The 144,179-nt window shown below is 36.5% G+C and overlaps 7 protein-coding genes and 3 non-coding genes across 13 annotated transcripts in view; 8 read left to right on the top strand and 2 right to left on the bottom strand.

Annotated features, from left to right (window-relative positions):
* Window positions 1–6,365: 6,365 nt before the first annotated feature.
* LOC144440783 (syntaxin-6-like) lies at window positions 6,366–16,484 on the bottom strand. Its single transcript, XM_078130168.1, has 6 exons — window positions 16,297–16,484; window positions 11,933–12,102; window positions 10,058–10,215; window positions 9,092–9,309; window positions 7,580–7,674; window positions 6,366–6,841 (listed from the first exon to the last, which is right to left on the bottom strand). The coding sequence occupies exons 1-6, from the start codon at window positions 16,329–16,331 to the stop codon at window positions 6,765–6,767; spliced, it is 753 nt and encodes a 250-aa protein (XP_077986294.1). The 5' UTR covers window positions 16,332–16,484; the 3' UTR covers window positions 6,366–6,764.
* Window positions 16,485–19,053: 2,569 nt separating this feature from the next.
* LOC144441498 (uncharacterized) lies at window positions 19,054–54,460 on the top strand. Of its 4 annotated transcripts, none has more exons than XM_078131081.1 (21): window positions 19,054–19,188; window positions 25,671–25,845; window positions 26,194–26,377; window positions 26,905–27,173; window positions 27,493–27,633; window positions 27,898–28,243; window positions 28,723–28,974; window positions 29,600–29,702; window positions 30,447–30,560; window positions 30,906–31,031; window positions 32,122–32,458; window positions 33,017–33,132; window positions 33,462–33,741; window positions 34,235–36,586; window positions 39,019–39,248; window positions 39,730–39,862; window positions 41,007–41,179; window positions 41,967–42,192; window positions 42,728–43,287; window positions 43,745–44,881; window positions 51,657–54,460. In XM_078131081.1, exons 2-21 carry the CDS (start codon window positions 25,731–25,733, stop codon window positions 53,013–53,015), a joined length of 8,553 nt encoding a protein of 2,850 aa, XP_077987207.1. In that variant the 5' UTR covers window positions 19,054–19,188; window positions 25,671–25,730; the 3' UTR covers window positions 53,016–54,460. The 4 variants fall into 4 exon arrangements, with proteins under 4 accessions (XP_077987207.1, XP_077987209.1, XP_077987208.1 ...); XM_078131083.1 differs by having other exon boundaries at window positions 42,731–43,287; XM_078131082.1 differs by having other exon boundaries at window positions 33,465–33,741.
* LOC144441854 (small nucleolar RNA SNORD83) lies at window positions 29,443–29,514 on the top strand. Its single transcript, XR_013481561.1, has one exon. It is a non-coding gene; the product is annotated as a small nucleolar RNA SNORD83 (small nucleolar RNA).
* LOC144441855 (small nucleolar RNA SNORD83) lies at window positions 32,651–32,722 on the top strand. Its single transcript, XR_013481562.1, has one exon. It is a non-coding gene; the product is annotated as a small nucleolar RNA SNORD83 (small nucleolar RNA).
* Window positions 33,245–33,314, top strand: LOC144441853 (small nucleolar RNA SNORD83). Its single transcript, XR_013481560.1, has one exon. It is a non-coding gene; the product is annotated as a small nucleolar RNA SNORD83 (small nucleolar RNA).
* Window positions 54,461–58,618: 4,158 nt separating the features above from the next.
* On the top strand, window positions 58,619–67,379 carry LOC144441420 (kynurenine formamidase-like). Its single transcript, XM_078130990.1, has 11 exons — window positions 58,619–58,675; window positions 59,890–59,980; window positions 60,250–60,348; window positions 61,072–61,120; window positions 61,468–61,553; window positions 61,935–62,007; window positions 63,429–63,529; window positions 64,753–64,831; window positions 65,488–65,623; window positions 66,554–66,658; window positions 67,029–67,379. The coding sequence occupies exons 1-11, from the start codon at window positions 58,655–58,657 to the stop codon at window positions 67,062–67,064; spliced, it is 876 nt and encodes a 291-aa protein (XP_077987116.1). The 5' UTR covers window positions 58,619–58,654; the 3' UTR covers window positions 67,065–67,379.
* A 3,364-nt stretch (window positions 67,380–70,743) lies between these two features.
* On the top strand, window positions 70,744–85,451 carry LOC144440977 (protein-associating with the carboxyl-terminal domain of ezrin-like). The gene is made up of 11 exons (XM_078130472.1): window positions 70,744–71,041; window positions 72,129–72,314; window positions 73,609–73,722; window positions 74,292–74,454; window positions 74,892–74,997; window positions 76,170–76,387; window positions 77,096–77,298; window positions 78,625–78,765; window positions 81,412–81,664; window positions 81,993–82,801; window positions 83,265–85,451. Exons 1-11 carry the CDS (start codon window positions 70,865–70,867, stop codon window positions 83,334–83,336), a joined length of 2,442 nt encoding a protein of 813 aa, XP_077986598.1. The 5' UTR covers window positions 70,744–70,864; the 3' UTR covers window positions 83,337–85,451.
* Window positions 85,452–88,421: 2,970 nt separating this feature from the next.
* Window positions 88,422–93,937, bottom strand: LOC144440795 (large ribosomal subunit protein uL18-like). The gene is made up of 7 exons (XM_078130185.1): window positions 93,855–93,937; window positions 92,408–92,593; window positions 91,657–91,791; window positions 90,989–91,191; window positions 90,410–90,587; window positions 89,199–89,287; window positions 88,422–88,616 (listed from the first exon to the last, which is right to left on the bottom strand). Exons 1-7 carry the CDS (start codon window positions 93,855–93,857, stop codon window positions 88,526–88,528), a joined length of 885 nt encoding a protein of 294 aa, XP_077986311.1. The 5' UTR covers window positions 93,858–93,937; the 3' UTR covers window positions 88,422–88,525.
* A 2,984-nt stretch (window positions 93,938–96,921) lies between these two features.
* Window positions 96,922–125,755, top strand: LOC144440602 (uncharacterized). Its single transcript, XM_078129988.1, has 26 exons — window positions 96,922–97,025; window positions 103,157–103,349; window positions 103,912–104,088; window positions 106,770–106,879; window positions 107,341–107,469; window positions 108,295–108,391; window positions 108,897–109,018; window positions 109,437–109,764; window positions 110,586–110,791; window positions 111,289–111,422; window positions 112,326–112,546; window positions 113,224–113,475; window positions 114,226–114,360; window positions 115,103–115,297; window positions 115,673–115,840; window positions 116,512–116,654; window positions 117,358–117,521; window positions 118,169–118,382; window positions 118,860–119,076; window positions 119,644–119,787; window positions 120,667–120,819; window positions 121,736–121,924; window positions 122,608–122,820; window positions 123,363–124,113; window positions 124,801–124,942; window positions 125,635–125,755. Exons 1-26 carry the CDS (start codon window positions 96,922–96,924, stop codon window positions 125,753–125,755), a joined length of 5,022 nt encoding a protein of 1,673 aa, XP_077986114.1.
* A 5,973-nt stretch (window positions 125,756–131,728) lies between these two features.
* Window positions 131,729–144,179, top strand: part of LOC144440559 (xenotropic and polytropic retrovirus receptor 1 homolog) — a 27,050-nt gene continuing 14,599 nt past the window's right edge. The window contains exons 1-6 of the mRNA XM_078129945.1: window positions 131,729–131,872; window positions 132,031–132,082; window positions 133,292–133,393; window positions 136,064–136,314; window positions 137,094–137,243; window positions 143,009–143,089. Coding sequence (XP_077986071.1) covers window positions 131,804–131,872; window positions 132,031–132,082; window positions 133,292–133,393; window positions 136,064–136,314; window positions 137,094–137,243; window positions 143,009–143,089 — 705 coding nt within the window. The 5' untranslated portion in view covers window positions 131,729–131,803. The remainder of the gene's footprint in view (window positions 131,873–132,030; window positions 132,083–133,291; window positions 133,394–136,063; window positions 136,315–137,093; window positions 137,244–143,008; window positions 143,090–144,179) is intronic.

The following is a 144,179-nucleotide window of genomic DNA, read 5'->3' on the forward strand; positions in this document are numbered from 1 at the left end:
TGGTACTGGAGGACGCCATTTTTAAATGACTTATGCCGTGGTGCATTATGGGAACAATTGTGGGCAGACTCGGATTCCAATCCGTGAATCGTAGTCTAGTTCCTGACGACCATGTTCCGATTTTACACTACGTTATCTTCACACAGTACATTACGTGTGACGATAACGTAGCGTAATGTCGGAACACGGTCGTCAGGAACTAGACTACAGTCGTTGATATTTTCGAGTGGTGCATATCAACATAAAGTCAATGGGAATAATATGTAAGTGTGGGAAATTCTTCATGTAAAGTTGATCGGTTTTTTTCTATATTAAGCAAGTGTGGTTACTTGCATAGTATACCTACATACTGCTGTTTCGACCCCACGTTTTTTTCGTGATTTTTGAAAAGCATTATATATATATAGTATTTATTTACCCAAAAGCACAAATGAACATTACAGATACACATACAAAAATACTATTTCGTGGGTAAATAGGGAATCGGGATTTAGCTTACAGCTATTCAAGCCTGTCCCCTACCATAGTTATATACCATGTTTGACAGCAAAGTGATATAGCAAAAGGAAATACATAGTACCTCGGAGTTCATAGTACTTATGAAGAACATACGGTAACAATAAATTGTACAGTGGTTTAATTTACTCTTCTAGAAGAAATTGTTTATAAGATCGCTTAAATTCGTTTAGCGTATTGATACATCTTATGTTGACAGGGATGCTATTCCAGATTTTTGCCCCTGAGAAGGAGAAAGAAAACTGACCTGAGTTTGTTCTGGCATAATATGGATAAATATTTTGATATGAACAGAGTCTTGTATTGTAGTTATGGTGTGAAGGTTCAAAATAATCATACAAAGTGTGTGGTGATAGTTGATGGATCAAGCCATAAATAAAGGAACCTATCAAATATCTATGCAGTTTAAAAACATCTAGAATATTCAACTGAGCAAACAAAGGAGATGAGTGATCCGTTGGAGATTTAAACAAAACTGTTCGAACAATCATTTTCTGTGACATTAATATATTTAGATGTGATGAATAAGTGTTACCCCAAACCTCAAGGCCATAGTTGATATGGGGGAGTATGAATGTGTTGTAAAATATACAAGAGTAGTAAAATGTGTAATGGTAATATATGTCTAAGTCTATACAAAATCCCACACTTTATTCTGATTAGCTTGTTTACCTTTTCGATGTGGTCGGACCAAGAGAGATGTTTGTCTAAAGTAATTCCCACAAAGGTGACAACATCCTCCTCCTTGATGCTTTTGCCTTGTAATGTGATATCACCAATCAAATTTACTTTCTTTTTGCGCCCTCTAAATACGATAAAATTTGATTTTTCACTATTTATCGTCAATGTAGAGGTTTTCCTCTTTGAACGTATGTATGACCTTTGAACCATCCCACCCTAACTCCCCACGTTCTTTCCAAGTTGCCAATTTTCAAAATTTCCAAGGCATTTGTTGAATCATACTTTTCAGGCAGAAAGTACACATTTGACCCATAGTTTTTTTTTACAGCGTCTGTGCCGCTAATTTGAATCCTCTAGGGTACACCTGTACCCATGAACACCCCCCCCCCCCATGTGGCAAACAAACAAAAATAAAGTGTATACTAGTATATGGAAACATAGTAACACAGCACAGTTTAGTATACAGCCTATTTTACTGGAATCTAACTGTCCACTGTCCAATCTAGTGATCATACAATAGCTAGGGAAATCCAATTTTTCACAATGTAATATAGGAATCTACTGATCTAGCTAGACACCGTCTTGAGAAGGTAACAACACAACAGCCTATGTCAGTAGTAATCAATTAGACATTGAAGTGGCACAAGCTGAGTTTGTACACTTTTTTACGCAAGAAAATACTTTTAAAAACTTTGATTAAACTATTCTAGTATAATGTTAATGTCAATGAATATCTTCTATGATATTACAATTGTCTTTTGGCATTGTTAGCACAGTTTGTTGCATGGTAGAGATTTTCTCTACATTTTTTATACGTATAATCGGATTGTTTATAAGTTATATCTTAATACCAGGTTTGAGTTCAGTCAATTGCAAGTGATGGTTAAGTATGCTTCAGTAAGTAGAATACTGCACATAGTGTTAAACATGCAGCAAAGATTATGCCGAAAAATGTATAAACTCAGCTTGTGCCCCTTTAACAGATGCTTGTAATTGGCTTGTGTCTGTTTACGTACACATGAACATGTCGTCGTCGCGTCAGTGCACTAAGATTGTGCTGTTCAATTGTATAGCAGATACGACCTTACTGCACTGACGCGACGATGTGTGTGTACGATGTGTGTGTGTGTGTGTGTGTGTGTGTGTGTGTGTGTGCATTTGTATTCTTCTACATACAATATTTTTGAAGAGTCTAGCAGTCATCAAGACTACCTAGCATAGAACAGATTCATAATATGGCATGCATGTATCAAGGCTATAACAAATGCAAACTTTACAAACTTCAGTTATCATAGTACGACTTTTCATGGATATTTGTTTATTTGTAACTTGATTTTGATAACATCCCAACTGTTGTTGTCCTGTCTGTGTTGTACATTATCAATTATGACAACTACATCATTTATTTTATCACATCACACTATATACACCTAGGTATTTCCACATTCTAAAATCAACTACAAACTTCATAAAAAAATATGTCCCCCTTAACTTATTTTTTTTGTTCTAGTACAACGGATCATAATTGCTCACACTTGTAAAAATTAAAATGATAACATACATGTTTCATTTTATAATATTATAACAGGAAATAAATAATTTAACTACAATTTCTTTTCTTAAAATTGATCTCTTATTAATGTGCCTGTGAATAAGGATGAACTTTTGTAGATGGTGCGCCCTCATAGGCAAAAATCACAAATCTGTTTGTTTTTTCTTAACGTGAAGCGACAGTTGCTCTGCATATACATCTAACAGATTTGGAAACAACATAAACTCAGTACTGAAATAGAACATATAAATGATGAAAAGAACTAACTATTTATGATCTGTGTGTGATAAAACTACTAAAAACAACGTCAAAATATTCAGCCTCTGGTGTTTCCTTGCTGCCTACCAAAAGAGAATTTACATTCTAGTCATCAGAAAGATAAAAGAATGTAAACTTTGGTCACTTGGAGTGCTGTTCGCAGACAGCCTTTGCACCTTGCTGGTGCCCTCTCTAGGGACTTTTCAAAATAACTGCTAGGTGGATATTTGGAATATGGCATACTTTATGCAAAATGTCAAAATACAGTAATTGAAAGAAATAACAGGCTCCAATCATACATATGAATAGTACAGATAGAACACAAATGATGACCGAACATCAAATTCCTAAAACACAAAAACTTAAAATCTAATTTCCCAGTTACTTATGCTCATTTTGGTTTATGTTTGTAACTGCTGCTTGATATCTCAGAAAAGTAACAGTGGTTGGAAAAACATACATTTCAGTCTAAAAGGTGCTTTTAATAAAATCAAAATATCAGCAAGACTGTTTTCACACCTGTGCCTGCCCTCACAGGCATACAATTTACAAACTTTTGTTTACATTCTAGGCACCAACGCAATGTGGTGGAAGTCTTAGCATCCAATGTTGAGAGGATATTGTTACATTTTTTTTGTATGTTACGTTAATGGAAATGCTAGTATCTATAGCAAAGTGAAGAATAGTGAAATGTTATGAAATACATGTACTGGTACAGGTTTATACCTTTGACTTGTGCAATGTGTGTTATTTCTTTACTCAACATAATTGAATCAAACGTCATGGGTTTTCAGGCTAAAAGTCGTTTGCAATCCATAGCTAGACGGTCCATGGTGCTGGAGCTGTGACTGTCCTTGCTCTCATGTACTACAAGAACTAGCACAGTCACAGCTATAGCACCTTGAACAGAATACTAGTAGCTAACGGTTCACAAACTGTTTTTATCCTGAACTCACACCCCATGTATGTGACATATAACCCGTAACACTGGAGTACAGTGAGCCACACTCATTTGTAGTTGTTAAATATCAAGTGTAAAAGTATACTGCAGTGTTACAGGTTGTACTGGCAACTACTGATGACACAGTATACTTTCATTGGTAGAGTGATATGTATAGTTGATTACGTAAAACTTGGCAAAAAAAGTGACAACAGAGAGCCTATAAAATGTATAGACTCGGTCAAGTTCATAGTGCAAAGGCATATTTGCAGGACACATGTAGTTTCCATTGTAAGTTACATTTCTCTGGAGAGTTCAAATACATGGACAAGGTTATTAGCTTTGAGAGTGACAAATGGCAGTGAATGGATAAAAATATTTCTGCCAGTAATGACTTGGCAAACCCAGACACCTCCTCCCCCCCTGGCAAAACTGAGGTGTAAAAATGGTAAAGATGGAATTTCCCTCTCCTCTAGTAACACTGTAGGATGCACTAATTTACAGAATCAAAACTGAATTTCCCCCATTAAGGTATACACTGTACATGTACTATACACCAACATCTATTGAGTTCCCCCTCCCTTCCAGCCACACTGGGGTATACACAACACACACACAGAACTGCATTTCCCCATACGCCTAACTCAGTATACACTACATAAACAGAACAGGATTTCCCCCCTGCCCTAAGTCACATGAAGGTATACATTGCAATGACAAGCATTGAATCCCCTCCCCTCCAGCTAGAAAGAGGTACATATGTATATAATACCTAACTTCAGCTTTTCAGTTATTTGACTTCAACACTTGATAGAAAACGTAACATTTTTAATGAAAATCAAAAAGATGTTCTACATAGCAGGTCATCAAAGCTGCAAATAACTCTGAATCCCTCAATGCCTATTCATTATAATGTGCCATATCCCTGGTTACTAAAATCTGGCCATTTGCAGGTAAGCATTGCAAGAGGGCGCCCCCGATTTGGCAAAGTGAGGGCTAAAATAAAATGATCGTATGTCAATGTACAAAACCACGAATAAATCAAGACTATGTCACATCCAGGAGCATCAAAATAGCGGTTAGCCCAGGTGGTTAGGCACATTTTGATTATTGTAGTACTAAATCTGAGAGTTTATAAACTCTGAGTGTGTCATGACCGTTATTTTGCTTTCACCCATATTTAGTCTGGAAAGATCCTTACATTTTGTATTGTATCATTGATGTATACTCACATCCTAAGGTGCACAATGCTTAATAATATAATTCTGAGTAAAATAACAATCAGCAACCCAGAATTCGTAAAATAAATAGATCGAAATTTCAAGACCAGATCAATGAAGCTAAAACATTTATTGGTCTATAGCCAGACTAGCCTATACTTTGATGTTACTAGAATTGTTTCAGAATAGAATAATCCATGGACTTCAAAAAATTGAATCTTTTATCTCTTGAGTAGAACATTACAATAACTATTTCAAATGAATTCAAATGGTATCTATATATACGACAAAGTTTTTCAGTTTGACAATCATTTGAAGGGACTCGTAGCAGATAATTTACTTGTCAAAATTGACTTTACTGTCCCTGCAAAAAATGGCAGCAAATTTCTGTTTGTTTGTTTGTTTGTTTGTGTGATACAGAGTAGAACAGTATGTATACATTGTACTACTCTCAAGATGAGGAAAGCTGAATTGGTATAAATACTTTTCATCTTATATCCTCCTCATTTCAGCATAAGTTGTAACATTTTTGAAAATCAAACAGACTCGTACACTATTTCTACTTGTAGATGTAGTAATGAAGTAAATGAAAAGAAATTGAGGACCATATGTACTTCAGGAAATATAAATATCTGGATTTGACTTACATGGGATGGATGGATTACACCTATAAACTGTTGAAACTACACAATAAATGACAAATGGACATGGGATAATTTACCTGTGTATGCTGGCCAGATTTGTCATCAACTTTCTCGCACCAAGCCTGGTATCAATTGGTGTGTGTGATAATCCTTTGTATTCATTAAATATTCATAGAAAAATTCTACAAAGAAGCTGATTGGTCAAAACAGGCATGACATCATATTTTGCAAATGCAGATAATATGAGAACCAGCTACCATTGTTTACACTCAGTTGTATTGAAAGATGTGATCGTATAAGCTAAAAGTATGTTTGAAGGTATTGCCATGAATATAACGGATTATACTTTACTATTACAGGCATGGTGCTAAGAAGGTAAATTCTAAATCAACATCAACACTTGCACACAGGATTGGGATAGTTCAGCTAACCCATCAGATATGAAAGGCAAGGAAAGTCTGACTGCTGACTAATAAAAATACTAAAAATGTTAAACTTAAAACTGCACTAGCTGCGACTGGAACATTTTCTGAGACTGTTTTTGTTTGATATAGTGACTTACTCATCATATCATACAGTATTGAATCACCTGTGGGTAAACATATTTGTGCAGCTGTACACATAGTATGGTTATGATAAATCCAATCAAATTGATTTTTGAGTCGCACCCTAAAATCAGTGCCCCAACATGATCACGATTTCAACCTGTTACTGAATTACTACAGATAAAATAGATCTCTAATTAACATATACAATATCTAATTATTGGTATTTGAACAATTTTCAGTGAATATATTGTATTGTTGGTTGTGTTATCGAAAAAAAATACTCCAGTTACAGCTAGTTAGCTTTAAGGCATATTATCTTACTAAATTGTGTACAAGTACTACAAGTAAATATTATGTGTAATGTAAACAATAATTATGGAATAAATACAGTTTTCAGCTGCTGGTTTATAGTACAAAGAATAAAATAATGACAACAACCATGATAACTATGAGAACCAATATAGCCATCCACTGTCTTCTGTCTGTAGAACGAGAGAGAGAGAAAAAGACAATGCTTTGTCAGTGACTAACCCTTCAAATTCTACATCATTACTTTCTATTGGCACAACAGACTACAACATAAACCTTGAAATTTTCACTACAGACTTATTTTCGCTCACTTTGCAGGAAAACAAAATACACAAAAATAAGTGCTGAAAACTCTTTCTTGTATATGAATACAATACACCAGTCTGGTAATTAGTGAAAATTAGTCTTTGAGAACTACAGTAATTGAAGACTGAAAAATTGTAAAATTTTCTAGTGGCGAATATATCTAGGTTTACAGTAATGGTATCAACACTTTTCAAAGGCATTTATTGTCATATCCACATAAACAATTACTTTTGAAATGCAAATTGTGATTAAAGGCCAAGGTTTCAATCCCAGGTTCTTGGTGTTAAAAATCTGTTATTCTTATCAGTGGAGCCATAAGGATTACATACAAATTATTCATTTGTTCTGGGCCAACTGTTTCTATCTTTGTCAGACAACTGTTCTTCAAACCTAATGCTTTTTTCAAAGTGGGCCTTTAAGACACACCTACGTTTTAATACATGTTTCTCACTCAATCTAATCGACACTTTACAGCAGTTTCCAGATGAATCAATCAAATTTTTCCAGGACTTTCCCGGAACATCTAGGCATCCTTTGAAATTCCAGGAGTTTAAAGGAACATATGAAGTTTGTTAATATTTTGAGTATACTTTAACAGTTCTTACCGTTTGACATTCTTGTAACTTTAGCCATTTTTTTCATCACACTGTCTAATTTAGAGTCCGTCCTTTCCATCTCAGTGGCAAAATCATCCAACATCCTATGAAGAAGACAATAAAGTAAATGTGAAATATGTGCAAGACATAAAATAAACTGTTCAGTGACAGATGGCTACAACTAATGGTAGTGTGTCAGATACGACATTTATGCCATGGTGTCAGCTACCACTGTTGACTGCAGCATTGTTGTGAAGAGGTCAACTCAAAGTGGAAACAATGGAAACACTGTACAACGAGTAAAACTGAAGTAAAGCACTTTCTTTACGTGCTACACTCGTTTATAGCATTCATATCAAGTGTAAAAGCATACTGTCTCAATTGGTTTATTTACAACTTCGAGCCTATAGCATGTGGCCTTTCTAATGTGATCAATTAGCAAATGAAACAGTATGCTTTTACACTTGATATGGATGCTATAAACGATTGTGGTACATACAGAAAATGCTTTACTTTGGTGTCATGGGTTGTATTAGCAAATGAAACAGTATACTTTTACACTTGATATGGATGCTATAAACGATTGTGGTACGTACAGAAAATGCTTTACTTTGGTGTCATGGGTTGTATTAGCAAATGAAACAGTATTCTTTTACACTTGATATGGATGCTATGATGATTGTGGTACATACAGAAAATGCTTTACTTTGGTGTCATGGGTTGTATTAGCAAATGAAACAGTATACTTTTACACTTGATATGGATGCTATAATGATTGTGGTACATACAGAAAATGCTTTACTTTGGTGTTATGGGTTGTATTAGCAAATGAAACAGTATACTTTTACACTTGATATGGATGCTATGATGATTGTGGTACATACAGAAAATGCTTTACTTTGGTGTTATGGGTTGTATTAGCAAATGAAACAGTATACTTTTACACTTGATATGGATGCTATGATTATGACACATACAGAAAATGATTTACTTGTACAGGAGCTTGGCACAATTCAGTCACATATTGATTGAAATCAATGCATCCATAGCCAAGACCCATTTTATGACAACATAGAATCACAAACAATATAATCAACTTATGATCTGACCTCATATTTAAGTTTCTCACTCTTGAGATACAAGTTACATCCTAAGCTCCGGGCAAATAAGAAGCAAGAAATTTGTTCCTCGTTCTTCTGGAGTTGTTTGGGAGATTATCAAACATTTGTCACGTTTGTCTCACATTGGTCATTACCAGCACTTAGATATTAACCACAAGACTTCGCATCAGGTCATTCCACTTATGTTTATTATATCTTTGGTATAAATTTACAAGAATGTTTTTTGGATTTATAAAACGTTGACCAGCACTTACTTGGCCTGGGGAGAACCCTAACAATGTTATTTTTTAAAAATACACAGTTAGTGAACCATCATATATGATAAAGTTCAGTGTTCCAGTTCTACAACCTTACTCCTCAAAACCCACATTCAAAATCTGCACAGATAACTTCTACTTACACAGCTTGTTCATCAAGTTCATTTCCAATGGTCTGGCCCATATTTTTTAAAACTGAGACACTGTCTCCAACTTTTTCTAACTGGTCATCCTGGTGTTCCATCACCATCTGTTGTTGTTGTCTTGAGTCATCTAAAAATCTCTGGTTAGATTCCACTATTTCGTTATCTAGTCGTGTATATTTGTCCTGTGCTCTCTTTGGTCCATTTGACATCAATGTCTGTAGATAGTATCAGTACATAAGAGAGATGATGATAAGGTTAGCTTGAAGAAGAAACTCATAAATATATAAGTACTGAACAACAAAATTACCAACCGGAAACTTGGACAGGGAATTATTCAGAGTTGTGTGAAATACTCTTTGTTTGCTAAACGGCAGATGTCTTTAACTCCTAGCTTGTACCATAGACAGTAGACTGTCTATGCTTGTACTAGCTATTAGTCAGATCTGTATTATGCTAGAACTCAGATTCATGACACGCTATTTATCAGTTGGCTGTGGTCAGGCTGAAGAGTAGATGTCATTCACTCTTAGCTTGTACTAGCTAGTACTCAGATCCCTGACACACTATTTATCAGTTGGCTATGGGTGGGAAAGCTCAGTTATTTGCTGGACTTGCGACTACCACCAACATATCCGGTCATCGACCTGCAACATACATATAATACGATGATGATATTCCAGCATAATAATCAATTTTTTTGTCTCACAGCAGATCTCATGAGATCTCGCGTGAGCTACTGCATCCATAGCAACCACATGAGGGTGGTCAAACTGAAAGTGTCAAATGCTTAGCAACACTATTGTTCTCAACATCATTGCACATGGCCATGGCGAAAGCTTGACCGCAATCACTTGTTTGACAATTATTTTTGCTAGGCATATTTGCATATCTCCCGAGATTTGCAACGAGACGTAAAATCCCTTATTGGCTATTTACTAATTGCTTTACATACAAAACACTCACCTGTCTACTTTTCCTTTCCTCTCGTGTCTTTGTACTTGGACTTGCCATGTGATCTTTCATATCTTTCACAAGATCTTTGGTTTTTGACACAAAGTTTTTCCTCTCGTCCAACTCAGGTAATTCAATTTTAAACTTACGTGGGTTTGTTTCTACAATTCGTACAAATTGTTAAGGAAAACTGCTTTTAAACTTATTATTTTTAACTTAACTCAAAACTCTGTACAATTATTACCCCTGGCATGGATCTACAGTGGCACAATGGCCCTTTACTTCCTTAACTCCCTAGAAGCATACAATCCATTGCAGCTAATAAGCACATAGGAGTGAAGCATTCAGATTGCAACCTCTATCCTACAAGGTCCCCAATTATATAGCTGGGCTAACTGAGGCACAGTCGTGGTTCAAATCTTGCCCAAGGACTTTAGCCATTCAGAAACAAATGACAGCGATGGGGCTTGAACCTGCAGATTCCAAGTCACTCACTCTAACCATTCCACCATCATGACTCCACAACTAACCGACCAACCCATCATTTTTAAGGTGTTTTGATGAGAAACACAGAACTACATACAGGTGCCCTAATAATGGAGTCTACATGTTCTACGTTTCAGAAATAAACGGACGAAATAAGGCATGAATTTCCCCCTAATCTCTCATCACATCAGGCTTTTTCACTTAGATACAATGATGTGTACATGTATGACTGTAATAGTTACTGCTACACTAGCTGATAACGTTCAAACACCATGAATGTTTCTACCTTACAACATTTCTTGGAAAAACAATACACCTTTCATGCCAAACCTGCACATTTAAGCTGTGATATTGATTATCAACTGATACTACCCTAGTTTAGATATCACTTGATATTTGTTATACATTGAGCAAATACAACTAACAAATATGAAAATGTCTGATAGCTCATCCATTGCATTCATATTCCTCTACTGTTATCAGACATTTTGCTAACAGATGTTTGTGGTGCCTGTTTGAAGTGCCACCAATAACTGTATGCAATACTAATTCAATAACTAGTACTCAAGTTGTCTTCTTTATGTTTGTTGAATTGACTTTTTTGTTATTTTTCAATGATATTGACTAAAATGTACAAAACTAGCATTCCACCTGAAAATCGTGACAAATATGTTGAAATTAGATAACTTTCTATGTAGAAGTACATGTGTACTACATCATAAGTATGGTAACAGCTTGGAAAGTTAGTCAGACTCCATTTGTTGTGAAATGCTCCAAAAATATATGTATTTTACACAGCTCTATATCAGACAATAATAAAGGAACAACTGTTATTTGTGCAGTATTACAGCACTAAAAGGACAAAGTCAATTGTATATGGATTGTCAGGAGCTGAGTGCAAACTCCTATGCATCAATGCTGTCCATCACTGCTTTCAATGGCGGCCACTTTTGCCCTATCACCTACTTTATGTTACACATTCACTACTTTTTCTTAATGTATATTTGACGTAAACATTCATGGTGTAAATAATAATTAACTAATCAATAAGATACACTGTCGCAATTCTGAAATATATTCTCCATTTTAAAAGGGCAGATTTATTCATAATTAATACGAATATGAAGTACTATATCTGTTTGGTAAAATTTCTATATCAATAGAACAAATTCTTTGAAGATGAGTCTAGGAATGCTGGTCGCTGTTTGACACATTTAAAATATGATGTTTATCATTAGAATGATATTGTCTTCCAATATGGCACCTTCTGAATAAAGCATTGGTTTGGAAAGTTGGGCCAGAAGTAGTGGAGAGAAACTTAATTACAGCAATGCTGCGTAGGAGCTTGGGGCTGAGTGGTTAGCTCATTTGTTGGTTACCCACTCTAGTCTCAAAGGATATCAATGGTTTCTTCTAAATCTTCCAGATCCCATTCTATGCTACGTAAACTATTTCGAAGTTCATTCGTCGTCCAATCATACTCCTCTTTACTGACAGCGCTTGGGTCTTCCAACAATTCACACCATCGTTGGTATAAACTTCTGGCATTACCAACTGCCTTCTGTACTTCACTGAAATCAAACAAGAAGTAACAGTAATGCTAGTGATACAGCATGGTATAGGTTAGGTGTACATATAGGTATACTTCATTACAGTTCTCTTGTATGCTTATTCTCCATACATTGATAGGTTTCTACGAGAGTTCTTATGTATACTGAAATATTATTCCCCAAACTTTTTCTTCGTTCAGCTAAGGAAAATATGAGTGACCTGATGGGGCCTTGTCACTACAAGTTGCTAGACGAGTATTTTCTGGCTGAATGAAGTGAAATATTGGAGAATAATATAAATATGCCTCGATCCTCAAACATAATTTATGAAAAATTGGGAAAAATAGTGGCAATTTGGAACACTTGACTCATATTTTGAGGACCTCAAAACCAGTGATGTAGACACAGGTTGTCATGAAGTACAACAACCTGGGTATATAATCCATATTTTCTGTTCAAAGACAATATATTGGCTTGAGTATGGATAATAATAAAATTCTTTATTCGTCAATTTCTGTATTTGGAAAATAGCTCCTTGTAAACCAGCTTTGGTTGACAGGAATCAAAACAAACTTGAACCTGAACTATCTAATAGTGATAAAATTACCATATCTTGGTCAAGTACATATGGATATTGTCATGTCAGTGCAGTAAGGTTGTATCTGCCTATACAATTGCATAGCAGATATGATCTTACTGCACTGACGCAATGAATTATATCTCATGATTCTATTCAAAATACCATTCCATCCTCTTTTTAGTTGACCAAATAATTATATCCTTCTTCCAATAATATCTTGCTTGTTTTCGTTGTTATACATACATCCCAATATCTAAATTTTGTCTTTACATTAACCAAGCATAAAGCTATGTACTGACTTAAGTTAAATAAACATCTCTTTGTGTTTTCTGCATAAATTTGGTGCTTGAACTCTGATAATACGGATCCTTTGGTCCCAGCTCCAAAAAAATTCAGAAATTTGTTCAGTTGTCGCCACTGAGCATGCAGCATCCTAGTGCCCTAATGTTTACTATACCTATCTCAGAAGGTTATCAAACTTTATAACTGACTATGTCATATCTGAATTTATCTGATTGTCTAGCACTAGTCTTGACTAAATCTGTACTCATTTGACAAAAATCTAACTACACATTCTATTACACAAAGTAATCTTGATAGATAATCATTCATAATTTCTCTAAAAATTACATACATGTATGAATAAGTCTGTAAAAAAATTCCAAAAAGTTGAACTTTAGCTGAACGTTTGAATTCATCAGTAACCATAGCAACACCTATCATCAAGATATACTTGAGTGCTACTAAATTCTTTGATAATCTATTCTGATACCAATATAATTAGATAGCAGTGTAAACTATGGAGTGTAATGAACTATTCTGGTCCATACACCAAAAATACATTACAATGATATTATACAGACAACTACTGAATGTTTGACATTCTTGTCCTATGTGTACATGTTATTGTAAGATATGTAATCCCTCTGTATGCCACTTACTGGTAGTGGTAATGAGGACAGTGTTGGCCAAATTCTAGGTATGTTAATTAACAAGATTAGAAATTTTCAACACATTCATGCAATACAGTCACATGTCATGATGAGTGGGACAACAATGTCAATGACATCACTTTTTGGCCCACTGTGACAAGAGTCTCTCCTCCCCTACAGCCATCCCTCACTAGCCCAATCACACCCTCCCTCCCTTACTTAGTCCCTCGATCACTCAAATACATTCTCCACTCACATCCTCCCTCATTCAATCAATCAATCAATCAATCAATCAATCAATCAATCAATCAATCAATCAATCAATCAATCAATCAATCAATCAATCAATCAATCAATCAATCAATCAATCACACTCAATAATCAATTCTTTTCATCACACTAAGATTTAGCCCTGGCCACACTATCCACAAGGAAAAACCTTACAATTATGGTTCATACATTGTACATGTACACATTCAGAGCCAGAATTACTCTCATTTTTGGCACCAGACTTGCCCTTAAAGGCCAGGGTTTCAATCCCTGGTTGTGCATTAGTGTTATCTTATTAGCAGAGCCCTGAGGTTTAGATAGGAACATTCTATTTTTCTGGACCAACTTTTCCGATAGCACTGTCAGACAACTACATTTCACACATAAATTTTAATTCTAATTTTAACTGGAAATCCTCTCATGCCTCCAGTTCAATAATATCACACTTTTTACAACTACAAAACAAAATACCACTTTCCAAAATTGCTACGCCTGCACTATCAGCACAGAGAAAACGTAACTTCTGCTAACATTTGTCTATCAACAATAACATACCAGCAGCAAATTCAAATAGTCATCGTTATGCTCTAAACTTAGATTATATGGAGGCTGTAAACAAATGTTATGAAAATATCATGTTGCTTGAGTTGGAATGTTTGCAAAGACTTGGGTTATTTCACAGTGAATCACTACAAAGCTTTTCAGTTCTATTTTCTCAAACGTATTACCACATCTGATATTGATTTCAACTTTTATAATATATTTACAACATTTTCATATATTTGCTGGTAGAAACTGGTACGTAATGTATATGTATATTCATCAACTAATCACTGAATCGAGTATCAGCAAATTTCACATTTGAAATGAATCTGCATTGTTTGTATACTGCTGAGTCAGAAGAATGAGAGGGAGTACTATACTCGGGACTAACAACAATTTAGCAACACCAGTGAGGACTGTTAGAGTCTATTTTGTAACTTATTCCATCCATTTATGTTTGTATTTCCTGTATACTGTAAACTATAGCCATGGATGATGCTCTGATAGTTTCTGGTACATGTAGGGTGACACTATTTTTGTTTTGTTTCTCATTATCCGACCAACCCAAATTTTCAGATCTGACATCAAAATTAAAAAAAAAATGTTCGCCCGCCCTTAATATTTTGCAGAACAGTGCCCTCTCTGGCAAGAATAAGCAAGTGCTTGGACTGATGATGTCATCTACAGTCATGGTGGCGATGACAACACTTGTTCATAAACAGTGCATTTCATTCATAACGGAAGTTATTCAAGTAGGGGGGAGGGGGGTTGAGATTATGCCAATTAATTAGAGAAGCTGGGCAAGGATTGTTACCAGGAATCCAATAAAAAGAAGATAAAGAAGAGGAAAAGGAGAGGCAGAGAAACATTTTTTATTTTTAAACCGACCGACCGACCGACCGACCCACAGTTGCCATGAAAAAGTAACGAGAAACATTTTCAAAAATAGGGTTACCTTTGCAAGGAATGTCAGAAACTTATAATTGTATTTTTACATTTCTTGAAACAACTTATATATTTATTACCCTAATGACAACCACTAACACACCCAAATAAAAGTAAGAATTTTTATATTTGTATATAAAATTTTGATAAATACAATAAAGTTTACTGCCAGAAGCACTTGCGTAAGAACTCATGATGAAAAAAATGAGAAAAACTATACTATGTGATATTAAGGGTGTATGTAATATCATTTCTCAGTGAAATCAACAGTCTGTACTTATACCCAGTGGCTACAAAAGGACGGTTTCCTTACTCTTACCAAATTGTGGAATTTTGGGGCATATCTTGGCAAAATGTGGTTTCTGGACTCATCTATGTTGTATAGTGTACAAACTGTTATTTTTTTCACGATTGGTGATAACATCAAAATTGGCACCATAATCCATGACTTAAGACATTGCTATCATTACGGTCACGGATGCTTGCGGATTCATCTTTTATCTAGCTAGTTCCGGTGTCTGGGTCATTGTGTCGAAGCATGGACATACCAGACACAGTAACACATAAACTGACATACCGCTATTATCAGACTCATTACTGGCGTGACCACCATACGTTTTATCATGAAAGTATTGGTCTATTAACAACTATTCCGCGATTTCAACAATACATGTTATCAATCAATCAATCAATCGTTATGAACTAACGTGTTCGGACTATCCCAAATAAAAACAAAAATATATAATTCGGTGTATTCTACTGGGTTTATGAAGATTGGTATACCCATTTGATAGTAATTCGAGGGTTCGGTGCTTGTTATTTATCGGCAATGGATAGGTTTACCTTTGTATACACTAAAAAAAATCGCTAATCAATATCAACAACATGCAACAGCATCGAATGCCTATCGAAACACTGACAATGTTGACAAAGCGAACTACTCACTCTTTCACGACGAAAAATGGATCTTCAAGAGACATTACGACTCTGTTGTTAGTTTCTTCTAATCTTCTACTATCCAGGAGCGTTTCTCTTCTTAAATTCTAATAATCAGACTATGTACAGCGGCTGTTCAATCAAAATAAAAAAAACTCACTGGGCTCAGACACCAATCTTCGTGGCGAATATGGCCGTTCACATGTGTCATGTGATCTGTGACCTGTGACGTCAGAGGAAATACAGTAACCCGTGTTGGGATTCCCCATGTTCCCCGTGTATCGACAGAATTTTAATCTCATTAGACTTTAGCGATCTCACTGATGGCAATACTCAAAATCTATTTCTCTTTGGCTTGTTTTGCAAACTTGCATCCAAAACGATCGAAGACACGGAATCGAATACAGACAGGTAATCTTACTTTGTCTGTGAATCGAATCATAATCAAGGGGTCTTCGAGCAAAATAAGCATTCCGCATTCGAGATGATTTGATCATGGAGTGGACGTGGGTTTGCTTTATTATCAGAATAGGGTGTTTCCGTACATTCGCCACTGAACTGTGATTATACCCGGGGGTTTCCCCATTGATATGTTTAAGTACACGTGCCTCCCAAATGGGTCACTTTTCGCACAAAAATCACAAAACATGGGTCATCTGAAAATTCCCTAATGCATCGAGTGGAATAGCTGCAATAATTGTAGCGTTAGTTTTAAATTTGAGTTGTATTGTTTTGTTTTGTTGTTTAGCTTTTTTCGTTCCGGGGTTTTGAGTTTAAACCCCGGAACGAACAAGTTTAAAACAAACAAGCAAACAAACAAACAAACAAACAACTCAAATTCAAAACTAACTAACTCTACAATTATTGCAGCTGGGGTCGATAACATGAAAACGTCATCATGCTAAGAATAGCTGCAATAATTGAAAACGCTACAGTTGTAATATAATAATATAGTTTGGATTGTGAGTTGTTGTTTTCTTTCTGTTTTTGATGAGCTTTTTTCGTTCCGTCGTTTTATCCATAATGTCTCTACATATATTACTGTTACAAGTAAACATTTGTAAGACTTCCAACAATAAGTAAAACAAAACAAATCCAATCGTATAAATGTTGCACTGCCAGTGTCGTAGGAGACGGCCTGGACTAGCTTTGCTACCCCCCCCCCCCTCTTACCCTTTTACCTAAGATTCGTAAAATATTTCTTCTTTCCAATGCTATAGCAAATGGATAATAAACAATAATAACAACAACCTTGTTCACTTCTTTTCCTAAAATCAAATCCGAGTTCTAATTAGGTGAAAATTGGCGTGACTAGACTGTAAGAATAGGCAGAGTTTTCCTTCCATTGTCAAGCATGCGGCAAGTAAAGACTAGTGTGATACAGGTCCAGACATACATAGTAATAATAATTATAACAATTTCATTTAATTTCTTGAGTACACTACACTGCGTCTCAGTGCTCTTTAAAATACTCAGAAGGGAAGAAAAATGGATAAAATTATAATAGATAACAATTTACGTGGTTAAAAATGAAAAATAAAACAATGCAAAGCAAACAAGGCTAAAATAACAACAGAAACGTAACATTACGTGAATAGTTTTCGCTGCACGAAAATCACTCCCGGTAATTATAACATTGCTTAAAAAGGTGAGTTTTAAGATTACGTTTACAAGATTCAACTGTAGAATCCAAGCGAATGTTAAAGGAAGCCGATTCCACAGAATTGGAGCTGTAAAAATGCACGGAAACCATATACGTTTTTTGTTGTAGTACTAGTTGTATCAATTATATTATAATCAGTTTTAGTTTCTTATGCATATTATATCATTTGCTTAGGACAAATATATATGAGATATATAATATATTCAGATAGCTTGTTTTGACTTGTCAACAAGTGCAAACTATATGTATTCCCAGAGAGCGCATGTACCTAAAATAAATATGGGGCCATAGGTTTCGCACTGAAATACATGTACAATGTACATATAAAAACACAAGTAGTCGTATAAAGCGCGTGTTCATTTGTGATATGTAAGACAGATAATGTCGAAGCCTCGGGCTGATGATAATAACTTATATACTACTAGTATGTAAGTCTATGGTCAAAAGCACGTGACAGTATGTTTAATTCAGCTATACTTAAGTTCGGCACCCCCCTCTGAGTTCCCCCATCATGTGTCTACCTGTTTGGTCACATTCCAACTTTTTATTAAATCTACTGGTATTATTGAAAGAACTGATATTTTATGTGCCTGTGTACATTTTCTCTTTCTTGTATTATATCTATCTTTTCTCGATATTTTTAAATTCACTATTTGGCATTGGGCCTATTACCTTATAAGCTTATGCATGCCAGGTATCATCGTGATAAAATTAGCATGGCTTATTTCTTTGTGGTTTTCTGAATTAGTTTGTATATCAGATTGGATGATAATCATCCGTTTCCACTGTTTTCTTTCTTTTCCCGTTTTTTTTAACCTAGCTCACTTTCGGTGCTGCCGTCGGATTACAAAGTTTGACGTTGACATTATTTTGTATGTTGAAAAATAATGACATATCCACATGGCAAAAAAGTCAGGAGTTCATTTTCTTATGACAATTGTACAACCCGAGGGTTTCAATACTTTGTAACTTTGAAATTTGTTGTTTCCTTGTCTGGGGTCAAGAGAACTTTGTACACATCACGAGCTGGGCCTGCCGGCTGCATCCTGGGACGGAAAGCTTGATGACTAATGATTTGCATAATTTATGCAGCTTCTCCGAGCTGTCGTTGTACGCCATCTTTATTTGAAACGATCACCTTGTAGAAATATCGGACAAATCTGTCGCCATCCTGTAGAATTTTCCATCAAAGGAGATTCTAGTTGTTCTTTGGAAATCACCCATAAGAACGGGCAAGGGTAAGTCCAATTTTGAATGAAAATATGTTGGTATTTTGCGAAAAATAGACCCTTATGCAGTGACCTGTGTTCTTTGTTCGCCACTGGATAAAGTCATATTTTTGCATATTTTGTAGCCAGTTGAACATTTTAATTGCAAGGTAATCATACTGTTTTGATCGGTACAGCTTTCATTTATATTTTACAGCCAATAACATTCCATAATTATATTTAGTTTGAAAGAAATTTTACTGTTGAATACAATTGAATTTATGAAAAACGACATTACGACACAGTTGATCGTATCCAAGCGCAATCGTCCATGTCAGCCGACAGTCGTTATCGTGCAATATAGTAGGTCACATACTATATTTGTTTACATCGAAATTTTTAAGATTAACACCATTTATTTTCAAAAATATATATCCTGTATAGAGCAGATTTTCAGTGTCATGGTCCAAGGTGAGATAAGGGTGTTTCATAGCTGTCATAGATCATAACGCCGGTTTATGTCCTTCGTCGTTCAGGAGATTTAATTCAAAATGGCGACGATTTTTCGCTTCGTTTTCAGTCAGAGTTCTCAAGTTTTCCTTTATGTGAAAAAGAAATCGTCACTTCATTTTGAAAGTTGAGTGATGTTGTTATTTTGTTCCATGTATATTCAACATATCATTTATCATACATGTGAATGAACATATATAGATCAATCTTTCTAGTGTAGTGAAACTGGAGGAAACGACACTTTTGAAAGGTGAATACCACTGCACTGAAATAACAAACTGGATCGTGGCACAACTGTCTTCAATCGTTTGAATGATCCGACATTCTTTAGATACTGTCATGCTCTATCCAAAGACATTTTTGCTTTGTTTGAAAGATGAACACAAAGAAATGCAGTATAGCTTTTCCATGACCCATGGAAAGCAAAATGTATTCATTCACATAAACAAGTTCAGAGTTTACATAAGGGTTGGAGGAATATGGGACAGACTGTTGTATACACAATGTAGTATATTTATTCCAAAATGGCTTGGTGTGTAACATAATGAAAAGTAGAACTATAGATAGTATATCCATATGATATCAACAAATGATGGAAAATATTAAGGGATTGAAGGGAAGTGATTGCTCTACCAGGAAGTGACTGTATTGTACATTCCAAGATCATTACAGTCAACCGATAATTGTACATGAAGAACTTGATGTTCGTTATGTGTGATTGTATTTTTTATAGTTTTTGAAAATGTCAGAAAGTGGTATTCATTTGAGTCAAAATTTCTTTGGTAATATTTCCAAATTGTGGCATACACGTGCATGTACACAACACCTGGTGTTAGAGTACCAACAGAGACTACATTGTACATGTATATGCCATGTAGATTTAGCAACAATAAAACAGGACACAGTTGTATGTGGGAATGTGAAACTTGTTCAGGTGAGTTAGTACTCCTAGATTTACAATATGTGCTGCATATGTACTTCAGGCTCTGGAGCTTATTTTCTCTGATGTAATGCATTACCAGTGTAGATTTAAATGAATTGAAGCCTAGGTGTATTAGTAACATATGTATATACACCTGTGTATAATCATAGAACTGGCATGGGGTGTGTCCATATTTATTTATATGATTCATGTGAATTTTATGAAATAACACTATTTTAAACTTTTAGTACAGTAATTATCATTCTTGTGAAAACTACACTTGTTCAGTGTTTGACCTCAGCTTTGTTTGTATATTGGATGTGTTGACCTTGAGAAGACCTTCAAGCACAGTCTCTGATCAGAGGTTGTTTAGATATATTATTCATAGAGGTCTTTCAACCTTCAACATTGTATTTTATACTGTTGTAGGCAGGGTTTGAAGGAAAAAGTTTTAATTGATGTCTTCATAGTCTACTCCCAAATTTACCCAATACCTGAAGAGTCAGTCAATCAAAATTTATATATTGCTGATCTCCAGAGCATGCTACTGTTCAGTAGCACTGAATGGCTAAATATACTACCATCATCTGTCTAAGACATTGTACTGAACATTTTTCATGGGCAGGCTCAGAGAAGGGATTTCTTCCAAAACTAAATGTGGGTGGTGCTAAATGTTGGTGCTATAAGCTTCAGCCTACTTCCATGCATGTACTCTTTCAATATTTTAGCATCACACTATGATGTGTCTAATCCCATGAAAGCTGCTAGCACATGATGTGGTAGCCCTACTTGTATGGCTGTTGTGTGTGTTGATCTCCACATAGTCAGAATCAAGTCATGGACTGGCCACACACCATGCAAGCAGGGCTAATGATTTTGGAGATATCCCACACAAGTGATGAAAAACATGAAATGGTAGTTTCTAAACAGCCCTAATCACGTTATGTGAATGAATCTGCAAGGAATTCAAGGCTATACCATGATAATTTTTATAAAAACTAACTGTGTATATGACACATTTCATTGGGCACGAAATACATGCTATGTTAGCGGACTCCAATTAACCCCCAAATATCAGTTGTTGTCATTCCCTTTGCTCCATCTGCTTTTTACACATTCAAGTGAAGATAAGCAAAATGTCATATGAGAAATTGGGTTTGTGCAGCATGTATTGAGTGTCCATGACTGTTCAGTCTGGTCATAATGTTCTTTGATCCAACTTTGTCACAAATTCTCCATCCCAATATAAGCAGTCACAATCCTTGGATTGTTCTTGTGACAACATGCATACCATGCCAGGTCACTTATGAGAAAGAAAAGCAGCCTTTAAACTGAAAATAAAAAACAAAGGAATGGGTTTCTTTCCTTCCATGTACATGTACATGTAGAGAAAAAGAAAGGATGCCTGTCCATTTCTTTACAACTGAGGATGCAGTCATGTCATTGTCTGTGAAGAAGCCATACAACCCCTATCAACAAGTACATAGTACCAGAAAGTACACGAAAGTCTTGCATGCCTTTTGAATCTGACAGACTTTTGAAAGGTGGGCATTTGCTGTCTCAGGTTTGCACTGTCAGTTCAATTCAGGAAAGTGTCAATGAGCTTTAGATGAATGCTAGTCGGTGACACAAGTCCCTCTTCAGAATGACGTTGCAAATTACAGCCAGCCACTAGATAAGAGAAATGACTGAAAGAAGGTCCATTCTACAATACAAAGTGGAACCGACTATGTTACAAATTGGAGATCCTGTATTTACCAAGCTGATGAATATTAATAATGACCACAATGTATGCAATATAGTACATAATTAGTGTACCCTATAAGCCAATTTGACAAGCCACTGAGCGATTTGTGACCCATCCAAAATTTTGTGTTCCCTATCTCTTACTGTGTGGTGACTTGCAAGAAAACCTAGGTCATTATTTTGACTCACCAAAAATGACTTATGTATTTCATTAGAGGACTTGCTGTCTTTAATATACATAAGACTACATGTAGCATGAAAGTCAATAACATGTTTACATACATTAGATATTGTGGTGATAATGTTGCTTGTGATGGTCACTGCTTTCAGCTATATATGTATTTCATCATTGTAATTTATACAAGCCTGCTTCTGCATAGATTGTAAATGTTCCTACCATGCCATTAGGCACTATACATCAAACATAGATTTGTATTACTTCAACAGGGGTAAATTACATTAAAAATAGGTTTATGTTGAATTTTCCTCGTAATGTTTTTTCTTGTGAGGACGCTGGATTATATTCTCACTATAAAAGCACTACTGTGTCCTTCAACCTATATACAACGTCACAAGGTCACTCAAGGACATGCTAACAATGTGTCATCTGGAATAGTTGAACTAGAGTCAGTGTTCACTTCTGGTGCTCTCACAGTACATTTGTAAATGGGAGGTTAGGAAACTGGCTAGCTATTGATAGTGGTCTGATACTTAGTGACATGTTTTTATGATTTTCAAGCATGTCATGTTGTGTTCTTTTGTATCAAGTTAGAGCATATACTGATATACATGAGCTTGATTGTAATTATCACTTTAGTCTTTATGTGAACAATACATGTAACTTACAATACAAGTTTCTTTAGAATGACAAATACATGTGACAGCATGTACTCAATGTCACAATAGGTACGAAAAGAAGAGAAGGGGGATATACCAATGAATTGTTAGTCTTACCAACATGTACATGTAACTGAACATACAGGCTCTTGATAAAACTGGCTTGAAATATTATTTCATTTTTTTAAGTTTTTTTTTTTTTGCATTGGAATTGTTCACTTTCATCAAATTCTTTCAATTTGGTAGATCTGGAGGAATGGTGAATATATGTTTTGTACAGTACTGATTGATGTCAAAGATTTGTCTGGCAGATTTGGTAGCATGTTGTCGATGAGTGTAATATCGTTGTATAGCACAGTTGAATTATATGAACATTTGTGTTGATTTAGGACAAGCTTGAAATGACATAATTCATGTACTATTTGTATACAGAAGTGAGGTCTTTGAAAACGATACAGTCGTAAAAGTACAACACATTTGATAAAAAGGAAGACATACATGTACAATGTAGGGTACAGTTAGGTAAATAAAAATCAGCATTCTTCATTTATGGCTGTTATATTGGAAACCTTCCTCATGATTGTGAAATAAAATAACTGTTTATCGTGTGGTTAGGATTGATAATGATTTACGTACATGTATGTTCAGGAAATGGAAAATACAATACATCAAGAAACTTTGTACAAAGGCATGAATAGAGTATTATCTATGATATTTAATTTTCATAATGCTATTATTTTGTTATCAAGAGATTTAGCAATAATAAACTATATGTGTGACATGAGAATAATGAGTGATTAATGTACATGTAGCTAAATTATTACTTTTGTGGAAGGGGTGTATACTTGTTTGTTGGTACAGAGTGACGGTGTATTTATTTTGTATGAGTAAGTGTTATTATATCTATAATGAGAGTTATTGGGAACAGAAGAAGAAAACTGAAAAAAAGACATATTTTGAAGCTTTCAAAATCACCCACAGAAATTACCCACAGAGCAAACTGATAACAGAACATAAATTAAAAAGTAAAAGGCTGATTGCATCTTCACACTACTGGTAAGTTATAGATGTGTTTCACTATAGCCATTGTAAGTAATGAGTATGAAAGTATTATTTAATTAAGAAACTCTCCACCTGTCTATTTAGTGTACTCCCAGTGGTGAAAAGAGCAATCACCTCATCAGAGGTCGCTAGAAAGTTTAGAGCAGTGAATGGGAAATGGAAGGTAGAGCCTTGACATTTAGAATCTAAAGTGATTATCCTTTTGAGTTTTGTGACATTTCTGTCTGGCATTTTCACACTTTGCAGTGTCGTAAGAATTTTATTGTCTCAAGTATTTTATTGTCACTGTGCATTGAAGGGATTTATGTGAAGCAAGGAAATATATTTTAAAATATTAATCTAAATCATATGAAAGTAATTGTACATAAATCCATCTTATGTTATGGTTACACTACTTTGCAAGTATATTTTGTATAGCATATGATTAATAAGTAATGGCCTTTGGCGCTTATTACCCTTTGTGGAATAAACTATTTGTGGAGATGGGGGTGATAGCTTCTACTTGGTGTTAGCTGATGTTTTGATAAGCTGTGAGAGTTTTCAGGTGTTTCTCCATGTTTTTATTAAAATAGGGTACACTTATCTCTTGATATCAAATTTCAGAGCATATCATTGATTTTATGTGAAGAGGGGGTAATCTTAAGATCATTCCAATTGCCCTTTACGGTGATTCATGTTAACAATTTTCAGGTGATCTGAGAAAGCATGTCAACCAGACATTGTGATCGATTTTAGTCAATACAACTACATGTAGTATTACATTGCTGTTAGAATAACAAAGTATCTTGTCTGTCTACATACATACATACATAACAAATGTATTACAATGATGTACATGTGTATGTAAAGTGACAAATTCTAATTGTTATGCTATATTGTACTTCTGAAGGAAACGTTTTGAAATTGGAGTGAAAGATCACACATGTAGTTGTAACTGTGGCCATTTCAACAGCAATGTCTTAACCATGTAACCATAGTGTTGGACTGAAATGGATACAACTAGGATTACATTTGTAGTTCATGAAGTGAGCATGCAAAAAGCAGGAAAATCCATAGCAACAGCAACTACAAACTGAGTTAAATAACAGGCTTCATTGATAACAGTAACATGAATGTGATTAATCTCAATACAATCAGTTGTATTCTTACACAACATTTGCACTATGTTTCATCATCTTTGTGGATTTGTCAACTCATTTGCTGAAATAGTACAGTTTAAGTGTGATGAAATACAGCAATGTACGTGTATAGACAAAGCAATGTTTGGTATAATTTAACACATTATAGCCAAACATCAATTCAGTTAAAAGTGTCGTATCACTTCTTGACTACATATAAATGGTGTGTCTGTTTATAACTGTGATTTACCAGCGTGATAAACACATTTAATTTAATGATAGAGGGTGTAACATTTCATAAATTTTATATTTTTCAGAAATCTCTTGCACGTTCCTGGGGTAATTACAAGAAATAACTCAATGACCCGGTTGGCAGAATGTCCGAGCGTTCGGGGCTAGCCAGTAAGGGGAAGGATGGCAAGACTAAATATGCTTCGCTTAATTTGTATAATACGTATAAAGGGAAGAGTGTAGAAACACAGAAAACTTCAGGTAATATGAGAGATGGTCATTTGAATTTGTAAACTATGCAAATAATTCCTATCAGAAGTAAATTATAAATTTTGTACCAGAATGTAGAATTTACCAGATAAATACGTGTGTGGCTTTGTGGCAAACCTCTTCCGTAAATGAGAAATACAATGGAAAGACGCAAGTGTCTTGAAATGGATTATTGTCCCAGACTAACACATGTCAATTTCAGCAAAGTTTCTTAAATTTTGTTTCTATTTACCGGTTAATTTCAGACAGTGCAAAAAACCCAAAAAAACTAGTTGTTCAGATATAATGTATATCTAGAACTGTACTTACTCCTTGTAAATGCATCATGTATTTCCACAGTTACTCGAGGACATGGCTTACAAAGTCTTGGAAAAGTTAGCAGCACTCGGCGTATGCCGCCACCAGCCCATCTACCTAGTTTAAAGAGTGAACACAGCGGTAACGATCCTAACGTAAATTTGGTACCTTCTGGAGGATCAGGATGGGGTACGGGAAACAAGGAGAAAGAGAAACAAGAGAACAAGTAAGGGGTCAAACTTACTTTTCAATCAATAACATTTATTGGCGAGTGATTGATCTTTTAGGAAAAGGTATAACTGCAGACATGCAAACAGTGGTCTGTGGTCTCTTGGGAGTGCAGTACATGTTTTTAACAGTTTGGTATAATAACTAGATGTTATTCCCCAATATTTTTCTTTGTTTAGCCAAGGAAAACACAAGTGACCTTCATAAGGGCGCTTTGTAACTACAAATCACTAGACGAGTAGTGAGAACCCATTGGTCACAAGTATTTTCCAGCTGAATGAAAAAAAATATTGGAGAATAACATAATTATACCAGTGCCATCAATATCAAACAAAATTCGAGGAAAGTAATGGCCATTTTGAATGTTTTGACACATTTTGAACACGGCAGAAACAGTGACGTAGACATGCATTGTCGTGATGTAGAACGACCAGAATATATATCCCATATTTTTTGTTGAACCTGGATCGCGCGTGGTATAATGCATGTGGTCTGATCTCACTATTCTGTGCAATGTTTTGACAGTTCTGGAAGTCAACCACCAGAAACAACACAGCCAACTACATCACAGGGGCATGTAAATGCAACACAGAAGACTTCACAACAACAACAACAACCACCACCACCACCACAGCAGCAGCAACAACAACAGCCACCACCACCACAGCAGCAACAACAACAACAACAACCACAACCACAACCACAGCAGCAGCAGCAACAACAACAACAAGATTCATCATCCAACAAATCTTCATGGGGCTCAGTCGCAGGGGCCCAGGGAGATATTCAGGAACGTAAGTTTGGATCATCTTACTATTGTCAAAGTTTTCAGGCAGAAAGGAAGAGGCAGACAAATGTACATGCGAAGTACACACTTCAAATCATTCAAATCTTTCACCATATTTTAGCATAGGTCACCCTTCAACATTTTTCTGAAAACAATTTGAACTGTATTGTATACATCAACAAAATGTATTATGTATCAGGCTACCAGGCAATGAATAGTTACTGAAATGTGTGATACGTCAAACATGTTAGAAAGTTTACTGGTAAACCAACAAACCTTGTGGTGACAGTTGCAGTAAAGTTTGTGATTTTGTTTGGTTCTTGTAGCAGTACGAGGCAAGGGCAAGAACTTGTATTTCAATCAAGAGTTCCCAACACTAGGCAGCGGAGATGTACCTGCAGATTCAGATCAAAAGCAGACAAACAAGGAGGCTCAGTATGGCCCAGGGCCAAGCTTAAGACCACAGAGTAAGTGACCATTGTTTTGAAGATGCAACTAGAAAGACATGCCTTAGTCTCAGCTACCATATTTCTGGTAACTTAGTTATACATGGAGAAAACATTTGGTTAGTCTTTGACTGGCTTCTAGTGGAGAGTGGCAGTCGTTTCAAGATTTATCTTTCATTGGGAGAGAAGGGGAAATGAGAGGGAAGGAAAATTTGCATTACTTTGCCATAATATCTGTAGTCAATAAGAGCATAAACTAAACTTTGTTTCAATATCTAATTTCAGATGTAGGAAATTGGAAGGAGGGAGGAGGGACAATGAACAAAGGCAATGCAAATGTGGACACTGGAGGAGACCAAGGCAAAGATAGAGACAAAGAAGGTGAACGAGAAGCTGTGAAACCCAGTGGTAATATTCCACCACGTATAGGCATGAATGGTGCTCAAGGCGGTCCTATGCCGGGACCACCACAACAGTACAGGGGCATGATGCCTCCATATATGTATGGTCGAGGTTTTCAGGGTGGTCCAATGCCACATGGAGGCTTTCCTCCTAATATGCCTGGAATGCAAGGACCACCAAGACATCCCTATCCACATCCTGGACACCCTCATTCTCATCCTGACCCAAGGTAGGTATTGTTTGGTTTACTGATGTCAGTTTTGAACTAATTAAGAACAACCAGCAAGCTTATTCTCTGTCAAAACAATAAAAAAATAATTGGGTTCTTGAGACTCAGATAAGTAAGAGATATGTAAACACAACATATTGGTTGGTTGTAACAACTTCTGTGCATCAGTGGCATGTCAAATTGGCAAACAGAACACACTGTGTTAAAGACAGTTAAAGCTGTTCGTAAAGTTAGGATTCTTTTGGCAAACACACTGCAAATTACCACTTTCGGGGAAATTTGCTGATGTGAAAAGAAATTAGTAACTTAAATTTGTCTTTTGTATAGTGCCATCTTCCAGAAGAGGTATTGTGTGTAAACTAGAAACAAAACAAATTGAAATGAAACTGACAACAATATTAATGTGAAGGATTTTAGGTAGATGAAGAAAATCATTCAAATATTATTCAAGTTTCATGACGTAAAATCTATTATTTCAGATACCAGCAGTCAGGACCTGGTAGGGGGCCACCACCCCAATCCCAACGCCCAGTAGACATTGGTGAAGAGTATGCTAGGCCTGCAATAATTAGTGCTGCCAATCTCAAGGAATTTGACCAATTAGAGAGTGAGGCAGATGATGGTGGATGGGCAGGAGCACATGGAGAAATTGATTACTCTGAAAAATTAGTTTTTAGTGATGATGAAGAGTCACAGCCTCCAACACCAAGAAAAAATGATAAAGATTCAGGGTGAGTTATTTAGTTTTGATAACATGCACCAGTCATAAAACCATTTTTGTTGTCGTCATTTACTGTTTAGATGAAATTTTCACCTGCAAAATAAGTCAAAAAAAGGGTGAAAATTATATTATTTGAGAAGAGAAATGAACACTATTACGCAAAATAACCATAGTTTCGTTATTTATAAATGATGCCAAATAAGTACCATGTGAGCTTTCGGAGAAATGTAGCCTTCATCTTGAGATGTCAGTGAATAAAGTCTTCACCCACAGATATGTGAAGAAGGAGGCTACATACATGCCTTCGAAAGCTCCTGCAATTATCAATTCAGTTTATCTCAGGAATGCTACCAGAATAACTTTAACTAGTACACATTGATTAACACAGCTACTCTTTATACTAATTAATCAATAGAGGGATCAGCTTGTTTTACTTGAAACAAGTGAGAACTTAATCACTTGAATTATTGGATATGATGCCAAATGATGCTTCTTTGACCTTAGTCATGGCAATGAAGACATTTATCTATCACCCATATAACTGATGGCTTCACTGTTTTAAAAGAACGTTACCAAATCAAAAAAAGCTAAATCATGGGGATAATAGTAGATGATTATGATATTGAATTTTGTAGGCGAGAAAATTTGGAAGGCAAAGATGAGTCGTATGGTAAACAGAGTAGAGAAAATGAGAAGAGTAAGCACACTGATGAAAGACAGAGAACTGCAGGTTCTTGGGTAAGTGCTAGAATGACTTTTATTTATATTCCAGGATAGTTGCTAATTGTGAGAAAGATATGGCCAATGATAATCATCAAAATTTTCCTGGAACAATGTATATACGGGTGTCAAACCCTTCACTTGTTACATCTAATCACTTTGGTCATAAAGCAAAACTTTTGTTCCAAACCGTTTCAAAATAATAGAATTAATAACATGACTGTAAGATGTGACATTCATGCCATGCTATCAGTCGGCACTTACATGATTTAGAAACCTGATTGGGCTGAACAACACAGCGTACCTTACAATCTAACTTGACTGTAGAGGTAAACAAAACAATGTATGGGCATAGGATTTGAAAAATTTACTTGAACCAAATAAATACAAGCTTTGGACATGTATTAGGAACAGTCAAAAATATATTTAAACATGGTAAATACATAGCATCTTGTTTTTATAATCTATAGTGGTTTCTGAAGCTATTTACCTCAGTATTGTAACTGATTGGATAATATAGATGCTGTTACGCAAATAAGATTAAATTCTTTTCATTCATACAATTATTGTATAGTGGCTGCACCGTACTGAAATGGTACTCGGCAGAACTCTGCATTCTGATATGTTTTAGTCAGAAAGATTTATATTTGAATAATCAGTGCCTATTAGAAATGATGAAGATGTGAATTGTTGTGTTAATAAAGTGTTTTTGCACAAAGGATTAGTGATATACCAGCAATCAATGTCTGTATACATAAACAGGACCAAGATGCACCAAGACCTGGACCCCCAAGGGAGGCATGGAACCAAGCTCAAGGACCGCATGCAAACAGAGGACCACATGAAAGACCACCTGGACCTGGATATGATGCACAGGTACTCCACGTTATGGCTGGTGTTGAACTAGTGTGTCAGTCAGTCAGGAGAATGCATGTTTGGATGTTACAAATGCAAATGTATGTGTGTGTGTGTGTGTGTGTGTGTATGTGTGGGTGCGTTTGTATGGGTGTATGCTACTGGCGTTAAAACCAAGCTTATTAATTAATCAAGGGGACTGCTGCAGTTTTAAAAACAATCTAAACCCAAAACCTCTACACCTCAAAACATCCCTCCATTGTGGTCTTACTGTACCCATCATTCCCGTCTTTTACTTTGTCCTTGTTTTACGTGTTCCTCCAAGTTCTGTTTGACAAAGTATCCCTGTTGATTGCATTTGAACAGAGGTGGAATAGAATGCAGCAGCCACCCTTTGATCAGAGAGGTCCTCCACCACCTCCAGGTCATTATCAACATCCATCACAACCACCACCACCATCACTTCCACAGTATCATAGGCCTCCTCAACAGGTAGGTTTTACTAACCAAACTCATGTCCGATCTCTCAGCCTAATACTTACAAAAACTGCAGTGCAATGCATGTGGCGTTCACGTCTGTCAGTGTTCCCTTTGTCGCTCAGTGTTTTATCGGCCAACTGTGTGATTTTGGAGTTCTTGTGGGAACAAGAAGAATCATTGGGTAATGAAAATGAGCCTATCACAGGGAACACTGAAAGTATTGCTTCATTGCGCATGAGCTTATGTATGTACGTGTGTAGTCTTTGTGTTGTAGTATATATGTTCAGTTCGATGTTAGTGTGCATTTGGTGTCTAGTGTAGTGTAGTGTAGTGTAGTGTGGTGTCGTCTTAGTTGACACTTGTTCATTCCATATTAGGCAACAGCTGCTGTGTTGGTGCCCTAAAGACTAGTGCATCTGTTTGGATCATGTAAATTATGTTGCATGACGTGGCCTTGTTATCATGCATCTCATATCACCTTTGCTTTACAGTATCCCTGCATATACATGTAGCGTCCATTATGTATAATCGTACAGAGCAGACTCAATCATCTGAACTTCTCTGAAACCTGCTGTTTCTCATATTGCAAACCAGTGTTCTCCTTCATGTAACAGTTAGCTATTATTGCTGTGTTCTAAGTGATTTTGCTATAATGTGGACTCCCATTTTTTTGGGAGGGAGGGGGGGCATGTTTGAAGTGTGATAAATTACAGTATACATAAATTTCCATACCTTTTAACCATGATTTGGGTTGAGCACCCTGGTAAAACATCTTGGCAGCTCAGGAAGTTTTTATGCCCTTAAAATCACTTGCTGTATAGCAAAACATTTGAGTTGTCCTACAATGGATATAGGAAAAAACTAAGAGATCAACAAATTTCACACTAGCATGACATTTTGGCAGAGAGTTCAGTATGACACGTTACTAAAAAATTGAAGAGATGAAAATCTTACCAAATTTGTTGAAAATTACTTGACAAAAAGGCCAGCCTAGTTCAGTTACTCTGTCCTGGGATAATTGTGTGTCTTCTGTATTTCAAAATTTCATGTTTGATCTTTCATATGACCGATTGTAATTTGTTTTCGTTTCATGCGTTTACAGGCCCCATATCCTTCAAGGCTTCCCCAGACTCCTGAGGTTGATGAAGATGAATCGTGGAGACAAAAAAGGCAAAAGCAGCATGATGAGATGTCGTCAGCCATTGAAAGGGCAAGACAGAGGAGGTTAGATGAAGAAAAGAGGATGGAAGAGGAAAGAAAATCAGCTGCTTTAGAAAAACTTCGACTACTAGAAGAAAGATTAGGTGAAAAGGGGAAAGATGCATCAGATGAGTGTGAAGAAACAAGTGAACACTCTGAAATGCCAAGGGAGCAACCTAAACGACAGAGGACAGAGAGTGGAAGTAGTGATGGTTCCAGAAGAGAAGGCAGAGAAAAAGGTAATGGAAAAAGTATAATGTATTCTGTATATGTGTTTGAGTATACGACACAAATCTTATCTTTGTTTTCAATTTTCGGGCAAGTAACATGGGGTACAAGTGCTATGTGACACAATCATGTCAAGTTAGTTGTTGATGTTGATGCATATTTGAAGTCAGGCTGGCAAAAATCACTTTCTTATCTGCATTATAGCCAAATGATGCCACTGTATTCGTAGTCATGGCAATGATGACTTCTATCTATCACCCATATTACTGATGGCTATATTGTACACTGACATTCCCTGTGGATAAAGTTTAAAATGAAAAAGTTTCATGCGTTACTGCTGACTGCCAAATTAGAACTACATAACATGTACATGTATCTTGTCTGGTAGTAATGTATCACTGTGACAGTCTCCCCTTGTCTTCCACATATTGTATAATTCCTTGAAATCTTAGTATAGCATTTCTGAAGTTCTTCAAAAACTGAAGAGACATACATGCAGACATTGGATTGACGTCTTTGGTAAAAATCCTGATGAGAAGACATATTTCATAAGTATTTTTCTCTCACAGGGTCTCATGACGGCTATCAGCAACGTGGACAACAGGGTTTTCAAAGACCCATACCAAAGAATTTACCCCCAAGATTCCAGAAACAGCAAGAACAACTGAGGCAACAACAGATGCAGGTATGTTGAGCAACTATTCCCCATTTGTCAGTATTGTTTGAAATGAGTTCCGAGTTTGAGTCATACTGAGGAAGGGTTGGGGGGGGGGGGGGCTTTATTTTTGCACACTGTAGCCAGATGATGCCACAATGTTCTTAGTCATGGCAGTGACGACTTCTATCTATCACCCATAACTGATGGCTATAGGACACTTCAAAATAAATTAATACACGAGATCTTATTCCTTTCGAAGGATTTAATATATTCTTACAATATCTACAAAATATTTTACTAGGATTCTTTTCTTCTTTGAACATATTATCTCAAACATTGTCATTCCCTTTGTACAGCAGCAGCAGCAACAACAACCACAGCAACTGCAGCAACAACCTCAACAACAACAGCAGCAGCAGCAGCAACCACAACCACAGCAACAGCAACAGCAACAACATCCACCACAGCAACACCCACAAAGACAATCAGCTCAGCAACAGCATCCACACCCTCCACCAGTTGGAATGGGGTTTGATCCAAGAGACCCGAGAGCACAGGCTTGGGCTAGTATGCATGGTATGCACCCACAGTTCATGCAGGATCCCAGAGCCATGGCAATGCCTCCTACATCACAAGGTAAAGGACATATACTCAATATTAGATTTGACACTCCTTATGCTCACTTGCCTTTATCTAAGCCCTGTCTGCCCCCCCCCCCCCCAATAAAAAAAGAAAGAAAGAAAAAGAAAACTGTAATTGCTAATCATGCATATCAGTGATAACCTTGTGCTATTTGCAAATTTATAAATTTATAGTAGTAGTGAATTAGAAGTATGTCAGATTGTATCAAGGTCATTGGTCCAAATATGGAAAGTTCCCCTTGTAGGAAACAGTGTATCTGCTTTGCTGTGGGTGACAAAGTTTCATATAAAATATTTTAATATTCAATGGTGTAACACAAATTCACATAGCGTAACACCTGGATATTTCACTATTAGGAATATATAATGTGTTTCAGCAAGCTTCCTATGACCATATGCAGTGTTTTAAGTTCAGTTATTTATGGCCCACACATGTGTATGTCATCGCTGTTGTTTGTTAAAACTTGGTTACTTGCTTTGACCCACAGGAATGCCAATACCTCCAGACAAGAGAATGATGCAGCGTGTGCGAGCTGACAGTACTGGTTCTGGTTCAGACCATGAAGGTGGTGGTCGCCATACTCCAGACTCCCATGAAAAAAGGTGGGGTACACCTCCCTATGGGCCAGTTCCACCCCAAATGATACCATTTGATGCTGACATGAGGCGATATCCACCACCTTATGGAAGACCATTTGATCCCAGACAAGAGTATGAGGCCAGGCAGCATAGGGAAGACAAGCATCAAGATGATGATAGAATAGATGAAGAGGTTGCAAATGAAAGAGAAAATGATAAAGCAGCTGACAAAGAGAGTAAACAAAGGGATGTAGATAGAGATCATCCTCAGAGAGATCATGAACAATATCAAAAACCGCCACCAAGAGTGCAGAGAGACCCATTTGATGATAGCCATGAACAACAAAGACCTCCGCCATTTACAAGGGGACCAGAATGGCCAGGTCACCCGCCCCCACATCCATTTCCACCACATCATGGTTTCTATAGACCTCCATTCCCTCATCCACAAGATCCTTACTTTTGGCAACATGCACACCCACCCCCTCCAGGAGCAATGCAGCCACCTAAGGGTAGAGGTGTAGAACCAGGGCATCCTGTAGCTGGGCCAACAAATGTAAGTGAAGAGAGAGGAAAGGCTGAGGTCCAAGAGCACAAAAAACATGATGAGCATGAGGTTGAGGAAACTGAGCTGCCTTTAGCAAAAGAGAAATCTGGACATGATGACAGTGTAAAAGAGACAAAGAAAGAAGCAAGCATCCCGAAAGATAAAAAGAGGGACCCCCTGAAAGAAGACACAGAAATCGTTAAGAAGGAAGATCCAGTTAAACCTGATAGTGAATCTGAAAGGGTAGATTCGAAGGCAAAGGAGATTAAAAATGATACCAAAGAGAGACGCAAGGATGAAGTGAGATCAGAGAGCAAGGATCGCCGGAAAGAAGAAGTGAAGCCAGATAATAAAGACAGGAGGAAGGAAGAAATGAGACCAGAAAGGAAATCTTCTAGAGAATCTGACAGAAGAGATAGCAAAGAAAGGGATCAAAGATACACAAACAAGAGAGATAACAGAGAAAGCAGAGACATCAGAGAGAACAGAGATAGAGACAGAGATAGAGACAGAGACCGAGACCGAGAAAGACCTTCACATCGACGAGACCAAAGAAGAGAGGTCATGAGACCAGATAATAGATTTAGAGATAACAATGTACGGGGAGGGGGAGGTAGAGGGCGTTCTAGGGGACGAGTAGAATATGGTTACAGAGGACGTGGTGGAAGAGGATTTGTTAGCAGAGGAGGGAGGGGCAGAGGCGACTTTAGAAGAGGCAGTGGTAGAGATATTAGGAATACAAGGGGAGAATCAAGAGACCACCATTTCAAAGACAGAGAGGATGATGTAGATGAACAAGGGTCAGACTTTGAAGATGCACCGCCAAGGAGGAGACAGCAAGATGAAGAAGAAAGTGAATCATTTGATGACAATGTTAGCCAGACAGCGAGCGAGTCATCACACGAAAAGCCTGATGATAAGTCAAAAGAGAAGAAAGAAAAGGCTGCTGAGTCGGTTGAGGATAAAGTTAAGGAGAAGAGGCCCGATAGAGATGTTAGAAATGACAAAAAATATGAGCCTAGAAATAGAGAACATGATCGTAGATCTCACGATAGAGGAGACAGGGGAGGCTTTCATCCAAGGGGTGAACCATCACGAAGGGGAAGAGGAGGCGGTTCCTCTCGAGGTCGGGGTGGTGTTACTACTGGTAGAGGAGGCTCAAGAGGTGGCAGACCAGGTCGGGGTGATGATAATGACAGACCAAGGTATAATGATAGAGACATTAGTAGGAGGCATGATTCTGACAGAAGGGATGATGACAGGCAACAAATGAGACAAAGTAAAGACAAAAGACCAGACAGGCGACGCACAGAACCTCCAAGGTTTCTCAGAAATGAACGGCCACCAAGATTTCAAAGAAAGCAAGAAAGCAAAACTCCAAGAGGAGGTTGGGCAGGGCGTATTGAATCCAGTCGAGGTAGAGGGAGAGGCAACAGTGCACCAGCAGTGGTAAACTTACCTAAGAGCAATAAAACAACAGGTCTTACAAGCCAAAATTCATCAGACCAAGCAAATGAGGAATGGGAGACTGCATCAGAAAGCAGTGACTTCAGTGATCGAAGGGAGAGAAAGAAAGACCAGTCATTAAACCAAGAATGTCAAGAGAAAGCAGAAGACAGTGGACCTCCCAAGAGAGAGTCACAGCCAGCTAGAAGGAGCTTCTCGGGTCAAAGACCACAAGACAGATCTGTGAAGAGAAACATGGGTTCATCAGGTATAGTAAACATGTTTTTATGTTCTTCATATTTGGCACTCATCAGCCTAGTGAAAGGTCATTTACCCTGTATTTGTTCTTTCTTTTGCTGTTTGCAAATCGCAGATTATTATGACATTCTCAAACATTTCCCATTTCAATGTTGATATATACACAGCCATATATCATATGTGTGTATGTGAACACATGGCATAAGGTTCATACAAGAAAATAGATTGAGTCATACCAGAATTTTCAACATTCCAACTTGTACATTCATCAATCCACTTCAAGATACAACTTGAGTTTAGTTACTAACTTCACGTCAAACAAACAAATTCATCTGAAATATACTGAAGTCGGATGTACTATATTGATATTCTCCGCATAGTCATGAGATAAGGTACAGCTTGTGGTAAAACAGATAAGGCTCACTTGATTGCACATACCTCAGGTAAATAGCTTAAATCACTCACATCTCACCCCTTGATACCATCCCATCCTGCAGAAGTGTGCCCTCTAATGATAGCCAGATTTTGTTGTGAGTCAAAATGATAAAAACTGGGATTTTTGTGAGTCACCACATATGTAGGGATAGGAGAACACCAAATTTTGGTATGTCACTAGAAATAGTGTCAAATTGGCTTAACCCTTTCACCACCAATTCCCGCTATTGCGGGAACGCTCTAGGGCGCCCACCAATTCCCGCTATTGCGGGAACGCCAAAGTTCATTCACCTACCTCGCCGTTATGCCGTTTAACGGCAGCTATTGCTGCAAAAATTGCTGCCATAACTAGTTCCACACATGCGTATTAGCCTTGTTTATCTACACAGCCATTTTGAAAGCATGACAGTGAACGGTATCTCGAGTACGATCCAAATGACGAGCGATCGTAATTTTTTGTGCGTTTTTCGCTCACGAAATCGAATTTCAACATGGCGGAAGTAATTAACGGCTCTCATAACATGGCCTACGATATAAATTATGTCACTATCTTTGGATATTTCGACAGAATTTGACTTGAAATACATCGGTGAATACAAGTGTTTAGCTATGGGAACACATTGTACTTGTATGTAAGCATCAAATTCCCGCTAAGCCCGTGTGAGCTGCCGACGGCAGTTTACGGTTGAATTTTTGAATGTCGTTCAAATTTACGCAATCTTGTGACCGTGCCGACGCCCATGCTAACGTTCTGGGGGTAATTTTGGGCTATATAGTGGATTATTTTATGACTTGTATTTGTATTAGCTTAGTGTGTAGAGGTCAGTGGAGGGAAACTTACTCGTGATATGGGCGATTTTCCGATCGGATTTTTTACGCGAGTTTTTCAATGTAAAATTCAAATTTCAACATCGCTGAGGCAAAATCTGTCTCCCCTAACATCGTTTGCAATGTAAATAAAGGTGCTGTTCGTAGAAATTTCCACTCAATTTTGACTATGAATACGATGTTTTATACAAGGAGATGGCTGCGTGAACTCGATGCAGTATATGGAAGGATCAGATTATCGCAACGTAACTTCAAAGTCCCGACTGTAGATTTGCTTTTGTGGGTAAACATGTCGGCGAAAAGCGTCACGTTGGCGTCCTGATTCGGACTCGTAAACTACCAACTTGGGGGCATTTTTTACTGATTTTGAGGATAAATTTGGTGATAATTTTTTGTTGTTCTGTCAAATAATGATATATAATTACACAAACTGATTTTTCAGAAGGTATTGGGGCGACGACTTCAGATATTTTTGTCCCTTTGATTGCCGGTGTGGGGCTGACTATTGCGTCGTAATCGGATTAGTGAGCCGTTAATTATTTTCGTTCAAATTTATTACGACTAAAAATAACATTTTCTGACAAATTTTCGCCGATTTTGACCATTTAACCAGTATACAGAAGTTTTGTAGGAACATAAATGTTGGTAATTTGAATTTTGTTTGTAATATAAATATTTTGTTTATTTGTGATATGTCAATAAATAAACAACCTATGCTTGTTTTATTAATATTTTATTACATTAATCCATATTTCGGTTATGTGTGTGATATTTGAATTTATGTATTTGCTACTATGATGTAGAAAATTTATTTTCCATTCAAATGATACCTTATTTTAAAAAAATAAGCAACTCTAAGTATTTTTATATCAGTTTGATTACACCACACTCACTCTCACATTATGTTAGTGAGGGGGCTGGTGGACAACACACAATCCCATGAGGCCATTGGTGGTGAAAGGGTTAAAGGGAACACTGCCCTGTATTATGTACCCTAGGCATAAAACCCAAGTCAGCAAAACTAATACTCGACCCATTTCTTTAGCATCTATAGTTTATGTATACAACTTACACTATTGAATGAATATAATATCAGATATCTGTATATAAGTTGATATCATTTTGTGTTCTTATTATAATAACCTTGTTATATTGTCTCTTGTATATATTCACCTGTAGATCGAAAATGGGATGGTGGGAGAAATTCAATGCCAAGAGATAAAATGAGCAATAAGAATAAACCTTCAGACAACAAGAGAGTGTCTTCAGGTCCACAAGGGTCTTCTAGGAAACCACCAGTGAGATCACACAACAATGAGAACAGTGGAGATAGTCGTGCAGATTCCTATGGTGTTCAGAGTGCATACAGAGTGGATGAAATTATTCCAACGGATCCTCTTGCCATACAAGTAAGTGCATTGAGTTTCTCTCTGGAAATGCACAGTTTGAATTCCTGGTACCTGAAATAGCATTTTTATATCATGCTAGATGGTTAAAATAGAACAAGAACATAGAGTTTAATATGATAATGTATTTGTAGCATGTGAAGCAGACGTCATGGTGGTGACCGAGAAATTGAACGCTTGTTACTTTCGTGATATGCCTAGGTGGTAAATTTCAATTACAAGTACCCAGAAGTGTGGCACAGACATGTTCTTTGATCCACCTTAATATGTATAGCTTCCCTTTTTACAGCTGAAGTTCACTTAATGAAATTGCAAACTTGTGTCGATTGATATATTGAAAGTATGAGGTTGACGTGAGCTTTCACTACAAACTGGATGTGGGAAGGGGAAATCTGAATGGAGAAATTCAGGGTGGGGAGAAGAGACTTGGGTAAATTTACAGGTTGTAATCAAGTCTCTGATCTTGTATCTTGCTTCAATCTAGGATGCACTATCGGACTTGTCGAACAGAACGAAAGGAAAGAAGAAGTCTGAACCAGAGACGAACACTGCCAAAACCACTAAGAAGGTGGAGAAGCCTAACAAACTGGCACACATTGACTTGAATAACTATGCAGGTAAGACATACAAACATCAAGTCCTCATCAGACATGGTTATCAATTTGTGTATTTCTCATCAAACTTAGTTCCAATTTAAGTTAACCTTCAAAAAGGAGCTCCTCATAACTTTCATTTAGATGAGGATTGGGTATTTATTTTGGATTTTTATAAAAACAATTTTATTGTGGCTTCCTATTGAAAAAACAATGGGGAAACAACATATACCAAGTTTGTGTTTGTAACTCAATACATTGCAAAAAGTTTGTTATTGTACTACAATAACAAACATACATATCTTTTGCAATTTACTGAGTTCCAATTTATTGTTCCAAAGTAACTATATTGTACAGTCCTATTGATTCTAAAGCATGAACAAATATATTCTCCATTGTTTTTTTGTCTTAGAAGTTGATCACACAAGCGTTGATAGGTAGTTGAATTATGTGCTAAAATTGAAATATTGGAAACAAATGATTCCAACAGCATATTTCTCACTGAATATTCTGATACCTGGAAGAATGGTAATCAGAAGTAAATTTCTCAGTAAGGATATTTTAGTAGAGAATGGATATTAAACAGGCCATAAATAATTCCCAGGGGAATACAAACCAATTTGCTGTTCCTAAGGGATGTGTTTATCTGAGAGACTTGTCCACCAGCAGTTTTATGTGTCTAATAGGGAACTTGCAATTCAGACTGAGCATGCTCAGACGCAAAGGACTATGGGATTATCTTTGGTTATTGTAATACCTAATCTGGAGCTACCGATAAAATAACCCTCCCGCAATGGTCAAGGTGACTAAGAATTGATCATTTGTGGTTACAAACAATGTAACATTATTGTTTACAATGCTAATTTGTAAGTGTTTAATATCACATTTCCCATGATGCAACATTCAAAATGGCGGGTTTGCAAGTTCCCTAATGGGGAGGCATGATGTTCAAATGGTTAGATGACTTTTGGAATTGGCACATTGCCAGTTAAAACTTCCCTCCAGCCATTTTGATTTTCTGGCATCCCTAAACAAGATTTGAACCCCAGTCAACCCAGTTGTACCATGACTGTGCTGTGCCAGGGTAATATTTCTCGAGCTTCTTGATAAAAACAAATACCTACTAGGTTTATCAATTTGAAATAACAATTGTTGTTTGTTTTATTAGGTGTTGTAATTGCTGATGATATGCCTGAAGTAACTCTTGAAGACCCTATACAGATCATGACCCCAGATGAAGGCTTTCAGGAAGTGGTTTCTAAGAAAACTCAGAAAGAAAGGCTAAAACAGCAACAGGAGGAAGAATTTAGGAAAGCTAATGAGAGAAAGAAGAGAGAAGAGGTAAGATGAGAATGCTGTCATCGAACGGAAACTTCAAATTGTCGTACTCTTTCTGTATTATACATATTAAGACATGATTTCACAAAGTTGTGTGGAGCAGAACAAAAGAAATTTCTAAAGTGAAATTAACAGCAAGCAATGACACCAAGTGCAAATAAAAAACTTTTAAAGGGGAATGCTAGTTCTGGAAATGAAGTCATTTTCATAAACTATGGCTTCTGGAGAGTTATTTCATGATTTCTTACATCACCTACAATTCCTTGTGATTTCAGAAAAACATCCAAGTTGATTTTGTACCTTTATTGGAGATCTTTGCAATGGGCTATTGCATTATGGGAGTCAGCAGAAATAATGTGTTCAAGTTACACACTGAATATTCATGACAGCTGTTTTATACTGACAGCAAAGATACCCTCTAAAGGCACAATAGCAACTTGATGCTTCTCTGAAATCGCAAGTAATTGTAGGTGATGTAACATCATGAAATGACCCTCCAGAACCCATAGTTTATGAAAATGTCTGTGTTTTCTGGAGTGGCATTCCCCTTCAATCCTTAAAATGATATCAATACTTTGTATTGTTCACTAGAGACTAGTGACAGTGTGGGTATATTTAACACTTGCAAACCCAGAGACTTACCTTTCTGGCTTGACAATGCTGTTTGGTCTGAATATTTTAGGCCAAACAACATTGTCAAGCCCAATTGTCAAATAAATGTCTTGGCTAACACTTACCCAAATCTGTCAAAATACCTTGTAACATTTTGGCTGCTTTGTATGACTTACAGGCAATGAAACAGAATGCACGGCATATGATGAACAATAATCATGAGAAGTCCAGGAATCAAAAGTTACCTCCAAGATTCAATAAACAAAGTGTTAGCAAACCTTCAGCAAATACTCAGTCAGCTGCTAGCAGTATGACCATTGGAGTATGGGATGCCAGTGCCATAACAGTGGAGCCTGTCAAAACAGCTGTAGAACCTCCAAAACCACAACCTGAAGAGAAAAAAGGTATGTCTAGTGATTGGAATAATTAGGGTGCAAGTTAATCATTGATATGCTAAAGAATGACTCTTGTTTTAGTGCTAGTGTAAAGTCTATATTTTTCATCTCAAGAATAAGTTTTGAATTTTTCATTGAAAGTCAGTCATTCAGTGTAAAAGTCAATAAAAGAAACTTCAGTGCTAACTGTATACCTAACTGTTACTTTGTGATATCAATGATCATTGCACAGTTTATTTTGGTTTTGCGCTGCTTTGGAATACTGGTTTAAAAAAGGGGGAAGTTTGGTAATGCTATCATAGTCTCCAATTCATTGTGGGATAGTCTTGTTTGGAAACCTCGGTGGAATGACTTGAGAACACTGGTGAATTTTACCTTCTTTATGGGCCTCAGCCAGCACAATGTTGCATAAAAGTATGTAGGTTCTAAAAGACGTGTTGCCACAAAATATTCCGAAACATTATTTTAGCAAAAGTTATTTATGTTTTTGAAAATTTACTGTAAGCAAATGTGAAACTTATATTCCTGACATTTTTTCTTGCAGCAGTGACACACATATCACTACCTCCACCACCTTCAGTGAATGCTTGGGACAAACCCCTTCAAAGCCAAGGTAATGTGCCGACAATGGTGAACACTTCGATTGTGAACACACCAATACCAGCCAGTACAACTCTGAACACGACAACTACAGAAGCAGCTACCAGCAAGGCTGCTAAGCCAAAGCCAGATTCAGACAAACCTGACTTTGACCAGCATGACAGTGGCATTGATCTCAGCAGTGACCATCATGGCTCTAATCCGTCCTCTCAGAGAAGTTCTCCTAGTACTGAGATCAAAACAGAAGCCAAGGTTGACAACGACTTAGTGGATAAGTTGAATGAGAAAATACGAGAACAGAAGTCGCAGCAGAGAAGTAAACCTGTCCAACTCAATGATAGTAAGAGTAAAATAGTTGGTGGACAGTTGAAGACCCAGAAAGTCATGGTTTCACCTGTGGATGTTGTGAAAAGTGATACAGAAGTAGTGAGTGTTGCCGATACAAGCAGTGACAGCGGTACTGCACCCAGCTCAAAGCTTCAAGCTCAGTCATTAGTGGCAGCGGTAAGTGTTTACTTAGCCATATGGAAATAACAGTAAAATATGACCAACAAGTGTGGGATTCACACAAGCAAATTTCACACAGTTAATTTGCATTGAGCTCAGAAGTGATTGACTCATTAGTGACATTGGTATAAACCAGATGAACAAAGACAATTGAATTGAGCATAACAAATTTAGCTAACCTTTGCTGTATGTTGTGGTTCTCAATGTTGTTAGACTGTTTGCCTTGAGTAAAACTAGAATGCTCTATGTGAACTGTCGGCCATTTTTATCACAAAATATGTATGATATTTGTATTGCAATCAAAAGTAGATGATTTCCATTTACACATTTTCAGGGATATTTTTCAAGTTTGAATAGTTGTACAAATGATAGTTTTATGATGTCATGAAGTCTTGCTTTGAAAAGTTTCAAATAATAATCATCACCTATTTTGATCTGTTTGTTCTCCTCACAGGGTCTTGGTGAAATTGTGACCCCTGCATCAAGCAGTCAGCCTGCACCATCATTGGATAGCAATATCACTGGTGAACTAGACATATCACAACCCTTGGCAGGCCTAGAAGATACCAAAAATGTAGTCTCACCATCTGCTGACTTGACGCTGAAGATAGCATCAGCAAAAAGTGTATGGGAGTCACCACTACAGACAGTAATTGAGACAGGTACGCCAACCAGTGTGCCAGACCAGCCCGAGGCATCAGTTGTGTCTTCAGCAAGCTCTTACGGAAATTTTGCAGGTGTCAGTTCAATGGAGGCAAGCGTTGCATCAGTGTCTGCTAGCGTGCCAACAGATACTTTTGTAGATTTTCTACCTGGAAGCAGTGAATCTCCTCCTGTGCCCATTCAAATTAACCCCAGCTCTTTCAGAACCTTTGCTAACAACATGCCTTCAGCTGCAGTCACATCAAGTGCGATGGATAACATGGCTGGGTTGTCACAGTCAGGTGGTTTTAACTCTGCCTCTATTGTTGGACCGTACTCTGGTGGACTAGCATTTGCATCGATACCAGTGAGACCAGCTTCGACAGACCAAGTCAGACCCATGGAAATGGCATACTCCATTCAACCACCCAGTGGTGGGATGACCACAGATCTCACTGGCTCTGCTACTCAAACACTTTTTGCCAATAGTACTGGGCAACAGTATTTATTCCAAGCAGAGAGTCCACAGAGAACAGTTTCATCCATTGGTATGGTTCAGCAAGCAGCACCCGGCTACACTGGCAACTACCAATTTGGGCTGTCACAGCAACCACCACAGCAGCATCCACTGTATGGTCAGATAGGTACACACCAACAACTGCAGACTGCAACCACTCAAGCTCCTGGTAGCAACAATCTTGGCACCATGCTATCAACATCACTAGCTCAACAGCCACAACAAGTGGTACAGTGTCAACCTTACCAAGCCTACACTTTCTCACCAGTGTACACACAGGCACCGATTCTGTCAACCAGTGTGACAATGTCTGTCAAACCACCAGGGCCGCAGAGCACATATTCCCTTCCTGCTGTTACAAAACCTGTAACCAATGCTACATATGGCAATGTCAGTTCAGCAGCTGTTCAACAGTCTCAAGTGTTGGCTCAGGTAGGTTATTTTCTTTCTTTAGTTTATCCCAAAAGACCATTTCTATACCTATGTAAATGCATTATCAGGGTTCATGGAACCTCTCAGAATTCCGAAGGACTGGAAATTCATTAAAATGTGATCAGCTCTTAGAAACTTGTGGAAAATTATTAACATAACTCTCATAAAGTGTCAGTAAGATTAGGTGGGAAATATATAATAAAATTAGGTGTATGGAAAAATTTAATGTATTTCACTGGTTAACACTCCTGGAAAAGGGCCAAAATTGATCTGATGAAAAAATCCAGGAATTTTATTTGACTTTATGTACCCTGAAATATACTGAGAACTAGAACTTTGATAGTTCTTGCAATGGAGATGTTTCGATGTAAACTTGGTTTTCATCATGTTTATTGACACTGGGTATTTATTTAAACTTGGATTTCACATGATTATTGACAATAAGTATATATAGTCTAGAGGCTATCTGTGCCATCAAATCTCTTCTCACTCCACATCTAGCTTACTGAGGTCCAGAGATGAAATTTCAAATTCAAATGAAGCCACCCACACTGTTATTAAGACCATATCATTGTTAAATAATCACAGAATTCTGCCCAAATATAAGTTAAGTGTTTATTGGGGCAATTGCATAATGTCTAAATATGGTATATTTGTCAGACCAGGACATTACTAGTACATTGTTTCCATCAATTTAACTGCTGTGGGGTACTCATTTGCGTGAACAATGTTTGGTTCATGATTTTTCGTTGAGCCAGACAAGGTAAAGTAAGACCGTAGCTTAGTGGGTATATCACATCATGAATCATGAGGTTTCTTTTTCCTTTGAAATACCTTTCACATAGTTGATGATGCTGGTTTCATTTCATGTATGTAGCACATCCATCTTCACATGTACATCAGTTTATAGCTAAAATGATGTAGGCTTGGTGTTTCACTCATGGGACACTATATTTTTGACGCAAATATACACATATTTCAACTCTAGTCTAACAATACAACCGTTAACGGGGAAGTAAAGCTTTTCAGCTACTTGTCCCGTTCAATTAAACGTTCATATCAGGTGTAAAATAATAGTGTTTGATTATCAACCCAGTACGCAGTCTCAATTTGTAAACAATGTCGCCAGCACCGGAAACCCGTCTGTGTCACAATTAGACTGGAGTCAAATATTATTGATACTTCATTGACAGTTAGTGATCAGCCTAGGTCTACCCTTCCCGCTCTTTTACCCGTCAAAAATCAAATCAACATAAACTAAACCAAACCAATGAAGTGCCACTACCATGACCATAAATAAAGTGGACTAAAAACAGGAGCTCATATTCACACTCTCACTTCTACGTCCATCGTAATACATTTAGCATGATGGAAGGACATAAACTAACAAGTGTGACTTCACTCGGGAGGCAATACCGTCGAGGAAAAACAGTTTCAGAAGAACTCGGTCAGCTCCTCGTAAGCGATATCCTACGAAATGGCGGAAACAAACTCACTGGTGATATTCCTCGTGGAGTACTTACATTAGTGGCAAAGAAGTACAAGTTTTCGAGATATGGGGTGCACAATATATGGAAACGATATGTCAAGAATAATGCCTGCGCAGTTGTGGCTAAAGAAACAACATATGCGGGTAAACTGTCCCAGAATGACATTGCATACCTCGAATCATTGAAGACAGATGAACCATCAATATCATACAAGGAAATGAAACAGCAACTGACACAGTTTTCAGCGACGAACGTATCTTTAATGACGATATGTCGGGCCGTGAAGCATAAGTTCAGCCATGGGCCGTGGACATTCAAACGAGTAACAAGAGTCGCGGAACAAAGATTTACTTTAGAAAATCTACAATATACTCAGGCATATTTAGACAGTTTGCATGATATCGATCCTTGGAGACTTAAGTTCATGGACGAAAGTGGTTTTAGAGTGACAACTGTAGCAAATCCGAACTACGGTCATGCCTTTTTAGGTCAACGTGCAGTACAAGTAAGACGATACGACCCTACTCCAAATATGACTTTGAACTTACTCGCTGGTTTACAAGGAGTCGCACACGTTCAAACTCTTGATGGTGCATCCAACTCTATGCATTTCGCTGATTTTATTAGGCAGTGTGTTGAGACAGTTGATGAGTACGGCGTCAGAGCACTGCAGCCTGGAGATTTTCTAGTTGTCGATAACGCACCTATACATCATAGTGACATAGCGCGGGAACTGAATTTGTGGCTGAACATGCAAGGTATCGAGGTTATTTTTACTCCCAAATATTCGCCGGAGTTCAATCCAGTTGAGTTCTGCTTCAATAAAATCAAAAGGACTCTAGAACGACCTCCACTATCAGAGCTTGCCTATCGTAATTTGAGTGTAGCAATTTACTCAGCTGTTGAAGAAGTTTCCCCTGCGGATGTTCATGGATTCTTTTCAGCAACAGGCTATCTGTTTGTTTAGAACTTTAATTTGTTTTGATGATTTTACATGTGTAAATCGTTTCCACAATTGCTAACATGATTTTTAATCGTCAAACATTGTGATTCATTAGCGGGAACATTGTGTATTCCACCAGTATAAATACACGTTGTAAATGTATTTTAGTAACAGTTTTGGTTCTCGGATGCCATGGCTTGGGCTTAACTTGACATGTTGACATGTTACTAGTATATGTATTGTTATGTAAAACCATATAGAGAGTGAATCAAGGCTGTCTATGTAAACCTAGCCAGTTATTTTTATCCACATATCATTTCTTGTAATGAACGTAACAACATTCCTGTTACGTTGAAAAAATTACGCCAATTGAAAGTTTTATTGATGTAACACAACTTTATTCATGTGACACAACTTCAACTATGATAATAAATTCTACATGTAATCCATCAAATGAACCAATAAAGGAAAATAAATGAAATTTTGAGTTTTGTGATATTTTACTTTATCATACATGTTATAGGCATTGCTCTCCAACGTCTATGACTTGTTTATACTAGAAGTCGGAGAACAAGTTATCAAATCTAACACACTATTTTTAGTAACTACAGTATAAAGCTTATCGGTTATGCTGAATAGAAACTACACGTTGAACACGAAACTACACTGAATATAAAACTCTGAAAAGAACAACTTAAATTTTCGAAATAAACATAATTAAAGACACCTGTCTGTACACGTAATGTCCAACCACATGACAACATTTGCATGATTTGTATAAAGTAAAACATACTCGTGACTTACTTTCAGTCAGACCATTTTAGTTCTCATTTTATGGCTGTGGTGGGGAAGGGAGTGGTGGAAGTGGTGGTGGAGCTGTTGTTGCTGGTTGTTGTTGTGGTGGTGGTGGTGGTGGTGGTGGTGGTGGTGGTGGTGTAGACTGAGAAAATGGTTGACCTGATCCAGTAATTTGCGAAAATTCGTCGACTGTGTGAGCTAGCGGATTTGTATGATAGAATGATTGCGTGTATGGCGTTGGTTGAAAAGTATACGGGGCCATTGAACTATAGAAGTGAGAATCGAACCCGGTTGTTTGCGGCTGTGAGAACAGACTGAAATGGGGATAATGATACCCTGGATACAGACTACTCTGTGGACTAGAATATGCATCATTGTAAAGTGATCGAGCGGCAGACGGCGTGTGTGTATCACGATCCAAACTCGTCGACGACTGCACTGTGCTAAGTTGAATTGCATGTTGAATTTGCTGTTCTTCTTCGCCCATGTTTCTTGGGTATAAAGGAGAAGGTACCTCACTTGGCAAATCGCGCTCTTTTTCACTCGCTGAACTGGATCTTACTTTATCTTCAACCGGAGTTTTTTCTGGAAACTTCACCTTGTATATTGGGTTGTTTTCCAATAGTTCACGAACCCTGTCCTTTGGTTTCACTGGTCTACCCTTGGTCAGATGATCACGTTCATAGTTAGCAATAATTTCAGGAAAACGGCGATACGCTACCTCAATATTTCGTGGCAGTTTACCATGGTAATGCTCATTTAAAATGCGGGAATGTTTATTTACCAACCACTGCTTAGGTGTGTCACCGGTTACAGTAGATACCAAATACTTCGACGGATCACTATTTATCAACCAACTTTCGATTTTCCGCTCAAACGTAGACATTACTTTATCTTTAGTTTCTATTTTCTGTTTCAACTCAAGGTCCCTCTTCTTAATATCCTTCTGTAGTTCATCGCGATGTTTGCCGAGACCCGCTAGTACACTCTTCTCATTAGCGTGATCTGGATGAGATATATCACCACAGATCTCTGCAGAAGAGCACGCCTGGTAGGGACAATTTCGCCGAGTATGAGAATCACGGAGGTGACACTTTCCACAACGCTTGTATAGGGAATCGCCAGGTTCAGACCGGGAATACTTTGTATTTTCTTCTGCGATCTGGGCCGCTACTGTCCCGAGTTCTACTTTCAGGTCATTTAGTTCAGTTTCTTTCACCTTTATGGCTAATTCGAGTGGCGATGTGTATACAAACTGATCGGTACATGCATTTTCGCTGGCCGTACTAGTAGTAGTACATGACAGTGTACTCCCTCGAACTTCAGACGTAATTGACCCACTATCGTTGTCTACACTGGCGTCGGTGAATCTTAGTCGCTTCGGTCGGCTTCCATGTCCTTTGTCATTGTTCCTCAAACTGGCTGGTACAGGAGAACAACCATCAACGATAGATACCTTTATCCGCTTGTAGTCAGCCCGTTCCACTGGTTTAGCACAGCGAAACATGTCAGTCATGTCAAGTTCATGGTTAGACAGAGTGATAGACGTCCCATTATCATCTTGATATTGGACCTGGAAATCCATACATTCTAACGATGGTACTTGCTGTTTTATTGTAGATATGAAATGTTCATAATTCAATGTCTCATCGATGTAGAGATGTCGAGTTTTGTTCCAATAGCTGAGCTGAAATTGATACGCCATCGTGACGGTGACAACCAGAGTGACTGACAGCCAAATTTTGTTTACAATCTTATATGTTTATTCAACTTCATCTCAGTGAAGGCGATTTTATATACACAGTCGTAAAAGGTGGGGGAAAGTCAAAACTGTCGTGCCTATATTTAACCGTTCCTCTAAACATGATATTCCACGTATTGTCAACTTGTTTGACTTACACGAAAAGAAGTCGTCGGGATTTACTCCAGAATTTCATTTATTCATACGAATAGTATGCCATATTTAGGTTAACGTTACTCCCCCATTAAAAATGACACTGTCCAGAGAATATTTGATCTCATTTTATACAGAAGTCCATGTACTTGTTTCCTGATGAGTAAACATCCGTTTACAGATAGATTACATTTAGAGCGACCACGTACTGGGTTGATAATCAAACACTATTATTTTACACCTGATATGAACGTTTTAATTGAACGGGACAAGTAGCTGAAACGCTTTACTTCCCCGTTAACGGTTGTAACAGAGACACAATAAACACAACAGGATCCTCTGCCCAGTCACATTGAACACTGATAAGCATTCTTTCACAATGCAGTAGAAACAGGCTTCTAATGAAAACATGGACTTGATGATTTTAATGGCTGCAATTGCTTATTTTCTATCTGATAATCAACATTTCAACTTGATTACTTCTACATCCCCACTGTGCACAGCACCTAGTATGTAATTGTTTCTTTTGCATTAGAAGTTGTCTGAGGGCGTGTATCAAATGTCATGTCACATGAGTGAAACAACAAACCTACATCATTTTAGCTGTATTTTGAGAAGTCATAGCTTTGTATGCACAGTAGATACACAGGCATTTGTTTCCCGGGTTATGGCTCAGAATATTTCTATCAGAATACAATAAAATGACGATAATATCGTTAATATTGACGTATTAGACCAACACTATATGAAAGGGGTAAAATTACACATGTTTCTGTGATCGCGCAGGGGAATTGGAGCAGATTAATTTTTTCTAACTACCTATTTTGCATATTGCCCTAGCCCTTTATGTAACAGCAGCACATGTTACGGCCGATAACAGCTCTCCATTTAACATGTAAACATTGATATCCAATCACGTTCTCGGAAGGTAGTTAGAAAAAATTTATCTGCTCCAATTCCCCTACATGGCATTAGAAATCCGTTGATATCTTTGGTAAGCGTGGTCCGATTGTAACAACGACACGATTTATCGGAAGATTATTAAATTTAGGAACCAGGAAGTGACGGAAGGTAAAATCATCGAAATGTTTGCCCAGTACAACGGCCGGTTGAACGTTCATGTTTACGTACGGTAATGGCGGCTGCCTTTCATACCTTGTGTCTTCCTTCGCATTTAGTGAAACTGCGTGATCACAGAAACATGTGTAATTTTACCCCTTTCATATAGTGTTGGTCTAATACGTCAATATTAACGATATTATCGTCATTTTATTGTATTCTGATAGAAATATTCTGAGCCATAACCCGGGAAACAAATGCCTGTGAGTAGATACAAGAAATAACTCTAGGTAATATGTTGCCAGTATTGCAACAAATCAGATTAGAATCAGAATCCCGACATTTCACTGAGAGAAATACGCAAAACAGATTACAAAAATAAAACTGCATAGAACATTTTGTCAATTGTTTTGTCAATTACATCAAACAGATACTAAGCTTGAAAGCATATTGTAGCAAATCTCAAAATCACACTAACATGGATGAAAAGTGAAAATGTATTGATTGCGATGTAAAATGGTTTTATTGATAAGATATATTTTTGCAGTTTCTATGTTTTCACCACAAACATGTACAACTTGTGTATTTCAGGCACCATCAGTTCTAGGAGGACAACAAATGGTCGTTGCATCACCTATGTTAGCATTGCAGGCTGGTCTTCAGCAGCCACAACCTCAACATCAGCCACAGCATCAACATCAACATCAGCATCAACATCAACATCAACATCAACATCAGCCGCAACCTCAGCCTCAGCCAAGACCACCTCAGCAAGCCAGCTCAATGTATACACCACCTCCTCAGCATGGGTCAACTCAGTTCTTCAACAGCGCACAGTCAACATCAGGTCCAATGCAGGCCAGTGGCTTACAGCTATCTCAGGCAGGGTCACCAGTACAATACTCAGCCCAGAATTTTGGCAGTGCACAACCACAAGGTCCCCCTATGAATCTACCAGTGTCAATAGCTGGACAACCCACTATTGGACCCAAACCATTCGGTATGCCTCCCATGGTGAATGTGGGAATGCCCTCTGCCAAGATGGTTGGTAAGATGTCACCTCGTGCTTCAGATATGAATCAACATGTGGATGCCAAACCTTTCAGTCCTGGAAGAAGTGCTACACCACCAGCACCTACATCGAAGCCAAATACACCTTCTCACAGCCCAACAGCCAAACCTCAGAGTCCTGCAATTGGTCAGCCTCCAAAACCAAATATGGAACAGTCAATGTCCAATTCTAATGCAGGTGGATATCCAGCTCAAATGTTGACGTACACGCAAGCACCAAGTATCAATCAACAGAAGTTTGGAAGTACATATGTCAGTGCCAATATGCATCGTGGTATGCGACCTCAAATGACAGTCTCCAGACATCCATCACCCATGATGCGACCCCAGACGACTGTGATTCCTCATCCGCTTGGTGGTGTCATACAAACAGGAATGCCTTCTGCACCAGGTACTGCAGCTGTGAGATATCCAGCACCAATCCAGAGACCCAATGTGCAGCCCTACCAGCAAGTTGTGGCACCAGGACCCCGTCAAAACCAGCCACAGCAGCAGCAGCAACAACAACAACAACAACAACAACAGCAGCAGCAGCAGCAACAACAACAAGCACAGGCAAGGCATCAAATCCTTCAAGCCAACCAACAGTTATCAGCTGCTCAACAAAAGGGTAAAAATATTGGCACAAGGCCCAGTCCTCAGCATCAGCCATCAACCTACCAGGCAGCGCAACTAGCAAAAGAAAAGCAGAATATATTGGCATCTACAAAGGCTTTCTTCACTAAGCAATTAGGACAAACGTCCAGTAAAACAAGTGAAAAGAAAGAAGAAAGTAAAGAGTCGAGCAGCGACAATCCCAAGAGGGATGACAAGAAAGATGAAATTGTTTCAAGTGAAACAGAGCAGAAGAAAGAGAATGAACAGGCACCCAAATCGTAAAATAAATAAACTCTGATACTAACGTTCTTGGACATTTGATGAATGACAGGACTTATCAGATAGGGTGTCTCCATAATACAAAGAGAAAGAGACGTAGATTAAAAATTTAGTCTAGGATATCGATAGTGGTGTGTTATTTTTTATTTGTTGAGGTTTCCATTCATGTCTGTTCTCAAATGAAGAACATAATGATAGACTCATGATATTCTAAAAAGAAATGAAAAACGAGATTTGAAGATCAGGCAATTTAACAATGTTTACTATATGCATTGTCGGCATTCAGAGAAAGAGAGAGAGAAAGAGAAAGGCTTACTTTGCAATGATTGGTGCTACATTGCCCCGATAGCCCCAACTTGGTCATCTTACCATTGAAGCTGACATCAGCTTTGATGTGAAGTGGTTAAGATGATGATGATGATGATGAAAAAATATTGCTAGCTGTCGAGTGATAAACTCTTTGCGGTGTGACAGATACCTGCGACAATAATCTGTCACACTGTACTCGTACACTGGTTTACTCAAAAAAACCAGAATTTTTTGAAATCTTCTGTGGTTCAGATAGGATTGCAATCACACTTCATAAGTGTGCAGATATTTTCCAAAGTTTCTAGAGCTGTGGCATGTGTTGTTCTAAGAGTAAAAATAAAAAAAACTAAAATCCATGTGTTACAATCGCATGGGTTTTTGTACGGTTATCTGGTTTAGTTGCTAATAAACCACCATTTACCCCATGTGGTTAGGAATATGAAATGATTACAGATGGTACTCACACTTTTACTTAAAAAATACTGGTATTAGAATTGAATAATAAAATTTACTTTGATGTGGCTACTTCTGTGATTATTATTATTATTATTATTATTATTACTATTTTTTTTTTTCCGTATTACAAGGTTCCATTGTAGATGAGAAGGGAGGGTGTTTGAGACTTTCCCCCTAGTACTCATATTGTCTGTGCTGGGATCAATTGTACATTTCAGTGCATACAAGAATAGTTTGAGGAAATATATGTTGAAATGAGTAATAAGCAGTCACTCATTCACTCACTCACTTACAACGTGATGCATTTGCCCAAAATAAAACTAAAAGTGTGTGATACGAATTACATACATGGGCTAATGATGAAGAATCTTAAAAAAAAAAAACTTATAAAAAGCAATGTCTTTTTCTTTTGTAAAATAAATTTGCCTTTTGCAAAGTGACATGCTGTAAGGTTTGAAATATGAAATAGAACTTGTAATCATTTTGAATCACTCAAAACTTCCCTCTCAAGGCTCTCTGTTTTTGTTTGTTTTTCCGTTTTCTCCACATTTGCTAATGTAAATGTTTGCTGCCACTTCAATAGCTGTGTTTATTCCAATTCACCCAATGTAGTGTTACTCCTAGCTCTGCTGTTTTGAGCAGACTCTATTTCCAGGTTGTCAATATTACAATAAAGACTGCTTACAAGAATAACTGTAAATTTTCAGTTGTCAGGATCTGCATTCATATTCATTTTTACTTTCCAGGCACTATGTAGCATTTTGCCATGGTCTTACAATCCATGTGTAATAATAACCATAGACCCTGGGTGGAGGGGTCTATGTAATAACAGCGTATGGACACTGGTAAGACAAAATGTGTACGGTAATTTGGAGGTATGAGAAAATGGAATTCTGTATCAACCTACCAAGTTTGCCTAGTAGCAGTACTAGTAGTAGTAAAATTTATTCAAAAACAGGGTAGCTTGCCAGGAAACAACAAAAGCTGATTTCCACCTGGGCCCTGTTATAAACACTCATAAAAACTTGCATACCCATCAGAGAAATGAAAATGCAAACTGCTTGTCTTAAGCTGTTCTGTAACTACCTGCGGAGGTTCGCTACTGATCATAGTGTAATATTCACTCCCTAGTGTTTACATTGTAATTGTAAACCGATTGTTGATAAGGCCAAGGCTGGTTAGTCTACTACGTGTATTACACCACATATGCATGCACACACACACACACACACACACGTGCGTGCATGCATGCAGTAAGTGAACAACTTCACCTAAAACTGTGAACTTGTGCATGTTCTATGTTGTGTAATAGGCCTTGTCTGAGTGTAGTGACATCGACATTTATATATAATATACAGTGTTTTTATAGTAATTAGTTATGACCAACATTTAAATGGAGGAACTCCTCACAAGTAGGTAGGTGAAGCTCAGCTTGTAACGGGCAAATTTGGTAGCTTGTCAAAATTCAGTCGTAGTACAGTGGAATTTTATACATAGCCTACCTGTAGTCTTGAAGGACCAACACTGCTACACTATTTCAGCCATCCTAATATCCATTTTGACTTTGAATTTTCGTTTTTTCCTACAGTCTACACACTCTTTAGATCTGCTAGTCTAGAATGGCATCCCTACACACAACCTGATTGGTCAAACACTACTTAGATATTTAAATTGATCAGGGCACATGGGGAATCCATAATTAGTTGTCATCATGGAAGGTGTCATGAGAAAAGATTCTGTTCTGATTTATGTTACGTTTTTGGACATATTACTATTGTGAGTTTGGCTTTAATACTACCATGTCTAAAGAGTGTAAACTTAGACAAGCGAAAATAGGTTGGCTGAAATTGTGTGGTAGCACTAGTCTTTACGACTACATAGGCTAGTTTGTACATACAATAGACACATTTGTAATTCAGCTGGGAAGTTGGGGTCATGTTAAAGATGGGAATATGGTCAGACCCTGTATATAGGTAATACGCATCATCCCCTAAAAAATGGCCACTGTTCTACACTTCTACATCCCAAAAGTGATTGTTTAACTCAAAAATCTTATTACATGCTGTGTTTTTATGTCGTGTGGACGGTAATATTTGTGATCGCTTACAGTTGCACTAGACGCTACAATTATTGCAGCTATGGATAACTTGTACTCTAATTATTACATGTAGTATTTTGACAACTTTCAGTAATAGATCGTGGTTGGGTGATAAAAAATATGATATTACAATGTCTTTTTATAAGTAGCTGATCATCTTTGGTTTAAAAAAATGTCCCAGTTGCAGATAGTGCAGATCCCTGTTGTATTATATATATATATATAGCTAATTAGTGAAGCATAGCTATAAATCAGCAATTATGTGAGGTAAAACTAACAGTCGACTCACGTAGATGGAAAAACGTTTAGTTTTGAATAAATAGATAAAAGAAAACGTTTAGACCTCCCTCAAGTGGGATTGATGTAGTGGATGCCATCGTTAAATACAATATATTTTACCATATACTTGTATCGTTAATATTTGTACCGCTGTATTTAGAGAAACGGGTAAACCACGAGTAAATCAACATTTCAATCCCATTTACTAGTATGAAAACACGCCACCAACGACAGATGATAGAAATGGAAAGGGCAATAAGCAGGTACGTGGGTTCGTCTTGTTCATTGTAGTCTCCCGTTGAATTTGTGCATTTTCTTGTCATTTGAAATAATGAAAGCAAGATAGGAAGACTTGTCGAATGTCTAGTAACCCAAATGAGTGCATTATGCACATTTAAACGCGTTACGTCTAATCATAGACACTGTCTATGGTCTAATCTATGAAGTGTTCCAGCTAATTTTAATGTACACAAAGTCCGCCCACCGACTCTGAGCAAAACATGTAGTGTGCAACAATACATGGATATCGTGGATGACAGCCCCCGGTGACCAGACCGTAATTATAACGGCATACTCACTCACTCCTGGTTGAACACCAGAGACCATAAACAGTATACATACTCGAGTCACTTCTGGGTCGAAACTGGAGTCCATGACGGCATTTAATATGACACACTGGATTCATGCACTCCACGGTACTGCTCCCTCCAGGGTATAAGTTACTTTTAGACTAGCTTAATGTGCAGTACTATTTAATACATCTTATATACTTCCGACCATCTGTATACTGTGTGTGTGTGTGTGTGTGTGTGTGTGTGTGTGTGTGTGTGTGTGTGTGTGTGTGTGTGTGTGTGTGTGTGTGTGTGTGTGTGAGCCAGTCACGAGTGTCCTAATGATCAGTTGTGTACTATGACTCTCAGATGTAAAATGTTATCAAAGACTAATGGCTCTGTAGTATGAATTACTGAAATTTTTGTGAGAGGTATGCTGTATGATGTTATTTTTTTACACAAAAATCCACTATTGACACAAAATTTTAGTTCTACATGTAATAAAAACCAACCATTTCAGCCTTTATTGACCACATTTGGTTTGTAGTGTAATTCATACTACAGAACTATTATCATCCAGCTCACATATATTGTGACTGTGTGTACAGCAAACTGAATGAGATTTCTAAATGACACTTTTGAGTTTGTCATATTTGAAAACCTAAATACAATTTACAATTTATTGTAACTGAAGGTGTAAAGAAACATAATTTACGTTATTCAGTTTACTGCAGTAGATTAGTACAGACTCTTCAGTCTGCACTAACTGTAACTGAATACCAGTATTATTTTTTCAACTAGACATGCAACCAACAATTATATTTACCGAAAATTCATTGAATACCACAAGACATGATTGTACATGTCAATTTGGACATAGACTATCTATGGTGGCTTGAACATTGCTGTTCGGAAATCATAATCTAATTTTACGTTTGAATAAACGACTAGTACAGTAAATGCTAGTCGTGATGGGAGAGGATAGTCAAAATCCCCTCATGACTAGATCCTAGGTTATAAGTACTGTATACCTGGAAATTTTCGCTAAAGACTTCTTTCTGCTTAATATTTCACTGGAGAGCACAAAAAAAGTACAAAAATAAGTAGTGACTAAAATGCCTTCTTGTGCATGAACACAATGTACCAGTCTGGTAATTAGTAAAAAAAAATGGAATTGTGAACTAGTTGAAAACTGTAAAATTGCCAAATTTTCAAGTGAAAATATAATATACAGTGTTTTTATAGTAATTTACAGTGAATGACAGCTGCAAGTCTCTGTAATGTATCAGTATGATCAGATGATACAACCCATAACACCAAAGTACAGCGTTTTCTGTATGTACCACAATTGTTTATAGCATCCATATCAAGTACAACCCATAACATCAAAGTAAAGCAGTTTTCTGTATGTAACACAATCGTGTATAGCATCAATTGTAAAAGTATACTCTTTCATTTGCTAATTGACCACATTAGAAAGGCCACATGCTAGGCTTGTAAATAAACCAATTGAAACATTGTACTTTTACACTTGATATGAATGCTATAAACGAGTGTAGCACATAGAGAAAGTGCTTTACTTCAGTATTACTGGTTGTACATGTAATATGAATGCGAAAAGTGAGTGTAGCACATAGAGAAAGTGCTTTACTTCAGTGTTACTTGTTGTAAAAGTTATTCACATTATTTATTCAAAAGAAAAGGAGAATTATACAAATAAATTGTGGTCCAATATTATTGATTTGTGACAGTCTTATACTGGAAATTTATTTTCTCTCTGAATTTATAGATAGTTTTTGATCAATCCAGGTGACTTTTCTTGAAGCATTCCTCACTGTAGTTATGATCATTTCACACTAAGACTCACAAGGTGCGTCTATATTTAATCAGAATTTGCATATTTTTTTAGGTAAAAGTTGTACAGAGTGAAGAATTACCAAAGAGCCAAAATGGAAGGTATGTCTCATGAGGTAAGGAAGAAGACATACAGATATTTGAGATATGCATTGGTTTCATTCATTTTTACTCAGCTATCGACTGAAAGGCAGGAGTAACATATAGGTCTTGCTGTGCAACTTGTGGTAAACATGTTGTTGACTGCTTTTATTGTTATTGTAGTTGTAAAACAATATAAACATTTGACAATATGGGAGTTTCCAAGCAAGACCTCCATGTCCCTTTTGTGTATGTTCAGATCAGTGCCAACTCCGTCCTGATATGTGAAGGTGAATGAAACCAACACATTTTTAGCTTCCAAAGAGGGAACTTGAGAGATACCAGGCATCTGTCTGTCTGTCTGTCTGTCTGTCTGTCTGTCTGTCTGTCTGTCTGTCTGTCTGTCTGTCTGTCTGTCTGTCTGTCTGTCTGTCTGTGTCACTGTTTGTCTGTGTCTCTGTCCATCCATCTGTCCCTCTGTCCATCTGTGTCTGTCTGTCTGTCTGCCTGCCTGTCTGTCTGTCTATCTGTCTCTGTGTGTGTGTGTGTCTGTCTGTGTGTCTGTCTGTCTGTCTGTCTGTCTGTCTGTCTGTCTGTCTGTCTGTCTGTCTGTGTCATCAACATCTCAAGAATCCCTTGCTAGTTTGAATTGAAATTTGATACAGAGATTCTATGAGAACATTTGGAGAACTGGTTTGTTTTGGTAAACATCCTGTGAATATTAATGACTAATTTGCATAAATAATGATTTTTGGTAGTTAGGCAATATCTTCAGAATGTAACCATGAAATTTGATATAATTTGGTGTTTACCTTGATGATAACAAAATGCACGTGTCCTAGAAAGCTTATTTATGGAGATTTTAACTTTTAATGAATAATTTGCATGATTAATTATTTTCGGTGACAATCAATATCGAGAGAAAGCAAGTTTCAGATGTGGAACATATATTGATAATAACAAAGTGCTCCTGTCCTGCAATGCTTGTTTGTATAGTTTTTAACTTTATGAATCATTTGCATAATTAATTATTGTTTGGTAATTAGGCAATATCCTAACAATTGAAACTTCAAATCTCATATAATGACACATTTTCAGTCCATAATTCTGTTAGGTTTCAATTCAGCCTAATGTTGAGAAACTATTATACCCAAAGGGAGCACTTTCAGTTTTCAGCAGGTATCTATGCTTAATATCCAAGTTTTCATTAAACGTAGTGAATTCACAATGTATATTTTCCCTTTAAAAGGAACTAGACTTACAGTTTTCATCCAGCAAGTGGTCAACACGCATGTCAGCTGATGTTATTATTGATGATCATTTGCAGAAAGCCCGTGAAGGTAATGACCACGTACATATTCAATAAAAATCGACCTACCTGCTACATCTAATTGCTGCAGTTGTTATTTTATCATATAGTTAAGGCTCAGTAAACTGCACTGTACAGTTTGTTTGTCATTGTCATAAAAAGCTCTGCTTAATCTCTCAAATGGCTTTGAGGGTAACTCTTTCCATTGATATTAATATTTTCACACCCAGATGTTAAGCATGATCTGGCACTTGTCTTAAATTCTATCGTTGATTCTGTGCTTGTATCTTTCTATTGAAGTGTCTAAAAAGGCAAGATTGGTGTATGACAATGAAGCCAATGTGCCATATATTGATGATGTTTTTCTAGATATTTTTAAACCTGAAGATGTCACACCAGGTATGTTACATATACACCATGTACAGATAATTAATCTCTCTTGGAATAATGACCATGTTTAATTTATATTCATAGAGGGTTTGTTTGATTGAATTAGCATTGACCAGTATGCAAATGAAAATCAGTCATTACTGTTCAGACTGCATATTATGATTATATTGATCTTGAAGTATTTTTGATAGGATGACAAAGTTGTTGTGTTTGTGTATTCTGTGTGTGTGTGTGTGTGTGTGTGTGTGTGCGTGTGTTTGCGTATGTGTTTGTGTATTGTGTGTGTGTGTGTGTGCGTGCGTGCGTGCGTGCGTGCATGCGTGTGTGTGTTTGTGTATGTGTTTGTGTATGCATGTGACGTACTGTCAATGCTATGTGTGTAACTTTGTATGCCTGTTTGCAGTGTGGGGTAGAATGGTTTAAATTGGCTTGGGTAAGGTATGTTGACATTGTACATATGTCAGTGAGTGCATATGTGTGTTTACATTCAAGTAGCTATGTGAGTGCTTGCACACACGTGTTATTATGTATGTGTGTATTTTTTTGTGTCTGTTGTCACAGGATATTACTAATACTAGTAAAAAAATGTACATGCAGTTGAGTAGTACCATATATTGTATTTTGTAACATACATCAAGGTCTGGACAATCTATTCCATGATAAAAAGGGAGACAGACACTTTTACGAGATGACCCTCAAGAATGAGCACAAGTTATTTGTATTTTCTTTTAGATGCACCAGTATTCATTTTCATCCACGGCGGATTCTGGCAACTTGAAATGTAAGCAATATTACGATGTTAATATTTCACAATGTCATATTAATTTGAACATTTGGAAGCTGTTTGACAAGGATTTTGGTACTGTATAGGCCTGAGACTTGGCCAAATGGTTTGGTGATGTCATTCACCAGAACAGAACTGTCAAGTCATATGTTGAGTCATCGTCGCAAACCATGACCTGTTTTACAGCACTGTTCTTAGTGAGCCGTTCCACTGGGACGAAGTGTAGCAGAAGTCTTTGGGCTTGGTACTGTACCACTGTGCTTGATACTGGAAAAGGACATATGATTATGATTTTATCAGTTCAGCTTCAGTGACTCCGGCCAAAATGTTTTTTCTATCTGTAGTAAAGATGATGGTGGATATTGTGCTATGCCATTGGTTAAAAATGGAATAATTACTGTAAGTGCTGGATATACAATAGCACCAAAAGGTGAGTATGTTACACTTGAAGATGCAACCACTCTCTGTCAATTTCCTACTTTCTTAGGCTTCACCAGTGCAGTTGTTTAGGTTGTAAGTACATGTGGGTAAGAACTACCAGAATTGACATTTGACAAGGTTTCATGACCAAAAGTTGTTATCTCTCCCCCCCCCTCCCCCCCCCCTCTCTCTCTCTCTCTCTCTCTCTCTCTCTCTCTCTCTCTCTCTCTCTCTCTCTCTCTCTCTCTCTCTCTCTCTCTCTCTCTCTCTCTCTCTCTCTCTCTCTCTCTCTCTCTCTCTCTCTCTCTCTCTCTCTCTCTCATGTAATTTATATTTTTTTAAAGTAATCTATGGTAAAGTGCTGGTGAATGACTTGTATGTCTATTTCTAGGCACTTTAAACCAGATGGTAGAAGAGATCAAACAAGCTGTGGTTTTCATTGCAAACAAGTATCCACAATCAAGGTATTATTCAGTAATTACCTGTACATTTGTTCCTGCAATGATTCTTAGAGTGAACTTTTTATCTTTCATCTGCACACCTAACAAATTTATTTGGTCTGTGCCAGGGGTAATAAATGTGTGCTTTGAGCATGATGTGGTATTCTGCTATGTAAGAATGCATTATTATCAAATTTGTTTTAGAAGTAATGTTCGCAATGTATTCATTGTTGTGTTGTGTTCTAGGGGTATATTCCTTGTTGTTGTGTTCTTGGGGTATATTCCTTGTTGTTGTGTTGTGTTCTTGGGGTATATTCATTGTTGTGTTGTGTTCTAGGGGTATATTCATTATTGTGTTGCATTCTAGGGGCATATTCATTATTGTGTTGTGTTCTTGGGGTATATTCATTGTTGTGTTGTGTTCTAGGGGTATATTCATTATTGTGTTGTGTTCTAGGGGCATATTCATTATTGTGTTGTGTTCTAGGGGTATATTCATTATTGTGTTGTGTTCTAGGGGTATATTCATTATTGTGTTGTGTTCTTGGGGTATATTCATTATTGTGTTGTGTTCTAGGGGTATATTCATTATTGTGTTGTGTTCTAGGGGTATATTCATTATTGTGTTGTGTTCTTGGGGTATATTCATTGTTGTGTTGTGTTCTAGGGGTATATTCCTTGTTGTTGTGTTCTAGGGGTATATTCATTGTTGTGTTGTGCTCTAGGGGCATATTCATTATTGTGTTGTGTTCTAGGGGCATATTCATTATTGTGTTGTGTTCTAGGGGTATATTCATTATTGTGTTGTGTTCTAGGGGTATATTCATTATTGTGTTGTGTTCTTGGGGTATATTCATTGTTGTGTTGTGTTCTAGGGGTATATTCATTATTGTGTTGTGTTCTAGGGGCATATTCATTATTGTGTTGTGTTCTAGGGGTATATTCATTATTGTGTTGTGTTCTAGGGGCATATTCATTATTGTGTTGTGTTCTAGGGGTATATTCATTATTGTGTTGTGTTCTAGGGGCATATTCATTATTGTGTTGTGTTCTAGGGGCATATTCATTATTGTGTTGTGTTCTAGGGGTATATTCATTGTTGTGCTGTGTTCTAGGGGTATATTCATTATTGTGCTGTGTTCTAGGGGTATATTCATTATTGTGTTGCATTCTAGGGGTATATTCATTATTGTGTTGTGTTCTAGGGGTATATTCATTATTTAGTTGTCTTCTAGGGTTATATTCATTATTGTATTGTGTTCTAGGGGTATATTCATTATTGTGTTGTGTCCTCGGGGTATATTCATTTTTGTGTTGTCTTCTAGGGTTATATTCATTATTGTGTTGTCTTCTAGGGGTGTATTCATTATTGTGTTGTCTTCTAGGGGTATATTCATTATTGTTTTGTGTTGTAGGGGTATATTCATTATTGTGTTGCATTCTAGGGGTATATTCATTGGTGGCCATTCAGCAGGTGCTCATCTATCTGCCATGATGATGTCAGTTGATTGGACAACTCACAATTTACCAAAAGATATTTTGAAAGGTAGGTATACAATACTAAATACATAGATGAAAGTTTTCAAGAAAATAAACTACTTTGTGCTGCTGTAACAATGTTAGAAGAATTTTCCCCATAATCAACCCAGTTGGGACCTGATAGGATTGGGGTTGGCTTGTGAAGGAGTTAATCCCATGCACTGACGGAGGCTGCAATGGATTGCATACTCCCAAGGGCGTTGCGGAAGTGTAAAGTGTTGTGCCACTATAATGCTGTGCCAGGGGCAGTGTGCCATCTAATGATTTTGTTGATGTGAGTCGCAATGATAAACACTGACATTTTTTTGTGAGTCACCATATAGGAAGAGATAGGGAAACACCAAAATTTGGTACGTCACTAAAATTTGGTTTGTGTCAGTGGCATGTCAGATTGGCTTAGAGAGGGCACACTGGCTAGGAGTGATGATTGTAAAAGGCTTTGAGCACAGTGTGGGAAAGTATACAGTATAAAAATTAACATTACAATTGATAAAATTTACATACTACTATTCATTGATGGACACTGGCTTGATTGTCCTTGTGTAAACAGGCTTGAAAAAGTAGAGATATATCTATTTTGTGAATTTAAAATTTGTGACAATTTTCACCAGGTGCAGGGTTCGTAAACGTCTGTGAATGTCGTAGGATGGTAACTTGATACACAAATTAGTTGAAAATCAATCTGTTTGTTTCATAGAATAAAAAAAAACTTTCAAAATGAGACAAATTCCCTTGCAAACAGCTGTTTAGATTGTGTCTCACTCAGGATTATTCAAATATGCGGCATTTGCATGTGAACAACCCAGATAAGGAATGTTTATATTTTGGTGATTACTTGCTAGTGAGTCATCACAAGTTCTCCACCTCCAATCATACAGTCAGTCATATGCAAAATAGGGTCCCGGGCACAGGCAGTTGTGCCTTTAAAGTGTGTGAACCTTGTGTCTATTGTATTATACTAGTAACTCAAAACATTTGTCGTATAGCAGGTATCAAGCTTACACTAGACTGTAAGATACGTCGTGACGTTTCGCCCTCACCGGCCTCCTCTCACCCTAGGGGTTGGCCGATGGTTGAGGGGCCCTGTCACGGCGTACCTTACAGACTAGCTTAACACCTGACACCTGTCGTAAGTACATGTGTCATGTAGTTCACAGTAAATCATGTTCTAGAGGATGTAGGTCACCTTCATGTAATCAAATATTGATATTATATTATCTTTTGTCACAGGTGTGGTGTTACTCAGTGGAGTCTTTGATATCTGCCCTATTGTCCATACATATGTAAATGACCCATTGAAACTAACTGAGTAAGTAGTTCACACACACACACACACACACACACACACACACACACACAAATGTTTAGCATAATCCTTTTAAGTGAAAACAAATCTCACATTTTACAAAAGCAAAACAAAAACAAAAAATAAACAAAAACAGCTCACATTGTCACTTAAATTTGTATAGCTAAGTTGTGTGTATGTATGCATAATGTATGTAACTGTATGTATGTATGTATGTATGTATGTATGTATGTATGTATGTATGTATGTATGTATGTATGTATGTATGTATGTATGTGTGTATAATGTATGTATGTATGTGTGTATGTGTGCATAATGTATGTGTCTGTCTGACTCACTTTTTCACTGTTTGTCTCTGTTTTTATGTGTGTATCTCTTTATATGTGATTTCATGTGCATGCATGTATATCTAATAACGTAAATATAATCTAAGTTTGTGTAAGTCTGTGTCTCTGTGTCCGTCTGTCTGTCTCTATTTACATGTCTTCAAGTACATGTCAGTATTTATAAAGTAAGTATCCACATCTAAAGTATACACCTGAGTGGTTCATATTCATGTATTCATGTATATGTGTGGTATGGTATGGTGGATATGTGGTTAGTTATTAGCCAATGAAAGATGATAATGCAAAATTGATGTAATTATTGTTTTTATGAAGAGATGAAGCTAAGAGACTCAGTCCTACTACATACATCCAAGAAACCTGTCAACTTTCAAAACATTGTAAAGTTTTAGTGGTGTTTGCTGATGAAGATACGCCAGCTTTTAGGAAACAGTCTAAGGAGTATGGCCAGGTAGGATGATATAATGGACATGTTGTTGAGCATGTCCATTACGACCTTTTTGGTCTATTTCGACCCTCTAGCATGAGGTAAAATGCTATTGCAGGTACTGAGAATGAGTCAACCTTCTTGTTCTATTTTGACCCTCTAGCATGAGGTAAAATATGGTATTGCAGGTACTGAGAATGAGTCAACCTTCTTGTTCTATTTTGACCCTCTAGCGTGAGGTAAAATATGGTATTGCAGCTACCAGGTACTGAGAATAAGTCAACCTTCTTGTTCTATTTTGACCCCCTAGCATTAGGTGAAGTGCTATTGCAGGTACTGAGAATAAGTCAACCTTCTTGTTCTATTTTGACCCTCTAGCGTGAGGTAAAATATGGTATTGCAGCTACTGAGAATAAGTCAACCTTCTTGTTCTATTTTGACACATTAGCGTGAGGTAAAATGTTATGACTGAGAAATGGCTACTTCATTCACGATTGCAGGTTAAAAAATGGTTGACCTTTCTAAGAACACACTGCTCATATGTAAATTGTGCTTATGTCCTAACTCCACCATCCTGTCCAGATGTAATTTATGGATATATACACAATAACATCATCGGTTTAGATAAACACTCTGGTTGGATTTAACAATAATAGCTCTTGGTGGTAATCTCAAATTCAGCCAAATTTCCAATTTGTACACACAATGGTAATTTCCAAATAAAATGTAAAACTTTTGTATTCAAATTTTTCATTACTTTCAAATTTGATTTTTGGTCCACCAAACATTACAGTGATAGTTGTCTTTAAGTTCTGTTTGTCATTTAAATTCTAGTATTTTGAATCGTTTGTTTCATAATTGATATTAAATACTAAAAAAAGGTAAAATTTCTGGCAGTCATTTCAAAGTTTTTGATTTCTGATTTGATTCATACATTTTATTTGTCGTCCATAGCAACTGAGAGATGGTGGTTTGTCAGTGAAGGAACTTGATGTCAAAGGTCATGATCATTTTGATCTGCTTCATGACTTTCAAAACGATGACTATATTGCAACACAGGTGATTATATTTGAATTTTTTACCCAGATTTCAAGTAAGCCATCTACATGTGTTGATCTATATAACTATAAGCTATTTTCACAGTGGAAGTAATTACCAAAATTTATGATAACCACACAGTTATTGTGATAATTTCTTTTTCAAATTTTTGGACTGCATGTCATTCATGTCAAATTCATCTGTTCGCATACACAGAGTTCTTTCCTAGACTTGGACATAGTACGGTATTCAACCTATGATTTCTTGAAACTAGATTGTTACTGTATTTTGTTGGATATCTCACAGATGTGAAAATGAGATTCTACATTACCATATCTGTTTATACATATAGTTGATTTATCCTTGTTTTTTGGTTTTGTTTTTTTTGCAGGAACTCTTAAAGCTGCTTAAAGGTGGTGATCAGTGATAGAGGATTTAGTTTGTAAACCTGAAGAGGTCCACGCAAGACTGCATGATTACTTGCCAATTCTATTTCCTTTTTGTATGCTTAGTTACTTTCTCTAAAGCTTCCAAAACTTTATTGGAAGATTCTCCTTTGAAATGTCTAGCTGTTTAGTATAATTATAGTGCAAGAGATACAGAAAGTAGTCTTAAAACATGCAAACACCGTAATATGTATTTGACCTTTAACCTAACCAGAACCAGACGTATGACCTTAACCCTTTAGTCTCTGTGTTGTGCACTGTCAATACTGTCAAATTTAACAAATATGACGACTGCATTTTTACAGGTTTTTAAGTATTTCAGATAACTTTTTTATCAAATCTTTTGATACTGCCCAATAGAAAACAATCATTACTTTTATTCTTGCCAAAAATAAGGTTGAAAGGTGCCAAAAAGTGCAGATAAACATGAATTTTTGTTCAACTCATTTTAGCGGGAAGTAAGTTGGATACTGAAAAGATGTGCAATTAAAATTCCATGACAAATGATAGTATCACCTGACTGTGTAAGAATTGAAAGGTTTAGAGGATTTCTTTGAATTTTTATCAATGAAATACTGGTATGATTTGTTTATACTCCTGGGCGTTCCTTTCAAGGTTTTCCTGAGATTGCACAGATTTCGAAAGTTGAAGTGGTCTGACAGCTAATTGTTCACAAGGTCACTGTACTTCTGGAAAATGGGAGGTTCAGTTACCTTTAAGAAGTAATTTTCCAAACTGTTAGTGTTAGATACTTTAGCTGTGGAAAGGAGATACTGGTATAGCAGAGTTTGGAATCAATTATTCAAGTGTTATGGTAATTTATCAAACTGGTATACACTTACTGTGATACTGTAAACCTAGATATTTTCACTACTAGAACATTTTGCGATTTTACAGTCTTCATCTTGTTCTCAACGACTTATTTATACTAATTACCTGACTGGTACATTGTGTCCATGTATAACTTCGAAGGTATTTTAGTCAGTACTTATTTTGCGTTTTCGTTTACCAATGAAATAAGCGAAAATAAGTCTTTAGTGAAGTTTCCAGGTTTACAGTAATTTTCAAAAAATAGACAATTTGATCATGAGAGTAGACAATTATAGTAGTATTGCGCCGGATAGGAGCGCAGCAACGACTTAAGTTTAGATAAAACGTAGGGAAAAAAGGCACAAGCGACTGTCGGCAGTCTAACAATGTGACTGCACATGGATAGAGGAATCACTGATATTATTGTATGACATCGTACAGGAACCCGTCATACATAGCAATTATGAAGATGAGCAGAGTTTAACTGCAACTGAAGAAACTCTTTGAAAGTCCCTGAAATTAAAACAACTTCTGAAAAAAAAAAAATTGTTTCAGACTCTTAAAAAGTGACATAAATATATGAAAATATCGTGGCATAAAAATGTTGGTGAGTCATATTGGCATGACAAATGAACTTTCCATCAAATAAATTAAATACATTACATGTAATATAGGTGTTGATGAAATATATGCCATGAGAATGATCTGAAAAATCTCTGAAATTTTAAGTTACTAGAATTGAAGATAATATGAGGCTGTTGAATCGTTTATTGCCGCCTTTGCTCGATTCTCGCAACCATGAGCAATATATTTTTGCATAGTTTATTGACATAGTATTAAAAGTATATATACTGGAATTTGTATTTTGATGAAGAAGGATAGTTACATGATGCACCACATATCTACATATTATGACTGCCATACATAGTGGGTAGGGTGGGGTGGGGTGGGGGGTGTTGGACAGAATTAAAAAATGACAATGGCATATCAGCTAATGAGAAGTTAGCACAAACAAACTTTACTGTTATGACATATTGCTTTCAAAGGATGTTACTGTATTACACGTGTAGTACAGTAGCATGGCATATCTGATAGCATATGTTTTTCTCATGGTACGAAGCACATTCAAGCTCATTCAGTGTTTACACTATCTTGATTTCAGGGTGATTATATTCTTATATTAAACCAAGGCACTGCTATTAACCACTTGTAATCTGCCACATGCAACAACAATAGTTTTAGTTTACTGTGTCTCTCTTTGTCGATAGCAACATTTTCTGCAGTAATAATTAAGTGCAATATGACGAAAGTCAAACTAATTTTGGTGTCTGTGTTATCAATTTTTATGTGAAAATATGAAATAAAAAAACACTTCCAAAGTAAACCAATTTGTAGCAGTTTGGTATGCATTATTTGGAGTTTATATGACTTACTGAATGGTTCATGGGAATGGATCAGTATGCGTTGTCGATGGCTGAGCAGTTAGCTTGTACGCGCCTCTTATCTCTGCAGTCTGGGTTCGAACCCACCCAGTGCCGATTGGGTTTGATTAAAATTTAACCAGGTCTGTATGTAAGATAGAAGGGTGATACTTCGAGTTTGAACCTGCTGAACAACACAGTTTTCTCTTTGGATACTCCTATTCTCTCCTACTTTTCAACACTAAAGCACTGAGGGCGCTGTTCAATGGGGGACCAATCAACAAATTTTCGAATTTACTAAGTATTTGTACAAATAAAGATAATTATTAAATTATTAAGCATAGAAATCTTTTCTGGGGAGAACTTTGGATACTCCGGTTTTCTCCAGCTTTTCAACACTAGGTACTCTAGTTCCAAACAGGACAGTGTATTATGTATTAAAAACTTCATTACACTTTTCCAGTCTAGTCAAGGTCCCCAACAATTGCACATAATTCTGTGCTCCTCCCACAGAGTTCATATAAACATGATGATGTCGTTGTCCCACATGATCTTAGTTGGAGGAGGAGTTGGACATTTGCATATCATTATTACATGCTAAATTCCTGCGATAGTCAAAACATGGTCAGAACAGTTGTATCAAATGTATTAATGAGCGATGACGACATCCTGTCAATTTGTGATGGATTACTTACTGACATGCTCCATTCGTTCTTCGTTCACTATGACATTCAAACACACTTGACACCTTTCGTTGGGACCTTGACTAGACTGGAAAAGTGTAATGAAGTTTTTAATATGTAATACACTGTCCTGTTTGGAACAAGACTAAACACTAGGGCACTTGGGCACTGTTCAGTGGCGACCATCCAACAAATATTCGAATTTATTTATACGAATAAGGATTATTATTATTATTAAGCATACATGTAGAATTCTTTTCTGGGGAGAACTGAGACATATTTAGAAACTGCATGTTGTTAAAGTGACCCTATGGATGAGAAATATTGCTATTTATTTTAACCACTATAAATAACTTAAAAAGAAACTGAAGTTCAACATAGTGAAAATAAGTGACCACAGGGGACTGACTGACTGGCTGGGTATTTTCGAATTCCAATTCCCATAATCAAAATTAACTGCTTGGTATATTGTAAAATTTCAATATCAAACTTATTTTCATTTATTTTCGTTATTTGTGCATCTGTAACTTTTGCAGTCTGATATCATGAGAACACTACCATGGGTTTGATTAAAATAGATCAAAAAAGAGTATATGAACGAGAGAAAATTCCTAAAAACTGCAAAGATCTTGAGCCAACCGCGCTGGGAATCGTGTATGAATCATGACAGTGTGCGCCCTCATAGTAAATGCAGTGGCTACTCTCTCAATACGCGAGATCGCTGAACGAGATTTGATATCCAATATGGTGGACTGTGTATTACAAATCATCGTACGATTTGCCAATATGTAAGGGTATATTTTTATAAACTTTCCCCAAGGTCCATCAAGTGAAGTCGAAGATTAATCGTCACTACACCAGAATAACATGGGAGCAGAGACTAGTATTCTACAAGGTTGTGATCTCGAAGAACCGTTTCAAACATCCGCACAACAGGAATGGAAAATCCACCCAGCCAAGAGGAACGACGGGTCGAGGGTGTCAGTTTTCATTCATAAAAATACTGAACAGAAAGCCGACAAGCGACTTGAAAATGCCGCGAAAGTAAGTCACTGTTAGTTGATCAAAATCTTCTAATTCAGCTGTGTTGACGATAAGAACGGGTAAAACGTGGTTTACCGGAAGTGAACTTGGCAATCAGTAACACTGGCGGTGTAACTTGAATGACAAGACAAGTGTGTAACCGTTGTCGTTCGTCGAGAGTGAGAGTGACTGTAACCCCGGTACACGTGTAAACACTCGTGTGACAACGTGTAACACTAACAGTAGTTATGTACTTGGTAACAATGATGGTGATGTGAGATTAAAAAAAAAACACCTCATTGTTGTTAGAAAGATATTTTGGCATTATTACTATAATATTAGTAATAGTATGATTGAAATATTTTTATTATTATTTATTTATTTATTTATTTTTTTTTTTGGGGGGGGGGTCAAACAAATGTAACATTGATAACGTGTTGTGACTATAGTTTTAATTAATTCTGCATTTTTTAAAATAGAAAGTAAGTTACAGGATTACACACAACCAACATCTTGGCTGTACATTGTAAGTAATTGAGAGGTAGGAATGGGGTTATGTCGATCAGTATGGCAGTAGTGAAATATTTTACTGAGCAGTTCACAATTTCGCACATGTCCCAGAATTGAAGCGTCACATGTTCTATTCCCTGAACACAGACATTGCTTCTTTAGGTCACCATATATATACTAAGTTATATTGTGTGTCATTGAGCTGTGTGCACCATAATGTGTTAAAGGGGCTCAATAGAGTAACTTACTATATATAACAGTTACATATTGTATTCTACTTACTGAAGCACACTCATTCGTTACTTGATACTGGTATAACTCAATTCTGGTATTTAGATATAATGTATGAAAGATTTGATGACATAATTGTTGGTACATATCAACAAATCTTAGGAAATCCCTGTCATTACATGAACAACAAAGGAGTTGGTTGGTTGGTAAAAAGTGACACGTCACGGCTACATGAATCGTTGTAAACACTATACTTGATTAGTTTTACGTAAAATATTTTGTATTACTAACAAAGTAAAAACCGTCTAAACTCAGCCTGTGCCCCTTTAATGTTTACATAATATTATATACATTTTCTTTTCCACAGCAACTCAAGATCCTAAGACATCCAACTATTTTGAAATTCTTTGATTCCTGCAACAATGTTGAAGGAACTTACCTTATAACAGAGTTGGTTAAACCATTGGAATTAGTCTTGGAGACTTTGACATCGGAAGAAATATGTGCCGGCATGTACAATATAGTAGAGGCTTTAAGTTTTCTACATCAGAGGGTAAGATTTATTATTCAAAGGATTATCTTAAAAAGGTTAAAAGGGACACAGTTTGAAATATTGTAGTTTACTTTTGTTTTATATCAAAATATACTATATTATTTTAGTATAGATGCTATCCATTGTTTTGAATCTGAAGATCTCACCATTCACATCTAGTCAAATGGTGTCTATACAGTATAAAACAACATTCCAGGTTCACTTTTGTTTTAAATTACCACAGTAGCTGTATTTACTCCAAGTGCCTGTGAAATATGTGATGGATTTCGACTGACGTGCACTGTTCACACTCTTGTCAGCATGTTAGTGGTCAAGATAGATTTTCATTTGATCCATGGGACAAGTCATGAGTGGCAAGATCTTCAGGTTCAAAACAAACGGATAGACCTAGACATTCTTCCAATTCACCCCATAAATATGTGAAATCATGTTGAGCAACTGACAGGGTACACACCAAGAAGCCAGTCATAACATAGAAAAACTCCTATCCAGTGTGAGGTGTTTTGCAGTTTTGCATACGATAAGCCACTTATGTCAGCTTATATCAGTGTATTGAGGGTGTCCTCTTTGTTGATTTTTCCTGGACAATTGTCTGTTATAGTGTTCTAATGTTGTGACTGAACACATGAAATACTAGTACTGGGGGTACATGAATTCACAAGCACAAAAGCAGATATCTGTACTGTAATGCAGATAGCAAAGCTTTTTGAAATAGAATGAATTATCTGAAATACTGTGCAATATTTATTTTCAAAAAAAATGTAAAAAAAAAATGATGTTTGGGTTTTATTTGAGCTACTCTCTTATATGTGGTGGGCATCAGGATGTTTTGGTTGTCTGTTATGTTCAATAAATTTGCCTCCTGAATCCTCTTTGAAGCCTTCTGTGATACAACTTACAAGTCACCGTTAGTGGATGGGACGGGTGGTGGTGGTAGGGGGGGGGGGGGGGGAGGGCACCTCTAGCCCCTGAAGTTGGTTGCCTGCATGTAAACAGAACTGATGCTTGTAGGACCACAATGGAAATAAGTTTTTAATTGCTTTCTTGTGTGATCCTCAACATTACTTTTAAAATGTATGTATTTGTACAACGTGTTATTTCAAAATGAATGAAAGTAAGTCTAAAAATAGCTTGCGATACATTGGTCAAACAGTCACCATGTTGTGTGGTGTGTGACAGCTGGTTCCTCCATTAGTCAATCCACTTCTGTCTGTGCATGTCACTGTGAAAGTATGATGCCATATACTGTACATACAAGTCATCAATCTCTGACTCCTCTTTGTTTACATTGTAGGGAGGTGTGTCTCACAACAATGTCTGTATGTCTTCCATTTATGTGAGTCAAGATGGAGGCTGGAGGCTTGGCGGTATGGAGCACCTGTGTAAGTTCAATGAAGCTACTGTACAGGTGAGTGAAATTAGTCCGACATCACGACTTTTATTTGAGCACTTGAAACAGTAACTATCAAAATATTTATATATTATTTATTATTCCGTAATCTTTTTTTTCATTCAAAGAGGAGCAGTGACAGTGCTTGTAAGTTTGGAGTATTTTCTGAATGAGTGAAGTAAAAATATGGAGAAATTATAGGATTGTGTAAGCTTAATATATGAAAAATTGAAGAAACTAGTGGCGGTTTTGAATGTGTTTATAACATATCAAACCTTGTAGAACAATGGCTTAGTGCTGAACACACATTGTGACTTTAAAACAGAAAATAAATCCTGTATTTTCTGTTCAGATGTGTGTTTTCAACATGGCTGGTGCATGTATTGTAAAAGTCATGGTCCAAGTTTGAACTCCTTTTTGTCATTTCAATTTGCCAAGTAAATTATAAACAGTTATAATTATTAACTTTCAGATAAAGTCATGACTTTGAAGTCAAAGATATCATATATTCAGTGACAGTTCCCTTTGTTCACTTTGAGTGACAATCACTGTTTGCCAACACCTTTTTATGTCATTTCAATTCACAGTTTTTGGAACAGATGAGTCCACTGAGAGATCCCAAGATTATACCACCTGAAGAGAAGGATGAGAAAAGTAAAAGTACAATATCGCCAGATTTTGGACACGCAAGGGATGCATATGCATTTGGTGTACTAGCACAGGAATTGCTTGAATATCTGACAGAATTAGGTGAGAAAGGAAGTAAAAGTTTAGATTTGAATGATGTGATGCTAGTAAGGGCGACCCTTTTTATTTTTCTGTTTCTCATCTCCCGACCGACCCTAATTTGCAGCTCCGACATTAGAAGAAAAAAAAACTTTTTTTATTTCCGACCGACCCCAGAGTTCAACACAGCAAGATTGTAAGGATCGAACGAACATCAAACGTTCCTTGTGGGTTCTGGCTGTGATAGGCATGGTATGCTGTGTCATATCTTACAGTGTGGGTGCTGGCTGTGATAGACATGGTATGACATGTCACAGCTTACAGACATATGTCTGGACAGTGCACTGTCTTCACCAGAAATGAACTTTTGAGTCAGTTTCTGATATCTTCCTACCACTGATTCACATACATGAATTCAAGTGCCAGAGAATGTTAATTTCCTCTATGTGTTTCATTTGTAGGTGATATGACATCAGACTTTGCCAATGTTATAGAATATGACTTCTTGAATCCTGACCCACAACTCAGACCCAAGTTGAAAACTTTACTCTCTGATAAACTCTTCAAGTAAGTATCCAGTCCCCTGTGCAGTGTTGGTATTTCAAATTTCATGTGCAAACTCAATAGTGCTTTTGCGAAGAGCGGTACCGGTAAGTAGGTAAAATCTACCGGGGTTGCCCAGTAATTGTTGAGCTCCCAAACAAAATTATGCTGGATTCCATGGGAAACTATGCTACTTTTATCAACTTTCGACCTTTTTGTTACTGAGGTTCCCCAACCTTAGGGAAAACACTGCGTCAATCAAATAAAGATGTTGAATTGTTCGTTGTCAATGGATACTACAGTTAAAGAGGAACGCTACTGCAGAAAATTAGCATTTCATAAACATTGGGTTCTGGAATAATTTCATATTTGACATCACACACAGTATGGATGGTTGCCGAGAAATGTATTTGAAACTTGTTCCTCATTCATATGCATGTCTCCTGACTCCCATGAGACAATGTGTATCCATGGTAAGGACCTACACTGAACAATGAATGCGGACAAGTGTCAACTCATATCTCATAATTTATGTGATGTAAACGCATCTCTGTAAAGTAGATTGAGTGATGGGATGGAGTGTGACAGAGGTAGGACTAGTAGATCCCATAACTTTATGAAATGACTCACCAGAACCCAAAGTTTACAAAAATGCCTTTTTTTTCCTGCAGTGGTGTTCCCCTTTAACATTAAGATGCCATAGACTTTTCTTGCAAGACTCCCTAGGCGATGGATTTTTCATGCAAAAGACTCCCTAGGCGATGGACTTTTCATGCCAAAGACTCCCTAGGCCATAGACTTTTCATGCAAAAGACTCCCTAGGCGATGGACTTTTCATGCCAAAGACTCACTAGGCCATAGACTTTTCATGCAAAAGACTCCCTAGGTGATGAACTTTTTTCCACTACAAAGGAGCATCTTACCTACTCTACAATTATCAACTTGCACTTGAAAGGAATAATAAAACATACAACCTATATCATTTTTTCCTTATCCACCCATTACATATATATCCTCAAATGAATATTAATTTACCAAGATATGAGGCGAAGAAGTGAAAATTGGGCTCTATATGCAAATGAGTAAACTTGTCTGCATATATGCAGACATGGCATTGTAAGGGTTAAAAATGGTTCACTGGGAACCCATAAATGTTTGGATTTATTCCAATATTTCATTCTATACTTTTCTTGCAGAAACGCTTTTCTAGAAATAGTTAATTTTCTGAACAACATTACCATTAAGAATGAAATAGAGAAGACAACTTTCTTCAAAACTTTAGTCCCAAAGCTACTGACTTTACCCACGGATCTAATAGCCAATAGGCTGGTGCCAAAGCTACTGACACGGTTTGTCATGGCTGAGTCCAGTGCAGTGGAATATGTGTATCCGCATTTACTAACACCAAATATGGGTAAGTGCTGTGTATCTGTATTTACCATCACCAAATAAGGGTATGTGCTGTGTATCTGCACTTAATAATACCAAATATGGGTATGTTGTGTATCTGTATTTACTAATACCAAATATGGCCAAATGCTGTATATCTGCATTTACTAATACCAAATATGGTATGCGCTGTGTATCTACATTTACTAATACCAAATATGGTATGTGCTGTGTAGCTGCATTTACTAATACCAAATATAGATATGTGCTGTGTATCTGCATTTACTACATGTAATACCAAATATGTGTATGTGCTGTGTGTGTGTGTGTGTGTTACTTTCACCAAATATGGGCATGTGCTTTGTATCTGCATTTACCAATGCCAAATATGGGTATGTGCTACATCAACATGTACTGTCACCATATATGGGTATGTGCTGTGTATCTGTGTTGCTCTCACCAAATATGGGTATGTGCTTTGTGTCTGAATTTACTAATGCCAAATATGGGCATGTGCTATAGCAACTTTTAATGTCACCATATATGGGTATGTGCTATGTGTCTGTGTTACTATCACCAAATATAGCTATGTATTGTGGAATATTTAACTCACGTTATGAAGTGTTCCCAGATTTTTTTGAGGTATATCCTAATTTCTTACTTCGCTGTAAATCTTGTACACTACATGAGTAAGAAGATAACTGACGTCATTAATATTATCTTACTATTTCAGAACCAAATGAAGAAGTAAACTTTCAAGAAAACCAAATTCATCCAGTTCTTCCAATTAAAGAATATAAAGAACAAATCATTCCAATTTTACAAAAGATCTTCCTTGTGAGAGAAACACACGTAAGACTAACTCTGCTGAAATATTTCACTCTTTATGTGGATTTACTGGATGTAAACATGTTACGGAAAACCATTATGCCACAGGTAAGAGGTAGCATGTTGATGTGACTGTCAGTGAGTGTCTGTCAAACTAACAACTGTTACAATAGATAGAAACAGTATTCTCCCTATAGGCCAATTTGATATCCCACTGACGCACACAATTTCTAGTGACACACCAAAATTTGGTGTTCCCCAATCTCTTACTATGTGGTGACTCACAAGAAATGCCAGTTTTTATCATTTTGACTCACAACAAAATTTGGCTATCATTAGAGGGCACATTGCTCACTAGGATAAATGACAAGGATGGCAGTTAATTTGCATACTAATTTACATAATCAGCCTATAATATGCGTGCCTTCAACATTGAAATGTACTCTGACATGTATAAATCTATCACATTTGCATGGACATTGTGATTGGCCATTTCTCTTCAGATGAAAGTATTATTATAATAATGTCATTCAAAAGATTACTAAAGCTCATGGATGGCAGAACACTTTTGAAGCATGGCAGAAATCTGTCAAGCATGACAGCCTAGGTGGCAAGGATGGTGTTAGCACTGTGCTTTCTACTATAGTGGGGAGAACACTGAGATACATGTAGAGTAGGTGTCCAATAAGTTTGCTGAAGGTCACACAGATCATGCTAAAGGTGGGAGTGTTTCTCCCAGTAAACAATCAAGCCATTGCTGGGAATTGAGTGCTACATGTACAGTATTTGATGAACAGTCATTACTATCAGTGTAATACTAACCATTGACGTGTATGACAGTGTGGTGTACTAGAATGTTTGCATGAGTGCTTATGTTGTCTGCAGCCATACTTTCATAGTAAATAGAGTGAGTAAAAATGCACAAGTGTGAGCATATGTTTATCTGAAACGCCCCCCTTTTGCAAAAATATACATTCTCACCTGTTGCAGCTACGTTGAAGCAATGCTATGTACATTGAGCAATTGTGCATTCATTTGTATATATGTATGCAGTATTGTACTGCAGTGTAAATACCAGTACATGTACATGAACACATGTAGTATGCATGCCTGCCAATGTAAGTACACACCTGTGTACACGTACATATGTATGTACGTGTGTACGTACGTACGTATGTGCGTACATACGTATGTATGTATGTATGTATGTATGTACATGTATGTACGTTCGTACGTACGTACGTACGTACGTACGTACGTACGTATGTACGTACATATGTACGTGTGTGGGGGTAGGTATGTAATACTATGTATGTATGTATGTATGTATGTATGTATGTATGTATGTGTGTACATATTTGTGTGTGTGTGTTGTGTACAAACTCATAGTTCAAAAAATTTCTAATAATTCACAATTTTGTTTTGTTTGATCAGTTGTTGCTAGGGTTACGTGACACCAACAATGATCTAGTGAGTGCAAGTCTGCATGCATTAGGAGATCTAGTCCCTGTACTTGGTGGTAGAGTGGTGGTTGGTGGTACCAGACATAAATACTTCCTGGATGGTAGACCTAAGGTAAGAATCTATACTTATATATCATAAATATGTATGATTTGTTACTTCTAAATACCAGTATTTGCTATGGATACAGTTTTGTGGAAGAAGTCATCTAGTAATTAAGAAAAAAATTAAGAAGAATCCCCCAAAAAACTTGGCATGATTATAGTAATACAAATATTTTTGATGGTTGAGATATTTTTAAAGGTTATGGTGGATTTTACTAGGAGAGTGCACTACTAATATCTGTTCATTAGGAAATAGAGATTATCATCAGTTGTGCTACAGTGTCAATGGCACCACTTTATTACAAATCACTGGTACACATTATTACAGCATACATAAATTTTATGTTTTTCCACGCCATGAGCTCGTGAAAAACTATCTGATGGAGACCTGATTAACATCAGCTGTTAGTACCAGCTGTGCACAGCAGTCTCAACAAGATTGAAATCAGGATATTTTGTCAACGATTAAATAATGGTGAAAATTGTTGCCATGGAAACAAACTGTGCCATGTGTCCCAGATACCAGTACTTGCTGGCACCAAAGTGATGTACATTAATATATTTGTGTATATATACATATCATACAAATGAAAAGACAACAAAATGAGAAATTTACCAATTGTATTGACAATGGACACCCCCCCCCCCCCCCCACCTCACTATTATTTTTATTACAATATTGTATCCATTCATGATTGGTTATGTGTATTTAATATAAACACTGAACAAATTGAGTTTTGGGAAAATATGGATTTTTTTTTTAAATATGGCAAAAATACGTTCAGTTGTATGATGTAATACGAAGAAAAAGGACAAAAACAAATATTTGTATTTCATGAGTAAACCATTCACCAGTTGCAATAATGTTGTGTAGCATTATTAATAAAGATATCACCTAGAATGATTGATCATTTATTTGTATTATTATAAAAATGAAGAATTTATGAAAATGAAAATAACTTAATATCCAAATTGTTGATTTTGATTTCATTTTGATCACAAATCTGTTAAAATTGTACATCCGAGAAGCATAAATTTGTTAGGTTCATGTATATACCCACTAGAAATGTATGTGCTTGGAATGACCTTGGAGGCCTATCACCCCCATAGGGTGAATGGTGCAGCCTAAAGGTCATGCAGGGGTTAATCTCTTACAATCTGTGTTGTTGAAAACTAAGCATCAAACCAGTTGGTCTCGCATTAACATATATACGGTCTATCCATATGCCACGTCGACTCCAACGACATCTATTGAATTATTATGGTGGTTGTCTGATTCATTCAACTCACGCTTGCAGGTATTGATAAATTGCTTGTTTTAATTGATTTATTAATTAATTATGGTAATTAAGATGTTTTAATTAATTTCGAAAAAATGATATACTTTTTATACAGTTTTCATCATTGCAATACATATTTATGTGAGGGGTATTTGCATTCTCTCATTTATTGCTGTGTGCAGGCTTTAGAACATTTTTTTTCTGCAAATTTTATATTCTGTACGGGTGAAAGTTTTTTAAGTTAACAAGTGTGTTGTGAATTCAAACCTTATTTTTAGAGGGGAATCCTCGTAACGGTAAGTGATTCACACACCCAGGTGATTTTTAGTTATCAATTTTGCAAAATACAGTGTCAGATGTTGGTATGAAGTGTTTATTTGTATGCAAAATGATTGGAATGTTGTATGATTACTAGCTATACCATATGTTTTAGTTGTACACCGGTGGAATTTAGAAAGTCAACACAGTTTGACCTTCTCATTTTGTTTGTGGATCTTTGATAATATATTGCGAAATCAACGTTGATATATTTTTGTTTTGGTGGGGTGGGGGTGGGGGTTCTACCATCAAAAATGTTAATTTCCTATCAAAAGCGTATTTATTTTGTAGAAAAGTATACTTAATCTGCTTTTGACATAATTATTTGGGTTCTAAAACATATTTAAAAAAGTATAATATAGAATTATTCTTAGACCATATAAAATGAAATGAACAAACACTGAAATAGATTCAAGTCAGACTATTACACCACGATTTCTTATTTCTGTATATGGAATATTTTGCACACCCATTATGATAAACGATAATTTTAAAAAGTGATGTAAGTATTCAATGTTCATAGTAAACACATCTATTCAGCGAAAAAGAGATGGAGAAAACACAAAATTAAAAAACTGTGGTGTAATTAGATGTTATTTTCCCAATATTTTTCTTCGTTCAGCCAAAGAAAATACGAGTGACCTAAGGGGTCTTTACGAGAGACCTACAAGGTTTTTGTCACTAGATTGATATACAAGTAGTGACAACCCTTAGGTCACAAGTATTTTCCGGCTCAATGAAGAAAAATATTGGAGAATACATAATTATATCAGCGCCAGTAATATCAAAGAAAAATCCAGGAAAGTAATGGTAATTTTGAACGTTTTTAACTAATATTTCAAGACACTGCAAAACCAGTGACGTAGATGCGTGTTGTCGTGACATAGAACAACCTAAAGTATATATTTCATAATTTTTGTTCTAAATGGTTGTGCATGTTATAATAGTTGACTTGGAATCTATTTTAAAAATGTTCCAGTTGTAGCTAGTGCAGATTTAAGGGGTGATTCTTTTCGGTATATACATGATGACTTTCATGATTATCTCCATTGATTTAGTTTCAGCAACAAGAAAGTCCATTCAAGGCAGGACCTCATACGTTTAATTTAACAGCTGTTAGTGGTGTCATCAATCTTCCAAAAATTACCAGACCTGCCCGTAGTCATGCCAACAAAGACATCAGTAGTGGTAAGAAAGATTTAGGCATTTCATCTCAGGAAGAAAGAGAGAGGAGACGACTTGAAACCAAGAAGAGAAACGAAGAAAGGAAACTTGAGCGAGAGAAGCGGAAACAAGAGCAGCAGAAAAAGGGTGAGTAAGTTAGAAGTATCCATTCACACATCCGTCTGTCAATCCATCCACCCATTTCCTGTCATCTTATCTTTGAAGACTAATGGTAAGACAGTCACCGCATTGCAAGTATTTGTTTGAAAGGGGTGGGGATTACAGTATAGGTTTATCACATTATCCTGTCACTTGTACAATTCTAAAATATAAAGCTCCCTTCGACTCTTAATTTAAAATCATGATACCCCTATTAAGGTACATGTGCCACTTCTGAGGGGAAACCTCAAGATGTTTGGTTATTCATATCTTCTCCAATACTGCAAATGCTGAGTAACGTTTGATTCTTTTTCAGTGACTCTAGCAACTGAAGTTATTCATGATGTCAGCCTTGTAGATCGTTTGAAAGATTTAGAACAATCTCACTCCGAGGACGACACTGGAATCCACGCTATCAAGGAAGATCTGACCTCTGACCTTACTCAGAATATTGACTCTGACACTCGTGACATCGCCATGGATTCTAAATTTCAAGAAGAAGAAAGTTGGTCAGACTGGGGAGATATGGAACAACCGGAGACTGTTGCCGTGGAAATGACCTCGGATGAACCAACGGAGAAAGGAAAAGAGGACAATTGGTCGAGTTGGGATGACACAAAAACAGAAAACGTTACAGAAACTAAAGTTCCCGCAAAAGGCAAGAGTGGGGCATTGAAATTAAAAATTGGGACAAAGGGTTCAAAAGACTCGAATACAACTCCAAAATCGCCGACAACACCCACTGGACAAAGTAAAAGTCCAAGGTCACCAAAATCTCCATCGGTGAAAGAAGCAACATCTCCTGGTGGTAGAAATGTAACCCCAAAAGACCTCGGTGAGGGATACTCTATTCCGGAAATCAAAGCCAAAATGCCAGATTCAGAACCCGATTTCTTTGCAGACATGGAGCCCACAGTTAAGTCAAATATTGTTAGCCTGGAGGAATTAAGCTCTCGTTCCTCAAAAACGAAACCCAAGCCAGCCCCTAAAAGTCAAGATAACACAGTGATGTCAAGTCATAAAGAAGATTCAAGTCAACTATCTAGCACAGAAAGAGCAGAAATAGAAGCTGAAATTGAAGCGGAATTGTCTGCATCATTTGCTGCCGTGGAAACCAATGATGAGGTGAGTGGATATATGAAGATTTCTACTCTTTTGACCCAAAGTTCTTGTAATTTTCTTGTGATGGAATTGTCATGGTTTACAATTATGTAACAATATCTAGACTATGTCTTCATGGTAACCATGGATGCGTTTGTACCAGTGTGTACCTAAGGTATTTGCATGAGTGCTTGCTGTGTTCTCTGTGGCCATACATTCATGAACAATGCAAGTAAAAGTGTGGCAGAAAACAGTGCAAATGATACAGTGAAAATACGTTGAATATCAACAATGGTACTAACTCGCCAGTATGCTATCATTACATATATTTATCCAAAAGAGATTATTTCAGAAGAATATAACTGCGTTCATGCGATTTTGTGTAAATTGAATGATTACCCCCACTTCCTTGTGTGTAAATATGCAGTGATGTTTTTAGTACTACACTTAACAGAATTGTTGGTTTCCTGTTTTCTATCTCTAGGAGGAGGAAGGAGGGTGGGGTGATGATGATCTTAACCTTGAACTTGAAGATGAAGACCAGTCTGTTAGTCAGTGAAATATAGATCAAAGACACAATAGAAGTAGTTATTTATATCGTTGGAGACGAGACAACCCACAGATCATCCATGACTTTACAGAAGATTTCTATATGTCCATGTACAGTACAACTCAATGGTAGCATTTTTGTTGTCATGCCAACTACAACTCAGTAGCAGTGATTTGTTGCCATGACAACTACAACTCAGCAGTAGTGGGTCAGCCGTAGTCATACACACGGTTGTAAGAAGCATCGGCATCATAATCATGTATCTGATAACTGCACTGTGATGCTAGTGAAAGTAATACAAAAATTTGCATAGAAATCTAGAATCATAAGAGGCAGTGGTTTATGACAATGAGATTCCCGCTAACAGACCACGTCAAAAAAAAATTGATGGCTGTGGAAATAGATTTGTCTGGCTAGTTATGGGGAAAGAGAAACCGAATTACAAATGTACAGGAAAGTAGTAGCTAGGGGAATAGGTTTTAATTTTGACCCCTCATGACCCGATAATAGTAAAGGTTATGACTACAAGTAAACATAGAGAGCAGCCTATTGGGGTTTTTGTTTTGAAAGTACAATCTCTTTCCACGACAGCACTTTCATTCAGTTTTATTTCTTGTTTGCTACTTAAAATGGAGCAATTTAAAAGGGCGGGTTGTAATGTTAGGGATGTTGTCATACTTGCGAATACAATGCAAAGGAAGCTCGACGTTGTTTTCACGAGCAACGAAACTTTGCATCTTTTGATTTATAAATATTCGAGGATGGAAACCAACACCTGTTTACAGATCTGGATAATGCCCTAAGAAGGAATCGTATTACCACACTTCTGGTGGATGTTATGTCTGGGCATCAAGTATGTGTAAGATTCGCAATAGTTGTGTATTTTTACTTTCATTTGAATATGATGCATGTACTTGTGGTATCAGTACTGTCCACAGAAACTGTAGCTAGCATTATATCCGGTCATGTCCCTCCGTAAAGTGGTATAGTCCATGATGCCATGTACTAGTGTCAGTACTTTCCACAGAAACTAGCTAGCTTTGTATCATGTCATGTCCTTCCTTAAAGTGGTATAGTCCATGATGCCATGTACTAGCGCCAGTACTTTCCACAGAAACTGTAGCTAGCTTTGTATCCTGTCATGTCCCTCCTTAAAGTGGTATAGTCCATGTCAGCAAACTATTGAACCCTTCAAATAATTGATATTACCATGTACCCTCCAGCAGCAGGCCCTCAAAGCCAATTTGACGCACCACTGACATACACAATTTCTAGTGGGATACCAAAATTTAGTGTTCCCCAATCTCACAAGAAATGCCAGTTTTTCTGATTTTGACTCGCAACAACAAAGTTTGGCTATCATTAGAGGGCACACTGCCCACTAGCCATAGTGGTGCAAGATGTTATGTGATAACTTAGATAATCATCAGTTTAACAAATGGGGTGTCAAGGGGATAGCGCCCTCACAGACCAGTCTTTGTAGTCATAGAGGTTGTGAAATGGCTGTGGTCTGTATTTCAGGGGCCTACAATAATGTTTACTAGATACAATGCCAAACTTTATATATATATAAATAACATATTTATTATGTAGAATGTAGCCAGGTACTGCACTAGCTGCAAGTGGAACATTTAAAAAAAATATGTTTTGTTTAAAAATAGGTACAATAATATTGAATACTGTGAATTGTATCACATCACCCGTGGATAAATGTATTTTGTAGCTGGAGACACATTAAATCAAATGAAAATGATTATTGGGTCCACACCTATAAATCAGCACCCTCAACGGCGATCACAATTTCAAGCTGTTTCTGTACCACTGGTTAACATGTACAATGTCTAATTATTGGTATTTTAACAATTTTCAGTGAATACATTGTTGGTTTGTCTGGTCAAAAAATGATACTTACGTTACACCAGTAGTTTTACCAGGGTGACAGATTCAAAACCGAGCTTTTGCTCAAGATATAAACTTGGTCGCTACACTACCTACAGATAATACTGACCACTAATTAACAGATACAATATCTTTTTATTAGTAATTGGTCAATCTTTAGTCAATATACCTCTGGTTATTTGATGAAAACAAAATATCCCAGTTGCAGCTAGTGCAGTTAAGAACACCGGGTCCAATATATATATATATATATATATATATATATATATATATATTGTTTACAATCAAAGAAACGAAGAATACCATGATACAAGGATGGAGAGATTAAAAGTGGCCATATATGGATGAGGATTGTGAATTTATCTTTGATTTTTAATTTATAAAACAATTTTATCATGGCTTCCTATTTGAAGAATTGATGTTAAACAACATTGATAAAGTCAGTATTTGTAACTCAATACATTGCAAAACACTAAAAAAAACTGTGTTAAAGTTTGTTATTGCACGTAATATAACAAACATTTTGCACATTTATTAATCTTTAGCTTTTGCCATTTATTAAGTTACAAACACAGACTTGGTCACTGTAGTTTCACGTTGATTTTTCATATAGGAAGTCAAGATAAAATAGTTTTATAAATCCCCAATCCTCATCTATATGACCACTTTAAAGTGTTTGTACTAGACTTAGCCGGTGCAAAATTGTTTGTGCCTAGAAGGGGGTGATCCCGGTCTCTTTCAGATGTGCTACCCTAATAGTGTATTTCAGACTGTTTAGTGTATAATTTTTGTAAATAGTTCTACTGAAATGAAACTTAAAAGATTGCGCCAAGGTGCTGTAAATTTGTGCACAGCAATATATTTATATGCTTTGCTCAGAACAATGACAATGTATTAAAAGTGTAATCATTGCAAATCAGGTCAAAGGTTAATATATTCATTGTCATAGTTACAAATCAGGTCAAAGTATTCATTGTCATAGTTGCAAATCAGGTGAAAAGTTAATGTATTCATTGTCATAGTTACAAATTAGGTCAAAGGTCATTATTTTGTTGTTGAAATTTTAAAATGTACATACTGGGATTAACCATATAAACTATTTGTCTGGATGGATTATAAAATTTGCAATAAATATGCGTTTTTTGATTTGGGAATCCTGTACCTTATCCATTGTGGATGTCAAAAGGAAGGGTATTTTTTTTTAAAAATTGATGGTTATCAATTTTATGTACAGAGTATTTCTGGAGAACTCCTTTTATGTTAATTTTTTGGTTTGTATTTGTACATGTTACAATTGTCATGCAAATGTGTCGTGTTCATACATGTATTTGTCAAAGTTCAGTATGGTTTTGAAAATGTGAAGTAAATTTATTTAGGGAAAACTGAAAAACTGACTGGGGTAAATTTTCAATGTCTGTTATAGGAAGGGAATAATATTCTCAGTTGGCAAAACTAGTTTGCCACTCGCAGGTACAGACTCGGTATTGTTGACACTGAACCAAAGTGAGTGAATGAACGTATCTGGGCACTGTCGTCAGATTTGTGCAACATCTTCAAACTGATCTGTTGGTCATTGTTTTCAAATGAAGAAATCCTCCCAAGCAAGTTTACTGATGTACTGATATACAAATAGTCGTATTGAAATAATGCCACTGAAGTTGATGTGTTCAACAAGCATGTTTTGTTTTTTTTCTTTGTATGGTGGAACAAAAACGTGGGTTGGGTGGTAGGGACACACACAAAAATAAATCATTATTACAGTCAACTGAAATACCATTTGTGGAATGTCCCAGTGTGACCATGAGGAGCAGTTTTCAAGTGTGCTCAATATATTTATATGTATACATGCATGTTGCATATGAAGCAATAGTCCAGTATACTGTACAACCATGCAAGAAGTTTGCCCCTTTTCCAATAGCGCCCTCTAGTGTTTCTGTCTGTGCAATGAAATACTGTAATTGAGGAGTCCTATGCACAGGCATGATACTGGTAGTTGTTGCAGTGATGTGTAACCTTTGTGCAAAAAATGTTATTCACTGTAATAATGTAAAAATACTGCACTGCATCACCACCAGAGGTCGCTATTTGAAAATGGTTATTCTATGGACAGATTCTGTGAAGTGTCTTCTCTCCCACCTCTAAATATTGGTATCACTTTTAAAACTGTCCATGAACTCACCTGACCTCCCATCTCTTGACTGTAAATGTCACATAAAAATTGGTTGGTTATGTCATGACGTATGTAAATTTTCAGCATTGAAAAATACATAGACCCTGTGTAGGGTCTGATAAATACGACTTGAATATGGTGCAATAACATTTTGTGTAGCATCAAACCATTTGTGTGGTTGTTGCTTTGAATCATAATAAAAAGTGATTGGGATACTAAACGTTGTCTTGTATGTTGATTACATTCTGTACAACTCCACTAATCTCAAAACATGTTTATTGTCTTGTCAGTATAATAAACACATCTGGATATTTTGAGAATGAGAATACCTTGCAGAGTTATGCTTGCTTTGTAAAAAGTTGCTGCTGCAACCATGCAGAGAACTTACAAGATACAAAAATGTTCTTACAGTCCTATCCCACTGCATAAAGTTAAGGTTCTAAATTTAATTGTCAATCTCTATGCCAGTATTGTCCTCCTGGGAAGCAACCTTGAGTTGAAAATCAAAACAATTCCCTAGCACCGAAATACAACTTTATTGCCAGATATCCCTGATTGCACTGAAGGATATAGTAAACTTCCTAAGTAGTCTGATTAACTTGGTACTACCAGACTAAGTTTATGTACCAGAAGTACTTCAGGTTGAAACTGACTTCTCAGATGCCAACGTGGAATCATTGTTATCATACGGTAATTCCAGCTAGTTGATTTGGTATCATCATTGATGTCAAGTTTGTATTCAGTTTCTATTTGGGCCGTCTACTTTGGGGTAAACCCTGGCCCAGAGACGTTGCCATCTGACCCCACACATACTGGCTCACCAGTGTCCTAGTGAACAATATTGTCAAGTCAGATGTCAAAATATCTTGGCAAGCCCAGTTTTTCCAGCAACATTTTTGAGGTCTGGACCCCCCCCCCCCCCCCCCCCCAATTTTCAGAGCTGGTTCTGCCAACAGGAGCAAATGATACCAGAGAGAACATAACCTCAGATTAAAGTAAAATCAAAAGACTGATAACATATACTGTACATTGCCAAAGGTTGTTTTATTTTTCAATTTTGACAACATAATATTAATGATTCTCTCTTTCTTGTACCATTCAAATACAGTGTCTTTACATATTGATATTTCTATTCCGCCTCTTGGGCTCTTAGGAAGGACGCCTTTTTCTGCTTAACACGGTCTTTACGTTGTGCCAATGACAGCTTCTTGCGATTCCACCTGTTGGAGTGTAAAAATTAATGGTCATACAAAATTTTTCATTTACGGAAAACACCTAAGGTATGTGTCATTCAAACTCAGGTTTTGAATTTTAGTATTTCTTCTCACAGTTGCAAAGACTACACCACCATGTGTCCAAGGAAACCATAATTTACATGGTCATTGTAATTACAACGTACAAGATTATTTCAGATTTCAGTACTTCATGTTTTCGAGACACAAGATATCATGGTTATATGAATATGAATATCCATGGGGGTATTTTGTTCAGAGCTGTGAAACAAACTGACTTCTCAGATGCCAACGTGGAATCATTTTGTTATCATACGGTAATTCCAGCTAGTTGATTTGGTATCATCATTGATGCATTTGTCAGTCATCAAAATTCAATTCAATTCAAAAGGGAAAGACATCAGAATTATCTAATTTTCAACATGGTAAAAATATTTTGTGAACAAATTACGGTTTGAGCATGTGTGTGCGTGTGTGTGTGTGTGTGTATGGATGTATGTATTTATGTATTCATGCAAGTACATATGTACATAGAGAAATACAAATACATAAATCATAGAAACGCCATACCTCTTGGTTTTAACTTCCTTCTTTTCTTTTGGTTGATGGGTGGGATCTTCCCTAATAGCAGCATGTGCTTTTTTGTACATTTCTTCCACCTAGTAAAAGATTGGTAGATAAGAGAATCATATTAGGAGACTAGCCAACCATGTCAACCATACACAGCGTTTCAGTGTATCACACCAATGAAGGGTTTTCATTCTATCAATTTATTCTTCCTGGTGTTGATATCAATACTTGGGAGTCAGTAATTCTCAGTACTTGAAATAGAATTTTATCACTTCGGTGTGTTGTAAAAATAATGAATATTGAACTTCTTCATCAACATACTGACTTCCACCCCATGCATGTGTGCGACTTCTTCAATTTTGACCCTCTAGCATGAGGTAAAATGCTATTGAGGGTATAACATTTTGGGCACGATATCAACTGTGGGGGTAAGCACTACATAATTAGTATCTATCATCAATAGACAGCTTGGATGATTCATTTTTTCACAGCACTATTAATGATGATATTTCAGTCATTACACGAACTCTGGCTTTTGGTTGAGTAGTTTTGCACCGAGAGATATTGAAAAACTTGACTGAGAAATGCAACCTAGTGGGATCTGAGCAGTATAATGATTGAGGCAGAACTTAAGTGGATCATGAACAAACTTAATATGTAGAACTCTACAATAAAACTGACTTCTCAGATGCCAACGTGGAATCATTGTTATCATACGGTAATTCCAGCTAGTTGATTAGGTATCATCATTGATGTGTCAGTTAGCTGATGATAAATTTTGATAATCTACTTTCACACTCCATGACAAAAATACACACACTGCCACTCCAGAAGTGCAATACACAAAGAAATTCAAATCCACTTGTTCTTCTTGCTATCAGATATTATCACAAAACCAGAAAGACCATAGAGTTTCAATTCGGCAGACATCTCACACAACAAAATTGTTACGATTCACACAAACAAAATACAGGCATTCTCACGACCAGTGCCAGTCTTACGGAACACAGTGTATCGCTTGAAATCCACTCTTGACCAACTGTCGATAAATTCAAGGACACCAAGACGCAATGTTTATAAGAGCTTTCTAACATTTTTACAATGATCTACTATTTGTTCCTGTTTAGCACCACAGAACATTATCTCATATTGGATTTTGGCGCCATACAAATTTTTTTGATTGATTGATTGATTCTAAATTTCCAACTTACATCATCTGGATTAATTCCTAGTTTGATGTACTGTGAAAACTGTTTTTTGTATGCATCTTCATCTTCCTCCTGCAGTTCTTTCATGTAGTCACTGACATGACCACCAAAGATGTGTTTACGATGGATTTCTGCGTCGAGTTCGCCTGAATCTTGGTTATAGCCAGGGAAACGCTTTGAACTACAGAGTTAAGGAAAACATCAGTCAGTTGGAAACACTTATTTGATAGAGGTTAAAATTGTGGAAACTCGCAAGTGAAATGATTTCTCAGATGCCAACGTGGAATCATTATTATCATACGGTAATTCCAGCTAGTTGATTATGTATCATCACTGATATCGTGTCACTACTATAGTAACCTTAACTTTGTAGCATTCTACAAAATAAAGTTAAAAAAAAAATTATTTCTGACATTTTCATATGATATATCGCAAACCCCTACCCCACCTACCCTATATAAATGCTTTGGTTTACAATAATGTGAATCGTGTATTCTGAATGTTAAATCTGTCTTCAGTACAAGCTTCTTTATGTGAAAAGTGAAACCCTTACATCACTGTACAAATTGCAAGCAACTCTACCTGTGAGGCATATCTAATCCACCATCAACAGCACCTTTGAGAACTCCAAAGATCTTGGCACCAGTTGTTGTACGTGCTAATCCAACATCCAGAAAACAACGGAAAGATCCCGGTTTGCCATCTTCATTCTCAACATAGTATTCCTCACCGGTGACTTCTTCCACACCTTGGTAGATCTCAGCAAGATTGTATTTAGTCAGAAGCTGGGCAATACAAAACATAAAATATGTATTAATTTTTGAGACACTTGATACAAAACAATTTCAAGTTTTAAGACTCTTTTTCGGAGACAAAAGTTATGACAGTAAAAATCTTCAGTGTCTATTGAGAAATTGCTTGGAAATGTAAAACTAGAGGATGTAAAACTGACTTCTCAGATGCCAACGTGGAATCATTTTGTTATCATACGGTAATTCCAGCTAGTTGATTTGGTATCATCATTGATGCATTTGTCAGTAGTCACAGTGTGGGACTGTACATGCTTCATACAATTGGGGGAAAAATAACAATTACCAGATTTCTGGCCTAGACTTATCTCTGTGCATACAGTTGTTGTCATACTGCACAGCTATGTGAAGTTGTATGCTTGGTAACACAATGGTGTTTTACAGAACCATTTGCAAGTTTTTTGTGTTTAAAAAAACAAAACAATTTGCTAGTTTACTTACACGGCGAGCCATCAACAAACCAGTACAGTAGGCAGCAGCGTAGTTTGTCAACCCGACCTTCACACCATAGCGAGGGAGTTCATGTGCATATGCGGCACAAATGATGATGTCTCCCTCAATTCTGGCGTATGCTACCTGAAATCAACATCACAAAGCAAACGTGAAATACAATAATTGTGGCTAGACGTGTACACTTGTATACGACATTAGACAACATTTCTTTTTGTGGGTCAAAATGATGAAACCTGGGTTTTTCTTGCAGGTCTTCACAGAGTAAGGGATACGGGAACACACAATTGCATCAAATTGGCTAACAGACACTTGTGGGTAGTACCAGCCAGTCAGAAGCATGCAAGTACAAATCTATCAGTCTTACAGTCCTCCATCCCTACCTTATTAGCACCATCTTACTATGCTACATGCCTCATCTTTATAACATGTCTTCAAATAATACTTTCTGATTCGTTGGTTTATATATGGCTATATCTGTTGTCAAAACTAACACTGTTAAAACCAACGACTCAATATTTGAAGCCGATAGTAGAAGCAGACTTCTCAGATGCCAACGTGGAATCATTGTTATCATACGGTAATTCCAGCTAGTTGATTTGGTATCATCATTGATGCATTTCTACATACAAATGTACTCTACAAATACGTCTCTTAGACTAGTCGCTTGGAGGACTTGATGCTTTACCAAAACTATTTTATGAAACAACATAGTGAAGTATCGTAAGGTCATGTAACTTACCTGGCATATGATGTCCTTATTAGTAAACCTAACAATTAATCTGTACTTGGGGGTGTTGTACTTGTTCTTCTCCTGGAAAATTAGGCGTTTACGAGCAAAGAAATCGGTTTTTCCTTCCCTCCTACGGCGGAATTTCACTTGGTATCTTTTAAAGTAAGCCTTGTTCTTGACCACTTTCACAAACCCCTACAGGGAGAAATGAAGTGTAGACACTCAGGTTTGGGGTAAGTTTTCATTGCAATAGTTGTTACCATGTTAAACCATAGGCGTTAAAAAATGCGAAATGCAAAATGCTGTGATGCATTGCTACAAGTACTGTTGTCGATTTTGACTGGATCTGGGTACTTTTGAAGAACATTTCCTGGGTCTTGAAGGGCCCCGTTATTGATGTTGGCGTGAGGAGACATCAATTTTTGGGGGCAGGTATTTTAAATGTGTAATTCAGCAGAAAATTCACCCGACTTTACAAGGCAGATCTGCCTTGCGGCCATCTTTTTGTGATAGTCTACACCCCCCCCCCCCCCCAAAAAAAAAAAAAAAAAAACTTTATTAAAACACCTCAAAATCATAATGAAATGACACAAATATTTGAGCTAAGGCACTGTAGCATCTCAGTACATAGTCTGGATGCCAACAACATTTGGAGGTAAATCGTGTCAATACCATAGGAATGAGACTACTCAGCACCATATTACACATTACATTCAAGTTTATGCTAACCCAATAAAGAACTCATATTATGATCACCTTTCTAAATGATCTTAAATGATCGACCAAAAACAATAATACGTGTACTTAAATTTTAACAAATACATGTAGTTCTTGAACTTATGGCACCTTCACCATGCCCTCTCGTTTGGCGTTCTAACTTCTAGATCAGCTTATTTACTAGCAAGGAGGTACCAGTTTGTCTGTGTTTTGTTGGCACAGGAGAACTGGAGTGCGTTTACCACGGGGGAAAAACTTATAGTGCATGTCCAGTATTGCATTCTTATAACATTAAAAATTACCATGGCCATGACTGTGAAATCATCTGCTACACGTAAAAACGACCACGTGGAACTTGTATCACTGGAAGTTTGCCGTCTATCAAATCAGTCGTAATTGACAGGATGTTTGGGCAAGGCTAGGGCAATTTTGACGTGACGGACGGTTGTAAATGGGTTGTCACTGTTTAAGTCATTTTCCTCAGAGAAAATGACATTTATTATGTAAATGGCCATCGTACATGGGTGCCTTCCTATATAAACTTGTGACCAACACACTTGCATATGTCCTACGATCATGCCTTATGTCCGCCATTTTGGATTACAGTCAGCAAAAATGTACTTTTTAAATCGCATCCATCTGCAAGAAATATTACGGAATGTATCGAAAAGATCAAGGTAAACTAAGAAATGATATATATATTTTCTATCCTCTATGTTATTTTTTTTCTTCGCCTTACCATGGTGACTTGTTTCAGTCCCCGAAAGTTGAGGACCTCACGGGTAGCTTCGGCTAGAGGCTGATAGCTGCGAAAAAGAACTATTGCTATCTGCGCATGCCCAGCTATGCCTCGTTCTCGAGTTCTGGGAGTTCAGGGTCTGAGATGTACTGTACTAAGTAATAGTCACAGGCATTTGTTTCCCGAGTTATGTCTCAGAATATTTCTATCAGATTACAATATAATGTCGATAATATCGTTAATATTGACGGTAAAATTACACTTGTTTCTGTGATCGCGCAGGTTCACTCAATGTGTATGTGAGTGAACCTGCGCGATCACAGAAACAAGTGTAATTTTACCCCTTTCGTATATAGTTGCTGACTACGTCAATATTAACGATATTATCGACATTATATTGTAATCTGATAGAAATATTCTGAGACATAACTCGGGAAACAAATGCCTGTGGTAATAGTACATTGCGTTATATACTTGATTGACGCAAACGTGGGTGTGTAGACCAACAACTCCAGTTGTCTGAGTTGGAGTGTTTGTTTATTATTATTAAAGCAACGGATTTTACGAAAAAATCGAAATAAGTAGTTTACACGGTAAACATAGGAATGATTTTGGTAACACCGACCCCACATTTCAGAATATCAAGTATCATGATGACCAGTAAACTTCAAGTTGAGACAAACTAAAATTCATGTTGGAAAAAATAAGAACTTTGTACACGATTGAAGAATAAAAAGGTACAAACGTATACAGTTGTACAGAAGACAGATTTTCAGAATGAATGGATGATTGTCTCTAAAATTGAAAGTACTGGTAGTTGACTTGTTCATCCTGATATCCTCTCTCTAAATTAATTTTGTGTTCTCCAACTTTTTCGTGATCAAACTTTGTGACCAAACCCAGCTAGTGATCCAAACCTGCCAAAATCCCAAAATATTGCAATATGTTGACAAACGAGCTGGTAAATGGTTCAGTACCTCTTTCAAGACTGTTTACATATGGACATCAAGACATACGGCATGCACGATTTGTAGAACGGTCAAGGATTATTCAGCTAATCAGATTAAGTGCAAGTTTCATGAGGAACACGGTATTATAAACCATGTTCGATATGTACAGCCTGCTTCAGCGTTCTGCTGTTTCTTGTTTTTTCGGTAAAACGTTGATTTTGATTTTTAAAAATCAATCATGGCGTATTTATATTTCCATTGTGGATCCAATATCAATTTGAGGTAATGAAAATTATACTTATACACTGAAGAATGCAGGAAAACTTGCTTGCAAGCCAAAAAACAAAACAAAACAAAACTAGCTCTAATCACTGATTGCAACATGAAAGCTTGTCTTTGTCTTGCCACTCTTTGTACTTTGTGAGACAAAAAGATTCTGGTAAACGTTATGTCATCACCAGAATTGTTCCCATTAACCCTTGGAGGAATTTTTTTTAAATGGCTGAACACATGTCAAGTACAGTAGAGCTTCTTTACAAGATTTCAATTTAGTAATGTTATTTTATCACCAGAATTGTTCCCATAAACCCTTCGAGGAATTTTTAAAAAGATGGCTGAACACATGTCAGGTGCAGTAGAGCTTCTTTACAAGATTTCATTTTAGTTACCAAGTTACCAATCAAGGAGCTATCTTATCACCCAAAACATTTGTAAATCATTGATGACAGTAATTACTATAATCAATATCAGTGCTGAAGGCAGAAATAAGTCTGACTAGACTTTTCCTAGACTGTAAGATATATACGTCGTGACTTTTCGCCCTCACCGGCCTCCTCTCAGGGGTTGGCCGATGTGTGAGGGCGCTCCGTCACGGCGTACTTTACAGACAAGACTCTTCCTAATTAAAGCAATTTATTTACACACCATCATATTCTCAAGAAAATATTATTATTTCCACATTGCAATGGCGGCCAATTTGATGAATACTACGTAAAACTCGTTAGAACACGTTGGTCCTATTCATTTTATTTTTCTTCTTGATTATCTTAGACTGGATTGGAGTTTTCTTGAACACGATAATGATAAACGTTGAAAAATGGCATTGCCTGGCCGACGTTCTATTTAAAAAGATCCTCCACCAGGACTGTTTATTCTATCGAATACCATGCTATTTTTTCTTGATGAGTGTTTTTTTTTTTTTTTTTAAATGACTCAAAAAACCACAAATTAATTTGATACGAGTATAGTATAGTTATTTATGCAAACAGCAAGCATCCTATTGTACAGAAGGTCAGTTATATAAACCATTCTTTAATTTCGATGAATACGTCATCATCTGCAAAACGGGTAAGTTTTAGTAAATTTATATTTCACTTGCGAGTGGCAGAAAAATGATGCTTTTTTAGAAATTATAATTAAAATAGTATGTAATGTAGATATATTACTAAAAAGGAGATTATTTCTTAATTGTAAATACAATTGTACTTTATTTTGTTTTGTTGTGATATAAAACTGTTATTAATCCCAGCCTAAAAAAAATCATTTCATTCCATCTATATTTACCAGTACTATTGAATCTTCGAATGTGCGACTCGGAGTACTTCTTGAACTCTTGACCCAATTCGAACTTTTTTGACCTTTGACTTTAAATCATGTGACTACAATGTCCAATCAAGACAGGCGGCGGTTTCAAAATAAAGTTACGAAAATCAAAATGGCGACAATAACACACTTGAATTGAAAACCATTCATTCATTCATTGTAACTTCTACATCACACCTAGCGACAACTTTTCCCGCGAATACATTTTCTTGATCCGGAAAGAGTTTACGAATTCCGTTTACCAGATGTCCATGTAGTAACATTAGCGACGCTCAGTTTCATTAGTAAATCACTAGACACTACATGTATTTCATCTTCTAGATATTATTGAAAGGAAGTCCATCTTCCCATCGCCAGCGCAACGGGGCCACACCACCGGTCGGCTTATTACAGGGCATTTGATTAATTTCTAGTGTGTTGTCTTGAAATACGTGAGCCGTGGACAATTTGATATCAAAGGAGGTCCAAACGACTGTGTACGGACTTGTCCGTAGGAGAATAACACACGTTTCAACATGTCAGACGAAGATGCCTTGATGCGAAACGTGAGTGATTTGCGAAGACGACTGCAATATACGGAGAGAAGTTTGCACAATCTATCAAATCCGGATATTACAAGGTAATGTGTGTTTAGAATAATTCACCGACCTTCAAGTGACATTAACCAAATTGCACTGTGTGAATGTAGTCCAACCAAACCCACAATTTTGTGGTGGATTTGCCAGTCGGAAATACTACATCGTACATGTACATGTACCGTTGTACCGTTACACACTATCACACACCACAAGATCTTGAGAATCAGTGTCATAAAAATCAGTGAGATTTTATATGTAATGTGTCATTGGTTTATTATGTTTGAAAATTGTATAAAATGATATTTCGCAATCAGAATCAGCAATATCATTAAATATTTCGAATAATTTTTGCATGTACAGGGTAAATTGAAATTGAATTTGAAGGACTGACTCGCTGTCAGAACTTGCTTGTGGTCCCCTGGGCCCCTTGTTGGACAATGAATGCATAGAGCCAGCGAGCTACGTTATTTATGGAATTGCCCATTTTGCAATGATGTTTGGGAAACTGTTGGCACAGTTATCAGATTGTGTGTGTCTCTAGTGTTTCAATTCATAATCCAACACATCCGGGCTTTGTAATTTGCCATTGATGTAGTTATGACCTCTCAACACAATGAAGCCAGAAAATATTGAATTATATATTCATTGATTTCATTCAATTTAGAGTGCAAGGTTTTAGATATGGATGAATGCCTAGTCCTAAATGTGTAGCGAATCTATCTATGTAACGCTTGTTTGATTTTTAATTTTGCGTTGATATTTTGATATAAATTAAATATAAAATATTGACAATATATATTACTGTTATTCATCTTGACACATGTAATTAGCAATAGCAGTTAATCAATTATAACTATTATTAGCAATTACCCTAATTAATTAATTAATTATTCATGCTAATATTATAATGACAAGAGTCCCTTCATCAGAGGTGTCTAAATGTATCATCCATTGGATTTGTGAGTGTGCATCGGCAGAGTCCTGTCTAAGTCACCAACCAATCGCATTCAATCATAGACAAGGAATAGAATTGCTTTCTCAGTGATTCAAGGTATAATGGTCAGAAAGACTAATTCCTTTGAGGGATCCCTCTCCTGGAAAATCCTTGAACAAATATTGAGTTACTGAGAAAATGGAAGAAACAAAGAAAAACACAAATGTTGTTAAAATTAGGTTTAGATAGATTATATGATCTGGTTTATAATGATGTAGTGGCAAATTATAACAAGGAGCATGCCATGGAGGGTGGGGTGGGGGGTGTCAAAGGAAGTATTTCCCAATAGCCTATTGTGCAATAATTTTTATTGTACCCCCACCCCTACACACACAGTCATGCATATTCTGACAGACAGGAAAGTAAATTGGAGTATACATAATTAATTTGTGAAAATTGTGATGGGTATTATCATCCCATGGAATAATTTCCAGGGTTTACAATGATGTTTTCAGACAGGTTGATGTAGAGGTGAATGTACCTGACTTGATTAAGCCAATGAGATTCTTACATGTCATATCTGACATAAACTTACACATATTTAACACCCTACTCAAGATCATCAACTGTTAGTTTGGTCAGCACTTAGCAGTCAAATCATCAATACTGATGATATTGAGTTGGTTGGGTGTATGTATAGAGTTTGGCGCCCCCTAGTGGTCAGGATAAGTTAGGTAAGATTTTATACAGACTGTACGTCTCAGATGTGACTTGTTTAGACTGTACAGTAACACAGGATGTGAAGGATTCCTAACACTGACAGTGGATTATGTATAATTTGTCACCTGGATGATAAAGGTACGGTAAAATAATTGATACATGATTATTCTAATTTTTTACAAATGAGGTATATACTGTACTTGTATATTGTATTGATCAGGGGTACCAATGACAGCTCTGCTGAGAAAGTGATAAGGGCATGTGCGTGTAGAATGTTTTTTGCTTCGCAAAGACAGAAAAACGTCAGTTAGAAATTTATATGAAATAGTTTTAGACGTAAATTTAATTTATCACAGTCTCAGTGAAGACCTCGTATGTAGTCTGTGAGACATATCATGTTGTGTCACATACCCTATCAGCTAGCACTCTACTAGAGAAAGAGCTGAATGACATGACACACCATACAGTTTACTGTTATGTGTTACCTTGATATTTATTGTAAAGTAATAATTTCATATTATACTGTAACCCCTCTTTTAGTGATTATGCTGTTACAACAAACAATTCTTATATGTGGTATTCCTCCTGCCAAACATCATAGCATTACAGCTATAGTTTCTACAGAAAAAACATGTAAATAGAGATATTGAACTACTTATAGTGAAGTGTGCTTTTACTACGAAGATATATTTATTAAATCACAAAGGCTTTTTGTGGCCACATGCTCACACTACCCTTAGGCTAAATATTAATGGAAACAGTGAAATTACCAGTTACAATGCACATGACTAGTATGTTTATGTAATATGTTTGTGTATATCTTAAAATACAGGGTATAGTAAATGGTATTATTACATTATGTACCAGAGATTACTTACACCGGTGCATGCACATTATAACTAGTGATATTTGCATGGCAGTGTAATACCGAAAATATTATTGCATACCTGCATGCAAATGATATGCAAATGAAGACATGATTGTCCGTTCTACCAAGAGCTTGTGATCGAATAGTGTTATTTTTTATGGAAATTTGTTGTTTCGGATAAACATCTGTAAAATAACAGAATCCTATGATGTTTGAGTGTCAGTGTAGGAGTGTACTCGAGGTTAATTGCAGTGTTTTCTGCTTCACTTCCAGTCACTACAGTACTTCCGCAGAAAACACTGCAAGCTCTTGTGCAAATACTCTGAGTATGCCACACTGACTTACTAGTCTTGTTTAAGCAGTACTTTCTTCAGGGAAATCAAATTAATAAGTTTTCAATTTTTTTAATGGACCTTTTTTTTTACATTTTTGTAATTTCTGATGGAATGTAAATTTTACATGGTTTCTCTAGTACTTCAATTTTTTTTTTTTTTTTAAACTTCGGGCAAAAATATGAAAAAACCAGTATTGAAACTAACATGTACATGTCAGTTCCTTTCATGTACATTACAGACACACTATTGTTGCTTATTGTACTTGTTGATGTTCTATCATAAAAAGATTTGTTCGAAAATATTAATTTTCAGTAAAATTTTAGATTTACGCATTTTCTGAAGTGTAAATACATTTCAATGTGACAGCTTTTTTCAGCGAAAATTAAACCAGTTAAAATTAGAATATTTAACACTAGTAATAACGATAAAAATGTGTCAACATTAGGAGGAATTCTTTGAAGGTGTTGACCCATCTTAAAGAGGTCATGAAACGCTAAGTCATCTTCAAACACACAGTACATGTTCAACTGGTTTCCTAAGCACATGTTCCACAGGTGGTGTATTCAGTGATAGAGGAATGACAACATGTCGGAACAAGTTTGTTGCTGTGATACAGTGTGTCGAAAAAAATGGTCAGATTTCACAATATTTTATCAGTATGGCAGCAAAAGTTTTATACATCTTTTGTGGATTGAAGATAAAATCTGACTTTCTCTTTCACTTCTGAAATATTTCATAATTGATATATGGGGTGGGGGAGTAATTTTGTTTATTGATTTTGTTTATGTGTGAATTGTTTCAATATTTGGCGATATCAGTAATGAGTTTGATAAACTTAAATATCAATGTAGAATTACATAGTCTCACTTCATTGATAACTATTCATAGTTTGATTCATGATTTTGAGGAGAGAACTGTTTATCAATTGAAGCTGTCACTTAGACATAGCCCCTCCCTTGACAAGTTACCATGCAACAATAGCTGAGTGAAGTATGCCAGTCTTAGCTGTAGAGCTACTAGCTATTGAGTTGTAGACGAATTGATACTTTGAAATAAGATACTATTTACTGCAATGTATCAATGTCCCGTACACTATCCCGGCCAACCCACGGGCCAGTTCAGGTAGGCAAGTTTTTATCATTTCCAATAGCAACGGATTCCTGTAGGGCTTAAGATATTTCCAGCACCTAGAGATATGTGATACTTGTAAGTTGTATGTGAGTTCTCAGTAGAGTTGTTAAACCGTTGCTGGTAAGTTTGTCGTTCATCTGTCTTCGTCCAAATTTTGACATGACCTCGAGGACTACGAGGAAGACATGAACTTGACTGTGTAAAAATCACAATTTGTTGAAGTCGTTGCAGGTAGATATGTTGAATTATGTAGCTGTATGTAGAATGTAGCAAGACTAGTATTGTAGTTATTTCATCTGGCATCTTGCCAAGCTTGGGTAGCCACTTGTTGAATTCTTATTCAGTTAGATAAGGTATTTGTATGTACATGTCTATCCACAACACATTCTCTATACTAGCACACTTTTTGTTCAACATTTTTTTCCAAATTTTTCTACAACTCAAAAATCCTGACTGTCAAGATGATAATGTTTTGTATTTTTTCACTTAGATGAGTTCTGACATGTTGTCCCGACATGAATTTTAATACAACCTTGATAACGCTACTACCCCTTTGCATGTTGTTATACATTCTATTGTAAGGTTGGGAAGCGTGTGTTTTAATTAAAAGAGGCTGTTTTTGCCCAAGGATTTTAATTTTCAAATTATTTCACAAAACTAAATGAAGTAACTGACAGTAGAGCAGTGAGTGGTATATATCTTTTGCTTTTGATTTAAATGACAATACTCATTGTTGCCAAGCTTTGGAGTCACCTAGTCAATTGTCTGACGTGACCTTTGTCTAGAAGTGCTTGACCAATACATTGATTATTATGTTCTATTTTCACTATTGTTGTTTTGGCATGTCAAGATGGAAAATACCAGTTGTTTGTTTGTTGGTTCAAAACAGATTTACTCTTAGCACTTCAGTATTTATGTTAAGCTGTTAAAATCTACCTGAGTTCCCCTGTGTGTCTTATTAGAGTTCCTCAGCAAAGTTTGCTACATTGTCTGTACAAGTTATGAGAATGTACACAAATTTTGCGAATTTGCCCTCATTGTTACCAGTGTTCCAAAACCTTACCAAAAATATGAGGATGATGCAAATGAACTGTGATAGTGTACCCCCTCCCCCTGTGTGCCCCCTCCCCCTGCCCTCATTTTAGAATAACGTCCCTTTAGTTGTAACTTTATCATATTTAGTATTGCTGTCTTGTAAAATTACTTTAATAGCTGTGTTTGTTGTATGTGTTGTCACTCAATGGTTGAGGTCTGTGTACAGCCTGCAAGTTTACTACAGATATTATATACATCAGTGTGCCCTCTGAGCCAATTTGACACACCACTGATTCGCACAATTTCTAATGACATATACCAAAATTTGGTGTTCCCCTATCTCTTAATTACTTATGTGGTGACTCTCAAGAAATTCCAGTTTTTTTCATTTTGACTCAAAACAACAAAATTTGGCTATCTTTAGAGGGCACACTGTTGGTATACATGTACGTGGATCTTATTGAGAAAAAAGTTACCCTTTGTTGATGAATTCATGGAAACCCATTCTAGCAAACCAGACCTTATTTTTAACCTTAGTCGTTGCTGTAAAAGCGACTGTAGTTTACTACGGCGCTGAGGAAACCTTATCGAAGAGATTCCTGATATGATGACGCCGATTAAAGTCTAGAGTATTGACTCAGTAAAAGAGAAAAACAGCCTAGAGACAGACATAAACAAACAAAATGGGTGTCAACTTTGTATTAAACATTAAACATTTGTATTGGTTCCAGGGGATACTATTTGAAAACATCCATTTCCTCGTTTCTGCACTCCTTTTTTACAATTCATAACATTCCAGTCATCAGAAAAAATATGGATAGTTTAGCCATGGAAGTACTACCCATAAGTTTAGCCATTAGGAGCACTGTTCAGAAGTTCAAGTTCATATGTAAATAAGGACCAGTAAAGAGACTGTATAATTAATCTAATGTCCATTCAGTAGCTTCTCACTGTTGTATCAACTTGTTGCAACAATAGTTTTAGTTTGTGTGTATTAGGAAAAACTGAAGCCTCGGTTTCCAGAGTTATAATTGAGGGCAGTAGCACACTTTGAATGAAGAACTAGGTGACCTAATGATACAGCAGATTTTAGTCAAATTGTACCACATGTACTTTTGCCAGCTATTCATTATTTGTGCTCATTTTCAGTTCTCGAAGACTTTACAGACAACCTGACGAGGAGTCCTCCAATTCCGAACAATATGCTACAGGTATATCTATGGACGATTTAATGTCAGACACTGCCAGTGAGGGCGCTATTGGAAAAATGAACGGCCACGGTAGACACGGAAGTATGATGAATGCATCATCCTATGGCAATATAAGACAAGGATTCTCATTGGTAAGAAGCTATGATGGACATCTGCAATAATTAATTCTCTAGTGGGAAAATTCATTATACCCACCCCCACCCCATCCTCTATGCCCCGCCCAATAATAAATGACGATAAATAAGAATGAATACCTTTCTGAAAAGGAAAGTTTATGAAATAATCAGTTATAGATATTAAAAACTCCCACAATCTGACAAATAACATTCCATCATGAGAAGTCAAATGGTCACTTCTTGTTACAGTAGTGAAACATACTCCCAGGAAATGATATGATGAATTTTCCAAAAACAAATTTTTCCAAAATTTCATTTTGAACACTTGAATTTATGCAACTTTTGATCTCTGAATAATGGAACTTCAAAATAAAGAGAGATCTTTGTATAATAATCCTCACACAAAGGTTTGGTAGTTGTGTGACAGTCCTAAACAAAATAATGATCCCATTTTAACAATTCCCATCACTCCACTGATAAGATAGTAGTAATTCAAGACATTGGATTCAAATATTCAGTTTCAGAGTCTACCGACATTGATTATAAATTTGCGTTTTTATTGACTTTATTTTCACAGCAACAAGGATCCAGAACATCGTCCTACACTTCAGTCAGTGGTAGTGAGTATGACGACGCTCTCAGGAAAAAACTACACATCCTCAGGGACGAAAATTCCAAACTTATCAGCCAAAATCATGAATTAATGAACCAACTTGAAAATGCAGAATGTGAAGTGATGTCCAAAGATAACCAGGTAAGTTATGGAATGAAATGTGCCAAGTGATTATTGCCTGGATATCTGTAACTTTGCACTATTTTTGTTAATTTTAGCCTGTTGATAAATACACAGACAGCAAAACTTTACAGGAAGTGACTCAATACTTCTTAAAACTGATGTACCTGTTAACTAATCATTAATGGTAATGTGTACCCTGGCTTGATGTCTGTATGTAAACAGTTATGAAAGTGGCACAGACCATTGTTGGTCAACAAGTGGTAAATTTGTAGTATGCTGGTAGGATTTGTCCACTAGATAAATCATAATTTAGTAAGTACAGCAACATAAAGGTGTTGAAAATAGTAACAAAAATTATGAAATTGTTCCACTTTAACTTAGCACTTGACTTTAAAAAGGAATGAAAGTGTCTCTGGAATAATCATAAATTCATTCAAGATGCTTTGAAGCCCAGGAAAAATACTCTTTTAAAAAAATTTTCTGCTGCCTTTTCTAAAAAGCGAGATGAAATCTAGTGTCGAGCAGTCAACATGACTCTGTTCTTCATATTTCACCACTTCACCCTTATTTAGTATATATAAACTTCCAGAAAGTCATGAAGCAAGGGATAAGGATACATCAAATTTTCACCAAGACTAAAATCTAGGCAATATTCGACTATTTTGACCCCTAATTCTCATTAAAACAATGAATGCTATATTGAAAGTACCATAATAAGAATTTTAAAGAATTCTGTCAGTTTCACGACTATTATATGAATAGAACATCGTTGCCAGTGTTTTGCCTGTTGTCATGGTAACCTTTGTAAATTTAACTACCAGTAACCCTGGTAACTGTAACTGTTCAAATTTTGGGAAGTCATTTTTTCTTGCAATAGTTGTAATACAGTGTATGTATGTTTTAGCAGATGGTGGAGGCATTGTTAGCATAGCTTACTGTTTGTAATTTCAATGCATACACATTTTATGAGACATGATATTGATACAATAATACAACCTAGACTTGAAAGTGTAGGGTGTAAAGTAGAGTATGAACAGATTATGGTTGACAGACAGCTTTATAGTTGACTGTTATATTGTAATGGCAGTATCAAGGTAGTTTATTGTTGTAGTGGTGTTTAGCTGCCATGACTGAGTACACAGACAACATGCTGTGACTTGCTGTCTGTTGTTTGAATAGTAGGTTTATGTACCTTTCGTGTGTTGATATCATGAATGGGTTGTAGGTTTCATCACATGCCCTCTACAGCAGTGCTCACAATCAATGGTTGTCTCACATCCACAGACTACTAGTTGTTGTCATGGGTTACCATAATTTACAGCTGATAGCCAAAATTGTAGAAGACAAGATGAACGTATTTGGATAACATACATATTTCCAGTGTGGTTCTCTGTTTTCAGTTCATGAATACATGTATTGGACTATTGGACTACATCCTTATGCTACAAATTTTGGAAAGTGGTAGTCCACTGGGACTACCAAAGAAATAAGTTAATTTCAAGCCTAGCCGAGACCCATTTCATGTGTTGATGTCATCATCTATGTGTACATTTCATGTGTTGATGTCATATATGTGTACATTTCATGTGTTGATGTCATCATCTATGTATGCATTTCATGTGTTGATGTCATCATATATGTGTACATTTCATGTGCTGATGTCATCATCTATGTATGCATTTCATGTGTTTATGTCATCATCTATGTATGCATTTCATGTGTTGATGTTATCATCTGTGTATGCATTTCATTTGTTGATGTCATCATGTATGTGTTCATTTCATGTGTTGATGTCATCATATATGTGTACATGTCATGTGTTGATGTCATCATGTGTGTGTACATTTCATGTGTTGATGTCATCATATGTGTGTACATTTCATGTGTTGATGTCATCATATATGTGTACATTTCATGTGTTGATGTCATCATGTATGTGTTCATTTCATGTGTTGATGTCATCAAATGTGTGTACATTTCATGTGTTGATGTCATCATATGTGTGTACATTTCATGTGCTGATGTCATCATGTATGTGTTCATTTCATGTGTTGATGTTATCATATATGTGTACATTGCATGTGTTGATGTCATCGTATATGTGTACATTTCATGTGTTGATGTCATCGTATATGTGTACATTGCATGTGTTGATGTCATCACATGTGTGTACATTTCATGTGTTGATGTCATCATATATGTGTACATTTCATGTGTTGATGTCATATGTGTGTACATTTCATGTGTTCATGTCATTGTATATGTGTACATTTCATGTGTTGATGTCATCATATATGTGTACATTTCATGTGTTGATGTCATGTATGTGTACATTTCATGTGCTGATGACATCACATATGTATGCATTTCATGTGTTTATGTCATCATCTATGTATGCATTTCATGTGTGCTGATGTCATATATATAACAACACATGAAATGCACATAATATGCATTTCATGTGTTGATTTCATATGTGTGCATTTCATGTGTTGATGTCATCTATGTATGCATTTCATGTGTTGATGTTATCATCTGTGTATGCATTTCATGTGTGCTGATGTCATCATGTATGTGTTCATTTCATGTGTTGATGTCATCATATATGTGTACATGTCATGTGTTGATGTCATATGTGTGTGTGAATTTCATCTTGCCCCTGGCTGTTATTTACTGTATGTTATTATTTGACATTGCAGGTCAAAATGCTGTCCCTTGAACTTGAAACTTACAAACAAAATCAACCAAATTTAGAGGATAGACTAATGAGTTTTGAGTCTGAAATACAGGCACAGGACAAAGCCTTGAGGTAAGCATAGGGATCTCATGACTTGGTTTTTATAAATAGCAAAACTTAGGAATCAGTTTAGCTGGACCCTCCCCCCCCCCCACCCCCTGCCCCAGTAAGTGACTATCACCACCACATCTATCCTCCTCCACCCCAGAGTTCCTATAAAGTGGAACTATTGTATGTGTGCATTCCATATACTTTTGCTAGTTTTGATTTTTTAAAGGGTGAACAGAAAATTATTTCAAGAGTAATTTGTTAATTCGAGCTTAGGTACTTCCAATGTTTACACTATTAGAATTGCACAACAGAGGAACTGCTATCACTCATTTGTGTAGTCTACCACATTGAAGTGAAGAACAATAGATTTAGTTTGCACCTATCCTAGTAGACGTCACAGTAAGGCTGGATTACCAGAGTTGTATATTCTTCTCTATTGATAATGTTTATTTATACTTTGTCCCAATATTTATTGATGACAGGAATGCAGAAAACAGACTAGATGAATGTCAGAGAGATCTGTCGGAAAAAGAGAAATATTTAAAAAAGACAAGAGAAGAACTAAGGATATCCAAGACTGAATTACTAGATGCAGTACAACAACAAAAGAGGTAAGTTGTACCTCTGAATAGAGAGAAAAATTATGTCATGTTTTATTTGTGTGTTTTTACTTTCAATAAATGAGTTCAGTATGAGTGTATAAGACATGGGAATTTTGAATTTGAATTAGGATATGGTATTAGACTCTCTCACAGTCCTTGGAGCTTTGTATTACTAAAATTTTAAAGCTAAACAAGTTATTTTGTATGTACTGACATCATCTAAATAACCGTACACAAATATCCTTGTACTATGCACCCTCATCGACCACATAGAGATAACATTCGTTGACGTGTGACTGTGACGCTCCGTGTTTTCGGGTTGCGCACAGTATAAGGATGTTCGAGTACAGTTATGTAGATGATATCGGTACATACAAAATAGCTTGTTTAGCTTTAATTTTAGTAATGCGAATCTCCGAGGACTGCGAGAGAGTCTAGATATGGTATTTGCAAGTTTAAAGGCCAGGGATTCATTCCTAGGTTCTTATAATCGTGATAATCTTATCAGTGATGTCGTAAGTATTACATAGGATCATTCCTTTGTTCAGGACCAACTTTTCTACATCTCTGCCAGACAACTGTATTTCACTGCTAAATTTCATCTTAATCTGACATGGGCCTCTAAAAGTTTCAGTCATGGCATATACAGTGCATGATCTGAGGTCAGTATAGATTTCTCCATTGATAATGACTTATTAGCATAATATTTGCATATTATTAACATATGCAGATAATTTACATATATTAATTCTACCTGCCCTCAGATTGTGCACTGGGTGATGGAATACAAACTACTGATAATCTCATTGTTTGATATTTTTTGTACAATTCTAGGGCTGAAAATCAAAGAGACGAAGCCTTACAGAATTTAGAAGAATTAAATGATCAGTTATCTGAGTATAGAACTAAAACTAAAGACAAGATGAGAAAGGTGAGTAGATCAAATATATGCATCACTGTATTGAAAGTATGGTCAAGAGATATAACAATTTTCCCCAAAATTTTTTTTGCAACTTTTGATCCGTTATTGCTCAAGTTTGGAATGACTTCACTAGTTGCAGATTTTCTCAGACAATATCTAAGAGGCTTTTACAATGACATGTACAATCAGATGATTATACCACCACCTAGAGTTCAGTTGTAGCCTAGTATTAAAACTGTCAATCTGAAGGTGAGTGTTGCTGACTCTGACAGACATCTGTGGTAAGCCAGGCCAAAGGTCAAAGGTGACAGTTGCGACTTTGGGTCAAAGGACATATAAAACATCGTATTGATTACCTGTGGATTTTCACTTGCCGTTAATATGTCTGTTTTGTGGTATAATTTGTAGTTTATTAATAAGCAGAATGCTTGAAATTCCATAACTGTAACCTTTGTACATGTGAAAGTGATGCCATGGTATTTTACTGTGCTCTGTTCGTTGCTCTCTGTTTTAGCTCCAAAATAATGAGGAACATCTAAGAGACAGTCTGTTACATACAGACAAAGAACGTGAGGAACTCCTTGACAAAGCAGCAACGTTAGAAGCTGAATTAGAAGCTATGCGTATGGAAGCAAAGTAAGCTAAATGTTCTTGGTCCCTGTTCATCATGAGTCAGTCTCCTCTGTCTGAAGTAGATGACTTAACAATTCTTGTACTTTATGCTGGTCATCCTACATCATGACAACTCATGTCTATGTCTCTGATTCTGTGGTACTTGAAATATGAGTCAAAATGTTCTAAATCGCCATTTTTCCCCAATTTTGCGTGAATTATGCTTGAAGAGGTATAATTATACTATTCCCCAATACTTTTCCTCATTCAACGGGAAAATACTTGTGACCTAAGGGGCCTTGTCACTATGAGTTGCTAGAATCGTAGTGACAAGGCCCCTTAGGTCACAAGTATTTTCCATGGCTGGAGGAAGAAAAATATCGGGGGAAAAATATCTAATTACTTGTTTTGTAATTGAAAACTTTGACTGTTCTCATTTCAGGAGACTACAAGAAGAACGTTCCTTTGAACACCTTGGGAGGTCAGACAGTGAAACAATGAACATGGAATTACGAACCCAAGTATCACGACAGTCGCATAAAATAACTGAACTGGAGATTGAAGTCGATAAGAAGACACGGGAAGTGAGTCGGCTAAGTCGTCAGTTAGAAACCAAAGCCAGGGAGTGCGTGGAGTTACAAGACATGTCTAGACGGCAGACAGACAGACTAACACAGTGTCAGAGAGAAATTGAACACAGTCATTTAGAGTTGAGGAATTTAGAATCCATTGCTCAGAGAGTGCAAGATAAGGCATTAGCCACATCAATGGTAAGCTTATAATGTTGGGGTTTTTGTTTTGTTTTGTGTTTTTGGACGGGAGAGAACAAACATCTAAATTAAAACTGAAAATGCTAAAGTTGCAAGGAACTACACATATAATGGATCATATATGCATGACTGGCAATTACAGGATTGTGCTTGTGTAGAAGGGCTGTTGTCATCAGATCACAGTGTATGTTTCAGAACTTTGGATAGCAAATGATGAATTTACTATTGCATATGTGGTAGTTTCTTTCTCATAGTGCATATACAACTGTAGAGGGGGCTGTTTTCATCCGTGACAGATTGATTGGCATGGTCATTTCTGTCTACTCTCTTTGTGTCAGAAAAACTGCCTTTTACATGTGTGGTTGTAAGTGACCCAGTAACAAGTGGTACTGGAGAGAGGAGTGTTTGCAGTTACAGTGGTGGGCCGTCATTGAAATTACAAGAACACAATAGACAGCAATTACCAGCATCAATATTTCAAGTACCATAAATTTCATGTCTAAAAATCACAATAGCCTAAATGTCTACATTCCAAAGCCTTCCATCAATGAATTTGTAAGAAAACTTGCTGGTAGTTTTTGGTCTTGATATTTAGCTGTCTGCCACCCCTTCAACTCTAGAGGGGCTGTTTTAATCTGTTACAGATTGATTGGCATGGGTATTTATGCCTTCTTTCATGGTGTCAGAAAAAGTGGTTTGATAAAAGACAAAATCATAGATGCAGTAGTACTAGTAGTGAAAATTTACCTCTTTTCTGTAAATTAGATCCCCTACTCATACTCATACATTTTTTTTTCTCGTCATATGTGTTTACATTTTAGGGGTCTGATAGTGGTCTGAGTACAACAAGTACAGTGAAACATACTGAATTTACACCAACACATTCTAGTAGTCCATCTAGAAGTCCAACACGAAGTACAACACCACACACTGACTTACTGAACTCAAGTCAAGTCTTCAGTGAAGACGGCGATCCAAACTTATCAATGAACAGTAACAGTGGTAGAGCTATTATCGCTGAACTCAAGTAAGTGACACTAGAGGGCGCTCATCTCATTTCAGTAACCATGGTAGTCTCAGTTACCCAGAGTCTCAACGCTGGAAGCTCTGCTATTGCTATGAGACACCCAGATGAGATTCTGGGGCACCTGCGCCAAATCTCTTTCTGAGAGCAGTGCATTTTTGGGAATATTTCACGTCCAACATTGCATGCTGAAAAACAGTTCCTTCGCAACATACATCATAGTTCTTAAAAAAAAGCCTTGTAACCCCATTCTTCATGACTTGGAAGAAATGTACTGCATGACTTCTGGTGGGATCGACTGAGGATTACATTTTGCCACGCTCTCGTCTGGATGGTCTCATAGTAGAGCCCCCAGTGGTCAGAGTCTGGGTAACTGAGACTAACAGTGGTAGAGCTATCAAAGCTGAACTCAAGTAAGGGACACTGAAGAATTTGGAAAATAGAAAAGTACATTTTTTTCGGTACTATATATTATTTCATTTCATTTTCTGTCATTCTAGAATGAAACTAGCAATGAAGGAAGCTGAGATACAACGATTGCAGTCTCAGAAACTGAAGGAATTGTCATCTGGAGAAAGTCAGATGGATGGACTGAGAAGTGAATTAATGGCTGTGGTGGAGAAGAGTAAAATGGGTAAGTCTATCACCCTAGGGGAACTGATCAAAATCAGACCCCATAAGTTTTCCATTCTTGATAAACAGGGTCAAAATGGGCCACCTAAGTCATTCTAAATGGATAGACAAACTACCAGAACAAAAGTAGCCCCTTCAAGTTTTCCATTCTAGATAGGGTCAAAGTTGGCCACCTAAGTCATTCTAAATGGATAGACAGAAACTATGAGAACAAAAGCAAACCATTCCATTCTAGATAGATGAGGTCAAAGTGGGCTACCTAATCTACCATTCTGGATGGATAGACAAAAACTACTCTCGTAGGTGTACCGATGTTGATGGACAGAAATTCATTGAAATCGGACTCTAGATGTGTCTGGCAATTATTGTAGAATTAGAAACTAAGTGAGATTCTAATTTGTTTGCTAGATTTCAACTTTTTCTCCAAGTCTATATCATTTTGTAAGGCTCTATATCTTTAACTTCATAACTCACACAATCTAGATCAAAACATAGTCAATAATGTTTTACTGGGAACCGCTCAATTCGCCTGAATGGCTTAAACACCTGTCAAGTAATCATGTACTCTAGCTTGATGTCCATTTGTAAACAGTATTAAATGAGTGGTTTGGATCTTATGATTATTTTGTCAACAAATTGTAGCTTTGTAGAATTATGATAGGATATTATCACTAGGTCATCATACATGCTTCAAAAAGGGTCATGATCCAAAGGAGTGGGGAAAAAATAAGAGCAAACAGTATGAAAAAATAGTTGAAGTTATAGCTACTAGCACTGAAAATTCACCAAAAAACCTTTAGAATTTACTGAATCAGTACATGTATTCAATACCAGGTACCTCCCTACAAATCTTGAACCAATTTATTCCTGTAATTTTCTTTTCCTTTTTTTGTCTTCAATAAAGGTGACAGAAAGTCTCATGAATTGGAGGAAATAATTAACAGACTTGAAGACGAAAGAGGAAAACGGGCTGCTGAAGTTCTTGAACTTGAAGAGAAAGCGAACGAGAAAGATTTGTTGAGCTCATCATTGGAGTCTCGTCTTAATCAATGCAATAACCATATTAGTGAATTACAAAAAGAAGTCAATGAAAAGTGTGATGACCTTGCCAAGCTAGACAGAGAGGTAGGAGTTAAACAAGAGTTAAATTTAGTACACCTCTGACAATGTTTACATGATATCAGTAAAAACTTGAGATTTTGACTCCGTGAGTTGAAGTTGTTATGTATAGTTACCTTTAAACGATTTGCTATTCTTAATCTGATAAAAATCCAAGCAAGAAGGTGGCTTGATTCATGTTATTTATAGTTCACATCTACTACTTATTGTTTGCAACCTTGTTGGTAAATATACATCAGGCAATGACTTCCAACCAGCCACTTATATCTTGTTCTGAGTTCCTTGTGCTATTAAAAGGGAACACTACTCCAGGAAATAAGGGTATATCCATTAACTGTGAGTTCTGGACAGTCATTTAATGATTTTACATCACATAGATTTAATATGACTACCAAGAAACACCAACTTGAAACACTTTTTCACCTCTATCATTCTTTCAGTGGTGCACTTTCGTGTTATGGATCTTAATATAGCAGACATGAATATTTATTAGATTTACACTGAATATTCATGACTCCTTAGTGCTTATTTCCTTCAGGTAAATAGTCATGAATATGTATCGTGCATCTAATAAATATTCATGTCTGGTAAGACCCATGAGCCAACCATTCCCCTTTGAAATAGTTAGAAAATCTAGACTGTGTGTATGGCTCTGAGATTGTGAAAATGTGATAACGTTACAGGTTAGAAAGAGAAACGGACAGATTTCTAACTTAGAGCGACAACTGGATGAGAAGGTGTCAGCGTATGCAGCCAACGTGACAAGGATGAACGAACTAGAAGCAGCTCTGAAAGAGAAGACACTAGAACTTGGACTGGTCAAAGGTCAGATGGATGACAGGTCAGAAGAATTCCAACAAACGACGTCGTTGGTGGAGAAAATTAAAGAATTACATGCTGAACAGTGCAAAGAATTGGAGCAACAGATTGAGATGGTGAGTTGATTTGCCATGGTTGTATAATACATGTAGACCCATTGCTAGTTCGAAGATTTCAATATGCAATATGTATCTCTCTCCATACAACATCATTTATTGTGTATGCACAGGGAAGTGTGTGTACGCACTACTCAGGAGGATGGTTGTCACTTGACCATACCCTTGGTTTACCAGTAACATCCCTCTCTGTCACTAATAGTGTTTAGTCTTTGTTCTATAAAATCACTCACAATTAAGAGGTCAACATGTTTTTTCATCATTTCGTGATGAAAGTGTTATTTCAAAAATAAAGACAAAAGAAGCCTAAACATAACTACATAAGTGATATTGCCTCATGCAGTGCATCTTGGAACTGGAAGTCGACCATTTCCAACAGCTGTCACAAAGAAATCTGCATGTGATTTTGTCTGTCATGAACCGACAGAAACTCAGAAACAAAATAACAAAAGATGATGTGTGAATATATATATAGCAATATTCACAGCAAATATCTATACTACAACTCCTTCTAATCAGTTTGTTGTGTGTGAAATTTCTTTCAAAATCTCATCTCATAAAAAGGTATTCTGTGTCAAAAATTTTGGAGGATGAGAGTGCCCTGAGATAGTCCCCAAAATTAGCAACCATAATTCTCTACATTTGGCAGAAAATGTCTCTCAAAGTTGCACATTAACTTTACTATACTCTACAACCTTGTGCAACTAAGATATCTCTACGTCAATAACATGAACATGTTTTTCTTAATAGCTTCAACGTCGTTGTGAGGAGAAAAATACCCAGTTACAAGAGATGGAGAGTTCCATGGCAACACTACAGAGTGAGCTAGCTATGAAATCTACAAGAACAGAGCATCTAGAAAAAGCACTACAAGACTGTAGACAGGTTAGTCACATGTTATTACAGTGGTGAGATTAGTTTTGACAAATAAAAATCAGACATAAACTATAACTGTTATTGTTACATGTTGGCATTACAGTCAATGGATTGTGATGGTTACACCCACAGTAGGGTGGCATCTCTGACAGCTCATAACATGTATTAAGATCTACAACTTTCTGGGTGTAACAGCCATGAATTGAAAGGTTCAGTCGATGGGTAAAACCAGTTTTCTTCATACATAGACTTCCAGTGTACATTTTGATTGACTGCAGTGTGTACACCACAATCTCAATTACAGTTTGCTTATATCCACACCACAAAAGGCACAACTATCACCCTTGTACATGTATGTAAACAAGTACATGCCATAATGCCACAATAATAGTTTTAGCTAGTGGTTATCTTAGCTTGTCAAAACTATGTATAATTATGTACCTTACTGAACCAGGTCACATCCATGTTAGCGGCCTGGACGCTTTCAGCGTAACCTTTTCTTAGAGTGGGGTGAGCTCTCACCCCAACACCTTTCCCTTGCAATGGTTGAAACTTATGTCTATAGTGAACTAACATTTATAGGTGGGAGTGCATTGCTGCTTTGGTGAGCACTGTCTGTATGTGGACTAGTAGATTCTCTACCAAAAGCTGCTTGCTAAAACAAAAGTACTTGGCTCTTGCTTGAGTGAGGGCGCTAACACAGTTCATTTGGTATATCATAACACCAAGCTGCTATGTATTTCTTGTACAGGAACTGAGTGGCAAGATGCAAGAACAAGACCAAGCGTGGCATATTTTACAACAAAAAGCTAACGAAGGAAGTACTAAGGTAGCACAGCTAGAGTCTGCACTTGTAGTGTGTAAAGAAGAACTTAAACTGTATATCGACCAACTTGAGGAGTCTAGGGATAGACATGAAAGACAGGTGGAGAAGAAAAATGAAGAGGTTAGTGGTCATAATACAACTGCTGACATCAGACCGTGGACAAACAGAACCTGTTACAAACAGGGAAAGTAAACAAACGAATTTGATTAATAACACTTGGCTCAGTATGTTGGAATAGCAGAGACTTGTATTACTAGTATTAGAGATACTATTAGTATTATTTATCATTTGCTTTATTTAATCTCGATAAATTGTTGAGCCATAGGCTCTTCTTACACAATGTCAGATACTGATAACAATGAAGGTAAGTGGAAATAGTAAGTTAACCATGATACAAAAATTTATAATTATGATAAAAAGTTACAGGTGCTCAAATTTTGATATGAGCTTCATCTTACTGGTATTTCACTGTCAGTAATCTCTGTTTTTTACCAGGTGAGAAAGCTTGATAAACTGTTGAAGCAATCTCGGCACGATCTGAACGAGAGAGAAAACCAGATTTTGGAATTACAGCAAACATTACATGAAAGACAACAAATGTTACAACAAAGTACCGGTAGAATTGGGGAGTTAGAAGACAGTCAGATGCATCTTGAACAACAGGTTAGTACCTATATGCCTCAATATACTCCCTGGCAATGGTGGCAAGTTGTGTTAAAAAATAACTTAAAAAAACCACTCAGAACATTACAAAAAACTAATGAAAATTTTGAGATATGAGTTGCGATTTTTTGAAAGAGAGATATATTACTCACTGGAGGTGGTTCTCACCTGACCGTACCCTTGGTTCACCTGTAACATCACTGTCTGTCATTGATGGCGTTTAGTCTTTGTTCTATAAAATCACTTATAATCAAAGAGGTCAACATGTCTTTCCATCATTTCATGATGAATATTTTATTGTAAATGTAATAAAGACAAAACAAGCCTAAATGTAACAACATAAATGACATTGTCTCACGCAATGTATCTTGGAATTGGAAAATTGTCTACTGTTGGAGTGGTCAGCTTGGAATCTGTAACTCGTAGTTATGAGCCATACGGCTGCCATTTGTTTCTGAATACCTAACATCCCATGGCAAAATTACAATGAGTTTGGCACACAGTAGAATGTAAGGTACGTCGTGTCGTTACTCCTCTCACGTCGACCGGTGTGTGAGGGCGCCCCACCATGGTGTACCTTACAGACCAGGCACACTTCAAATTACTTGGGTTTCACAAGTTGTAAATAAGACAACTCCTGTCTTATCCTGCCACCATTGTTTCATCAACAGGTGTCACAGTTAGAGAAAGAACTGAGTCAGTATAAGAGTACGGCCATACAAGAAGTGGACAACATGGAGAAGAAACTACACCAGGCTTGCCTTGACCTTGAAGAAAGAACCGTACAGATAGAAGAACTGACACAGACTTTAAAGTAAGTGTTGATAGATAGCAGAGATATTGAACTCTGAAAGGATTTGTTTTCTAAGTTTATTTTGTCAGGAATCTCATGATAGTGTAAAATGAGTAAAAGTTGGCATTGGGAATCTGGTAAAAGAAAATTACTATAAAACGGTATGGCAATGCAAGTCATAAAACAATACACATATTGTGAATCTCTTAATGTATGTGAAGCCCATAAAGATAGCATTACCTGGAAGTATGATAAACTTACAGCTAACAATATTCCTGTTGGCTTCACACATGTACAGTGAGATTGACAAAAGATGTATTACTTGATGAACACACACGCACACACGTGCACGCACACACGTGCACGCACACACACACACACACACACACACACACACACACACACACAAACACACCTTCATGCACACATGCAGTGATGCATGCACACACACCTTCGCACACATGCATTCACACACACATATCTTCACGCACAAGCACACACACACACACCTTCACACACACACACACACACACACACACACACACACCTTCACACATGCATGCATGCACACACACACACACACACACAAACAAACAAACAAACTTTGTGAAAATACTCCTGTTGTCTAATTGGGTTTAGAATGGCAATGGTAAATAATAGAGAATTTGACTTTGTCCTTACTTTACTGGTATTTGACACAAAATACTCTACTGTTTTTTTTTAGTGGCATGCAGGATGATTTGAAGCAGTCTACAACTAGAATTAATGAGTTGGACAAACTACTACAACAAACACAGAGTGATAACGAGAATAAAGACACACAACTTAGACAACTAGATACTGCTCTCAAAGATACAAAGAAACACTTGGAACAGAAAACCATCAGAGGTGAGTTTAAATAATTGACTAATACGCCATGATCACTGGCCCAAATGCAGGTGTGGAGATGACAGAAAGTGATTGGTGATTGGCTAATTAAATTTGGAGACAATATAAAGTGATTGGTGATTGGCTAAATAAATTGGCGATAATATAGAGTACTTAGCTGATTAAATTGAACATGACAGGAAGTGATTGGTGATTGGCTAATTAAATCAGAGGTGGTAGAAAACAACTGGTGATTGGTGAAATAAAATCTATGGTATTAGAAGGTGCTTATAATGGGGTCTAGTAAACTGTATCTTCAATATTTTGGGTAAAAAAATAGGTATGCTTTTCTGAATCCCTATTCACAAAATACTTTGTTGGCCAAACAAGACAATTGTCGTGCATGGACACTAATATGAACTCAGCATTGGATTCTGTCCTATCAGCCATTGCATTATTGATGAGTCATACCAAAACTATGCTTGATCTAAATAGGAGTTTCAAATTGGGATTAGGTTAACGTTGTTGATTGAAATAGATCTAAAATGGATGGTGTGCAGTTTGTCATACGGGCATCACACCCCTACCTAGGTACCCTCCCCTCCCAATCAGACTTTGTATTTTACAAAGCACACTTGACAATAGGGAATCTTTGTTATCTCTTGCAGTGAGTGAATTAGAAGAGAGGTTATACCACATGGAGGAAGAGTTACAGCTACATCAAAGAAGGTCTGGACAACTAGACAGTGAAGTCAAACGTGCAAGTGATGACTTACAAGAAGCTATGCAGCAATTAGAAGAATTCCAACATCTTCTCCAGAACAGTAAACAAGACATGCAAAGAAAGGATGATAAGATCTCTGAACTGGATCAAAATTTGAAGTGAGTTGCTTCTTTTTTGTCCATCCCCTTCCCTTACACTCTACAGTCTTGACAGATTTGTCACTGTGAGCACTCCACTCATCCATTCATCAAATAATTCATTAATCAATCAATCAATCAATCAGTCAATCAATCAATCAATCAATCAATCAATCAATCAATCAAGTCATTTATAAAGTGCCATTATCCAGTACTAAGTAAAGTTCAGAGGAATTCCACAGCTACGTGTTGAAAGCTATGCTGAAAAGATGTTTCAGCTTCTTCCTAAAGCCATAAGCTGTGGGCTATTGCCGTATTTCCAGTTGTCGTGTTCAAGAGGTGTTGCACTCATGCTATTGTTTGTTAGTGACAACATAAAGTAGAGCACCCATAACAATAAGGTTAACATACCGGTATATATTTTTTTTGTCCATGTCATTCATACGTCCACAACTATCATGTTCATAATTCTAATTTTCCAACTTTTGATGTGCACAGGGAAGCTAACAAGGAACTGGTGAATCGTGACCAAGAACTAACAGACCTTGACCATGCACTGAAGGAACGACAATGGGAGTTGAAACAGAGGGCAGCCCAGGTGACTCAGCTGGACATGACTATGAAAGAACACCGTAGTGAAATGGAACAGAAGGTGATGAGACTAGAAGCACAGTTGAATAAGAGTCAATGTGAACTCAAAGAAAGAGCTAAACAGGTATGGGTCATCAGAGTTTTAGGTTTGATATCTTTCATTGTGCAGGTGCTTTACCTGAGTATTATGACTCTTCAACCTACAGAGCTGTACATGTCTTCCATATGTTTACAGTGTCATAGCCGGTTATAAATGGAACCTTTTCTGTTCAGCCAGTCTGCAAGAAGTACTAACAGAGTTATCGTTGCGTTATCTGTCGTTCTGCAATTTCTCGCATCTTTTTGTGGCTTTTTGTAAGGCCAAATGATAGAAATGTACCTGTCTCTCAATCAGTTCACACAGTCTGTAAATGGGGCCGTGTTTTCTGTTAGGTCAGTGTATAAGAAGTATTCGTGTACCTATTATATTAACACTGGTCAGGGAACAAATTTGAGGGGAAACCCTAACTGAGGTGAGGTGATTGCACATGGCAAAAGAGCTGAAAAACTTTCTTTCAAATGTATTGATTATCATTTACATTTGTAGATGGGTGGTGTGTCTTTTATGAAGACTTGTTTTAAGACCAATGTGCACTGATGTGAAATCAAGTGAAGATGTTTTTATTTAGCATATATTTGATTTGTTTTGTAGATTGCAGACTTAGATGATAAATTACAACAACAGAAAGAAGAGGAAAGAGAGAAAGGTCTACAATTACAACAACTTGAACAAACTATTCAGAGACAGAAGAATGAAGTCAGTCAGAAAACTGATAAAATCTCTGCTCTTGAAAAGGTAGGAAGTTCAAAGGTGTTCAAATCGTGTTTTGGACTAGTAACTATAACATAGAATTTGAATGTAAGAGGAACTCAATCTTCCTGTAAGACATGAATAACCATGAAAATTAGTTGTAGTATAGTGTTTGCTGAAATTTTCTATGAAAAAAAGTAGAGAAAACTCCTAGAAAAATAGTTCATATGAAATGGTCTGCCAAATATGTTGGAATTTCCCATTACCTGTCAATTCAACTTCTTGTTACAGCAAGTCAAGCCACCTGAAATATAATTTGACTACCTAGGTGCGTCATAAAAATAACTATCATGTGATTTTTTTGATCCACACTGTGATTTCTGCTCTACATACTACATACACTACTATGGGTGTACATGAGAATACGTTATCCTTTTTTGTTCTATTTTGACCCTCCAGCATGAGGTGAAATGCTATTGCAGGTACTGAGAATTAGCAGTAGATTTGAGAATTATTGCAAATTTAACACCTGAAAAGTTGGATAAATTGACCACTAAGAAGTCCTCAACAAGACTCCTGAAACTCAATGGGGAATCGAAATGACTGTTTTAGAGAAATTATAGTGAAATTCAAACATTCATAAATTATTTAGTTTATTGATGTCCACTTCATTGATTCATTCATCCATTCATTTTCTCAACCAACTTTGTTTTCAAATTGCCCCTAGATCATTAGTGTAAATAGCTTTTATTTACTATTGTCAGCTTGTCACACTTTCTGTGTTGGTATGTACATAACATGTTGCACATAGTGAGGCTGGGTGTGAATCTGTCTTGTTAAAACAAAAGCAATTGCCCATTGCGTGTGTGAGGGCGCTAATGCATCTCAGTGTACTAATCACAATTTTGATATTTACATTGGCAGAAAATCAAAGAACAGAGTTGTAAGATTGAAAACCAAAGAGATGAGGAACTAGAACAAGGCCAGCAGCTGAGAATAACAAGAGAACAAATGCAGAGACAACATATGGAATTGAACGATGTCAAGAAACAACTTGCACAGGCACAAAGAGAAAAAGTAAGATGTTAGACTGTAAACATGGAAATTTTCGCTGATGACTTATTTTCACTTATTTTACTGGAAAACGAAAAGCAAAAATAAGTAGTGACTAAAATACCTTCTTGTACATGAACACAATGTACTAGTCTGGTAATTAGTAAAAATTAGACTTTCAAGACTGTAAAATCACAAAATTTTCTAGTAGTGAAAATATGTAGGTTTACCATATTATAGGTAATTGAATCAAGGGAGAACTGGAAATCTGGTAAAACATCAATGTGATACCTCTGTCAGCTTAAAGGCCTAGGATTCTGTCTCAGGTTCTTACAGCAGAGTTATTTTATCAGTATTGGTGGAGTCAAAATGATTACATGTATCATTCTGTTGTTCTGGACTAACTTATTTTATAACTCTGCCAAACAACTGTTTTTCAATCCTAATTCAAACTGATCTAATGTGTCAAATCAGAAATGTGTGTGTGTCTTTGTGTCTGTGTGTTTGTGTGTTTGTGTGTGTTAGTGTCTGTGTGACTGACTGACTGTCTGTGTGTATGTGTGTGACTGCATGTGTGTGTGACTGAATATGTATGTGTGTGTGTGTCTGTGTGTATGTGTGTATGTATGTATGTGTGTGTGTGTTTGTCTGTCTGTCTGTGTTTGTGTTTGTGCCTGTGTGACTGACTGTCTGTGTGTGTATGTGTGTGTGTGATTGCATGTGTGTGTGACTGAATATGTATGTCTGTGTCTGTCTGTCTGTCTGTATGTCTGTGTGTGTGTGTGTGTGTGTGTGTGTGTGTGTGTGTTCAATTGGTATCTACACATTTTTATTCATGTCATACCAAAAGTCAGTGAGGATGATGCAAAAAAAATCAAATCAAATCATAGTGAATGTGAATACATTTGAAATGACTAGTTGTTATTGACTTCATTTACAGGATCGTCTAACTAGAGAGGTGGAAGAAGCCATGCAGGTATGGCATAGCAAGGAGGCAGACTGTGCTAGGATGGCTGACGAACTAGGTACTACCAGGGGAAGAGAAGCTGCAGGAGAGTCCAGATTTATGGCTGAAATACAACGAATGAAGGCTTCCCATGAATTAGATATGAAACAAAAAGATTTGGAGGTCAGTATGTGAAATAGTTTATCATATAAACCACAAAATCATCATATTTATTTATTTATTTATTTATTTTATTAATTTATTAATTTATTAATTTATTTGTAATGTAAGTTTCTGTCTACATGTATACTGCCTCAGTAAAACTAAACAAATCCAATTGTACAAATGTTGCACTGCCAGTGTCGTAGGAGTTGGACTGGACTAGCTTTGCTCTTTTTCCATGACAACAAATCAAGTTTCCATGGCAACACATCAAATTGCAATTGATCGGTGAGATGTATCACAAAATTCTCCTAGAATATGCATTACTTGACCTCAAGAATTCAACCCAGTGGTATCCGTGGGCACCTGGTAGGACTGAAGTTGCTAAATCAAGGATTTGATAGTACTCGTGTGCTGAAACTGGCCACAATGGATTGTATACTCCCCAGGCAGTTAAAAGATCTAAAGAATGTGTATGTTGTTATAAGTTCATGCCAGGGGTAATATTTTTATAAGTGCCATGAGCATAATGTAAGAAAGTGCAACATATAACTCTACAGTGTGTGTGTGTATATACATACATACTACATACATACATACATACATACATACATACATACATACATACATACATACATACATACATACATACATACATATATGTATAACTTATCACTGAATGTTTTATTATGAACTCGCTGTAGATTTCCAGTTTACAAGAAAGTCATGCCAGTCTGTTGACAACCAAGAACGCGTCAGAATCTAACCATAGATTAGAACTACAACAGCAGGAAGAAAAAGAAAAGGAACTTAAACAGCAAATGATTGCACTGGAAGATAAATTAACCAGTTTAGAAAATGAACTACGTGCCAGGCAGGATGTCATCGATGCAGCCAATGAAGCACTTGTTATCAAGGTAAGAAATTTGAGAAAAAATTTGTAGACTTTGAGAATGCTACTTTACACTGCACTTAATTTTGTATCAGTTTGGTAGACTGATTCTTATTGGTTGAAGTCCTGGTAGATGAAACAAAATGGTTGTTGGTATAGTAGTCCATTGCTGATTGGTTAAAGCTCCAGTAGATGTTACAAAGCACTTCTCATGTTATTTCCTTTGTAGTGATGTGAATGTATGTGTTTCAACATTTTTCTTTCTCAATTTGTCTTTTCTTTTGAGTATTCTTCCAATGAACTGAAGTTTTTCAAATGCCGATATAGCCACGTATGTAGACAATGAAACTGAGCCCTCGCCTGAAACACGTCTGAGGGACTGTTTTAATAACTTGTTGTTTCCAGTATTTGAACATAATCAGCATTTTGACACTAATGATTTACTTAGGCACAGAAATAGATTATGCTAAATGAGCTTAAAAAGTTGTGTCAAAATGCATACACTCCCGGTGGCTGTTTGTCAGCTGATGATGTGTTAGCGTAACATCATTTCACTTTATTTTACAGGAAGCCGAAGTGGCTCGTCTTAATGCTAAGATCTCTGGTTATGAGAGAGCTACATTTGGAGTTCGGAATCGTGAATGGACTCCGTCAGCATCCACTCATCAACACCCAGCAACAAATGGACATTTAGCATATAGCATGCCACCATTGTTGCCACCATTAGGTCCAACATTCCCAGTCATGCCTGGATCTCGTACTAACCTTCGACGTAGCACCTCTGACTTTTCCCTAGCTGAGCAGTCAACTCTGAATATGTCGGGTATAGATGATCTGCAAAGTGAAGCTGGAACGGTTAACACAACTAGAGGGTACTACAATCCGCCGAACACCTACATCAGCAGAGCTCCAGGAACAGAAGTCAGAGCAAGTGATTTATATGCCCCCAAACAATCACCCACACAGAGCAGACAAGACAGTGAATCCAGACACCCGGGGTCATTTCAAAGTATGCTACAGCAAGCCAATCAGGAATTTGTTTCATCTGTACCCACGACACCTAGTAGATATTCACCTCCAAGCCAAAATCCTGAAGTACCAATGTTTGTCGGAACTAGGGATGCCTATGAACGGGGTAGGACTCCCTTTCTCTCCCATTCTGTGCCCAGTTCACCAGCCAAGCCACCCACAAGGTCCTTGTCACCTGATAGGTACAGGTCACCTGAGATGCCTTCAAGATCACCAATGCGTACAGGTAGTGGACTTTACAGAGCAAGTTCACAACCACAGCTATATCAGGAAGATGTAGTCACCCCAGGTGAGTTGAATAAAGGATATGTTATACATCCGACATGCAAATACAAGATACAGAAGCCTCTGCTGAATAGCACCCCTAGTGGCCAAATTATACAATCTTTTGTCTTTCTCATTTTACTAATATGACATTCAGGTGTGCTTCACAGAACTTGTGATGTTTATTGCTACATGCATTATTGTCATCAAACTAGTTTGATCTTTGATGTTACCCATTTATTTCCATCTTTATTTAGTTCTCATGTACAGAGCAATTTTTTAAGTATGTACCATTGTACATACCATTGACTACCACAGATTCTTACAGTGAAAACTATTTTAAAAAGCAACATGTGCACCACTGCAGAATGAATCTAAACATTTTGCATAAGAAACTGCATGGAAATGCCAGGGTTAAAACAGAATTCAAAACCATGGCTTATGTGTGCATAATTTTGAGATACATAATTTGTAAAACCCTTGACAGATATTTATTCAAGTATGTCCACATACATTTATTGAAGTGGTTGGACTTATTTTTATTGATAAAATTAAACCAGTCATCTAGCCCGTTCAACAACCTTAACATGTGATTGATTGAGCAAACAAAAATGCCTCTTACATGAGAAACATCATTTGACAATCAGTTCTGCATCAGTGTAATTGTGAACATGGTTTTGACATACACTTTTGTTTTATTTTTCCACTACAGGACTTAGAGCAAGTAGTTTAGACAGGTCATCAGGTTCTCCTATTAAGTCACCACAGGATCGCTTAGATCAACCCAGGCTAGCAATTCCAACATCTACGCTGAAATCAACATCTCCTGTATCAAGCATGACACCTGAGGAATAGTAAGTCCAGCTATATACCTCTTACACATTTCCAAGATGTACCAAGCACAATGTCTCATAACGCCCCCCCCCCCCTTTCCTTCAAACTAAATAGGTTCTTTCAAAATTATGTAGTACTGAGTCAGTACTACTTTTGATTTTTTATTTAAATGGGGGTTAGCTTGAAGTTCCAAGTAATTTTTAAGGGGACTATTACAACGGGCTCCGTATGTGAGTGCATGCATCTGTCCATCCATCCATCCACCCGTCTGTTCGTCCGTAACACGTCATTTTTCAGACATACAATATCCGATCTCTTTCAAACCTAGCACAAAGATGACCCTGTCATATGACATATGTACATCATAACTCAAAAACTGTAATATACATAGATACTTCATTCAAGTGTCTATAACCCCCCCCCCCCCCTATCAGGTACAAGCTTTCTTTTAAGACATTGACCTTTGACATTGGCATTGACCTTGTTGGTCAGTTGTCAAAATGAAGCTAATTTTTTGCCTATTGCAAACAGTCTGTAGTATTTATGTGTGGACAGTTTCTTTTAAAATGTTACCCGCATTCCTTTTTATTTTTAAACTGTTCCAATGAGACACATAGAATTAAGTACAGCTTAAAAAATTAAGTTGATTTCTTTGTCTGTAAAACAAAATATGAATGTTTCATAATCCACATTCTTTGTATTCTCTTCTCAGCATGGCACACCTACAGGACAGACTTCGTGTCAACGAAGAAAGAAGACGCAGGATAGATGAACAGTTGGAAAGTGTTCGGGTAACGGCAAAAGAAGCTCATCTGAATGGTGGAATTCGCTAGCACTTCAACAAGATGAGAGAAATCACTAACATATCCCAATGAAAAAGTAGATACTACAGACACTTTTTATAAAATGGCAGAACTCAAGTGGCTTCCCCATAAATATACAGAAATGATCACTTGACTTGAACAATTTGTGGATTTCACCAACTATGGAGAAACAAGTTTACTGTGTCTCCCATAATCTATGTAAAGTTTTGTCCATACGCTAATAGACCTAGTCTAACTTTTTGGTTTTTTGTTGTTGTTGTGTACATAAATATTTACTTTTTAAAGTTAAGTAAATGTTTTGATGTCATCCTGTTGGTAATTGGCATATCAGGCTGGACCATGTTAGCACCCTTGCAGGGCCAAGTGCTTTTTGTAGATAATGTAAACCTGTTAGCCTAAGTTTTGACCACTTCAGGGGGAGGGGTGCATAAATTGGAGCCCACCCCCATCTACAATCAAAGTACCCAGGACGCTTACACAGCTCAGTACAGTGAATGTCATAACTTCCTGTAGAACAGGAAGTCTATGGATATGTTTATCGTCTCAAAGTAGAAATCACTATTTATGATAGAAGTTTTGGATCAACACTCCAGTTTTAATATCCCCACATTTTTATAGTTGTTGAAACAGAAATACATGAAGCCTTGTGTTTTGGGAAACTTAGAGATACATGCAATATATTGGTACTGTTTTCTCAATAGTTACTGACTGGGATCAACTTCCACATGGAATCCATATTACCTCATTCTCTTATTCTTTTCAAATGAAACAAGGAAGGACATCAAATGTTTATGATGTCACCTGAATGCAAAGAAAACATAAAATGTTTGCAAAAAATAACGAAAGAAGTATACATTTTAACGTTGTACTGTAGTATTTGGTGTTTAATGTGTTGTGCCAAATTAATTGGAATTCATGAAGTCTGCTGGACAGGATCGATTTCTTACAGTTAGACAGTCATTATAGATAGAATCCATGTAGTCTGTTGGACAGGATCAGTTTCTTACAGTTAGACAGCCATACTAGATGAAATCCATGTAGTCTGTTGGACAGGATCAGTTTCTTACAGTTGGACAGCCATACTAGATGAAATCCATGTAGTCTGTCGGCCAGGATCGGTTTCTGACAGTTGGACAGCCATACTAGATGAAATCCATGTAGTCTGTTGGACAGGATCAGTTTCTTACAGTTAGACAGCCATACTAGATGAAATCCATGTAGTCTGTTGGACAGGATCGGTTTCTGACAGTTGGACAGCCATACTAGATGAAATCCATGTAGTCTGTCGGCCAGGATCGGTTTCTGACAGTTGGACAGCCATACTAGATGGAATCCATGTAGTCTGTTGGACAGGATCTGTTTCATACAGTTGGACAGCCTAACTAAGTTTCTTACAGTTAGACATACAATTCATACATGCATCGAAAGACCTTAAAAGTTTTGAATATCAACCACGCTTTTGCAATCTTTGAAAGATTCAATTCAATTTACTCCTTGTGTTTTAGTCATCCATTGTTGTAAAGTCGCAGGCACCTCGACAGCACTGTCCAGGATTATGGATACCTTGTAATTTTCAATTGTGCCATTTTTCATTGCACCAGTTGCAAAATGTGCCCTGGCTTGCAACAATGAAAATCTTCCGAAAAATTAATATATGAAATGATGTTGGAAAAGATATTGAAAAATTTCACATTGCCTAACATCTGAACTTTCTGCTGTGGGAAATCACATGGCAGAATGTTCAAAAGATATGTACTCCAAAATAGTATAAGAAAGTAAGATTTGTTGATTGCAAAAAAAAAAAAAATTTAACAACTTAAAAAATGGAAATAATTTAATTTGTGTACAAACTTTGAGTACGATATCTTAAAGTTATTTATGTAAACAGCAAGTGACTAGGTACCATAAAGGGGGATAACGGTAAGGGTGATTTCATCCTAGCTGCTTTAGTTGATGTTCAGTGAGTCATGAAAGGTTACTTTCTGTATTGCACAACTTCACTAAAAATGAGATAAATAAAATTATTTAAATCAGCCTTGAACAGACCTGCTAGACATTTGGGTAGGGAATTCTGGGTAAGCAAACAACAGAGGTGCTTAATTACTTGTGTTTACGTCACTAAGTGCCCATATCACTCAGTCTGTCTATTGTTTCTACCTAATCCGTATGGAAAGGAGGTAGCCGCCAAACGACAGTAAGGTAGAAATGATAGATACTGATACTCAAGTTCATGGTGATTTAAGCATGTATAATTAGCACCTCACTTATTTGCATACCCAGAATTCCCTGCCCCAGTGTACAATGGGTCAGCTCATGGCTACTTTGAATTCTGTTTCTCTGATTTTTAAGGAAGTTGTGTGATGCAGACATGGTGAAAGCAACTTTTCTTGACTAACTGGACATAAACTAAAGCAGCAGAGATGAAATTGGCCTCGGCTTTGATCCCCTTTAATGTTATTTTGACTCAGATTGCCATGGTAACTGTGTACTTTTGAAATTGTCACTACATTGCAATCACTGATCAATATGATTATAAAAGTTGTATTCATGATAAGTGTAGTCAATGTGTTTTGTTGTAAAGTAGCTAGTTGAAATTTGGAGTCTGTACTATTGACCCTTTTACCCTTTGATGACCTTTGACCAATTTTGTACAACGTAAGTTTCATATGCAAGTCTTTTCCCCTGACGATGATTTTTTGTACAAAAGAATAATAGAATAGAGATCATAGATCATTCAAGTTGTAATATAAAATGTACCAGTTGTCATTGTAGAGGTTTTGTCAAAAAATGAATGTACTATAAGTTTCTTTGTCTAATGTATCTTTTTCAGTGTATCGAAATCAATTAACTTGGTGTTACATTTAAAATTCTCAGTATGTTACCCCCAAATTATAATAGCCAAGCAAAATTACCAATTTTTCGCTGACAATTTTTTTATTTGAATATAAAATTTTCCACAGATGTATTTTGTTTGTGATTATTGACATACCATGTTACTTACTCAGGAAGTATCTGGCTTTCTATATACTAAAGCTTAATTACTATTTCAACCTAAGTAAGTAGACAAATAGAAATGATGGGTTTTTTGGCATTTTTGTGATCTACACTGACATTCTTTAAAGTTTAAGACTACCCTTTTTTGTTTCTTCCCTCTCAACCATAACTGAACACGCCAACCAATTTGTTTAAATAACCAGTAACATATTGCCTAGTCCAGCAACCCTTAACACACTTAACCATTCCCCAGCCCTCAGCATTCACACCTATGTGTCAAAGTGACTGAAAAAAAACACCCAGCCCACCCAACAACCTAAATGCAGCAACCCATCATGGATGCATAACCCATCAAACAACATTAAAAAAAACACCCATTCAACCCAATATTCTAACTGTCCAGATAACCCCTAACACACCCTACCATGGGTGCATAACCCATCAAAAAAACACACCCATCAAACCCACTAACATACCCTACCATTGGTGCATGACCCATCAAAAAAAACACCCATCCAACCCAATAATCTAAACACATCAACCCACTCTCCAGATAGCCCCTTACACATGCCTACCATGGTGCATAACCCATCAAATAATCTAACACTTGTCCCACCCAACAAGCTAAACACAACCCCTCACTGTCCAGACAACCTCTAACACACTCCGTAGCCTAATTATACAACCCCAAACACACATACCCACCCACCCACCCACCCACCCAAAATCTTATTATGAATTGGATAAATTTGGTAGATTACTTAAAGTCCAAAAGTAGGTGTATCTTTGTATAAACTAATCACAACTTGTTGTAAGTTAACATAATGTGCTACTTAATATTCAGATAAATAAAAGAAATGTTGTCAGTAAATTTTCACAGTAAAAGCAATCTAATGGTGAATGAAGAAACTGCCTGAAACTCAAAATTTTGTGTCATGTAACCTCCATCTCTTCTTCCTGCTTTCTCCTTTCACTAACCTTTCACCTGTACACACACACACACACACACACACACACTCTCTCTCTCTCTCTCTCTCTCTCTCTCTCTCTCTCTCTCTCTCTCTCTCTCTCTCTCTCTCTCTCTCTCTCTCTCTCTCTCTCTCTCTCTCATATTGTAATATTTTTCCCATTAATCAATTCATATTTGTAACCTGTATTTGCATATTTTATACTTTTGTGTATGTTTCTAGTGTATCTTAATTTGTTTTTTTAAAAATCCAAAGCCATAATCTTTGTTGTATTCCTGTATACTGGTAATCTCTAACTAATTTTCTTGTAATTAATGCCAAAGATAAAAAAAATATTTAATATCAAAAACAAAAAATTCTATGTACCTTATAGGAATGATTGAATTTTGATAGTAATGTTTCTAAGTTCTTTATATTTTTGCATTACAATATGTTTATAGATTTATACAGAATTTTTTTAAAATGTGAAATAAAGATGATGCAACTATTAATATTGAGACTCCAGTCTTTGATTTTCTTGGTATATGAACCTTTTATACTGCCAAGCACCAGAGGTCAAAGGTCATACAAGACTTTTCACTATAACAAAAAAATAAGGCCAAACAAAGGAGAGAGAATTGTTTCTTGTCAGCGTGGGCATCACTAAAATAAGCTCGTGTTGGTCCTTTTTTTTCCCTGTTTGTCCAGCCCATGCAGTCTGCAGAGCTGGGGTAAACACAAAAATAACCCTCCCTACTTCAGTGAAGATAACTGCAGAGCCAATTATGAACAAGCAAATGACATACTGACCCACATACACACTTGCTCTTAAGTACTAAATAAAGAGAACAGTAAACTGCCATATATAGTAGATTTAGTGACATTTATTGAGAATTCAAAAAAAAAATTGCATCAAAATGTCCTGACCAGAAACAATTCTTTTCTCTTTTTAGGGCCTAGCCAGGAACATTTTGAAACTCACTTTTCGTACTTTCCTGCAATTTTTCTAAAAGTTAAACAGTAGATTTGTAGACACCAGAAGAAACATATATTTATAGAGATTCCCTTCCCTTCATCAGTGATGCCTATTAAGTACATGTATTTGATTTTGTTGGAATGAATTACTTATGCATTATTGTTGAACTGTTTGATGTATTTGTTGGGTGGAAGGGGTTACTGAGCTTTATATAGGGAGTTATACTCTACATAATATTGTCATGTGTGACTTCAGCGTGTAAATTACAGTGCATTGCAGGTTAGTGTTCACTGGCTGTTTGATACAACCATGCAGAAACCAGTAAGACACAGCACATGCTACAGTTTAAGATAGCAAGATTGAATGAATACAGACTCTTGTGAAATTTGTCTAAATGAAATGAACTAACGTACCACCATGCAGACATTATCAAATTACATTAAAACATTGGTGCTGGCATGTCTATCTAAGTGCAGCACATTTAAACACATGTACAGACAAGTAAGAAACTATTTCTTACTTGTCTGTGATTTAAATGGAAATTATAAACAAAATGCATTTCATACATTGTATACGATACATACTAGTACATAACAAATTCAACTCTGAGGTCAAAAATAAATTCAGAAATACTTTGATATGTAATCTTTGAGCTGGCATACTATTGATTTTTTTTCTGTGTATCACTTTCCTAATTTTCTTCTCTATGCAATTTAATTGTTGGATATTGTTTCAGATCTGCTTTAATAGGCTTACAATACAATAATTGAATTATGGAATCTTTAAAATATTGAATTCTCTCGACATAAATAAGAGAAAATGATATAGAGTTAAAACCAGTAAGATTTGACTATGCAAATATCAAACCGTGCATAATAGTTTCAAACAAAAGGAACCACTTGAAATTCTTTCTATTCTATAGCTTTTTTATCCCCTCTTTTGTTTATCATTCACAATAATGAATCAGCCGAGTCGTCGCATTGTCAAACAAACGTTGAGGGCGTTCTCGCCACACCATCAAACACAACATGGCGGCTCAGCTAGCAGTCGAAGTATCGTCTCACTTCAAGCCATAAACCATTTCGTCTTTCACTCTTCGTATTCGAATAATGATCCTCGGTTCGAAGATAACCTAGAAATATGAAGTTCACAGAACATCTGTCTGCGCATATAACACCAGAATGGCGCAAGCAGTACGTACAATACGAGGTAAGTATAAATTTGACCAGTATTAGCTGACCGACAAGTTTTTCGTTGACCGAAAAAGTAACACTAATTAGACTACAGCTGACTGGAGCGTAAACAAACAAACCTGTTTGCCGAAACCGTGTATTAATATATTTTTATTCTGTACCTTTTCCTTTTAGAATATGAAATCAATGTTGTATCAAGTAATTGAAAGAGCACCAGCGGTAGAAGGTATGTCCGCTATGACTACTGACAAATATTGTGATTTCGGTACTATTAACTTACAGTTGCCGTGTAGTGTACCCATAGGCCATGGTGTACCTCGCTACACGACAAACATTTCAGCAGACGGTTGAAAATTAAAGTTGAAAGAACTAACACAAAGGTCCACGATTCGTTGATGAAATAACATAAATAAAACATACATTTCCCCCTTTTCAGTACAATCTGTATATAAAAAAATCATGACCTGAAAGCTACACAAAACATTTAATAGAAAAATGTACCACCTTGTGTTAGATTTTGTGTCATATCACAGGGTCCATTTGCATCGACCAAGTCAAGATTTTTTATCAAATTCCGTTAAAATTAGATACATATGGTAAATACTGTGAATTTAACCCACGTTAACCATTTTACATCTGTTTCATTTTAATAATATTTATCTTTGAAATTGAAAATTTTCAAAAACAGGCGACATTTTGTTTACTTTCATATACAGAATAATATGTATGGACTCTGAACTGTCCGGCTTCAATATTATTTTTGACTTTTGTTTGAATATTCTAAAGAATTCATGTTTGTGTGGAAATGTTTACAAAGACCTTCAGGCCATGTGAACTTTTTTTATAGGCCAGTAAGTTAACGTCAGCAGATAATCAAATTGCGTCATGCATGATGAACAGTTATCATCACAAGGAATGATTAATTGGTGAGATCACATGCCGCCAATTGATCAAACTAAACTTTGGTAACATGCCAACGTTTAACTCAAATATGTTCATTGAATATTTGTAAGAAATTTAAATGAAGTTTTGCAGGGTTTTTAGGGAAAAAATATATAAATTACAAACAGTATTCACAGTATTGGCATATAATATATGGATTGTCCGATTGTTCATAGATTATGGCCATTATCAATGTTTTGAGATGCTTTGAACCAAATCAGATCAGTTGCAGCTCTTCCAGAATTTCACCGAAGTTTAGTTTATGCATTTCTGGAAAAATGAAATATGTATATTTGTATATGTTAGCTAGTTCAGTACTAGTAGTAGCAGAAAGTAAATTTTCAGGGACAAAAACATACAAGAAAATAAATGAACATGACAGGAGAAATACCAGAGGAGTTAAAGCTCAGAAAATCTTGTAAACTTTAATATTTTAGCGAATAAAAAATGTCTCCAGACAAATTTATTATGTTATTTCTCTCTTTTCCCAAAGTTTGCGGTGAATCCTTGGTCAACAGACACTTTGCAAGGTTTGAAGAAAAGTTTTTCCAATATTGTGATAAGGAATTAGCCAAAATCAACACATTTTTTTCAGGTAAGTTTTTGAAGGAAATAGAAAAAAAAATGCTGACACTCCATTCAAACTGAGACATTGTTATACATAGAAAAGTGACCTTGAGGGGTTATTTATCTTTAAGGGCACCAAGGCCTGTCAATATTGATTTATCATATCTGTAACAGGGGTTATTCTCAGAAGTTAGGCAATAAGTTGGACTAGGTGTATATTCTGGTGACAATTGTATATTTGGTGACAATTTGTTAATTCATTTGATTTCATTTTTTGTGAAAACTAGTATTTGCTCTAAAGAATCATCAAATCCCACCAAGAGTTTATGAATACAATAGGCACTTATTTACATGAAATTTACAGAACAATGGATACATATTTTGGCATGCCCTTGAAAGTGTACAAATCTAGTGTAGATCATTGTAGAATCAGAAAATGTAACTAAAAAAGTGCATTTCCGTGCAATAAGCCTCAGTTTTCTGAATGCAAACTATAGTATATATGAAGGTGTCGTAGTATAGTCACTTTGGCAGAACACAACAGTTGTGCAGAATTAATGTGAAATTCTGTGTACAGACTAGAGATATGTGTTCTTGCTAACCCCCCACTCCCACCCCAGCTGTTGTGTTGGTACTCTAGAGTCAAGTATGTAACATTAAAATGTCATTAATTATGTAATTTTTGAATTTTCACAAATTGTACCATTGTAAACTGTCAATCATTTCAAGTAGTCACCAAGAGGACAGTCACAGATGGACCTTGGTAATAAAGGGTGGTACATGCAGGTGACCTCATTCAAAAGTTCATTAAAGGACAATTTGATACTTCTATGTGATTGTTCTAAGTTTGAGGAACTCCAAAAGTGGAGAAAAGAAGTCATTCACCTCATGAAAGGCTGTAGGGGTGGACAAAAAAGTACACTAATCTAATGTGACAAATGTAACATGTCACTGTCTCCATTAAACTTATTTTGCTACCACTAGCATGGATGTATTAGGGATGCATCTATGCTGTGCTAGTAATGTTTGTTGTATTTACAATCTTTAGTAAAGTCTTCAGTGTTCACAATGGTCTCAATAGTATAATCTCAGATCTCAATTTTTTTGTGAACTGAGACTATTCTCAGGTAGACTTTTTTTTTGCCTTCTGAGACTGGCAAACTGAGACTGGTCTCAGGTGGCAGTTTTTTGCCTTCTGAGACTGGCAAACTGAGACTGGTCTCAGATGGCTATTTTTTGCCTTCTGAGACTGGCAAACTGAGACTGGTCTCAGATAGTGATTTTTTGTCTTCTGAGAGTGGCAAACTGAGACTGGTCTCATAGTGATTTTTTGCCTTCTGAGACTGGCAAACTGAGACTGGTCTCAGATAGTAATTTTTTGCCTTCTGAGACTGGCAAACTGAGACTGGTCTCAGATAGTGATTTTTTGCCTTCTGAGACTGGCAAACTGAGACTGGTCTCAGATAGTGATTTTTTGCCTTCTGAGACTGGCAAACTGAGACTGGTCTCAGATGACTAATTTTTGAAAACTGAGACTCAGTTCATGGTCTCAGTTTAATGTTTTAGGTGCCCTTACATACCCATATTAGTCATATGAGTCCATTGACTAATGAAATGATAAAGAAATTTGAAAGACAGATATGGAAAAGTGTGTTGACCTCAGTGGTGTTAATATATAATATATCGAGGGATGAAATTCTGGTGCAGCCGTTTATTGTGTTTCATAGATTTCATATAAGGCCTAAAAAATATTTGGTTGGTTCCGGTTACCTAACCCCACCTAGTTTTTTACTGCTGACCCTAAGCATTTTTTACGTATTCGAGAAAAAAATAATAAAATCGCAAACAAATTGTTAAACTCTCATGAGAAATAGTGGATGCAGAAACTGACATCAACTTAAAAAGACAATATAAAAAAATTGTTCTTCTAAGCTGTAATAACTGTACATCTGATAGGAATTACACATGTTGTTGCACATTGATTTTTCAAGTAGGGCGCCATGATAAAATTGTTTTATAAATTAAATAAATACCAAATTCATGTGACCACTTTAGTGAATGGTTTGTAAGTTGTTAAAGTTTACCTGAGTTCCCAGTTGTTTTTTCCAAAAAATTATAGTATGAAGATACCAGTATACAAGTTTTAGCAGATTTCCCCCGCTGTACTAGGATTCCCTTCCAAAAAGTTATACTACTACTACTACTACTACTACTACTACTACTACTACTACTACTACTACCACCACTAAATAATGTCGGTTTTCATATAGCCCTGCCAACACTGTGCTGAAAGTGCCTTACAATTATTACCCCTAGCACAGATCTATAGAAGCACAACACCTTTTATACTTCCTTTAACTCCGTGGGGAGCATACAATCCATTGAAGCTGCTGTAAGCGCATATAATTAAATCATTCACATTGCAGCCTTTATCCTACCAGGTCCCCAATTATACAGCTTGGTTGTCTGGTGCACAATCATAGTTCAAATCTTGCCCAAGGACTTAAGTCATTCAGAAACAAATGGCAGAGGCTAGGCACATACATTGCATTAAAATACAAAATGTATATGCAAGGTTACCATATTTCTTTTCTCTGTCCAAAACCTTAGTAAACATACTGATAACAAATCACCATGTACAATATCCTGTTTTCAATTTTTCTTGGTTCTTAAATTTTTATATATTTTTTTCTTTTAGAAAAACTAGCTGAAGCGACTCGGAAATTTGCCAATCTTCAAGATGAGTTGCGACAGTCTGGGTCACATGAAACAAGACATAATATATCAGATGTTATTAGGAGAAGAAAAAGTTCAATCTTTGTCCTACCAGATATTTACAATAATGACCAGCGAAATAAAATAGTCCGGTCCCACACCAGGAAAATTAATGACTTGAAGCTGGCTTTTAGTGAATTTTACCTCAGTCTTATTTTGCTGCAAAATTACCAGGTGAGTTTATGTTGACTTTTGAACCTAGCGATTATTACTAACAGGTAGGGAAATCAAATTTTTAGATACAAATCTAGCTAGACATCATACATAGAAGTTAACAACAGTGCATATTAGTAGTAATCCATCACATATTGACTGGTGCTAGTAACTGACTTTGATATGTTTGTTTACATCCAGCAGTTTGAAAGTAAGTCATGTGTGGATGTGATGTTATTAGTATTTTATTTGCCACAAACTCAAAATCATATCAACATAACAAGAGAGAAAGTAAAAAAGACAGTGGAATAAATATTATACATAAACTGATGGATGAATACAGAGTTCATGGCTGGACCACAAAAATAGTTTGAAACAAACTAGTCAAGTTTGTAGCCCAAACTACAATTGATTAAACAAAATAATCAAAGCAAAAACAATAATAATGTCCTTGCATGAACTGTATCTAAATTCAACTCTTGGTGGTAAAATGACCACCACAGACTTTAATAGTGTCCTGAAAGTTTTAATCTAAAACAAAACTGACATCCAAAAATGTATAAAGTCAGCTTCAACTTCAGGGCAGTACTGGGATTCTCCACATAATACCAGTATGACTGAGATATGGTAATCTGTGTAAATTTTACCAGATTTCCGTCTCTGTTACCGATGTTCCCAGACCTTAGCAAAAACTTATCACATCACTCATAACGCATCATCCTGTCACATTATTCTTTGAATTGAGAGAGAATTACTTTATTTTTTTTTTTTTTTTAATTTCAATACATTTTTTGTTGCAGAATTTGAATTTTACTGGGTTTAGGAAAATCTTGAAGAAACATGACAAACTTTTGGAAACAGAGAGAGGTACAGAGTTTAGAAAAACCAAGGTGGAAGCTGCTCCCTTCTTCACTAGTAAACAAATTGATAATCTTATCGGAGAAACAGAGGTGAGAATGGATGGATGTTTTCTTGTTGATTAAAAAATATGCAATGTTACATTTAAGAATACACTTGATACATTTGTGTATATTTTGTGCTGTTCATGTGATCATAAATGGCCTTTCCAAAATTTGCCATGGTGACGCTCTACTTCCTGTCAGTGTGTACCTAATCATAGAGCACTGCTGCTTTCCTTGATGTCTGAACAATATGAAAAACATCCCTGATTTACACTTCTACAGAATACCAAGGAACAAGAAACGGTACTATGAGGTGATGATACCCCAATTTGAATGAGGGCGCTGTATTCTCAATTTCCTGTTGCAGTCTAGAATGGCCTATTATATGTATATTTAGAAATGTCTAAAGAGAGAAAACCTATGTCAGGGTTCTCCCCAGTCTCAAAGGTATACTGGTTGGTCAGTACTATTCCTTAGTATTCCTGATCTTATATTCCTTTCCTACATCTTGTATTAAGGGATTGTTGTTGCTGTAAACCACAGTCTCTTTTGACAGCACCGTCCAAGATGCATCCTTGATTTTTGATGTGTCACTCACATACAGTGTGCCCTCTAATGATAGCCAAATTTTATTGTTGTGAGTCAAAATGAACACTGGCATTTCTTGTGAGTCATCACATAGTAAGAGATAGGGGAACACCAAATTTTGGTGCATCACTAGAAATTGTGTGCGTTAGTGGTATGTTAAATTGGCTTAGAGAGCACATTGGTTGCCACAGAGTAAGAGATAGGGAACACCAAATTTTGGTGCAGTCATAGAAATTGCATGCATCAGTGGCTTATCAAATTGGCTTAGATGGCACACAGGTCACACAAGTAAAATAAGCTGCTATTTGTGAGAATGAGGATTGTGACATTAAAATGAACAAATTTTGCTTGTTGAGTGTATGTATAAATTGTGGAAGTCAAATTTTGACTATTGATAAAAATTTTATCGTGACCATTACTTGCATGTTGCTAGAAATGATGTAGATAAATAGTGAAAGAATTTGGGAATTCTTTACAAATGTTGACAAGCAGACGACAGAACTGTTCAGGTCAAGAATGTTTCTGATGAGAAATGATAACCTTTTCATGTCACTTTGAAGAGCAGACTGACAAATATGTCTGACAATCAAGCCCCAAATCTTGCCCTATCTTGCTACTGTGTACAAAATACCTCATACTATCAGTCAACCTGTCAGTCACAACCTGTCTTTGTGTCAATCAACTCAGGACATTTCATCCAAGATGTCAATCACATCAACATCATTTGCATATTCTTGTCCTCACAACTGTTATATTTTTATGAAAAATTTTCGTAAAGAAAGTTCTTGCTGTTTTCATAGAAAAGGAGTCAGTTTTTAGTCCTGTTTTCCCCAATTTTTAGTTTGGGTAAAAAATCCCCCCCCCCCCCCCACCGACGAAAAGAGGATTAGCATAGTGTTGATAAGGGTATGTTTAGATGAGACTTTTTGAGTGACTGCTGTCTGTTCTACTGTAGTCGCTATCACCTAAATTATAGCATGGATCTATTATTGATAATAAAAGATCCACGATTATAGATAGCTAATGATAGCTTTGAACTGTTATCTTAAATCTGCCAGGTTCTAACTTGTATAGGAATCGGGCACACATACACACACAGCAGCCGTGACAATATGTGGTCAGTGAGGTGATCAGCTGATTCTTGCCAACGGTTGTAATTTACATAACAGTGAACTTATGTACATAAAGGTGTTTATTTTGCTGTGGTCAGACAAGGCCAAGTCCAAATGACAAAGCATTTTTCCAAGAGAGGGGTAATTGCCTAAATCCAATACTCTCTTTTCAGGGCATGTTATTTCCACTACAGAAAAAGACAATGCATTTGAAATCACCAAGGGTTTTCCATTATGTTTTATCTCCATTCTAAACCCTTGGAACCCTGATTTCAGACGTAAAAAAATAATATAGTGAGAAATGATTTAAAATAATTAGTGTAAAACTGTTTTTGTGCAGGAAACAAAACAAATAATATAATGATATTTTAGAAGTGCAAATGATAGAATTTTAGAAACCCATGTTTGCTATTTTTCACCATGCCCCCCCCCCCCCCCATATCCTTCTATTCAGTAGGTTTTCTGTGGAATACTATTTCCTAGAGAAATTCATTTTCAAAGATTGTCACATGATTTGCCAGGGTTAGAATTTGCAGTGTTGGAAAATATAAAAAAAACAAAGAAAATATCACATAGTTTATACTTTTGCCAATATCTTATTTAGTAGATAAAAATCATCAGTGAAAATAGTGGCAATGAACTGCCAATTAAATTAAAGTGATTGCTATCAAAACTAGTCTAGAATTGTACATGTTGGCCTATTTTCTACAATCTCTCCATGTACATGTATAGTCAACTGAAAATCTAGCTAAATCTCCTGCTGGGCAAAGGGTGAACAGGGCATGTCAGTAGTAATCCATCACACACACTGACAGTTGGTTATAATTGATTACTTCATTCAGTTTCCACAAACACAAACTCAACCTCCAGTTTTAAAGTAAGTCATGTGAGAATGTAATAACGTCATCACGTTTATATATCGACGCTTCAGTAGCAAAGAGTAGAACAGAATGTCATGATACAGGAAGCCATTTGACTATACAGTGGAGAGAGTGCGTAGAAAATGGGCACACACATACAGTTTCTAGACTATATAACTGCATTATATTTTTTAAGATCTTGTCATTCAGTATGGTATACCAAACAAAACTGATTATGGCAAAGTAAGACGTGACTCTTCATTAAAAGCAGAATGTTGTATTATTGATATAGTGACTTGTATTTTGGATGAAAATCAATTGGTCTATGATGAAGGTCAGTTTTTCAGCCTGGTTAACTAAAATGAAATGGTTTGCAAAGTCAATACTAAGAGTCCCAGGGGTGTACAATGTTCAGTGTTTTTTGCAAAGGGTGGTAAGGAGGTAAAATCTGTGGAGGTTCCTATGTCATTTGACATGGGTTCCCAAGCAAAATTACCATAGACTCTATGACTCTATGAGGAAACACTGCCATTTTCATCCCTTTCTCCCTTTCTGTTACTGGGGTTCCCCAACCTTAGACAAAACACTGGTGTAGCCTGAGAATAGGTATATGCTAGCTATGTAAATGTGATCACTGATCATGTATGAGTGCCGGTGTTTCAGCCCAAGATAGGTGATGCTAGCTATGTATATTTGTATTATTTAAGTTGAAATGTGGTTCAAATGAAATGGTCTGTGTAAGAGTAATGACAGGGTTCAAAATTAACAGTAGTCCCATGTCCACAGACTACCAATTCTTGTCATGGGGCTACCATAATTTGCAGCTGGTAGCTCACTCAGGCTACCACTGATTATGTGATGAAGATGGAAGATTAATAGACATGAAAGTATTTTAATAATACACATTTCCAATATAGGAAATCTGTTTGCGGTTCAGGAATTATGAGACTACAGGTCACAATCTTTGGGCTACCAATTTCTGAAATTTAATTTATCCCACTAGGACTACCAAAGAAAAAACTTAATTTCAAGCCCTGAATGAGTACAAGGTATGAATATGCATGCCAGGGAAACAGCCCAAGATAGGTTGTGCTCTATGAATAGAATAGAATAGAATCTTTATTGCATCTGTTAAGAAAATGTCAATATGGTCAAACTGATATAGTCTAAAAATTATGGGAATGTATGTTGCAGTAGTCTAGTTCGTTTATGGTATTGTTACGATTTATACCTGCACTAGTGTTGTAGGGCCTCAGCAACACTCATCCTGAGATATGGGACAGGCAACATGCAGACATTATAAATAGAGCCCTGTGACCTATGACATAAGATTATGTAATTAATAGAGTGATTTGCTTGGCCACTGATCTGTACATACATATGCTATCAATGTACCTAAATTGTATATTATTAACCATAGTGTCTAATGTCACTACTCATCACTTGAAACAACCAAATAAACATCTACATCCATGTAATGTTCAAACACAGTTAGAATAAGTTAAAAGTTTTGTTGTGTTTTTTTTCTCGAAAATATAGTTGGCCTACATCATCACTTTACCTGGCTGTTATAAACTCTGTGCAAGGTCCTTCACCCCTATTGATTATGTAATTAAAACTTAATCAACTTCATTATCATGGATCCAGTTGTGGTCATCAAAAAAGTGGTGGTGGATTTTCTATTGTGCATTGTTCTCCTTCATTTGCATAGATTGTATTAATCAATGGATAGGACCATGTCATAGGTTTGTTAAAATGGAAAGTTTCCGAAATGTTTACAGAATGCCTAATTAGTCTGAAACAATAGCCATGTGTCTTGTTTTTCAGCAAATCCTCATTGAAATGATGGATTGGCATGTCATGAATTTCATCATACTGAAATTACTGTTAAAAATAGATCAATGCTAAGTCTTTGAATTAGAGAATCATAAACGAGGGCGTTCAAAAAAAGGTTGTTTAACTTCACCCCATAATGTTTGTCAAGCATCACGCATAACTGAAGGTTGTTTGCATACAACCTTAGAGTTGCCTTTAACACTGCTTTTTGCATCCTTATTTGCTTTACATGTGACTAGCTCTATGTTTGTTACACATACCGTGCCAAAATTTGAAGCTCTCGGATGCAAATTGTTGTTTAGTTTTTTGATAGAGTGAAGAATAGTTCTAATGTATTGATTTCAGCGGTATTCTCTTTCCACTCATTTTTAAAGCTCGAAGATGATTTTAATGTATAGGAATTTAATGTATTTTTGAAATGTCATTATTTTTACCCTTTTTATGTAGTTCAACTTCTTAATGTATGTATTGTTGTATTATGTCTGTGTTTTTGTACATGGGAGTGGATCCTGCAATAAAGTTTGAATGAATAAAATAATGTCCTATTTATAGTTGATGCCATTTGATGAGTAATATGTTCAAACAACAACAACAACAACAACAACAACAACAACAACAACAACAACATGCAGTTTGTTTACTGCTTTTGTTGCCATGGCATATCTTGAGCTGTGATACATGTAAATATTAAGATTGGTGGGATATTGCATGCTAACTAACTGGGCTAACCATTATAGCATTGACACATTAGTAATGTTCTAGTAATGAAGATATGGTGATACAACTATTAGCAAACCTTTTGATTATGAAAACAGGTTACACATAGACACCCTTTGTAGATCTGTTTAATAGTGATGTTCATTGCCATTCTGTACATGAAGACACAACATTGCTGTGTACTCATTATCCTTTTAAACTAAAGGCTAGACTTGAACTTACATTTGTAGATTTTAGATGATGTTGGCAAAAATAAAAATACTGTTAGGACTTGGTCAATCAGCCCTACGGTACTTTGAACTTACATTTGTAGATTAAATTTAGATGACATTGTCCCAAGCCCTATTGTCTAATATTAGACTTGAACTTACATTTGTAGATTTTAGATGATATTGACCCAAGTAAAAACACCATTAGGACTTGGTCAATCAGCCCTACTGTAGACTTGGAGTTGAACTTACATTTGTAGATTTTAGAAAATATTTGAAAATGTGAGTCCTTTATTTTAATTTATGAAAAGAATTATTAGATTCTTTCTGTTGCAATATTATTTAATTACATGTATTTTGTAAAATCCACACATTTACAATTGGATGCTGCCCAGTGACTGTCTGAGTTTGAATTTATTCACAGAATCACACTGAATATGCATCACTGATGTAAAGAAATGCATTTATACATTTTTGTGTTCTTGTTTCAGCAATTGTATATCGGTGAACTTGAAGGGGGAAATCGACAGAAGGCTATGCGCAAACTTCGAGTACCACCACTTGGAGCAAGGGTAAGTTATTTTTTTTTCCAGATTTTGATCACCTGTACCTCAGAAGGTTGTTGGATTCTATTAGACCTAGACCTCAGAAGGTTGTTGGATTCTATTAGACCTATACCTCAAACGGTTGTTGGATTCTATTAGACCTATACCTCAGAAGGTTGTTGGATTCTATTAGACCTAGACCCCAGAAGGTTGTTGGATTCTATTAGACCTGTGCCTCAGACGGTTGTTGGATTCTATTAGACCTAAACCTCAGATGGTTGTTGGATTCTATTAGACCTATACCTCAGAAGGTTGTTGGATTCTATTAGACCTAGACCTCAGAAGGTTGTTGGATTCTATTAGACTTATACCTCAGATGGTTGTTGGATTCTATTAGACCTATACCTCAGAAGGTTGTTGGATTCTATTAGACCTATACCTCAGAAGGTTGTTGGATTCTATTAGACCTATACCTCAGAAGGTTGTTGGATTCTATTAGACCTATACCTCAGAAGGTTGTTGGATTCTATTAGACCTATACCTCAGAAGGTTGTTGGATTCTATTAGACCTACATGTATACCTCAGAAGGTTGTTGGATTCTATTAGACCTAGACCCCAGAAGGTTGTTGGATTCTATTAGACCTATACCTCAGAAGATTGTTGGATTCTATTAGACCTATACCTCAGACGGTTGTTGGATTCTATTAGACCTGTACCTCAGATGGTTGTTCGATTCTATTAGGCCTATACCTCAGAAGGTTGTTCGATTCTATTATATCTGTACCTCAGAAGGTTGTTGGATTCTATTAGACCTAGATCTCAGAAGGTTTTTGGATTCTATTAGGCCTAGACCTCAGAAGGTTGTTGGATTCTATTAGACCTAGACCTCAGAAGGTTGTTGGATTCTATTAGACCTAAACCTCAGAAGGTTGTTGGATTCTATTAGATCTGTACCTCAGAAGTTTGCAGGATTCTATTAGACCTACATGTATACCTCAGAAGGTTGTTGGATTCTATTAGACCTAGACCCCAGAAGGTTGTTGTATTCTATTAGACCTATACCTCAGAAGATTGTTGTATTCTATTAGACTTAGACCTCAGAAGGTTGTTGTATTC

Source organism: Glandiceps talaboti, chromosome 10 (assembly GCF_964340395.1).
Source record: "Glandiceps talaboti chromosome 10, keGlaTala1.1, whole genome shotgun sequence".
NCBI lineage: Eukaryota > Metazoa > Hemichordata > Enteropneusta > Spengelidae > Glandiceps > Glandiceps talaboti.

What these genes read in the sequence shown, in the direction of transcription:
- LOC144440783 (XM_078130168.1), bottom strand. Translation starts at nt 16,331, where the DNA reads ATGTCTCTTGAAGATCCATTTTTCGTCGTGAAAGA. An exon ending in CCATTTTTCGTCGTGAAAGA is followed by an intron (nt 12,103 to 16,296) that starts GTGAGTAGTTCG and finishes GTTTGATTTCAG; the next exon opens with TGAAGTACAGAAGGCAGTTG. An exon ending in AGGAAAGGAAAAGTAGACAG is followed by an intron (nt 9,310 to 10,057) that starts GTGAGTGTTTTG and finishes TACTATCTACAG; the next exon opens with ACATTGATGTCAAATGGACC.
- LOC144441498 (XM_078131081.1), top strand. Translation starts at nt 25,731, where the DNA reads ATGTCCGAGCGTTCGGGGCTAGCCAGTAAGGGGAAGGATGGCAAGACT. An exon ending in TGACTTGAATAACTATGCAG is followed by an intron (nt 39,863 to 41,006) that starts GTAAGACATACA and finishes TTGTTTTATTAG; the next exon opens with GTGTTGTAATTGCTGATGAT. An exon ending in CTCAGTCATTAGTGGCAGCG is followed by an intron (nt 43,288 to 43,744) that starts GTAAGTGTTTAC and finishes TTCTCCTCACAG; the next exon opens with GGTCTTGGTGAAATTGTGAC.
- LOC144441420 (XM_078130990.1), top strand. Translation starts at nt 58,655, where the DNA reads ATGGAAGGTATGTCTCATGAG. An exon ending in ATATACAATAGCACCAAAAG is followed by an intron (nt 61,554 to 61,934) that starts GTGAGTATGTTA and finishes GTCTATTTCTAG; the next exon opens with GCACTTTAAACCAGATGGTA. An exon ending in AACAAGTATCCACAATCAAG is followed by an intron (nt 62,008 to 63,428) that starts GTATTATTCAGT and finishes GTTGCATTCTAG; the next exon opens with GGGTATATTCATTGGTGGCC.
- LOC144440977 (XM_078130472.1), top strand. Translation starts at nt 70,865, where the DNA reads ATGGGAGCAGAGACTAGTATTCTACAAGGTTGTGATCTCGAAGAACCG. An exon ending in TAAGTTTTCTACATCAGAGG is followed by an intron (nt 72,315 to 73,608) that starts GTAAGATTTATT and finishes TTTACATTGTAG; the next exon opens with GGAGGTGTGTCTCACAACAA. An exon ending in TGAATATCTGACAGAATTAG is followed by an intron (nt 74,455 to 74,891) that starts GTGAGAAAGGAA and finishes TTTCATTTGTAG; the next exon opens with GTGATATGACATCAGACTTT.
- LOC144440795 (XM_078130185.1), bottom strand. An exon ending in GGATTAGATATGCCTCACAG is followed by an intron (nt 90,588 to 90,988) that starts GTAGAGTTGCTT and finishes TTAACTCTGTAG; the next exon opens with TTCAAAGCGTTTCCCTGGCT. An exon ending in TAGGAATTAATCCAGATGAT is followed by an intron (nt 89,288 to 90,409) that starts GTAAGTTGGAAA and finishes ATCTTTTACTAG; the next exon opens with GTGGAAGAAATGTACAAAAA.
- LOC144440602 (XM_078129988.1), top strand. Translation starts at nt 96,922, where the DNA reads ATGTCAGACGAAGATGCCTTGATGCGAAACGTGAGTGATTTGCGAAGA. An exon ending in CACAGGCACAAAGAGAAAAA is followed by an intron (nt 120,820 to 121,735) that starts GTAAGATGTTAG and finishes CTTCATTTACAG; the next exon opens with GATCGTCTAACTAGAGAGGT. An exon ending in TGAAACAAAAAGATTTGGAG is followed by an intron (nt 121,925 to 122,607) that starts GTCAGTATGTGA and finishes AACTCGCTGTAG; the next exon opens with ATTTCCAGTTTACAAGAAAG.